General features: G+C 26.3%; 4 protein-coding genes and 2 long non-coding RNA genes across 13 annotated transcripts; 3 read left to right on the forward strand and 3 right to left on the reverse strand.

Moving 5' to 3' along the window:
• Positions 1 to 1915: 1915 nt before the first annotated feature.
• Positions 1916 to 28989, forward strand: LOC114127127 (uncharacterized). 4 transcript variants are annotated; one of them, XR_007606419.1, is made up of 4 exons: positions 1916 to 2022; positions 2139 to 2292; positions 2370 to 2868; positions 5492 to 5678. XR_007606419.1 is itself a non-coding variant. In XM_027991265.2 (4 exons), the coding sequence occupies exons 3-4, from the start codon at positions 2820 to 2822 to the stop codon at positions 28620 to 28622; spliced, it is 642 nt and encodes a 213-aa protein (XP_027847066.1). In that variant the 5' UTR covers positions 1916 to 2022; positions 2139 to 2292; positions 2370 to 2819; the 3' UTR covers positions 28623 to 28989. The 4 variants fall into 4 exon arrangements, 3 of the variants coding, with proteins under 3 accessions (XP_027847066.1, XP_050064118.1, XP_050064119.1); XM_027991265.2 differs by lacking the exon at positions 5492 to 5678 and adding an exon at positions 28030 to 28989; XM_050208161.1 differs by lacking the exon at positions 5492 to 5678 and adding an exon at positions 28030 to 28989 and having other exon boundaries at positions 2139 to 2245.
• An 8071-nt stretch (positions 28990 to 37060) lies between these two features.
• LOC126552977 (uncharacterized) lies at positions 37061 to 37575 on the reverse strand. Its single transcript, XR_007606421.1, has 2 exons — positions 37276 to 37575; positions 37061 to 37210 (listed from the first exon to the last, which is right to left on the reverse strand). It is a non-coding gene; the product is annotated as an uncharacterized LOC126552977 (long non-coding RNA).
• A 5484-nt stretch (positions 37576 to 43059) lies between these two features.
• On the reverse strand, positions 43060 to 69821 carry LOC114127122 (uncharacterized). Of its 2 annotated transcripts, none has more exons than XM_050208184.1 (6): positions 69327 to 69821; positions 64262 to 64375; positions 61386 to 61536; positions 59976 to 60118; positions 59463 to 59615; positions 43060 to 43684 (listed from the first exon to the last, which is right to left on the reverse strand). In XM_050208184.1, exons 1-6 carry the CDS (start codon positions 69409 to 69411, stop codon positions 43521 to 43523), a joined length of 810 nt encoding a protein of 269 aa, XP_050064141.1. In that variant the 5' UTR covers positions 69412 to 69821; the 3' UTR covers positions 43060 to 43520. The 2 variants fall into 2 exon arrangements, with proteins under 2 accessions (XP_050064141.1, XP_050064142.1); XM_050208185.1 differs by lacking the exon at positions 69327 to 69821 and adding an exon at positions 65399 to 65423.
• Positions 69822 to 74492: 4671 nt separating this feature from the next.
• Positions 74493 to 85310, forward strand: LOC114127124 (troponin I). Of its 3 annotated transcripts, none has more exons than XM_050208177.1 (12): positions 74493 to 74649; positions 75360 to 75417; positions 75489 to 75617; positions 75726 to 75849; positions 76078 to 76178; positions 78480 to 78523; positions 78603 to 78744; positions 78869 to 78907; positions 81570 to 81759; positions 81842 to 82000; positions 83632 to 83988; positions 85127 to 85310. In XM_050208177.1, exons 2-12 carry the CDS (start codon positions 75403 to 75405, stop codon positions 85129 to 85131), a joined length of 1305 nt encoding a protein of 434 aa, XP_050064134.1. In that variant the 5' UTR covers positions 74493 to 74649; positions 75360 to 75402; the 3' UTR covers positions 85132 to 85310. The 3 variants fall into 3 exon arrangements, with proteins under 3 accessions (XP_050064134.1, XP_050064135.1, XP_050064136.1); XM_050208178.1 differs by lacking the exon at positions 76078 to 76178 and adding an exon at positions 76986 to 77086; XM_050208179.1 differs by lacking the exons at positions 81570 to 81759; positions 81842 to 82000; positions 83632 to 83988; positions 85127 to 85310 and having other exon boundaries at positions 74496 to 74649; positions 78869 to 79108.
• Positions 85311 to 99490: 14180 nt separating this feature from the next.
• On the forward strand, positions 99491 to 112722 carry LOC114127125 (uncharacterized). Its single transcript, XR_007606423.1, has 4 exons — positions 99491 to 100579; positions 107278 to 111918; positions 112003 to 112183; positions 112307 to 112722. It is a non-coding gene; the product is annotated as an uncharacterized LOC114127125 (long non-coding RNA).
• On the reverse strand, positions 100829 to 106222 carry LOC114127126 (interferon-inducible double-stranded RNA-dependent protein kinase activator A homolog). 2 transcript variants are annotated; one of them, XM_050208180.1, is made up of 3 exons: positions 104522 to 106222; positions 104176 to 104452; positions 100829 to 100962 (listed from the first exon to the last, which is right to left on the reverse strand). In XM_050208180.1, exons 1-3 carry the CDS (start codon positions 105489 to 105491, stop codon positions 100944 to 100946), a joined length of 1266 nt encoding a protein of 421 aa, XP_050064137.1. In that variant the 5' UTR covers positions 105492 to 106222; the 3' UTR covers positions 100829 to 100943. The 2 variants fall into 2 exon arrangements, with proteins under 2 accessions (XP_050064137.1, XP_027847065.1); XM_027991264.2 differs by lacking the exon at positions 100829 to 100962 and having other exon boundaries at positions 104089 to 104452; positions 104522 to 105607; positions 105781 to 106221.
• Positions 112723 to 126720: the final 13998 nt, after the last annotated feature.

Raw genomic sequence — 126720 nt, forward strand, 5'->3', positions numbered from 1 at the left:
TGAGGTTTTTAAGATATAGTTAAAACCCTATAAAAAAAAAATTAATAAATAATAAAATTGCATAGAATTATTTATTTAAAAATTAGTTATTGCATCATAATAAAATTAAAAAATTTAATGATGTTACCTTTATTCGAGTTCCTTAATCACTTAAAATAATTCATACGTTAAATACTACCTTCAGGAGTTGTCTGGTTGTTGGTCAAAATCTTTTATGTTAATTAATACATTTAAACACGAAATAAAAAAGACTATAAGGTAATTTATTTAGGACTACCAATTATCATAAAGAATAAAATAAAAGAATAAAATCAATGCGACAACCACGCAACTATAGTATTATTATGTTTGTTGCACGCAAGTTTACACCAACTATCACTCTCGAATATTCAATAATAATTCAGAAGTACGTGCACCCATTTGCAGTGTTAGATGTAGAGGAAATACAGAATTAGTTTTGATGGTTTATCATAGAGATCATCTATTTTCTTGTGCTTTAAATAATTGCCTTCTTCTTCTTTTTGGCGTTTTACAAGCCATTTAGGCCCATTGCCGCAACAACCACTTGCCTCCACTGATCTCTTTCCTTAGCCAGTTCAGCTCCGTTCTCAATTCCAAGCTTTTCTAGGTCCTTGTCTACTCTATCCTTCCATCTTAAATAATTGCCTAGTCAATTTAATATTTTATAAGGATAATTTACATAGTTATGCACTTATGCTCACTAGCATTTTTAATGATTATTTTTTATTATTTAACTTGATGTATGCATTACATTTTTTTTTTTTTTTTTGAAAGACATTCAACGTTATATATCATTTAAAAATAGTTTTTGAAAATAGAACAACGCACAATTTATTATGGTTAAATATCCATATAATATATATTACATATATCGTACATTTTTTATTTCATAAGTTTCAAAATAGGTATTCGTCGATAGTTATAATACTCTCATATCAATATTATTGAGATAGATACCTAATCATATATATTATACTGATACTGATATACAACAAATTTACCAAAAAATAAAGTAATTTGGTTGCATTGCATTGGGCCAATTCAATTTGTAAAAAACTGCTCAAGCTTACAAGTTACAACTACACATCATGTTATTTGTTTTGTCATCGTATTGTCGTGGGATGAATATATTATTATCAAAATAATAATTTAATCTAAAATTCCAGATAACAAATACGGTTTTACAGTAGTTTGATTTTTGTTTTTGATTTAATATAAGTTTAGTTATCTATCGACCTATTGTAATACCACCTATAAATTATAATATATATATTATGTAGTAGTATTGAAGTAATTTTTAGTTTTTCAAAGCGAACGCAATGACGATGACAAGTGAATAGTGATTGTTTAAAAATTTTAAAAACCTTAATGAAAAGTATATTAAAAATAAAACAAGTCATGAATTAAATTTGTTTACGATTGTTATATGTAAGTATGTACATTGAATATAATCGAGTTTTTGCTCAAAGTTTTTTAATTAAAACTTTAAGTGAATAAAACCCTAGTGTAAAAATAATATATTAATAATTTAGTATATTCGTACTATTCGTAGATATTTTATAATTAATTACTAGTGATTCGTCATCATCGTATTTATAAGTCACCTACCTATATTTAATTAACGAGGCAAATCATATAAATTCGTCGAGTGCAATTTTACTGCAGGTAAGGTACATTTGTTTTTTACTGTTCTAAAAATCAAATTACCATCACTTTATGTGTTTTTTACTTTTTATCAATAGATAGGTTAGGAATATAATACAAATTTAAATTTAAAATAATATAACAGATTAAACATCATGGTTTATGATTAATGGTTATTATTTTTGTTTAATTTTATGGTATCGATGGGATCAAGTACTATTTTGTTATTTTATGTTTTACTTACCTTTTTTTTTGTATAATATTGTGTCAATAATTGAATGTGTATAAACACTATAAACTATAAATTATGTTTAATACAATTTTAACAATTTTACAATACATTTTGGAAATTTACTGGTAAAATGTGTTTATTAAATTACCAAAAAAAAAAAAAAAAAAATGTAATTAATAGTAAAATTCACATCACAATTATACCTATATTTGAGTGTCAAATATTTTGTTTTTCGTTTCAGAGAATACTATAATAGTTTTGTACTCTTGTCTTAAAGCGATCGTATCATAGAACAACGCGTAGCGTTTCTATCACTGTGCACTGCTTTGTCTCACCACCGAAAAAAAAGTAAATAAACAGAAATAACTGCACGCGAGTGATCGTTCTATTTAGATGTATAGCTACTGCTACTTGTAGAATATAATATAACTATATGAGGTCGCAATAGTTACTATTTATTCCTAATTTATAGAAGGTATATATGGAACGTTAAATCGGCTATTATCTATAATTATTGTCCATCAGAGACGTCCTAAAATACTTATATATATATATATTGGTAAGTATATATGATGAGAAAACGCCTAGCGGTCGATCAATTCGATTTTGTCACATCACAACCGTTCCGGCTCGCCCCACAGTAGTTATAACGGCTAGATTGACGGACTCGTTGGACACCAGATATAAAAGACGAGGACCTCGGAGATATATTGTCGTTTCCTCCATTAGTGGTTTGGCGGTCGGAGCAAACCGATGTTATTTTGTCGTTCCCAATTTCGGTTGATGCACACGCAAAACAAAACTTAGTTATAGGCACATCGCAGTTAGTCGTTATTATCGGTATCTATCTACAACATTGTGAAGTACATGCGACAGCAGATGTTTAGTCTTCGCCAGCGATTTTGCAAGACGATTTTCAAACATGAAACGATTTTACGCGTTGTACGCAGTTGTTGTACCAATCACTGCAGGTGAGTCGATTTATAGACATTATAACCATGGATTAAATATACATAGTATATATAGTACATACTATGTAAATAGTATACATAGTATATTTAATCTATGTTATTACCCAGAGGTGGCTGAGGAGGCTATAGGTCTTTTACTTCATCATGGCTCATGAGTCGTGATTGTTTTAGTCGACATTAGAGCAACCGTTATGCTTTATATATTGTACTATAAGTTATTATATATTCTGTAATAATTACTTTCCTTAACTTAGAATTTTAATTAGGTTATGGCCAATTGAATTTTGGTGTTTTTATTTTATATTTTTCTGTATTATTATTACATATCTTAAGTCATTTTTTTCATTTTTGTTACTTTTTATGATATTTTTAATAATTTCTCAATAACAAATTTTTATATGTATTTTATAAACAATTATTTAACTTTTATTTTATAAATATTTCACATTAATTACGTTTGTACGTACGTGCATTTGATTTAAAAAGTTTAATAGCTTATAATTGAATAATTAATGATGTATTTTAAGTTTTAACTATATATTTCCAATTAAAGTTATATATTCTTTAATTGTGAATCTTAAGTAGGTATAAGGTAGGTAAGAATTTTACACTATTTTTTCTAAGATTATTATTTCATTAGGTATTTTGAAATTTAATATTTCATTGTTTTGTCATTGGTATTCGAATATTTGATTCAAATTATTTTAACAATATAACTAAAAAAATACGATTTTTAGTTTTTTAGCTGTATATAAACCATCATACATTATTATTATAAACAATAGTAACTGCATTTAATTCTTAATCTTAAAAAAGATTTCTATTATTTTTTTTTTTATATTTAAATAATGCAAAGCAGTTGGTTGTATATACATATTTTTCATTTGTTATATGAATAAATTTGTATAAAATATTCGATTTCGTACTAGAAAAATAAATATTCACAAATATACAACAAATAGTGATATTTTTATAAATAAAAACCAGAGAAGTTGCTCTGTAGACGGTCTTTGATGTCATTTATATTTATTTTCGTCTTTTTTTCACACAGCATGAACACGCCATTTTGTTAAAGAAAATAAATGCATTTCTTTTATTTTACAAAACATATTTGAAATAACTTAAATATACAACTTTAAGTAATATAATTTGCTCCAGCGTAGGTAAAACGAAATAATATAAAAATATTTAAAAATTATTTTCGACAAATCGAAAAAGCTTTTATTAATAAGAATTAACGTTTAACGTTTCCAAGTAAATAATCTTTAATTTTTTTTTAAATATAAATAGCGCCAGCTTTGATGACTGTATAAAATGAATTAAACAGCTATATTTATTTATGATGTGGAATTTGTAAGATTTCGAGTTCATAGAAATAGTATAATATTATGAGTTGTGACGCATAATTTAATTCATTGTTCCCTAAATTAGAAGTATAATAAATATCACGAAACTTAATATTTACAAAAATCAGTTGAAATTTTTTTTTTATAATCAACGGAGTATTTAACTATTAACATAATATATTTTAATACATACGTAAACACTACTACTTTCGTATATTTCATATATTTCGAATCATTCAATCATACTCGTATAATAGCTCGTTATACCAAATATAATAGCAAATTAAACCAATTTTAAAACGTTATAACGGAAAAAATATTTAAAAATCATAAGAAAAATTAAAAAAATCTCATTAAAATATGTAAATTAAAAAAAAAATACAAATAAATAATAATAATATTTATATATATATAATAATATTTGTACTTTTTTACATCAAACCTAGAACATTTATATTATAAAATATAATTTCAATGAATATTTCGATTTTATTCATTTTCGTTAAACTTGTAGAGTTATAGATGTACCTATGATCAATTTGTAATTGACTAACTTCTGTTAACAATAATAGTTAATACTTTCTAAAATATTTTGGTTTTGTTTTTTATTAAATAATATACTTATTAGATTTTATTATTATATATTATTTCTGTAATCAACTAGGTAAATCTTATATTTATGTTTAATTTCATTGGTGATTACAATTTTGTTTTTTATTTTTAACATAATATTTAAATGTTTAAATAACGTTTGAAAGTGCAACATCGTTAAACATTTATATTTTATAAGTTTAAATACCTAAAAACGTAAAAAATGTATCTATTTTCATAATTTAAATTCTGTATTGAAGTAAAACTACAGTATTTGTTTAAGCAAAGGTAATATAGTTATTATAGTAAGATAGTCACTGTATTTGACTCGAAAAATTCTAATTTAGAGGTTAATAAAAAGTGTCAAACTATAGAATACAATTTTACATGCAACGATATATTAGTCGCGAAAAAATGTGTTTTCGTTATTACAACATTTACTATGTATGTATAGTATACATTGTAAACTGTATAGTATATATTATGTTATGGGAAATGTGAAATATAATTTTGTCCTGACAAGGTAAATGGTTAAGAGAAACAAATTAATTTTGTATTAAATTTATTATTTGTTAAAATTATAATATAATATTGATGGAAAAAACAAAAAAATATATTAATTATTATTAATATTTAGTGTTTTTTTAAAATCATTATATAGATTTAACAAACGAATTTTTATTTAGGTTCAAAATAACACACAGAATAAAAAATATTCAAGACAAATTATTACCAGAATTCAATACTATGAAATAAAAAGTAAATTGTAAAAAATACTCATTCAAAAGGTACCTTATACATACGCCGTCAGCGTAATTATTACTATCAGGTGTTCACTACTCAATAAATAAACTTTTTCTTTGGATGCAAAAACTATTGTCAGATAGTACCAGATATTAGGTACATGGATACATCTTAATTTTAAAATTTGAATATATTGTTATTATACTGTTCTGTATTAGTAAAATGCAGTAAAATTAGTAAAAATAAAGGTTAGTGTTCGCATTCCCTGTACCGCCATAAAACATGTTCCAGTAGTACCTATATACATAGGTCCGGTGAAAATAAAAAACGAATATGTGTTCAGCTTACATCTGGGCGATATTTCAGTTTTTGTTTAATATATGTTTACATTTTATCTCTTTCCCGACATAAATGTTGAAAATAAACACATGGTTAGCACTCGATAAACATTAAATTATTGTTATTTTATGTATTATAATCATAATAAAATCATTTCGAAAAACGAATCACCTTGGTCCGTCCTCCGATAACGCTGTACCAGCTGCACTTGTTGCACACACGTCGACATCTTATCTCAAATCTGCCCATACACTTAAATACGCGTTGAATAGGATATAAATATTTTAAACATAATCTTACAATCATATTATTTACAAACACTCTAAATAAATGACACCATATCGGACTTTGACACAATAATAATAATAATGTCGAGTTCCAAGGTGCGACGCGCCATCATATTATTATTCTGATGTCTTAGTCTTACAAACGTACAAGATGTCAACATTTAATTTAGTGGTTCCAAAATTATATAATTACATTCAATAATGAAGCTTATTATAAAATTTAATGGAAATATTATATCATGTGTTTTCGCGTGGGGTTTCTTATATTTTAATTTTTAAGTAAATCATGATAATTTGTAAATTGTAATATTTTACATTTATACCTACTCATTGTACTAACTACTACTTGTTTATTTACTACAACTCAAAATTGGAGCTGCTGAACATAAAATTGATAGTCATACTTACCTATGAGATGATACACTTAATTGGATGCGACCCCTTAGCTTTTAGGAACAACAATAAAATTTTAGACGTGTTCTATTTTCAATACATCTACCGGTGGATTCAGAGAAAGAGATAAAACTATGAAAAAATATTTTAATTTTAGGTAAAGGTAAATTGTGATCGGCTTTCTTAAATTTTTGATTTTATTTTTTTCAAAAAGTTAAATATCACAATTTTTTGATATCTACTTTTAATGATTTTTGAGGACTTATATGATAAAAACAAAAATATAGTATGATCTTATCTATATATTTTAATATATAACTAATAAGGTATATCTAAGATAAATAGGGGCATTAGAAAATAACACATTTAAATTTTCTTGTTGCACGTATGTTAGTAAATCACTGCTTCAGTTTCCTTAATTATTAAGTATTGAGATATTACAATTGTATAAAACTGTTTTTATTTTAAAAGATATGTATAAAAATAATCATTTAAAAATTGTAGACATATAACTTTTGAATCTTTATAATATAGTCATAGTGGCTTATAATATAAATAGATAATATTGTAAATATTACTAAACAATAAAATATGTACCTACCTTTCTTATATATTTTTGTATTAGTTGGAAGTAGTTTTGAGATATTTTATTTTAAAAATGAGTTATTTATGTGAAAAAAAAACCATTTAAATATTTAAAAATCCACCTAAAGTCCTAACTTGTTTCAAAATTAAAATATCAACAAAAAAAACTTTCGATTTTCATAAAATGTACTTTTAAAAATGTTTATATGCCATATTTCTACTAATTATTAAATATTATAAATTATATATTATATTATAAATATTATTATTATATTATTGCTTTGCTTTGGTTACTATGATTCATCCAATAACCCTTTATAGAAGTTGACAAAATAAGCTATAAACCACTCAAGTCTCGAGGAACCTATTGATCTAACTTTTATGGAAAATAGTTCAATAGAGTCTATAGTGTAGAAATTAATAAAAATAGTTTGGTTTTATGTACACATAATATAGATCCACCTGAGTTCCAACCTGTATTATAATTAATAATAATTTTATTAAGCTTGACTTAAAATTAAAATCGATCTAAACACAATTAAATTGGTCCAATACTTTTATATTATGTAAGTAGGTTACAGATACTTGATGTTGTTTGACTAATTAGTATTTTTTATCAAAATATAAAGTGAATGAAGGAATTCGCTAGCTGGTTTTCTAATGAATTCCTAGTAAGTTGTTGCTACCCGGACGGTCTCTTATGAGCTAATATAAACTGAAGTACTAAAATCTTAAGTAGACTGAATTATCATCGTATATTGTATTGATCTGTTGTGTTCTAATGAGGCGCTACCTTTGTTATAATATTATTTATATTATTTTATATTAAACGGACGATACCCAGAAAAACCATATAATGGTTAACAGAACGAGCTGCTCTAAATTTAGTGATTGTGTAATGTGTATGTATACATTTTAAGTGTTTTTAACAAAAATATTTTTGCTCTAATTAAAACCAAAGTGTCTTAAAATTGTTATAAAATCCCCGAATGTTTGAAGTTTGTAGAAAAGAACATTATCTGCAGAAATCGTTCTTAAAAGTTCGATAATTTAATCCACGCTAATTATTAATAATTTATTGAAAAATAAAATTGAATTTTGTGAAAAATTTACAAAATTACAACACTGATTATAGGGTATATAATATTATTCTCTAATAGATTTTAAACGGACCCATTATATTAATGTATTGATTTTACAACGATGAGTGTAGATTTTATGATTTTATGAGCTACGAGTATTTTACAATAGAAAAAGTGATTAAATTTTTATCTTTGATGATATATTTTTTAGTAGAATAATGAATATTTAGTTAGTAGGTACTTTGGAGAGTAAAAGAACTTCGTAGTGGCTAGTTTTTTTATAACTATTATTGTTGAGGAAAACGGAAAGTTTTGCACAAAACCAGTTTTCGATAAAATTTGTTTTCTTATTTTGTTGTAATTTAAAAACATATTATTTATAACTGTAGATACTTGCAATTTCATTATTTTTAAACTATTTATGGCCTTATGGGTTATTGATAATATTTTATGTTAGTTTTATTTTTGTTTACAAAAAAATTACTGTCATACAATTTTATAATTTTTTTAAGAATAAAGAATGGATGTTGCCAATAAAAAAAGTAAACAGCTAAAAAAATATTTTGTTTTTTAACGATATAAAATAAGTATTTTCAAAGACGTTTAGTTTTAGCTATTAAATAACGAGTGTCTTACATTAAATGGATCACCGGATAATATTGCCGTCGGTATTACCTACATCATGTTTATAATTATTTAGAGCTTAGTCAATTATACCTCCCCTATATAAACATACGAGTATAATATATATGTGCTCATTATGTATATTATATACAAGTATTATAAGTTCTAAACTTCAAAGCCAACCAGCGTGTAAGTCACGTACACGTGGGAATTATACATGGTTGCGGTTCTCCGAGTGTATATAATATATATTATAATTGAAACCACTATAATATTTAATACTCGTAGGTATAGCTGATACCTCATTCATATCATCACTATTTGTTCATGCATAATAGCTATTTATAATTATTTTGCTACAATTCGTTATATACGTATATATTGATTATTAAAATGTGGCGTTTACTTACATTATATTATACAACGGTGGATAAACGTTAGTTAGAAGTTTCGTTTGGCACCATTTATTGCAGTCTTGATGGACGAAAAAAAAATATTCTTCTTGGAAAAAATATATATTTTACAGGTACGTAACAGCAAATATATATTATGGATATGTAATCGTTCTAAAACTAGAATATTCTACGTCCGACGGTACTTATAACGATATGATAGACCAAAATCCCAGTAAATATTAAGAGGAGGTAATCCCCATTACCAATTCACCACTAGGAAAATGTTCCTAACACTAACCTACATTAAACATACATAGATACTTACCTAACGATTATTATTACGAATATTGATAGTATTTCGTGTGTATTATTCGTTATTAAGTGTAATATTATTATAATACTCAATATGCATTTATGCTTTTTTAAGATAATGTTTCTTCTTTTTTATTATTTTAACGGGATAATAATGAATAATATCTTTAATAATCCTCGACGGTCTATATATCAATTATTTGGTTTCATTGTAAGTTTTGAGATTTTCGAGTTGGACGTAAAATATTATACAATAATCAACCATCGATAATGATTTTATGATAGTACAATTTATCTTAACATTAAAAATATATGTACAAAATTATAACCAATTAATTTAAAAAATATTATTTTGATAGAGCTTGAAAAAATTTTAGCCAGGAAGCGACAAGAATCAAATCTCTTACTAGGTATGTCTTAACAAAAGTGAACTATATAATTATGTTATTTTGACAACCAATAACTGTTTACACTATTTGTCTATTTATATTCATTTTAATAATAATGCATAATATAATTATTGCGTTTAATTTTAATACATATATCGGTATTATTTGTATGGCATTTTTAGTACACATTAATTATTGTCAACTAAATAATTTCAATGTACATGTGTAAATGTAACTATCAACAATAATTTATTTATCTACTACTGTCAACTAAAATATTAAGAAAACATTTTTATAATAAACAATTCATTAAAATTTTTATAGTAAAATAAATATAAAATGTAAATAGTTATCAACTAACTATTATTACTATTATTATGTTGTCTAAAGGCATCAAATTATTTCATTATTTCCATTCGTGGTAAATATCATCGGTTGGAGGTCAAATGTTCATTTTCCAATCGTTCTATATAGGCAGAAAGTAATAATATGACAATCATGCGATCATTTTGCAGTTTATCGATAGCTTATATTAAAACATATTTTATTATAATATTCTTTTGTACAACCCATCATCACATAATCGACATAAAATAAAGTAAATATTTGTCTTTAATAAAAACAAAAAAAAAAAACTGCACATACACACACAAGTGTACTAACTATACATATCCTTCATGGGACAAGAATTTTCAGCTTTGAGACGTAAAAATCCGTCGTTAAACTTTAAATTTATAATTTATAGCATAATAATGTTGAGTGAATTTACGTAGGTACCTACAGTATAAAATATAATATATTATAATATTATGGTTATAGTGTATATTTATTAATACCGTGAATTAATCACACGCTTAAAACACGAGTAAATTTATGGCGATTTATAGTTTATACAATATTTAAAACACGTATAAAAACGTTTACATTTATTACGCTCAAAGGATGTCACCGCATCCTCGACTCTTGTCATTGATATAGATAATGCAATAACACAATAATGACAAGTTGAAGGTGCATTTTTTTAAAGAAAAATAATATACTTACTGTTTAAGCACTCGTATATGCATCAAAAAAGTATTCTATATAATATGGGAAATGGTTTTAGGTACCTACTAGGTATGTGTCGATTTCGTGAATTATTATAGCGTTATGGTCCAATATATTACACTTTCGTTTATTAACGTCTAACGTCCTTCCTACAATTTGACCAATTCTACGATATCTTTCTATGCTTGATATGCATGTAATGGATAATCCATTTAAAATAAGATACTCGTTATATCAAAAACATTTACCGTTTTAATGACAACATACATTTAGATGAATGGATTAAGTCGTACAAAAAGGATATAGGTATCCCATAAAAATAATTACTGAACCACTTCTCCTTTCATCTAAACTTTTAATTCTTATAGCTTTAATATTTGCACAACTTCTCCTAAATTTAATTTTTATAGAATGAAAAGCTCCAAATGTGCTTCAGTTAATGAAATGAAAAACGTATTATATTATATCATTCAAAAGAGTAAAAAACTTCAAGATAATAACGAAACAAATATGCCTAAAAAGTTTTTTTTTGAATCTTGGACATCTAACGTTATATGACAGCACGTAGAAGGTATTTTTAAAATCATAATTGATATTAAATTATTTTCTGAAACTCAAAACTTTTGCCCGGTATTATATTATCACTTATTGCATTAGATATACAGATTATAGAGTACAGTTAGTTTCGATTAATTGTTATACTTCGTTTATTACATTTCATTTATTCATTTAAAATATAGTTAATAGTTATAGCATAGTATAATAAAAAAAAAAATACACATATAATATAATATTATAATCTTTACTGTACCGACTGTACCCAAGAGGCTAGGATGCGTGGACTACCCCGTGTTGATCAACCATGACTAAACTTTCACTAATATATCAAAAATAATTTTAGCTTATATATATATTATTTAGGAAGTATTTGTATAGTTGATTAGCATTAGCTATGGATATAAACAGTTTTTACGAACGGAGCAGTGGCGTAGCCAGGGGAGGGGCTGAGGGAGCTGCATCCCTCCCCGAAATTTTAAGAAAATCGAAAAATTATTTTAATGGTCTATGAAAAACGCTACAAGTCTTAAATTGTATTATACTGATTTTAAATTTTCATAGCTTTTTTTATTTGTTATATATTAATAATGTTTCGACATCAACATGTTACATTTATGGAGGAACCTAGGTAAACCACCGCTGTGAAAAAATTGATAGCCTCCGCCGAAGAAAAATCCTGGCTACGCCACTGGAACGGAGTATAGGGAACTAACATTTTGTTAGAAGCTTTTGTACAAAACCACTTTGCTCATCTATAAATGCATGTCACTGGAAAAAAAGAATAAAAAAAAAAAAAATGCGATATCGTTAAAAGAAAAATTTTGCTTTTAAATCACTAAAAATTATATAAAAAAAAAGAAAAGTTTTTGAAACAATTAGTGTCTTACGTTAAACGGATCATTATATATATAGTCCATTGTTTAATATACAGTACACATACTTTATAGGTACTTACTGTTAATGTACACATTAGCCAATTATTCGAACTTTAGCCACAAAAAATAATACAATTATGAAATTGTGTATAATATACACATTGACTAGCTAAAATAGATTTAGTCAAAAAAATATGATTACAACGTATTTCATCGTACGTATTAAATATTTTATAGGTATTATAAAATATGTTGTATAATTCATTATGTTATACTATATAGATTAAGATTTTTAATACTACTAATAAATAATATAATATTCATTCAATATACTTATATGTACTTATTTAAATATTAATAATAACATTTTTTGTATGTGCTAAAATAATTTTGATTCTATTTGAGCTACTTACTCATAGACATTTTCAATTTTTTTCATACATAATAATCGATAAAATATTTATCGTAAAAGCTTAAAAACTAATACAAAGTTTTTCGTAAATTTGTATTACAGTTACCTATTCAAAAAATATTTAAAATGTATAAGAATGATTTTTTTGTATAAACAACATTTAAAGTTCAAATTTTTACGAAATCACGAAAAATTTTAAATCATTTTGTAGTTGAAAATTTATAAAATTTTCAATTTGTATAGCTAAGAATAACAAATTTATCACAAGATTTCTCACAAGTAGTTCTTACTATAGCCAAAAAAAAAAAAATCATAAAAATACTTATGCACAATTTTCTTTATAGATATTTTAAGTTAAAATTTAGGTAATGAATTAAATAAAATATTTAAATAAAGAATAACCATTTTAGTTATGTTTTAATTTAAAACTATTATTTGTTGGTTTCTATTTTAATGGTAGTTGAAATTTTTAATGTTTAATGTATATCATTAGTGTCATTAGTGATTTATTACATTTCATACATACAATGACATTTTAAATTGCATTATTTTTGGAAATAACTAATTCAACCTACCGTATTATAATAGCAGTATGATATATTTTTATTATCTATATTATAAAACTCAATACCTTTATCATAAAATATATTTAGTAATATAAGCTGACAGTTCGCCTTTGTTTAGAATCATTTTCCGTGTATGATGATTTATCATTCGATTAAAATTTATAATAAATTATAATAAATTTATAATACATAAATATTATACTATGACTTACTCAACTACGCGGTGTATTCGAGACCAACAGAGTTGTTACTTACTTTTTCCTTCTTTTATTTTACTTTTAGCTTTAAGCTTCACATAAACGCTGCAACTCTTATCTTTAAATTATCGATTTCGTCTTCTACACTTTTTTAACTTCAAATCACACCAAATTACCAATTAAACTACCAAACTATAAACTCTATCTTAAGCCGATATAGACGTACGCAATCAAATTATGGAGCTCTGCATAAATCTCAAACACTAACCACATTCAAAGTTTCCAGTTCAAAACCTTTCGAATTATAACCAAAACACCCTTTTAAGTTTCAAATTAGTCCTTATACAACGATCTTACCATCATGACATCATTCTGGTCTTCGATGTAACTAAAACATTTTACGAAAGATGCGTGTTAAAAAATCAAAATCAAAGAAATCCTTTAATCAAAGTACTTGCGTCAGTAAACATACTCAGTAGTTCTCCAGAAAGGTTGAAAAGGCGGTGATGTCAATACCTTAAGAACTAATCAAAATCACTTATACGATAATACCCAAAACTTTGTATTAACAACATTGTACTATTGACATATTGTATAAATAATCAATCTAATAATTTAATTATTTTAATTAAGTCTGATTTACATTAACACTTAAGAATTAGTAATTACTAATTACCGTGCATTTTTTTTTCATACAAGTAATTATTCACACGTATCTTATATGAGTAACAGATTGTATAGCTTATAAACTTACACTTTTATATTTTAAATTTTTATATTATTACTTATATATGTAATATATTATTAATTTAAACATGTTATATTTTTCTGATATTTTGAGTTACACGCTAAAATTTTTTTCTTATATATTTTCATCTATGGATGGTATATTTACATATATAATATGATTTATTTATACAAACGCAATATTTTCCAATACATACATCCTTCAAGTCTAAAGTGTTAAGTTATAACAGACAATTTTGAATTTTTACTTTAGTTATATTATTAAGAGGTTAATGTTCGCATTAGCCAATTTTGGACTTAGATCAATATATAATGTAATGTAATACAATTTTAGACCTATATTTTATATATGGTAAAAACATTTCAAATAACTGTGTTAAAAATCTACACAGTTTACATTTAACAGAGTTTAAGAAGGAGTAAATTTAATTTGTCACGGACTACGCCACGAAATATCAGCTATACTATATAAAACATATAATATTACCACAATTATTGAAATATTTCCAGCAGAGTTGTCGGATAGTACTTATAGCGAATAATATGACTTACAGTAGGTACTGTACAAAAAGTGATTCATCTAGTACGGTTATTTCATATTATTTTTTTATTGTAAATTATTTAGTAGACCCAGTCTAGATATAATGAATTTCGAGTACCGAGAAAAAAGTTCAGTCTATATCAAGAGTTTACCAAATCAAAATTCGTTGTATCAAGGCTCAAGAGCAGTAATTAATAAATTTATTTTTAACAAGATTAAGGAAATTTAAATTTAAATCAACACACTACAAATACATATTCATTTTAATTTGATAATTTATTAAAATAATTTAAGTAGCGATCATAATTGGCCACATTCGTGGAAGGGGGCTTAACATTTTTGTCGTACCTATTATCGTAAGCACACGTTTTAGACGCTTCAGTCGTCTGGCTTTATAATTACATTCTGGGGTTGCTTAAGCCTTCTAAAGTCCCCTCCCCCACCACCAATATCATCCGCCTATGATGACGATGTACGACCTTTTAAATTCTGAACTAAGTGATGAATGTATTGATTTTAAAATGATGTGTGTTTTATTTTTGCTTTTGTGTGTCTGTACCTACACCAAAACTAGTTGAAATAATGCTTCAGTGGCGGGGTAGTTGGAATCATCGGATTTGCGGGGTATACAGAAGGAACCAAAGTATACAACAAATTATTACTTCTGAAATATTCGTTTTTGTTAAGTTTTTTTTTTTTTATAAACAACGATAACATTTTTTTGGTTGAGTTAAAATACTTGAAAATTTAATATAAAGTTTTTCATAAGTTATTATATTATATTATATGATAATATCGAAAATGACCGAATGCACACTTATTTAGTAGTTTTATTTTACTGCATCCGCTGTGGAGCGCTGTGCTGGTGATCACAATAATAATAATATTTTATATTATATACGTAAAATAGCTCAGTCATCGTTATATTAAACTAATATATTGTACTATTCTTCCTACGGTAATGTACATAGATTTTGCCTACAAACAGATTGATTGTTATTGTTTCATTATATAAATGTCCATCTGCAATTTATTCTTAAACAATAATAAACGTAAAATGCATATTTATTATTTTCTATCTCAAATAGCAATATTTTGTTTTCTAGGAAAGGATTTTACTCTTTACGATAGAATGGTATCGGTACATGATAGGTTACAGGTTATAGTTTACATGAACCACTACAGAAGCACACGGATGCGATGGCCGAACCCGATGGATTACAACTTGTTAGTAGATATTCATCGGCTGTTTACAGACTTCACGAAATTATGGTTAAGTACGATAAGTCAGTAAAATACAATAAGCTTTCCGTGGTGGATTTATTCCCGAATACAATTTATACATATAATGCCAAATGTGGTGAAATCCTTAGGTACTTATGGATATGGTTCGTCGAGCAATGAAGCGATAAATGACGCAGTGAACAGATTTTTGGACAAGCTGGCATTTATTTCTGAAATAGATGACTATTTACTGAACTCAACAAACCCACCATGTCTAGAGAGTACTGTTAAATTGGCACAATCCATCAATTACATCGGCAAACTTCAAGAGTTATGCGTAGCTCGTGCTTGGAATCTAAAAGAATATGAATATTGTCAAAATATTGAGGGTGAATACAATAATAAAGAACATTTTTTTACCGTAATATGTTCTGCTAGGCCCTATAAATCAAAAGACGTAGGTAAAACCAAGAAAATTGCAAAAAATCAAACAGCTTATTCAATGTTAAATCAAATAAATATTAATCAACATAGAACCAATAACACTTACTCATCGAATGAAAGAGGAAAAATGAATAAAATGGAAAATGAAAAACTAGTTTGTCAATAAGTAATGTAGACAAAAATGAAATTGTAAACAAAGCTCTGCACCATAACTACCATATCAACTGTGACGGAATGTTTAAAAACTACATTGGTATACTACAAGATATATGCATGGCTCATGGTTGGAAGTTACTAAAATATGAATACCACAAAGAAAATAATAAGTATTCTGTGATAATATGTTCCGTTGGACTCTAAAAATCTATGTGCAAAGATCATGCCAAGAAAATTGCTAAGAAACAAGCCGCTATAAGAAATTGTTATCTATATACTCGTACCTATAATAATAATATTACATCTATTCAAACATATATTAATAAAGAATCTGTGGTTGAAAAATATTAGTGAAAATATATAAATGATTTAATGGTTATGATAAATTACTAATTTCGATTATATATAACTGTAAAAATAATATCTCATCAAAAACGCTTCGTGTAATAACATCGCTAAGTAAAAAAAATTACTTAAATTACAAAAGTTGTGATATCAAAAATTGGCTAAATGATTACATAAATTCATTAATATAGAAGTATCTATAACTGTTTAGTTTTTGTATTAATGTACCTTGTGTATTTATTTAGTGTAAATAATAATTTTACTTTACTTGGCGGCTACTAGAAGGATGTATTTAAATAGTTGTATTGTTCAATAGTTTAACTAATTTTAATTTTAATTAAGTTAATTTACTTAGCTTTGGGCAGTTACTATGTCTCTACAACTAAGAAACCAAAATATGCACTATGTCTCGATATCTACATAAATATTTGCATTATTTTGTATGTCGCGTGCACCATGACTTAACCGCGCGATAAAATAACACCCTTGTGTTCCCAACCTATGAGGGTAATATGTATAACAATTTTCACACAGTACATTATCTATCAGAACGGGTTCTGAAATAATTTCAAACATAGATTAAATACGTGGTAGGCGTAGACGTCAAAGCAAACGCGAGGCTGATCTGAGACTAATAAGAACATTACTATAATACTGTAATATTGTATACTATTGTCGGTTATCAATTGTTTTGTTTAACACTATAGAGTGTTTATTTTTATTTTATTTTATTCGCGGCCAGCACAAGCACATACATTGTGGAATTTTTGAAAAACATAGCGTTTTGTTTAATAATTATGCCAATACTTTAGCATATAACTAAGGCCATAATACTCCGATAAACTTGAATTTTTCACAGAATCATCTACAAATAAAAAATGAGCTATTCGTGAAAGTTTCGAGTATTGGTTCATTTAGTTTAGGCTATAGGGTAGTCGATTTTCGTAAACTAACATTGGTTGAATACAAGTTGGGTCTCTCGTGTAATATACACCATCGTCACACACTGATTTCTTTTTTTTTTTTTATTCAACTCTGCGCAGCGACCACGGTGTTGGATAATATATTCTATTAAATAGAATAAGTAATTGTGACTTGTGAACTACTCTCTATAGACTAAAACCAACACTATTTAGATTCTGAATCAAGTGATGAATGTATTGATTTTTTTTGTGTCTGTACATAATAACTTGTTAAGATAATACTTCTTATAGATAATACTACCTAACCTAACTTTGTGGATGGTTTCCAGTCGAAAATTAAATAATTTAGATGCATTATAGAAGATAAAATTTACAAAAAAAAAAGTGACGAAAAAACGGGAAGTTATTTATGCAAACATCGATTTTTTTATATGGTTGTACCTAACTCCAAAACTAATCACTGTAAATATTTGAAATTTTCACCAAATGTTTATATTATTGTTATTCATAGACCGTTAATTTTTTAAAATATTTTGTCTTTTTTTGAGTTTTTTATAAACAACTTAAATTTTCAACTTTTCCGAGTATTTTTTTTTTGAAGTGTTGATAAAAAATGTTGAGTGCCTAAAAAAACTAGAAAATTAAAAATTTGTTTTTATTAACTTTTTAAGTTCAAATTTTTCAAAATTTGTTAAAATCGCGAAAATGTTATAGTTGAAAATTCATAATTTTTTTATACTTATATCTAATGTTAAAAAATTCAACACTAAGTTTTCCATAAGTTTTCTTTAAATAGCTGTAAAGAAAACTCGAAGCGTCATTATAGGAAAAATCTTGTGAGCGTTAGAATTTTAAATTTTTACGAAATTGCGTAACGATAACGAATTATCCTCAAACGATTTAAATATTTATTATTATTCAAAAAGTATAAGTCTTAGATTCTTAAAAATTTCATTAGTTATTTAGATTGGCATTTACTTTACATAATTTTATTTTTAAAATATTTCGATAATTTTAATGCTAACATTTAGCACAAAGTTCTTCATGAGTTAGTCTTATATAGTGATTTAAAAATTATAATAATACATAAGCATAATTTTTTTATTAGAGCTTGATGTTTAATAACATTGGCTTATAATAATTATAAAAAAAACTTAAATCTTGGGGTATTCAGGCCATGAAAACATAAACCACCTTTTTCACCATTCACTAGAAAATATATCATAGGCTGACAAATCATCTCCGTTAAGAATCGTTTTTCGTATACAATAATATACCTATCGTTGGATTCAAACTTAAAACATCCATAATAGTAACCTACTATATAGCAGACTCAGCAGAGCGTTACTCACTTGACCACTCTTTTTTTTTACTATAAATCGGTACCTAAGCTGTGGTTGATTAAAATAATAAAAAAATAATGAGTAATATTGTAAAAATTTAACTTTAATCGATTACTTTATGAACTATTTAGGGTTTGTTGCTTTTTGTAATATATAGATTATAGATATATGCTTCTATGTTATGGGTGTCTCCGTGACGATGTTCTAAGTGAGGGCTAGGTACATGGTGATTTGAATAATATGAATAATATGTCTAAGCATTTTACAATAGTTTTTAAAGACTGTCTGAGTGTAATAAATACTAGACTAAAAATTAGATTTATTTTTATTTGATGTGGAATAATTATAGTTGTTACGTCCCGATTAGTTGATTTATACATTGACGCGAGAATGAATATGTGACGTAGAAGTGTATAGTAAAATGTTTAATAAACGTTAAAACTTGATTCAAAAATATAATATATAGCTTATTATTGGATATTGAGCGATGTTACGACCTGACTCCAAAATACTGATAGACAAGATCGTAAGTGGTGTTACGACCAACCTTTGATTGTCATGAATATCCCTAACCATGTGCTGAGCTCTTATCTCGGTCTCCCTTTTATATACTCTGATCACAAAGAGTGGGTGTCGTGGTTATGGCGATTCTATTACACGAGGGTTATCGCAATGAGTTTACGTGAGCTTGTCAACTTGTATCTTTATCCGTGGGACATCGAGTTCCGACTTTTACCAAGAAGAAACATGTGGTCTTACTTTAATGTTTAAATTAAATATAATACAGTGTTCACGCTTTTCGGCTTGTGTCAATAATTAATTTAATAAAATATGTTACCATACCGTATAATGTGTGAGTTATAGATTTTTAAATATATATATTATTACAAGGTCCGTAACATGTAAAGAAATAATCTTTTATACATAAAATTTCGATCAGAAACTACTCATTTGAATGTCAATTCTGATGTATAAACATTAAAAAAAAAATCATCTGCTTCACAATAGTATTATAACATCTTACTTTACTAAAAAAAAAAAAAAATTGGTTCTTATTTGAAACAAAAAAAAAGTTTATACAGAATAATTAAAAAAATATTTATATATAATTTATATATATATATATATATTTTTTTTTAAATATTATATAATACATAATAAATCTAAGTAATTGAAAATTTTCAAGTTAAATTACTTGACTAATATATAGATAATTTGAATAATATTGCTAGTAAATTCCGAAAAATCAGAACTCAAATAAATATACTTTAATAATAATCGAAGAAAAAAATGAGGTCGAGTATATTCGGTGAATCATCCCGTACACGTGTTTATTATATTATATAGTGGCATTAGTAATTTACTTATGTTATGTAGAAAATATATACTTATACTTTTTATATAATATTCATGACGTGACCTTTTAAATCGTATTTCCTCTCAGTGTTCAGCCACGCGCAAAGAAATCCGTTCAAATTAAAATAGTAAAAAACAGCTTTTTCGTGTACATATAGGTATACAACTAACTCAGTAAATATAATTTACTCATTCACATCCTACCCGCAGTCCGCTAAGGGAAAGCTTTTCTTTTTATAATATTACATATAAATATAATATGCATCACGCTGCGCAAATCTCGTTTTCAATAAAAGCATAACGAATGGCTCGAGTCTGCCATAATTAGGTACATTTTGTTTAAGAGATGATTTACTAAGAAATCTAACCCTCTACATTTTTTTCTTTTGATAATGAATTAATTCAAATTTTGAATATACTTAAAGAACATTCAAACTATTGAGTTTTTTTTTTGTACTTACTGCATAAAAAATTGTCTTGTGGTGATAGAAATTTCTGTTTTCAAACTAAAATCCTTTTTAAAAATATAAATTATCTATTGGTTGACTTTTTCTTACTCTTTAAATAGTACGAAAAATCTCAAGAATTCAAAAATATAGTCTAACTATCTAAATAAATCAGATTTTGAAAAATCGCATCATTGAAGAAAAAGGGGGTGAGCGTGACTGATGAATCGTCCTGTGTATTGTATTATACATAATACATGTGTGCTATTATAATGATACAATAAACCTATATAATAATATAATATTACGTGCACGTAGCTATAGCGTATTGCGTATATAATAATAAACATTTACACATGATAACGATCGTTGGAGATGAAAGAGTACGCACAAGCGGGTGCCACTTATATTCTACGAGCGACATTTTGCTTTCGGACGAAAAAAAAACTTACACCGAGTCAAGTATGACTACAGTAGTAAAGAAACACCATATGTTTGTCTGTTTATTATTTATTTTATGCGCACATAATATTATTATTACTATTATAATACTGACCTGACATTTTTCGCGCTGTCGAACAGAACAAATGTTTAAAACTATTATTATACAAACTATACAAGGACGTCGTGCAAGTTCTTTCTACAGTAGGTACCGTTTCCGATACGTTTCGATATGTTTTGAAATGCTTTGAAGTTTTACCTTTGACCCTTTTGTTTAAAATTACGCAACATCCGACGGTTTTAGAAAATAAAAAAGGTGAGATTTTGATGATTTCAAAGTTACATAATATATTTAATTATTAGGTGGGTAAAGTAATAAATTAGCAACATTTTAATACGATGTAAAAATTTTAACAGCTGTTTCGTGAAAATTAATTTTTGGAATTACGATAATTATTGCGAATCAGGCAGAAGATATATACTTATTATTCTTATCGAATAATAGTTTTTGAAAAAATCTAAATTGAAACAGCATTAACTCAGTATTATACTTCCAATGGGCACTAAGTATAAATCGTTTATAACAAATATGCGTTAATAAACCATGCACGTGTATAAATACGTGTATTATAATATAACGTCTGTGTATAAAGTCACTTCTGTCTTCACTCGTATCTCTCTAAAATACATCCATCAATACTTGAACTGATTTACGAATAACGAGTAATTAGATTTTTAATAAGCCCCGGAGACTCAGATTAGGTGATGCTATAATTTTAATATTGAACTGGTTAGTGATATTTTGAACTTCCTTTATTCTTTGTTTTTAATAATTTATACATCATTCATTTATAAACTCGAACAAACCAAGTAACCAACTTCGTATAATACTAATTATAAACCATATCGAGTAATGAGTACTGAAATAAGTACCTATCGAGTTCAAGTATTAACTATGTATGTGTCACTATGCTTTCTTTCCGGTAGTTGAAGAGTTCGCTTGAAAACTGAATTCGTTAAACATGTATGATTTTTTTTTTAAAAAGAACAAGTGCACTGACAAATAAATGATTCCATTAGGTCGTTCGTTAAATTATTGATCTAAGAATAAATTATATATATTCTATAGAATTCAAACTATCTACTTTTGAAATATAAGTTAAACTCATAAAAACGTTTCCCAAGTAAAAATCCTAAATAATTCAAACTTTATTTAAAACAAAAAAATGGTTAACATTTTAAAACTGAATTGCATGTTTCTATTAAAAATTTAAAAATACTATAGTATTGATAATTAAGTACACACATTTGATGTTCCAGTCTTTAAAAATAATCATGAAGGGATACGAGTATACAACACGCAGATCTCCTCATGTCATTACACTACTGCAATAATAGAGTGGGCACATTATGACATAGTTTTTCGTCTATTAATTGGTAATAGTGAACAGACACATTTATAATGGATTTAACTAAGAATCATAATAGATATTAAAATAATAAATTACCACAGTTACACCAGGTTAGATATGAGATATGTAATTGTTTTTATATCAAGGTGGTTAATTTAAATCTTAAAGTCTGACAAAATTATAGTAAGGGTTTGATCCTGAAATCATTTGAGTTTATAGGCATATTTTTTAAATTTATTTTATTAAATTCCAAGTAGGTATTAAGTAATAAGCGTAATTTGAAATACGCTAGGCATTGATTTTAGTTAATATTATAATATATTGTAGGAACAAAATATTTTATTTTTGAAATGAAAGAATATGTGTATATTATACGGTTCAAGTACATTGGCGGCGCTGAAGATACTCACACAAAATTATCATTTGCTACTCATACAGCCTAGCTATTGCTGTATTATAGATACGCAATCACGCTTGTAATAGTAATTGCCTATCGAATACTCCTTAAAGAATAAAAAGACGCAATTACAATCCCCTTAACCTATTTATATAAGGTAATTGTAATACATAATACAACCATACCATGGCAAATTAATTTGTTATAACATTTAAACCAAAAGAAAACACAGAAATCCTTTACCACTCCAAAAACAGAAACCGAAATCTCTCTGTTGTGCAGTAGGTGTCAATAGATTACCTCGTTATTGAGTTTAGGCATTATAATGAATCGATTCAATTTCAATTCAATGATAAATTATTATACCTACACAACAAATAGGTAACGATTCCAAGCGAAAAATCGTAAGGTTATAAAAACAATTAATTTCATAATAATATTAAAATCTTAACAAATGCTTGTACACCTCACTTCCTCAAAATTATCCTAAAAATTTCTGATTATTTTCAATTTTGTCATTCAAAAGTACCAATTAGATCCAATTTTCTATTAGAAGTCTGCTTTAAGTTGATTACCTAAACTTTTTTTTTTTACTAGAAAGTGTTTTTAGAGTTTAGGCACAATTAAAAAAAAAGTGAGGATTGAGGATTTATGGTGGAGAGCGGGCTTGACTGATTTGCTCTCTTTATATATATCTGTCACTGCAGGATAAGTAAGGTTCCTTACGAAACTTTCGATACTCTTCTTTTTTTACTGCCTTTGCCGAAATGCACGGTGTTTTTATATTAAAAAAAAAACAAACAAACACATCGTTGTTATAATTTATTTGTTCTACCACAGTTCTTAAAACGAATCTCAGAAATTACACATATAATAATATATTATGACGTAGGGTTCGCCATGGTTGTGCTAGAATAATATATTGTTTTATTTTAAGCCGTAAAAGTTGTAGATACAGCAGTTATGATGATACTTACTTGAATAGAAAGTTTTATTATTTAGACCGGCGCCTTAACAACGGCGTTACTGCAATGTTTTTATACTTCGTTTATAAAACACAATATTTATAATATTATTATACGAGCATTAAACATAATGAGGTGTATCTAAGCACTAACAAAATTGGTTATCAAATGTCAATACGATAGATAAGTTATAGAAGGAAAAATTAATAGTAATTTACTTGAATCTTCAATCTTGGTTAAGTTAAATTTTGATATTATTCTTAAAATAAAAAGATATTTTTAAAATTACTTTTTATCATCTGATAAATTATTGAATTGCATAACTAATGTTTTTTAAATATTTTTTACATCGAATAATTGCCGATTGTCAGCCATTATGGTTTTTTAACGAGAAAAACATCTTTCAACGTATGTAGATGATATTGGTGCGTATTTATAAAAATAAAATATGTTTGATAACAATTGTTTCTGTCGTTTCACTCAGACAACATAATACGTATACAATTTGCTTAATTTACGTACAAACTGCAATAGGTATACCTACGACCTACGTGTATACGTTATACGATCGTTTTGATAAAGCGATAAATATTATAAAAACAGATATGGAATCAGCGTTAAGTGTACACAACAGATAGTTTTAGCCAAATATTTCAATTTAATCCAAATTATTTTTTAAATAAAAAAATTCAATTTTCAAATTTCCACATTTTTGGTAATTATAAGGAGAGAAATTCAAAATAGTGGGATGATTCATTTCGCGAATTTATTGCACTTTTTGCTTGCCTAATAAAAATCTCTTTAAATAATTATTGTTATGATTCTAAATTTTTAAATAATGATAATGATATCGTCAATATTATAACAATATAATAAAAACCACTTAAACGTTATAATTACAATTCTTAAAATTATTAGTAATTATTCGTAATTCTTTATATTTTTATTTTTTACGTACTAAACAACATTTGTTTTGATTTATTGTGAACAGCACAATTTATGTAAAACTGCATAAATTAGCGTAAACTCTGGTTTGCTTATAATCAGTGGATTGCCTCTTGAGAATAATATTATATTCTTACCATTTTTCACATCTCCTTGGTTATTACGGTGATTTATTAAGTATAAGTACCAAGTTCCTAATTATTTATTTTTAAATTTACACGATATTGAAAAATTAGATTATATCGCTTGAGATATATGTTATATTATTTTATGGCTGAATAACACGTAGGCGTCACACATGGTAACAAAATTAAAAATCGTTAAATTATTCAATTTCCTCAACTTAATATTGTTACATCAAAATACCTATGTATCCTACCCTCCTCTCGACTGGCCAAATGCTAAGCAAAAATACGTAAACAATATAGTATATATTACAGTACAGTATGTACAGAATATACAGTATTTTAGCTTAGCCTGTAAAAATATTTTCAAACACTTTTAAACTATACACATTAATATTTTCTATGCTATATTATTTTAATTAAATAAAATTCTTATTTATGGTATTTTAGATTATGAATATCTATCTATAGTAATTAGTAATATTTTAGTCATAGAAACATATTTATATAACTTGTATAAGTTAAAAGTTTAAGTAAATTAACATAATATATTGTACTAGATAAAAGGGCATAAGATACAGAAAATATATTAATAGTAATATTTTCTATAGAATAAAAATTAATAAAAAAAATTGAACTTCAAACGGTCATAAAAATAATGTGACTTTCTGATCAAACAGTTTAAATTCTTATAGAAATATATTGTGAATATGTAACTTCGATATTTTTTAGTAGATAATTAAACAACTATTGAGAAAACTTGTATATCATTTTTGAACTTTTAGAATAAATATGTATATAGAAAAAAATTTAAAATATGCATAAAGAAACAGTACAAATATAAATATAATAATATATTATAATATATCCATAATCTGTAGAGTATCAAAATATTTGAAATTCTTTTCATTTACAGAAAATGATAATATAAACATTTGGAGAAAATATAATATCTTCGGTTATTCGTTTTTGAGAACCTAACAATATTTTAATAAATATTTGCGACTATAATACGTATAATTAGTTTATATAATAATTTAATACAATTGTTTAAGTAATTTATATTTACGTTTAATGTGTGAACCTATCATAGAAAAAAACGTAATTCTTTTGAAAGTCTAATTAAGTTATTTTATTTTTAACAGTATAAAAATACAATCAACTATTAAAAAGTAATGATTTAAAAAAAGGTTTAAAATTAGAATAAGGGTTTTGAGGGGCCCACTATCGATATCCGGTAGTGCATCTTTTATGTGGGCTGATGCGTACGGCGGCAGTTATTCTTTTCAATGCCATAACCAAATTTCTTGCACAGATGAGTATTTACCAAATATACTCAGTATTCACTAATAATTTATGTTTTAAATCATTATTAGTAGAATTGTAAAAATTATATTTCTAAAGAGCATAGTAAAAAAAAAGATTTTTCATACTATTTAGAGTGACACGTTATAAATGTATTTTTTCTAAATGAGAAACACGCTTGTTTGCTGTAGATTTTTGACTCATCTAAATCCAAATTTAGACGAGTAGTTACTTGACTAGGTAGTTAAACTAGTTAAACTTTATGTATTATTATAAGGAAATAAAATATAAAACATGTTATGAAGTGTTTCGTCCAGTACCTAAATACCTACTATTATAGGCGAAAAGTTTTTACAAATTATAAAATATTATAAATAATATAACAATTAGTACAAATTTTAACCCACCATACACCCGTTCACATAATCTCTTCCAAACTATAATTATGGAATACTACCTTTAGTACTTAACGTTTTATAATATTCAAAACCATCTAATTGATTTTCGATTCATATACATCAACAAATTCAAATATTTTATATTTGAAATATTATATTTTTGATATTTTCATCCTTAAATAACTTAAAATAGACATGGAGGTTCTTATTTGTAAAAAAAAAAGTTTAAAACGCCACAGGACATTTCTTAGGTAGCATAAAAATAAATCAGAGGGTACTTAAAAATATGGTCCTATTATATGTAACCTAAAAAGATACTAAAAAATTTCTTAAGTCATAATTTATACAAATTAATTATTATTAACGAAAAACGATGGTAAGCGTACATATTAATAAACCATCATAGTATATATTAGGTAATACCGGTCCGTTTACTTACTTATAATTTATCAGTTCAGTATTGCACACGGGTTATATGTATATACAGTAAGAATCGTTTATGCCAGCGGTTTAATAACACAAAAATTAAAAACTCATAATAGTTGTATGCTAATTTGTACGGTTGTTATGATGTTTTTATAATGATCATACGGATGCAATGACATAATTTTTATAAGAAAAAAACACGTGACAAGTAAAACTAAGAGGTTTTCTTCTTTTTTTTGATAAGTATAATGTACACATTTTATACTTTTTAGTAATAGGTAATAATAATAATAATAAAAAAAAAATAGCTAGAATTATGACTCTTACGATGATTTCGGTTATTTTAATAATCGGTTATCGTGGTGACCTATTTTTCTTGGTCCCTCAAAAATCGACGATATATATGTGTAATATATTATAATGTATTGTTTTCATGGTAATATACGAAGTGTGCTGACGGGAAATTTTCCTTTTCCTCAGGACTCATGCTGATGTGGCCAGTGGACGACGTCTTTACCGCCGACGCCAATGCCCCGCCGGCAGCCACCGCCACCATCTCCTCGGCCGTGGCCAGCGCTTCCTCTGCCATCGCCACCGCGTCTTCGGCAATCGCCACCGCCTCGTCGGCCATTGCCACCGCGTCATCGGCCATCGCTACCGCCTCGTCAGTCATCGCTACAACTGACCCATTGGCCGCCGTAGTAGACACGATTGCTTGTGACAACGATACCGCCAAACTGTGCAACACCACGGCCGCCTCCACTTCCAGTACTTCTGGCACTTCCGCCGGAAGTGGGCACGACGGTGATTGTAGCACGGTCGCTTCTGCGGGTCTAAGACTCGGACACGGTGCGGACGAGTCGCCGGATGCGCGGGTTAACGACGATCACGGACGAACGGGCCGAATCGCCGTTGTTCGACCGAGGACCGGCGGCATGAAAATGATTGAAAAAATCATATTGACTGCTGTGAGCATGTTTTTCGAAAAACTAGAATTGGCCGTGTACATGTCTCTGTACAAACTCAAAGTTCTCTACACCACTTTAATATCGCCGGTGTTACATAGTTTTTAGCCGGCCGTGTTCATAATACAGCATCTTATTCGTTATAATCATATATTTTCGTCATCTATAAATCATAATATACCTGTAATGAATGTTGAAAAATATTTATAAAAAATAATAAACCATACTGTGACGTGCAATTATCTATAAGTTTTATCAACCAGCACCGTAAAAAACTACTGCAATGTGCAACATTATTTTTATATACAACTGGGAAGGAACATATGTATGTATAATGTATACGCTCGTTCCTGTCCCATTCTCAACGTTGAACGACACAAACTACGCACGCCTATGACGTAGTGTGGCTATATTACCTAGTGTTATATACATAATATGTAATAATAAAAACACCTGCTGTTGCGAATATTTTAATATCATGTACGTCACTGTTATTAAAATATAAGTATTATTATTATTATTATTATTGAACGTTCAATTTTTATTTTAATATCGTTCATGTCAACCTATTTTCAATTTTGTTTTTATAATAATTACGTGTACCTACCTATATAATATGTTCATTATTATTTATAAACGTTTATAGAAAAACGTGGGGAACGACGCGTGCACTCAAGAATAAAATTATCTAAACTAACCTATAGTACACTGTAGCAGGCATGTCAATAACGTTAAGTATCAACTAGCCCAAAAACATTAGATCTATGTTCTAGGTACCTAGTATGCGGGCTACATAAAAAACTTATTGAAAAAAAAAATACACACAAATGTTGTCGGGGAACTATGCATGTATGCAACCCACCAATAATATAATATATCTAACAATTTAAACAATTTAACACAGTTAAGACACAAAATAAAAACTTTTGTCACACAAATTATGGTCGTCCTTAATTATTTAATTGTCCAATGATGCTTATGGCTGCGATTCGCACAAAAAAGTCGAGAGCCGTTTGTATAACATTCCTGATCGATCTGTATAGGCTACAAATTATTGATGAGCACTATTGTTTTTATCGTCGAGTAGGTACGATTACTAGCGCAAAAACTAATATTTAAATTCCTTTGGGAGAATAGTACACAGTATTAGTAAACAGTGCATATAATTTTATTTATTTTTAATTAATAATATATTAGTTATACTTTAACCTAACCAATTGTGTACTGTTCCCTTGGGTTCCTATATTGCGTATATAGATTTTTGTTAAACTAGCCAGTATAAGACATCGTATACGCCGCAGCCACTTTATGAAATCAATCTTCTCATTATTCATTTAATAAAATAGCTACGATGTATACATGTATCTCATAGTGAAGGCCTTAAGTTCAATGTAAGGTACATTATTTTTTGTGTACTCTAGGTCAATGCATTCAAGTACAAAGTTTGTTTCAGTCCATTTTATCGTATGCTTATATAAAATTAATTCACAACGTTTGCGATAAAATACTAAACTCAACATTTCTAATGTATATTCGTATATATATTTTGTCCAATCAAAATTATTAAAAATAATTTTTTTTTCGATTTTCAATCATCTGCACAGTAACATGAAACAAATCTAAGGAAACTTATTTTATCTGTGCAATTCAGGAGTTTTTTTTTATATTTTTTATTTATTTTGTAATTACTTTAATTTAATATGGTATGTTTTTTTTAACTTTTTATAAGTTAAATTATTTAGTAGTTATTCGTTTATTATATTTATGTAATATAATACTAAAAGTATTGCTTTTCTATTGTTACTTTTTTTTTTTACTTCTGTTATTTTTTTTAAAGTATTATTATGTCTTTCAATTCAAGAATTTTAATTAGAAATGTAGGTATTTGTAATAAGTATATAAGTTTATACAACAAGATCTTATTTTTTTTCACATTTTAACTTTTGGACAGGTATTAATAATTGTTGTAGGACCTTTGATAAGGAATTAACTCTTTGCAGGTATCTAAAAAAAATTTTAGGTTAGGATAAGAAAAAAAATATCAAGATCCTTTAAAATCATTCAGAATAATAATATTAAAAAAATATTCAGTAAAATCATTTTCTTTTATTATGATACGATAATATTATGCGGTACCTACCTGTTATATGGTGCTTAATAAATGTCAAACAATAATATGATCAAAATTATATACCTGATTATATTGTATAATATAACGTATTTAGTACAATAGTGTATTGTATTTGTACGAGCAATAAAATACGATATTATAATATAATATTATTAAATACGTAACAAAAGAATGTCTGATTGTAGAACAGCGACGACGGTCACATAAGATAAGCTCAGTAGGTGCAAATTACTTTTGGTATCAATATACTTGTAAATCATGGCCCATGGGGGTGCCTTTCCTCCTCTATGTTAGCTTATAATCTTTTTACACATCAATAACTAACGTAATAAATACAATATAGTATGTGAAATATTATTTTATTATATGGAATATTATTATTAGCCTAGCTATTTATTACTTTTTATTTTTTGTTATCAGTTAAAAGTTTAGATTTTATCAAATCTTTGGAAAGTTATGACAAATTTTTAGTCCAGTATTCTATAAAATAACTAAATGTGTAGAAATAATTATAATAATACAATTCATATGATGACAAGGTCTATGTATAGAATTATGAATCTCAAATAGGAAGTGTGCAGGATTTATATTAAACTGTACAGTACAAATACATAGCCAGATGAGATACTTAAGTCGGCTGCAGATTTTGATGCTACAGTTTTAGTATTCAAATATGTATTATAGGCAAAGTTCACGGAGGCGCTCAACATTTTATATGTACCTATTGCTATATATATAAATGTTATAAAATCTTTTTATTAAAGCATTAATATGAGACACTCAATTCTAACAATTTTTGATAGTGAATAATGGAGTTTCAATGCGTGTGCGAATTACATGTACAATTTAAAATGTCAAACTAAAAAATATTTACGTAAAAAAAAATATATTATTTGATGAACTTCAAATTGAAATTCATCAACTGCATTAAGTATCGTGCAATAAATAAATAAAATATAAATGTTCATAAATAGTATAGATTTTCTAGGCGTGAATTAAAATAAATTATAACATTAAATATATTTGCTAAATAACACAATTAGGTTTTGTATAGATTATCTAGGATTTCTATTGAATGCCTAAATTCAACATTTTCCGGTAATATATAATATAATAAATTGATCAGTATTATTTATAACTAAAATAGTTAATATCTTATATAATAAAACGTGAATAACATAAATTATATAACGTTGATACTTTTATTAATAAATGTATTATTATACGTATTAGGTACGTTTCCGTCATTGTACTTTATAACACTATTTTCCCACCTCTCAATTATTTATCATAGTCGTAATTAGGAATTACCTATAATGAAGAAGGAAATAAATTTATTTTAAAAATTAAAATTATTAATTTTTTTCATTAGCGGTTTATCATTATCTTCAGTTACCTCTGCGTTATATACAACTGTATAGTTATTAGATAATAACTTATTATTATACAACTTACGAAAAGGGGGAGGAATAAAATAGTTAAAATGTTAATTGTTTTATGCACTTTTAAACTTAACTAATAAATGTAATCCAAAAAATGATTTTTTGTAAAAAATGTTTAATTTAAAGATTAAATATATTTTTATTGCCTGTAATTATCAAATGTTATCTTCGCTATATAAAAATCAACCCGGTTGCTGTGATTTGTTCTAAAATCAATTCTTCTTGATTTTAATTTTCGACGACAGACGGATAAATGAACGAAAAGACGCAGTGCGCTTTATTATTTTTGTAATAATTGTATAACTGTAAGTACCTACACTGTATATTGCTACAGGGCTGGATTAAGAAGTTCTTTGGCTCTAGATGAATTGGACCCCAAATTATGAAGACAATATCCATTAAATATAGGAATTATAGAATTTCTTCTCCTCCCTACCTCACAATAATAATAATCATTATTATTACTATTATTAATAAACTCTACTTATTCTTTATTGGAAAAAAGTATCTATTTGGTGTAATATATTATTTGTAGGGAACTTTTCGTTCTGGGTTTAAAATTATCTATAATAGTCAAAGAAATTTAAAAACATTTAGATTGATGTTATACGCAGTTTATACCACGAACGACAAACTTAATCATACCAATAAACGCTACTTAAATTTGATGGATACTATAATATTATAATAATATATTATATAACTACATATCGAACAAATATAATTTAATTTTTTTTTTAAAATTAAGTAAACCAAATGTTGTAATTGAAAAATTAATTGCTGTATAATATACGATATAAATATGTGGTAAGATATTATCCTAAGAAATATTATAAGCTGATTGTTCCGTCCACTCAACATCGTTTTTCATTATACACCTTCATTAAAATTTAACAAATCTATTATACAGTGACCCAACTCTATAACGAGGTACACGCTCGATACCTAAAATACATCAGAATGAGTTCGCCAATTTGTATAATACAATTTCTGTTTATTATTTAGTTCGCTTACACCGTCGTTAGTCGTAGAACTTAAGCCTTAAGCGTTTTACCTTTAATATCTATCACGATATTAATCCAACTATGCTTTGATGTGTGGCTGCAGTTCGAGATAATCGGTAGTTGAATCAATTTTTTTTTTTAATATATTGCTTGTTATAAAATACAAATTTGTATACATAATTTAAAACGAAGTATAAAATACGATTATAAATAAAGTTTCCATAGTAAGCCAGTAATCAATATTCAGTTTAGATAAAAAATATATATATTCTTTATAATATACAATATATCCATGCATCTCACTGGACTACTGGAAACATATTTTATTAGTTGTTCGTCCGGGGCGTCCAAATGACCGTATAATATATTTTATTATTTATATTAAAATAAACTAATCTATATGACATTGCGAACAGCTTCATTTTTATTTACTCATAATAATTTAAGTTTTATTGGTAATTTTTTTAAAATCATTATCCAAAATCCATTAAACACATTATTTTGCTTATCATTATATTTTGTTTAGTGGTATTTAATGTTATTCGTTTACTTTTTTGTTTTAATTACGTTTAAGAATTTCAATTGTATATTTTATATTGTATAAAGTTATAACCATAGAAAATATTAAAAGTACAATGAATTATCTATATTTAAATTATAAATCTTAAGAGTTTAAGTTTGAATACTCTAATTCCTGGAACAATCAGTCCAATTTTAAAAATAATTTTTGTGTTGAATAGCCCGTTTATTGATTAAAATCTTAAGAAAGTCAGCCTGTGTAACTCCACTTTACGACCTATAGAAACAAAGGAACAGCCATAAACGTTTCTATACAACTATATTTATATGTGCATATAAGAAATTAGTTTTTATTAATGGCTAATCTCAAAACTATACTGACCGATTACAATAACATAACCTAACCTCGGCCGGTGTTTTTAGCTTTTTTTTTAGATAATATAGTTTGTTAAAAATAAACCCACGCATAAATTTCGTTTTGGTTCATGAAAATCGATTAAGTCTTTATTTATATTATATAATATTGTTTGCTATTATTTACAGAAACATAAATGATGTTGACTACTAGACTAGCCAAATTTCCATGCGTTTGCGTGGGACTTATTGAAATAATATTTATTTATTGTTCCTTAGATACATCAAGACACTTAAGAGAATCGTTTGAACCTCCTTCGTAAATTTACCAAATATAATATAGTCCAAAATTATAATATAGGAAGATTTCCCGTCTCGGACAGATTAGTTCACAAAGTGTGTAGGGGTAAACTGCAGATACCGATTTGCCCGCGAGCTGTGTACACTAAAAGTGAAATACACAGATATAACGCCCTCGCTTAACGCCAATATATATGTTTGATCTTTTTTTCCCGGGCGGAAGTCTGGTTATACAGCTAGTATAATATTATATACTATATAAATAATATATACTAACATTTGTTTAGAAAACGATATTCTGCAGTATTATATTTGTTTACATTATATATATTATTTTATTCGAATGAACGGCGTTTCAGAAACCCTTTATTCTGACTGCCGTTGCTATAGCTACAGCTGATCATTAAATTATTATTATAATTAACAATTCTAATGAATGATGATTGATATTATATTATATAACACATAATGTAACGTCCGTGAAATTGGCACACACACTTTATGATATGAAGTCGATAGCACTTCAAACCAGCGCCAATATTTTGCAACTCAATTGAAACAATTTGCAACCCCGATTTCGGGATTTGTAACATCCCTCCACTCATTTTCTGGAAAATCTAATTTCAGTTGCAAAACCAAAATTTAAATTGCAACCCTTCCATGTTAAAATTAAATCTTTTCTATTATAAGGACACTCGTACTTCAACAGAATTCAAAACGTTGGCGTTAGTATATATTAAAACGTTTTTCGTTCTTAAATATGCTCATAGCTGGTATCAACTTCATTCTTGGTATGATTCACTTACTTGGTGACAACCACATAATTAGCTATAAAAACATACTAAACTACAAATATATAACTAGAATAAACCATATACTTGGTAGCAATCACATACCTACTCGATATAAATCACTAAACTGGTTACAATCATAAAGTAACTCGACCATATATTTCGCTACAACTACATTGCAGATTTCAAACATATTCCTGGTAAGAACCATATATTTAGTTACAAATAATTACTAGGATTTCGAATTAATGGAGTAGATAATAATAATAGGTAATATAGCTATCTCCAGTAAATACATATTTTTGATACATAAACAATAATTGTACACGAAAGTGATTCATGAACACATTATTATAAGTCAAGGTGGCAACTTTACTAAAGTAGTTAAGTGTTGTTGATTAATGATTATTTAAATTTTTTCCATCAACAAATACAACAAAAATCCTTCACAATTTTTTTTTTGAAGGTAACTTCAAACTTTTGCCATTAAATAGGTAAGGCTAGATATTTACTATCTAGATATTATACATCTGTACCGTGTTTTAAGCTAAACAGATGAATATATTGGGTAATAACATTTGAACAATATTGACATCAAAGTCTAAACAAGAAAAAATTCTAAAATTCTAAATCATAAAAATATTATATTTTTCACATAGAAAATGTTAAATTTCTCGTTCTATATTTGATTTTTAAATCTGTTGAAATCTGCAGTGTTAAAATTAATAAGAATGTAATTTCAATCTATAAATACTGGATAATTTACTAAATACCACACATTTATTATATTTATGGTCGTTATTGTCTTCAAAATAATATATAATACTGCATAATACTTTATAATGCATTTATACTAACTTAAAAATGTATTATCTAATTAATAATTGTATTTATTTAAATATAAATAAATTTATAAATTAACTAAATTAGCCTAAACTAAATATTCATCACAATAATTTAGTAAGACAATGTTTTTTACATTTTACAATAACAATTTCGAATACTTTGTAAACGTAAGCCATTTTTTTAGTTTTAGGTGGTAAGAGTATCACAATTTAATACAAAATATAGGGCCTCTTTCAATATTTTTAGTAAAGTTGGTTTAAGTTTTTTATAATTATTATAATAGTATATTTATTATGTAAATAAAATATTGTGTATAAGTTGTGTGAAATTTTAACTCACATTAAATATGTGCAGTATTTTTTTATATATACTCTGAAGCGATGAAGTGTATAGATTTTGTCTATCAATTTTTTTGGCATCGAAATAATTGGCGTACGATTTTTGATACAACCATTGACTAAGGACTAGCGGATTTGCGGGGGATACAGAAGGAACTAAAATATAGGTGCTACAAATTACCACTACTGTATTAGTATATACTATACGATAATATCAAAAACAGACGAATGCACGCTTATTTAGTAGTTTTATTTTACTACATCCACAGCACTGGTGATCACAATAATAATATTTTGTATTATTTTTCAAATTCATCAACGGCCAGCCGGACAGATCACGTTACTATCACGATAGCGCAATCGTTATATTAACGAAGTATTATATTATACTATTATTCCTACGGTAATGTGTATAAGTTTTGCCCTCAAACAGGTTGATTGTTTGTTAAATATTCATCTTAAATTTATTTTTAAACAATTATAACCTTAAAACGCACATTTATCATTATCTATCTTAAATAGCAATATTTTGTTTTCTCGGTAAGGATTGTACTATTTACGATAGAACAGTATCCGCGCATGACACGTGACTCGCTCGCAGAAACAGTTATTTGAGAAATAAAAATAATATCTGAACCACTGCAGCAGCATATGGATGCGATGGCCGAACCTGATGGATTACAATTAAAATTACAATAAATATTAATATTTCATCGGCTGTTTACAGGCTTAACGACATTATGACTAAACACGGTAAATCAGTGCAATACGCTTTCCGTGGTAGATCTATTTCCAAATAAACTAAAGACGCAGCGAACAGATTTTTGGACAAGCTGACATTTATTTCTGAAATAGATGACTATTTACTGAACTCAACAAATCCACCATGTCTAGAGAGTACTGTTAAATTGGCACAATCCATCAATTACATCGGTAAACTTCAAGAGTTATGCGTAACTCGTACTTGGAATCTAAAAGAATATGAATATTGTCAAGATATTTAGGACGAAGACAATAATAAGGAACATTTATTTACCATAATGTGTTCTGCTGGTACCTATAAATCTATGAGCAAAGATCATGCCAAGAAAATTGCAAAAAAACAAGCCGCACAGTTGTCGCTTGAACAAATTAATTTGAATCAACAAACTTATATGTCTCGTAGCAATATCACACATGAAATAGTTGATAAAGGTAAGTTAAACATGATAACACCAAAAAATATCGAAGTATGTAATGATTTTAAGTTAATAAATCTAGGCTCCAACCAATTATTATCATCTGAAAAAAAGTGTGTGCAAAAACTAAAAAAATGCAATTCATTGGATGAACTTAATATGAGTGCTTTAAAAATAAGTTACTGAATTTATAAAAACTGTAATAAATAAAAATTATATTTGTTATTTATTATTATTTCTATGTACTGTATTATTTAAAAAGCAATACTCGTGATATGTGTAAAACATTTTAAAGATTACATATACAGATAATAATGACCTTGAATAATTTTAAGTTGCTTCCACAGTTATATTTATTAATTTAGTATGAATAAAAAACTAAAAAAAAAAAACTACCTATAGACAAGAAAAAATATAATAACATATTACAAATTAGTATTAGATACGTAATAAAAAAAATTGTTTGTATTACGTAATGTGTAAGAACTTATTGGTTCATATTTTTTTAGTTTAATTAATTTTTTTCACTGTTATTTTTTATATTTGATTGTTTTTGTGTTTTTTAAGTATAATAACATTAACAACAATAATAATAATACTTTTAAATATGGGTCAATATATAAAAAAAAACCTACATGAATACCACTCCATCAATGTAAAAGCCAAATTACCTACACAAAAAGTACAAATAAAAAAATTAATTTTCTTGTTTAAATTTATCATTAAATTATTACATCAGAAAATTAGTGTAATGTGAGCAATGTGTGTACTCTAAAATTTGGACCAAAAACTTAAGGGCCTCCATTTATCAGGTATTTTTTTTTTTTTAATACAACAAACATAATATAAAATATTAATATATTATGAATTTATAAACAACAATTAGTTATAATGATTTTAATTTCATTACAGCCTCCTTAGCTCATATATCTTATAAGGTAATTATCACCGACTATATTATTACATAAACTTTAATAATTTAGAAACTACTTATTCGAAGTTTAATTTATAAAATAAGCAATTTTTTTTTATGCATAACTGCTTAAAAGTTTAAAATAAATGGATGGTTCTCGTAATCTCGTTTGAAAACAAATTCATAAGGTACTTCTTAAAAGGTAAAAAAAATTAAAGTATTTGAAAATATTATGATCTATTTAAGTGGTATCTATATAATAAAATTAATTGTGAACTAGTATAAAAATGAATTTAATAAATAAAATTCAGGTTGGTTTACTTAATTTTTACTCTATTGAGTATTTTTGTAATTATAATTTTATTCCCTGCATCCTTTCACATACATAATTGTTAATATTACGTATAATGTTATAATATTATTACTATTTTTTTTTGCAATTATTACTATTATTTATTAATAATAAATTTAATATTTTAAAAAGATTGAAGTCCTACAAATAATGGTAGCAATGATATTAACCATAAAACCGTATTTTGTTTCGTAATAGCGAGTCTATACGTATGTACCATCGCTCATCAGTATGTTATAATATGCGATGATATGTTATCCTTATCCGTTGGTAAAAAAAAAAACATTAGCGGTTGCTGATGATATGTTATATGAAACTATATAATATAAATACAGAGTGATTTAAATATAAATCACTATATATAAATTTATTTTGAATATATATATTATATATATGTATATATAAAATATGAATGTTATTATAATAATGTTATTAGTAACAACGATACAGAGTAAGCACAACCTTTTTCTCAAAATAATTATGTAATAATATTATTATAAATTATAATATTGCGTTGCTTATGTTCAATATGACCCTGATGAATGCCCAGCATGTATAATTGTGCGTTTACCTTAGTTTGAAAAAGGGAATTTATTTTCTAATCTAGTTTTAATTTAACAAAATCAAAATTATTTAGTTTAAAATTAACTATAGATACTTGAAAATAAAAAAAAAATAAAAAAAAAAATAATATGGTTATAGGTACCTGTTTAGTCTTCACAATTATGTATACCAAGTAGGTAATACATTTATAAAAATACAATAATATATACTTCAAAACTACTAACATTTTTGTAATTATTTTTATTTTTTTACACATATAATTTTAAAAAAACCAATTTTTTATACAGATATATTATACTCACTATATTTTTATTATTACAACTCGATCATTTGTTATGTGTTAACATTTTTACGCGCCACTTGTAAAAAAATGAGTCTAGAGTGAATTGGTAAATTCAATGTAACGAAAAATTGTAACAGAAGTTTAATGGTTGCCATGGTTGTCCACCAATAATTTATATACATTTTTTATCTTCTACTAAAAATAATAATATTTAGCCAAACATTATACTTTTATACATACATTGAGGCATACAACAATTGAACAATATAATATTATGCAATGACTAACCAATTAACAGTTTGACATAGAACTGCATATGTGTTTGTTAAAATGTCAGCTAAAAAACAATGATTTGACTGCTCAGAATAGACAGATTTTAATTAAATAAATATTTAAATTTTCAAAAATTAACATAGGATTTTTATAATTTAAATTAAATATTATTATCATGAAACGAATCATATAATATAACTAGGAGCCACAAAAAAGTTAAAAAGTTAAATATTTTAACAGAATTAAATTTGATCAAATTTTTGCATACATCTAGCTCTAATGGTACATAATAAAATACATCATTCTTAATTTTCTTAATTTTTTATGTTGTCTTGTTTTTATTAACATGGTTTACAGTCGATACTTATAAGATTATTTAATTTTAGATTGTATATATGAATTTTAATAAGCGTCGATTTTAGATTTTTCTACTTGTTTAAAAAACTAAATTAAAATATATGAATGAATAATAAAATTTAAATAAATTTAAACAATAATGCATTTTTATATATAGTACTGATTTATTGCAGACTATTTTTGTAATTAAAATCAAACTTTTACTTCAAAGGTTGGCCTTTTAAATTCTACTAAACGTGTATAGATAACTAAAGAAAATAGTATTATACAATATTGTATCATAAAATGTATCATTGTACTTAGTACTTACACATCTAAAATAAAATAAATTACTATTAACACAAAAATAAAATATTTTAGTGATGATTTTAAAGCTAATTCTAAATTAATCTTTATTTAAATACAATAAACTAGTATAAAAAATTAAGTATTTAAAATTAAAAAAAAAATAATAATAATACTAAGAAAGAAAAAATAACATTACACAATGTATAATATACATATTTTACTCGCTGTTTGAACTTAATCTTTTAATTTCTTATATAAATATAATATTAAAACTCTAAATTTCTTGTGAACTTTTTTCTAAAGACTTGAATACAATTTCTTTTGCAGAAATTATTTAATACTCCTATGAATGCATATGAAGCATAAGTCTATTTAATCGATGTCCCCATATTATTGATAACATTTATGTTTTTGAACGTCTAAGAGGGGTAAACTTTATTTTTTACATCACATGTGGCTATTAGGCTATTAAGATGAGTAATAACTAATAAAAAAAAGAGCAATTAAAATGATTTATGTAATAAGTAATAACTAATAAGAGTTAACGACTGTTTTTTATTTAATATAATATTTTGATTTAATTGGGATTTAAAAATTGAAGGATTTAATAGGATTTCAATATTGTTTGCACAAGGTAATAAAACTTCAATTATTAAACAGAAGCTTGTATCACCACAAAACACCTAAAATAAATAAGTATTCGAAAATAGTGGTCTTAAAAATTTCAAAAATTCGATTTTTAGTAACAGCATTATTTAAGAAAAAAATACGGTTAAGCATGCTTGACGAATCACTCTGTATATACTTGTACGTATTTTATTATAGGTAAACCTCGTTTATTTGCTGAGAATAAAATAAAATATAGTGCTCGTTTCGATGACGAAGATGGTGGTAGGCGTTATAACTATTACAGCTAGCCGCTAGGTTAGGTATAACTATTAAATTGTAATAATAATAGGGTCAATCATATATCATCATGGTCATGTGGTGCATACGACGTTTGTGTTAAGATGTGTCAATTAAATTACTGAGACTATCAAAATATTGTACATTATTATATGCATGTAGATGAATAAATGTATTTTTTCGTATACAAATAATGTTGCAATAGAATATTTTATAATTCAACACTACACACTCGTATTGTTTTAAGACTTATGAAGAACATGACGTGTACCTACACGCATATAAGTAAGTATATATTACATATTTATTATTATTATTTTACAATGGATAAAATTTTACGTGTACAACTGAGAGAGTTTGAAAATAAATCATAAAATTAACTTCACTAGAAATGGTTTCCTTTCTATTAAACGTTTCAATGTTAAATATAGATTTTAAAAACATTATAGTTTAACCGTTAGAAATATTTCTATTGTATAAATACAATAAATATTGTAATGAATATCTAACTTACCTATGGATTTATTATTTTGTGTCACGCTGACTACGGTAATCACTGGTCACAAGGATAAAATATTTTTTTAAATTACATAATATGTCATGAAATAATAACATTTTGACCAAAAAATATTCCAAACTAAGTACTACTATAGTACTAGATTAAATTTCTATTAGTCACATAAATGTATGTTGTGTGTTTTAGTGATTTAATACATTGTATGTATATAGCGTATAGTATACAATCAACAGTTAACAAAGGCTTTTTTGAATATTTTAACTTAACTATTAACTAGTTATGGAATACATTGTAGTAACTTAAACTTCTTCTGTTAATTTGTTAAGTAATAATATGGTATATAAATAATGATAATACCTATCATACATAATATTATCTATTATACTTAATTGTAGTTAAAACTAGTTAATCGATTATTTTTTTACTTTTTTGATTTATCATTCTAAGTAATATACGATAGTTTTGATTACAAAAAAACGAAGTGAGTATTTATTGATTTAATAATTCGGTTAAAACTAACGTATAATTGACTAAACCATTATGAGCTGTTAGTGTACAAAATAAAGGAATAGTAAGAAATACGTTCTTAATAAAATATGTATTGTCTATTATAATTTACAACAATTTAAATTTACGAGTTCATTACTATGTATGTGACCTAGATATAATAATAATAATAAAATAATAAATTTACTCCGTTTTAACTGAATTAAGATTAACTTAACTTAAGATTTTACTTTAAAGTTTAGACTTTTAGAAAAAGTTGATTAGGTATTTGTAAACAATAAATTTTAATGATTAGCGTTCTTAACGTTAACTTAATTAATTCAACTTATTTATTTTCATTAACTACTCGTATTCAATTCAATCAATTCTAAATTTGATACCAAGTGTAGTTAAAATAAATGTCGACTATATTAAAATTTTAAACATGCGTATTGTAAGAAACATACGCTCAATAACAATGGTTGTACATTTTAGACTGAAACTTATTATGTGTGTGTACTGATATCCATAAAACCAAATTAAATTAATAATCATATTATATAGGTAGGTACTTATACTACATGCTATAAGTTAAATACTTACGCAAGCACATTGGTGTTTTCATAATTTATTAAAAAGGATTTGGTTTTTAACGTATCTATGGCAATTCGTTATTATTTTTAATCAGTAAAATGCCAAAAAGTGTGCTTATAATTCATTGAAAATGTATGTGACTACACTAAAATATGTTTTAACATGTTAATAAAGTTAAAATATGAAAAATTATCAAATCTTACTAAGGAAAAATACTATTTTTCATGTTTATGTACAAAAGGAAAATAAATAAATAAAAATTGTTTAATTTGTTTATGTACTTATCAATTGTAAAAAAGTTGTTTTAAACTTTAAAATTTAAACAAATGTCGATAAAATACAAAAAAAAAAAATACAATAAATAATTAATAAATAAATAAAGAATAAAATTGATGAAAATCGTTAAAACTACCGCAACATAAAAGAAAAAACTCTTGAGGCCAAAAAGCTGACCTAAAATTGATAATTTGATGTAAAGGCAGAAAAATTTAATTTATTATTACATAAATCAAACTTTATGCTGAGAAATCTAACTTTTACACCAAGATAACAAAAAAAAAAAACAAATCATCAATGTGTTCTGGTGGGTGGAAGCCAAATGTCGAAGGGATACATTGACAACATCTTGTTGCACATGTCCATTTGAATGTTGTCGAGTACAGGTCCCACGGCCGGATAAAGTTCGTCGGTTATTTGTATCGCGTACTGATTTACAAACCGCAACGCCACTCGGTCTGCAAATAAAGGAAAAACAAATTTGGCGATTATTATATTTATTATTAAACTATTCGACTCTAGTACAGCAACACCAGAATTATAGACCTCGATCAAAATGCTCAAACACAATCTTGTATTTGGTCCATAATAAATAAATACAGTCACATAGAGGCTAAATGGGGAACGATATCAGTCCCATAATACTATGAATGCAATTTAAATAGCGTCCACCAAAACGAGTGTTAACAATATAGTGGTATACGCTCAAGTTTAGTCACATTGAAATAATTTCATTCGTTAAAATATTTATTCGTTTTCAAAATGTTATCCTTTCACAGAATTATTAAGTCATATTTTATTAAAAGAAAAAATCAGTCGTATTATAAATATTATTATACAGAGTACGTCATATAATTCAATTTATTTCATCATATTCCACTTGTATGATTATATTATATTTTTTTTTATTATTTATATTATTCTTAATACATAATAATTTATTTTGTTATTTTATGTATAAGTTATGTAGGTTCGTCCTAAGTAAAATATAAATAGCTGTGTTTCTATTATATTCGTATTTATAATGATTTATTTTGCCTAAGATTAAATATTTCTAATACACCGAGAGGTACCTAGTATCATTATGCAGCTTAAATTCTAGGTGAGTGAGTGTTTGAGTTTAGATAAAAAAATATTGATATAAAAAATAAAAAATGTATTATAATTTATAGGCTATTAATTTAGAAGAGATTACATAAGTACTAGGTACTAAGTAATAATGCTCTCCTTGACGTTGGTTACGACCACGCATTAAAATTAAAACTCTTAGGTACCTAATAAGAATAATTTGAGTTTATGTACATGAGATAACGCTCTAATAACATAGTATAGAGATTAAAGATCACAGTATTATTTGTCATTTGATGCCACTTTAAGCCCTCTGCAGCAACATACTGTGGCAATACTAGCGTAATATAATATGTCTTTAATATTCACCAATAACTACTTGTACAATTCCACAAAATGTACTTAGTACCTTTATCAATATTATTAACAATGCAAACTGTTAATGTACGACTGATGTAATAAATTTAACAATGATATATTACTAATAAATCAATAAGTGAAAAAAATTATTCTAAAATATTTATCGGGACTGGTTATAGGAACGACACGAAAAAATATGACAAGGTACCATATTGTAAAGTTTACACTCCATAAGTGAAATTATTTTAAATTATTTTATTTTACGAAGAAATGATGAGTGCATTACAAATATTGTGAAATAAATTATGTTGTAAGACAGTTGAAACTTGTCGACACAAATTTCTAACCAAAGTCGGAATGTTAAGCGTGAAGATTGCACCCAGAAACTAAATTTGTTTATGTCAACATCAAATATATGTTGCAAATAATGGCATTGCGGTTTGGAATCTATCTGACAAAGTATTGTTAGACAATTTTCTCCGATTAAGAAAAACATTAGGATTTTCTTTAGACTCCTAAAATATTGGTAGCAAATAGATACGATTTAAAACAAAATTACTGTTCGAAAATTCACTGACTGCAGACACAAAAATAAAAACCATAAAATATTAAATAAGTCTGCTCAGAATCTAAATTACAGCACTTGATTGAGTATTGTTTTAATAAATAACGTTTAATTAAAAAATGAACACGGTCAAACTATATATTATCATACTATAAAAGTATGATAAATGAAAGTACAATTTATTGCTCAATAATAACCTATAGTTATATATAGGTACAATAATATACATATTAATATCAATTCACGTAATTAAATATCTAAAAGTTTTAGCTGAAATATAATTGGAAATATTTATATAGAATAATTATACAAGCACATAGCGAAAATTGCACGACGACCAATTAAATATATTAAATTAGATAGGTAGTCACGATAATTTAATGGTTTTAATTATTTCAACAATAATTCAACCATTATTATTAATAACTATCTCTTCTATAGTTCACATGAATGTATACTTTTAATAATTGCTTTATTTTCCGAGAAATTATATTCAAAACTTCTTCAAAGTGAAAATTCTTTAGTTAGGTTAGTTACCAAAGTATTGAAACTTAAGTATTTTACTATGGAGTAATTTAATTTTTTTTTAAAAAAGCGGTATTACAGACATCAAATGGTTTGTAAACGTGCAAAAAAAATTATTTTAAAATTCACTATCGAAGGAACGGGTTTAATTTTTCTATGTAAAAATCTCAATTAACAGTTTTAAAAAGCGTGATCAAGTGGGTACCGTTCTGCTGTACATTGAGTGCCGTGTGATCACTATTATATTTAAGAATGTTAAATTTGAATCCATTGTATATTATAAAAAATGATTCTGAACGGAGATGATTTTTCAACCTAGGATATACTCGTAATATATAAAATATATTATATTTTAAAATGAGTGGTTAATAGGTGGTTTATGTTTTAATGGCCTGAAACAAAATCTTCTACAGAAAATTCCAATTTAAACAATTTGTGTATGTTTCAAGTTTCTATGACTAGTAACTTTTAGCTACAATAAAAATCTAAAATTATTTGACAGTAATTTGTTATTTTACGCGTGAATTTCGGATTTTATGAAAATTTAATCGTATTATCATAAGATAAAATTTCAATATTTTCCTAAACTCAACTTCTTTTATAATTATTGTAAATCAAACATAATATGGACAATTTTGAATTAAATATTTAACTCTAAGCTACTTGTACAACATTTTTTTTATATACTTATAACTACAAAATAATTTTCAAAAATGTATGATTTTGACGAATTTTTATAAATATTTAAATTTCAAACTCTAATAAAAAAATTGTAGCTATGTATTCTTATAATTTTTTAATCACTGTAAGACAAACTCATGAGGAATTTCGTATTTAATTTTCAAGTATTTTGACTCAGCCAAAAAAATGTTGTCGATATTTTTAAAAATTAACTAAACAAAAACAAATATTTCAAATTCCTATAAATAGCTTTAATATAAGTTAAATATTTAAAAAATTAAATCATGTAAAGAAAATTCTAATCTAAATAACTGGTAAAATTTTAAAGTGTTTAAGTCTTATACTTTTTGAATAATAATAAATATTTAAAATCATATGAAGATAAGTCGTTATCGTTACGCGATTTCGTTAAAATTTAAAATTTAGACGCTCATAACATTTGTTCCTATAATGATGCTTAAGTTTTCTCTTTAGAAGAAAAACTAATGAAAACTTATTGTTGTTTTTTTTTCACCTTAGATTTAAATTCAAAACATTATTGAAATGATAATGAATTTTCTACTACGAAATTACTTGCAAATTTTCACTATTTTGACATACTTCGTACAAATATGAACTTTAAACGCTTGTAAAAAAAATTGTGACCAACGACTTTTGATTTTTTTTTTAACTACGATAAGAAAAACATATAAGAAACCTTATATTTAATTTTCAATTTTTTTTCCAAAATTTCTTATAGACATTTCAAAAAAAAAATGCTTAAAAGTGAAAACTAAAATTACTAAAAATTACCTGCAGTAAATATTGCCTACTATACACTATTTAAAAAAATTTTCAGTAAAGTAACATATAATTATTATTATACTAATTTATTGTTATAATATCTATCATAATATAGACCGTAATACTTACAAAGCGAATTTTGAATCGATTATTTATGAAAAGATTTATAGTTTCAAAAAGAAAAACTTTTAGAATCTACAAAACCTGCGTCAGTGTCCCACTATACAGGACGATAAATTTAATATAAGACACTTATTATTTCAAAAAACTACAAACTTTTTGAAAATATTTTTTTTTGCATAATTTTACTTAAATAACTGCGAAATAATACTTTTTTAAAAAAATGGTATATTATATCATCATAATTTTTTGTATTGCATAATAATATCTATTTATTTTTAATTTTATATTTTAAAGTAGACTATTATGGGAAGTATTTTGAAGTATAGAAATCCGATTTCAGACTAGTAGTTTATGAGTTTTATAAATTTTTAAAATTTAGATGAGCGCAGTTGTAGAAAATAATTTGCTGGATTACTCAGGTAGAAAAATGTTTTTTATTAATGATTTAAAATAATGTAAAAAAATATTAATAATAATGAAAGTCTTGCATTAAATGGATCACTCTATATAGAAACTAAATAAAAAGGTATTAGTAGTAATTATATTCAGTATAAAATTAAGTATGAACTTGACTACCATACACATTTGACTGCTGTCAAAAGTAAAAGATCCGTACATTGTTACAGAACATACTATTTTATAATTAATTTATAATATAATAAGTCACTTTTTTAAAAAAATGTGATTTATGATTTTTCATAATTCATATATTGTAAGTGTAACGCATGTAGACGCCAGGTGATAGGTGGTAAACCCTAATATGTAATGCTTATCTTAAATACGATTATTTTAACACAAACAATATTATAAAATTGAGTATAAAAAAAAAATATAAATTTCGATAGCTGTTACTATCTATTTTAAATATTTTTATGAAACTAATGATTATTTCATAATCTAATAAATATGTTTTTGTGATATCTATAATATCGTAATGGTTTTGATAAACACTGTTATCGGATAAAGTCAGCGACATGCAAGCGGCAAAAATTCGATCTTTTATATAAATTATCACCATTATTGTCGAAAAATAAGTGTTTGATTGTTTAATTACTACAACCGCAAAATTGAGTGTTTTGTTGATTGAAAATAAATTAATCGAATAATGTAACAGCGTAAAATATCGAAATTGATTCATCTTTTTTACAATACTAATTCAAATTGTTTGCTTGCGCAAATTTACTATTTAATTATTTATTCGTTCACTAAAGGTGAAAGTATAACGTTTATTTAGAATCAAAACTTATAATTTATGTTCCATACAATTTATTCTAAAAGCAAAATAATTGTCGTATAAATTTAAAATTCAAATAGCATTATATAATTTACGAAAACTTTATATCTATTCCTATATAGCTAACTACTTATTTCGAAGTCCTATCCACAGTTTGCATAGTATAAATACGCTTTAATATATTTTATTATTAATATAATAATTATTTACCAGGATCAAACATAATTTTGTTTTGAACATGGTATTTATACCACGAATTTAAATATTTCCTTAGCTGTTTTGTTTTAGTAGTTTCTCGGTAATAGTTCTATCTAGAGATTCCATTACTAGACGCTTTTAAGCATACAATATAGCATTCAAAGCTTTGTGTAAGTTATAGCAGGAACAGCAAAAGTCAACAATTCTTAAAAAAAAAAAAATGTAATGTTTTACATGTTTTATACATAAATGGGAAAAACATTATTTTTTTTTTAAGTTTTCAAGAAAATCGATACCTATACAGTATATAGTGAAAATTTCTGTTGCAACAACCTCTAAATAGAGTGAAATATTTTTTTAATTCCGTAACAAACTATTATGTGGAAAATAAATTTGTAGCCTTATTACTTTGACTTCAAATAAAGGCCATGAAAGATATATCTACTTATATATCTAAAATAAAAAAGTGGGCAAGTGAGTACCGCTCTGCTGTACATTAGGTGCCGTATGGATCATTATTATATATTATAGGAGTGTTAAATTTGAATCCAATGATAGTTATCATTGTATACGAAAAACGATTCTGAACGAAGATGATTTGTTAGCCTAGGATATAATTTCTAGTGATTGGTGAAAAAGGTGGTTTAAAAAAACCAGCTTATACTAAAAAATATTTTGAAAATTAAATCACGTAAAGAAAACGCGAATCTTAATAACTGGTAAAATTTTCAAGTATCTACGACTTATACTTTTTGAATAATAACAAATATTTAAAATCGTTTGAGGATAAATCGTTATCGTTACGCTATTTCGTTAAAATTTAAAATTCAAACGCACTTAAAATTTTTCCTATAATGATGCTTCGAGTTTTCTCTATAGATACTTGAAGGTAAACTTATGGAAAACTTAGTGTTGTATTTTTAATCCTTAGTTATAAACAAAAAAAATTTTATGATTTTTCAACTTCAAATATTTCGCAAATATTCATAATTTTGACGAATTTTCGTCAAAATTTGAACTTCAAATGCTAATAAAAAAAAATTGTGCCTATGTATTCTTATAATTTTTTAATCACTATAAGAATAACATATGAGGAACTTTGTATTAAATTTTCAAGTATTTTGATAGGGCCAAAAAAATTTTATCGACACTTCAAAAATATTTTTTCAGAAAAATTGAAAATTTCAGTTGTCTATAAATAGCTCAAAAAAAGTCAAAATATTTTGAAATTTAAATCACGTAAAGAAAACGCGAATCTTAATAACTGGTAAAATTTTCAAGTATCTACGACTTATACTTTTTGAATAATAACAAATATCAAAAATCGTTTGAGGCTAAACTGTTATTTAACGCGGTTTTTGTAAAAATTTAAATTTCAAACACTCATAAAAATTTTTTGTCTGAATCCGGTAGAGTTTTTTTTACAGATATTTGAAGAAAAATGTATGGAGAACCTTGTACCAAATTTTCAAAACTTAGTTATAAAAGAAAAAAATTTCATGATTTTTCAACTTCAAAATTACTTGCAAATTTTCGCATTTTCGACAGATTTCGTAAAAATTTGAACTAAAAACGCTTATAAAAAAAAATTGTGACTAACGATTTTTAATTTTTTTTAGCTACATTAAAAACAACTCATAAGGAACCTTGTATTAAATTTTCAAAACTTTTTGGTCATCCAAAAATTTTTTATCGACACTTTAAAAAAAATTTCTCAAAAAAATCGAAAATTTCAGTGGTCTATAAATAACTCAAAAAAAGTCAAAATTTTTTGAAAATTTAACTATATACGGATACCACTGACATTAACATTCGGTGAAAATTTCAAGTATTTTCAGTGATTAGTTTTTGAATTACAACCATAAAAAAAAATCGATTTGGTCGAAAACTGGTTTTGCGTAAAAATTGCCGTTTTTCCGTCATTTTTTTTTGGTTTTTCCCGGCGCTTTTGAAAACTATTGGAAATTTTTTACTTTTGACCCCCCAAAGTACAAACTACATTCACTTTCCTATCCGAAACAGGGTCCACTTTTTAAAATCGGAGCACTTTTACTGCTCCAAAACGTGGTGACAGACACAAAAAAAAAAAAAAAAAAAAAAAAAAAAAAAAAAAAAAAAAAAAAAAAAAAAAAACACACATCATTGTAAAATCAATACATTCATCACTTCGTTCAGAATCTAAAAATGAGTTAAATATTTATATCTAGATATACTTATTATCTCATATATTGTATGACTTGAATATTCATAATCAGAAATGCCAAACCGAAAATATTTGTTAACGATAGATAAATAAAAATACATTTAAAATTTAAATTAAAAAGTCTCGTGGCTATAATTAATTAACTATAACAAATCAAGATAGGTAATGAAAAAATGCATGCATTGAAATAATAAGGAGAACTGTGCTTTAACGACTAGATGAAGATAAGAGCGTTATTTTAAATTTAAACACTTTAAGACATAAAATCATCATAATATCATAACTATTTATGTGAAATCTAATGATAAATTACAGCCATACTTCAATCAAGTACATTAATAAAAAAAAAATGAAATGACCTTTTTTGTAGACATTATCTGTATGCAACTATTCAAAAACGTAATTTAAAAGTCATAAATGTATATTATTCGATATTGCTTAAATCGTTCAATATGAAACAAAAATGTGGATATTTTGTGTAGGTATTTACAAATAATATTTTTCATTCAATATATACACAAGATTTATGATTTATAAAAATTAAATATTGTATTACCTATGCATTTTAGTTAAAAAAAATAGCATCAAAACTTTATAAATACAACTAAAAATTTAAAATACTTCAAATATGCAAAAACAAAACAAAATTATATTTCACATTAAATTTAGAGTCTTTGGTGCATAAAACAAATTTATAACTCAATCTGCTATTTTTATCTGTATACTATAATAAATAACAAATGCTATTAAATCCAAATTCTGATAATTACATACCTAACTTATATGGGGCCATGGAGGTGTTAAACAAATAATAAGTAACTATTCATCATTAGTTACATTCATCAACAAAACTTTCAGTCAAAATCGTTTTTAGAATAAATAAATAATAATTAACTGCTTGCAATTATCAAGTAAAACCTACCCACCAACCGTTAACTTGCCAAACGCAGTGGGTAGTATATCTTAAACTTTCGAAATTTTTTTAATCTTTAAATGTATGTATTAATAAGATAAATATTAATTTTAATTTAATATATTCCCAAAACCAGAAGAGATAAATACATTTCAGTATGCATATTTAGATGCGTCATTTTTTATTTATTTTTTCTTATAAAATATTATTTTTAGTATTTTTACTTAAAAAAAACAACGCTAAAAAATAAAAAACAATAAACATTTTAAAATTTTCTCATACAATTTTCTTATCGTTATTGATTTATTGATTAGAAAGTTAATAGGTTTTATGTAGTCTGATACGAATTTTTTTTTAGGAAATGGGTAATTCTACATCTTATAAAAACAACAATACGCAAATGAGTTTACTTCTAGTATATTTAAATTATACATAGTGACACATCATGTATGCTCATTTTCATTGATATTTCTTTTAATTATGAATTTATTCAAATTCTAACTTTGTAGACTATATTAATAGTTTAAATTTATAACTATTTACATTATTCATATTATAAAATTAATGTTCTGTGACGATACAAGAATTCTTTGTTCAAATAAGAACTAACGTTTTTACTGTTAACTATTAAGCAGACGATTTTATCAATAATGTTATTGTATCTAAATCGAAATTAGAATGAGCAGTTTCTGGGTTATTATAGAGAAAATAATAATTTATAGACTACTCGTTAGGGTTTTAATTTATGTACTACACCATTTCAGAAGATTTATCTGATTTATAACTTACAAAGTAAAAGTGATTATTATTTGAAAATATAAATTTTACATTGCCACAGAACACTTTTAAATTGTATTAAAATTTAAACAATTTAAAATATTGTCATTAAGTAATTTAAAAGTTGGTTCCAAAAATCAGAATTTTTGATTAAATAAAAAGTTATTGAAAGAAAAATGGGGGTTTAGCTTGCTTGGTGAATCACTTTTTATAATATATAATACTATGTTGAGTCTTGAATTATACGTAAGTAAAATGTTTTATAATGTCTATTTAGTAAGTAGTAATAACTAATAAGTACACAATATGTAATGAGATACAAAAGGTGTATTGAAACGTGTATTATGTTATATATAATGGCATAATGTGTTCGATTCGTATTACAAAACGACAGCTTTCCGTCTTTCATACATCGTCAAGTTTACATAGTTTAGGATAAAAACATTTTTAGATATTTGATATAATATTATATTATAACATATATGATATAAGTCATAAAGAAATGATTTGGTGCTGCAAAAAACATACTTTTATAAAGAGCAAAAACGATGTGTTCAAAGGAAAATATTGAAAATTACGAATTCTTTTTGTTTAAAGACGGTATCTCACTAAAACTATTATAGGTACACTATATTTTAATATTAAAAGCTTATAGGTTTATGAACTACTGTTAAGAAAACTTTATTTTAAGCTATAGGAAAAAACGCAAAGCATAAATAAGCTTATTATATAGAGCTACAGTCTACAACAACTAGTATACATAATTTTAAAAATTATACTTTTTAAATGTTTTAAAATGTAAAATATAATTAGTATTAACTTGTATTGTTCTATTCAATTAAATATATTATAATAATGCACTTTGAGCATTTTAAAAATTTCAAATTGTAATATGCCTTCTTATATAAACACATAAATGCATATTATTATATTCATTAAACTTATAAAATCATTTTACTAATTATTAACATTTACTTAATATTATTTTTGAAACCATTTTTAAAGTTTTATTTTCCTTAGTACTTATATACATTTCAGAAAATATTCGTTTGAATTTTGTTATAAAAAAAACCATCTGCTCTTCATGATTTACAACAAAACAAGGCTGTTTCTAGTTTTTTAAAAAAAAATAAGCTTATATCGATACAGTACATTCCTGAATAATGGCGTAAAAACCTAATTATTTTTAAGTATGGTTCTTAATAATATTTAAAAATTCCGAAAATGAGAATTTAAGTAAATTTTTTATTAAATAAAACAATAGGAGTGAGCAATGCACATGCTTGGTTAATTGCCTTATATATAGGTATAAGCGGCGAAAATAACTTTGGGATATAAATAATGTTTTCTCATATAGGTAAAAGCGGTAAACTTGTATGCAAAATAATATCACAGTATTATACACATTTGCAAATAAAAAGTGACAAAAACAAACAGAACCCTTTTTCATGGTGCTAAGGCAGAGTACGTGTATAATAGACGGGTAGGTATATTGCTAAGATTACTTTGGTGGTTGTTACCAAGAATATCGAAAAGCTAAAAGAAAATATTTTCATTTGTGTTATATGTATTATTATTATAGGTTGCTTTAAAAGTACATTTATTATATTAAACATCAATTTAAATTTTAAAAAAAAGTAATTTTAAATAATAAAATCATTTAATACCACAAACATTTGAACAGTACCCGTAGACTTGGATATATGTAGTATATACCTATGGCGGGTTCTTGAATATTTCAAACAAAAGCTTCACAATTACTATTTACTACGAACAAGTCTTTGTAAATTATTTCTTAATGAAAAGCCACCAAGCAAAATAAAAGTGTGTAATCACAATGAATGATTTTTCAAAGCAGACCTTTATAGAGAGAGAGAAATGTACGATTGTACAATATTATTTATGTTAAACTGTTAAAGCCTATTGTAAATAGTTTTTGGTATTTATACTTAAGAATATATAAAACAATTAGAAAATATTTTTTGAAATCATTTTATCTGACGTCTGCACTTATTATTTATAAGTACCTATAATGTTTTTTTACACTTTCGATTTTTGAAAATAGAAATATAAATCAAAATATTAAAATGTATACTATTATTAGAAACCTTAATTGATATTCATTCAGGAATATTATGTTTTCAATCCCACAACGAAATAAACATAATAAAAAGTGCCATAAAAAAAGTGCCTCAAAGCCATAAATTTCACAATTTTCGTCAACATTTTAATCATTTTTCCTTGTACACTTTATAAAAAAGAATACAAAGCTATAAATCAATAAATTACGTCTTCGGAGTAAACAGACACTTGATTAAAATGTCGAACCAATAAAAAAATGCTTAAAACTTACTTAAAGTGTGCATCATTTGCTTCACTTGAAAAATGATAACAAACAAACTGAAAATAACTTACACCTAGTATTAGTATAAAATACACACACTGTGTACACTTGTGTACACTCAAAATCTAAAGAGCTTAACAACATCAATACTAATATTTTCCGATTATCAATTGCTTACGAATATTTCTGAGAGGTGGAAAGAATATATTATGTAAGACGTTTTAAGTAAAATATCATACAAACGTACTAAAAACCGAAATCGAATAATATTCTACTGAGTAATACGTTTAATACAAGACACTTGTTATTTCAAAAATTAAACTAAACAAACAATTTATAAAATATTGATTCACTACTTCACTCGTCAAAACATTAAATACTTTCTACTAATATTAACAAAATATACTTGCCCGGAATTTGATTTTCATATATTTAAATAATTCAAATAATATTTTGCTTGTGACTATATTTATTTAAATAATTTACGTTCACAGAAAGAAACAGTACAATTAATATGATAAAACAAATTTCGAGTAATTCATTTATACTATACGAGTAAAATGAAATTAAAAATGCATGTTATCATTTAAAAAAGTCAAAAATTTAAAAGATAACAATATAAAATATAAAATTTTCCAAAAAATGTTGTTACAAAACGTAACACTCAAAATTATGCAAAAGAAATATTTTCAAAAACGTTATTTTTTTCTAAGTATGAGTGTTAAATGGACCACTCCGTATATGGATACACTAAAATACAAGTAGTTTTTTGTTCAGCTTTTTTCACTACTACTGTTATAACTTATAATTTAACCCAGATTCGTTTTGCAGCTTTTTTTTTAAACGCATTACCTACCCTTTTAAAGTCAATTTGTAATTCGAAAGTTTTTTATCCAACGTGATATGGAGTTCAGGGTAGCACATAATTTTATTGTTACATGGCATTTGCGTAGTTGTATAAAATAAGACATATTTTTTATCATTGACTAAATATTATTAGTATTACTATTTTATAACATTTGTAATATTATACTATTATTATATTACATATAATCGCATCAGTCATCATCATGACACGTAGAGCTTGACAACTGCATGATATGGATACAACATGTCAGGTTCATATAGAGGTAAATAATATAACAAATGTATTATTACATAAATTGGCGGATAGCGGTTAAGTGAAAAGTTAAAAAATAAAATAAAATCTTTTTGGCTGATCAAAAGTCGGAACTTTAAAGCTAGGTAGATACTCACTACTAATTAATTTTTATTATACGATTTATTATTCGTGTTGTAATTAACGGATATCCCTAACTAGGTATTAAGATCCCGTGGTTACCTAATACAATCTATTATTTTAAATACCAACCGTGGTTACTGGTTCAAATCGAAACGCGCTAGTGTTGTTTTTGTAATTAATTATGCAGAATTTATCGAAGCAAATACTTTTACAAATTACATTTGTAGACTCAAACACTGGATCCAACGTCTCACTTTTTTTTTAACTCTACGTCAAACGAAAAATGATTCGATTTAATAATTTAGGAACAATATGTCATATGTGTCATGTATTCATGTGTGCATCAACTTTCAGTATTTATTAACTAATAACTACATCTCAAACGCGTACTATATTATTGACATTTTATAATATATATTTACTTATTTTCAATTTAATTATCATCTATGTACGATTATAAATATTACAAATGATAAATATTAGCAGGAGAAATGTTTCAATCAAACAGTATTTATAATATTTTTTTATTTATTTTTGCATATATTATTGTTTTCTAAAATATCTATTATTCAGAGTGAATATTTTTATTTTTTTTTAATTAAAGATATTTACTGTTTAGTTACAATTTTGATATTGACAATACGTACCTAATTAATTCGTAAATAATTTTTATAATATTCAATTGTAATTAAGGCGATTAACTTAAAATTTTTATTAACAAACGAAAATTGTGCCTACATATTATTAATATTATTTTTTTGGACATTTTGTAATGCTAGCAGACTGAGATTTTTTTTTAAATCCACCTCTATACTGACTATTTTCAACGTTTGCTATAATAATTATATTAAAAACTAATAGTAAACAAATATTTGCGACGTTTACTTCTTGGAAAATTACTATTACAACTCGAAACAAAATATAAACATGTATATTATACTAATATTATTAAATATTACATTTTCTTACTGATTTTATAAATCACGGTATGAAACTTCTCTTAACACGGAAGTTCTTAAAGTATAACCTACAAGAGTGCTGTAATCACGCTTTTATTATTCAAATTGTCAAGCTTCCTGTCAGCCACTGCCACATGTTGAGTCATAATATAGATATATTATGATAATATATACTGATTTCGGAATGAATACAGGTTAAAACGAATTAGAACGAATCACGATCAAAATATTTTATATGAATATAAGTATTTTACACTGTTATTATATTTTGACGTTTCGGATTTTAAAATTTTACAATGATTTGTGTCATTATTAATTTTTTCATTATTCCGAATTAATATTATTGTGATTTATGATCGAGATAACAGGTGTACAATACACAGTGAAACCTCCCTTAATGGACACTTTCAAACAGCGGACATTTTTTAGAAACGGAAATATTTTCAATAAACTCTAAAATTTAGAGTCTAAATAACGAATAATTTTAAGATTAGATTCTGAAAATTTTATCGTAATTACTATAAAAGTATATTTTATTACAATGTGAATTTTACACAATATTATTATTATTATATAATTATAGTTTATTTTCTCCGCCGTATGAAATAGCTATTTTATTTTTTATTCGGTAACTGATTTTGTTTTAACAATAATGTATATTATATATAAATGTATTATATATTCATATATGTATACCAATAATATAAATATATTATATTTGTATAATATATACTGTATCTAATATCTATATCATGTTTTCGATATATTTTAATATTGATCAATTTATTATTCCCACTAAATAGCAGATAAAATTTTAGCAACTAACAGACAACAATATTCGGTATTTAGAGATTTTATTTCGATTTCACAAAAAGTTATCTATATAATGTAAATAATTTAAAATATTAAACAAAGTGTAAAATAATGGTGTTTATTTCATAAAACAGATAAAATATATTATGTCCATCTCATGAACCAATATTTCACTTACTATGATCATTGATCATGGCTTATTAAATAGATAACATTGAATTAATTGGGTGTGGCATATACATGTATATTGTATACTATTGTATATTACTATATTTAGTACCTATATACTTATTTAATTAAGTATTTATACTTTATTATTATTTATAATTAATAAAAATAATGTTATTATTATTCTATATATTTCTTTAAACAAGCTATTTTTCAGTGTGGATAATTCCCCTCGCTTCACCTTGTTTGGTAGCATTAAAAGAAGCTTTTTAACTTCAAAAAGCTATATTTTCTATAAAATATCGAAAAGTTGAAGAAAATATGAGGAAATAAATTGTAAAATTTATGATAACGATTTTTTACATAATTGATCCAAGTAATTATTATTTTATAGATTAGAAATCCAATCTCCATTAAATTGTAATTGACATATCGCTTATAAAAAAATCATTCTGATTATGTTGCACTATAGCTGTTATAAATTACGTGAAAATATATAAATTACGGTTATTGGGAAAGGATTATTTGTCCAAATTATATACATTTTTATAAATATTTTAGTAAAGCTGTTTTCAGAAAATTTCACAGGCACATATTTTCATTTATTTATTTTGTTTTCTGTTAATTTTTATTTTTTAGTAGAATCGTTTGATATCTAACTATTTATTATATAATACACTATATTATACTATATTATATGGGCATAAATATCGTGTGAGCTACATGGATGACGGTTTATTTTTGGATAACACCACTTGCGCTTAACTCATTCAATAAAAAAACCAACAAAATAATATTATATATTATATTTACACCATTCACTCAAACACCGACGGCAATACAATTAGGTCTGCAGCTGGAAGTACTTAACTCGTATATCTGTTTCGTACAGCGTATAATAATACAGTATGGGTACACATATATATAATATAGTATATGATGTTTTCCAGTATAATATTATGTACTTAGTTGTTTGGCTCCTGCTAAATTTCCGAAAAAGAAACGAAATCAATATTTACTATAATATATTATGTAATATATATATATTAGTATAAGTACTAAATATCATTATTAACGAGAGACGGAAAAACAACAATGACAACAACAACGAAGCGGTGTCTGCAGCACACAATCGTACCATAATACCTATTTGTGCCATCGAACCAAACTTCACGCGAATAAAAGTTGTATAATATTATACTGTATACCATAATAGTATACAGAACATCAGTTCGTGGTTACTGCAATAATTATAAAATCAAAACATTAATTAACTCACTCAACACCGCGTTTCCTGGCACCAAATCACTGGCAAAGATTTTAATTTCACCGAATTTCGGCGGATGCGAGCGAAAACTTTCGAGCTGTACGAACGTACTGTTTTCCATATTTTTCACCTTTGCCTTCAATACATAGCTTGTCTCGACGTTTTCTGCAACAAGGATAGCGCGTTATTGTTTAATTATAATAATATTATTGTAAGCGCTATATGTGCGACGTATATATATACGTTTAAATAGTAAATACGCAAATAATATATTATAATATTATACAATAAAGGTACGCGCAGGATAGTTTTGAAAGTGTTTTACACTGTTTGTACGTCTATACAAAATGTATATTTATATGTTGAACACTCGTAAGCTTTTTAGACGCAGGTTGTATAATATATACCGTGAATAATGTATTACAGGTAGCTTATGTAGGTACCTATACAAAATAGTATATATTATAATGTTTATCATGATGATCTTATATTTTTGTACATAATAATATATCAATTTAACTTTACTGAATGTTATGTTGTATCGGCCGTTGGCGTTTATCGGCATACGTCCCAAATATCCTTTGAACTGATATTGACCAGAGCTTAATAAGTTTTTGAAGTTCCCGGTGAATCCCACTTCCATTTTATTTGGGTTTTGAAGTTTTGATCTATATATAATACATGACATATTATTCAAACAGACATCATATAATATATTCGTACGTATATTATATATTGCGTAATATGCACGCGTATAGAGGTATAAGAAAATTTTACAGATTGAATTCAGTCAAACATAATATGAACTCTACAACAGCTATAAATATATACACCTGCTTAAATTATTACATCCACGTATGTGATATACTATGTAGGTTAACTTCAATAAATATGTACACTGACATAATATATACATTAAAATTCATAAACCTATACCCATCATGTACTTATATGTATGCCGTATACGCGAATTAGTTGTCACGTACCTGCAGAGTTAGTTTTATCGTTTATCCTAATATCAAAACAATTTATAGTTATAAAAACTTTAAATAGATAATATTATATCAGCCGATTTAAATCTTTTAAAGACGATACGTCCACAAATGAGTCAAATTTAGTTCACTTTAATACTATGCAAGTGGATCAAATGTTTTTTTTTTAAATTTTAAATTTTTTATTTATAATGTTTACCTATAAATTATATTTTATTATGTGTATAGATAATACATAGGTAGCGAAATGTGTTATGATTGTGTTTAGCAGTAAATGCGAGATAGTTACTTTATGTAATTATTTTTTTTCACTACACTCCGAAAAGCCTAACGCAATATATTTTATTTTATATAGGTACTACACCTATATTTTAATATATTATTTTGTGATAGTTTGCGGATGATGATATGTTTATAAACATTTTGATTTTCTTATAATTGAAATAAATTCATATTTATTCAAAATTTATTCTTTAAAAAAAAATACTTTTTCCAAAATTAAAACATACTCTAATTAATTAATTTGCGTACATAGTTATTACAAGAATTATTATCTGTCCTACTATTATGAATAAAATAATTAATAATGTAAATTTTAAATTTTCATTGCTTATAAATTAATTTTTCATATAAACATTGATTATCAACTGCTCTAAAAGTCAAAACTGGTAACGGCAAAAAATATATTTTTTAAGTAATAGATACGGTCGCAAACGTATGCGTCATACATTTGCAAATATTTTTGCATGTATTCAAATTTTTTTTATATATACCCGTATTACCATATTTGTATTTTCAACCATTTATTCAAATATTAAAAATATAACTAATATAAAACACAAGTATACTCTTTACAAATGTATAAGACTGTTAGGAAATATAACTTACTGAAAATATTACATACATTTCACCTTATATTACATTCACCTTATAAATATCTTACCTGAGCGATAACAATTTTACTGTTGTTAAACCTTCAGTCATCATATTCTTAACTGAAATTTTTCCACCAATCAGTCGAGCTTTATGTTCAAAATGTAACGGATTGTCCAAAGGCAATGGATCAAATTCACGTAAACCAAATTCATCATTACCTACAATCATATAAATATGTTAAGAATTTGTTATATTATACATACTTAAGTATTGTAATATTATACAAAAAACATTTTTTTTTCATTACATCATGCCTATGTATTATACATTTATACGTATTGGAAAAATGGAAATAGAAATTTTATGTAGGTATAGAACAAAGTAATGAAAAACTATGTTCTTAAATAAAAATTATATTTAAATTGACTAAATTGGAAATTCTTTACGATTTGTGGACAGATTTATAACATGAACAAAGGATCAAATTTGTATAGCTGTAAAAAATTTGAAAACGATTACGATTATGGGACCACGTTTCTTGATTACATTATTAAAATAAAATAATAAAAAAATAAACAAAAACTTGTGAAAATCTTATTCAAAATCTTATTACGTCCTAGTAATAAATTTTGAAAATCAATTCCAATACATTTTGTAAGAAGTCTTTCTCTTTCAAAAAAAAAAAAAAAATCCTGAAATTGGATCATTCAACGATGCATGAGAGTTTTTCCTATAAAGCATGTTACTGAGTAAAAAACAGGTCACATGCAAACATTTAAGAATATACATTTTGAATTTATTTGTTTATATTTTAAAATATATTCCAAATTTACATAATAATGATTAATGAACACTATTTAATATTTTTAAAATTAATTATATCCTATTATCATAATAATTATTATTTTATACAAAGAACTTACATAAAAACAATTTTTAGAAAATTCATTAAACTCCGTTTGTACGACACCCACACAAAGCTTTGAATTCTGTTAAATACTTTATTGTTTTACCAGTGAAAGAGTATAGGAAAATTTAAAAAAGGATTTTATTATTCTCGGAAAGTAAACTATTATACATACCAGGACACCAGATACTAAAATAAAATAAATAAGAAAGTGTTTTAAGTTAATTTAGTGTGTTGTTCTATACAATACTTACATAATATTATACTCGGGGATAAATTGTTAGGTATATAAAGGTCTATATAGATTTAATTTAAGGCAGCTATAGTCTCCTGCATGTATAGACTTTTAAATCATAATCGCATAAGCACCATTTAGCTAAGCTCAAACGCCTCAAGCAAAACATGACGCAAAACTAAACTATATTAATTTTAAACATTAATTATGGTTTTATGAATTCCTATGAATTCGTGTTTTAAACAAATTTTATAAAATCTATTTTTACAGATTAAATATTAAACAAATAACATTTTGTATTACAAATAAATTCCTGAACAATTACTCAATTAATTAAACGATAAATTATGTAAAAAAAAAAATATATATATATATAGTGTTTGAATCGTATAAAGGTATAGTAACATTAATTTTATTTAAGAAGAGTAATCCAAAAAATGTGAATAAATACCTGTTTTATTATAATATTATACATTCATGTATACCTATATTGTAAATTCCAACGAGTAAACATTGCATAATAATAATAATTAAAGACGCTAAAATAGATGCCACGTGTATATTATATATTATCTATAAGTATTATAATATTATGTATACAATCGCCGAGAATATAGCTGCTCTGCAATTAGATGGAATATTTACACACTTCCACGCTTAAGGTCTCCCACGCGCAAACTTTTCTATAATGTATAGTACATTTTATGTTTATCAATAAATTCACCTAATATTTTAAAGCAGATTTCCAAAAAATATAGAAAACTAGCCCAACAAACTGTTCGATATTAGTTTCATTTTAATTTTATAATTTTTTAATAAATATTTAGTATAAAACATTATTTCACTTATTTTGAATAATTAGTTATTAAAATAATTACATATAATTCTTTATATAAACCTATACATCGATGATTGCATCAATGTGTTTAATGCTTACTGAAAATATAATTTACAAGTTAATTTAGTTGAAAGATTTTGGAAATCGAACAATAATTAGTCTATATTTTAAGACCGATTGATATTTTTACAACGGTAGGGACAAATTTTAGAAAATAACAATTTAATTTAGTAACCCATTAAATATTAGTTTCTTTTTATTTTTCATATGACGTTAAAAAAAAAAAAAATATGGCAATCTATAAAAAGACGTACGCGAGTATCAGTGTACGGGCTATTATATCAACTGTACATTGCGCCAAAAATCGTTTGGTCTAATTTTCTCGTATACGTTTGTATGTTATTAGTATTGTAAAACGTCACGACTTGATTGGATCTGAATAGTTTTTATTCAAATCAAAAAAAAATAAAAATCGATAGCGGTTAATATAAAAAATCAATTATTGATGTACTTAATTATTTATTTATTTGCATACGCGGCTTACTATACGAGCAAAACGTTTCCATATCCCGTCGGAACAACACAATATATTAATATTATGTTATACACAAATTTCCGTGTTCTATAAAACTCAATAATGTTATTATTATTATTATTATTATAAGGCACTTTTATTATATTGTACCTCTTCGGGTTTATTATGTTATACGAGACCTTTTTAAAATCGAAACTTCTTGAAAAAGCAGCCGCGTCGGCGCTTCTATATCGGAACGTAAAACGTCTTGACCCATATTATTGTATTTTAAACGTAATAGATATACACTGTACATATTGTGCGAGTGAAAAAAAAAACATCAAGAGTTGGGTATGGTTTCAATCATTTTTACGTACAATATTATAATAATAATGTAATTTCGTATAAGCATACGAATTATTATGCTGATGCTGCATATCTTCTTATACCTTTATGGAATTGCTCGACCACGTCGTTAATTCTTTTGCGGATGCAAACGTCTATTTTTGGGTCGTCCCGAAAACATAGATCTGTGTACGTGTATTCGTCGCCCGGTCCGTCGGCTGAAAAAAAAACAATTTACACACTATAATATTAATATTAAAACATTTATAACGTAGTCCGTCGTACACACACTGCTCGCATATGCTGCTCGCAGTATAATATAATAACCGTTGCAGTACAGTGAAATATTATATTATTGTTGATTTGTGTAATATCATACAAGTGACTGTATTATATCGTTGTATTACGTTACATAAATTATAATAATTTACGCAGTATCGAATATTATTATTATCGTTTTCGGATATCGTCTGAAAGCTTATTAATTTGTCAACATCCGTACACACACACACACACCACACACACACACACACACACACACACACACACACACACACACACACACACACACAGACTCGGATATTTATACCCCGTTTCGTGTGTATATATTATTATACGCGCACACACAGACACACAAATATACGCTCACTCGCAGATTACAGATATTATTTTAGAACGCATTCGAAAATAACCGAATAGAAACGCACGCCAGTGTGAAAGACGATATTGTGCGGCGGCGGGCGTGCGCGCGCCAGTGTGTGTGTTGAAAAAATGTATTTATTTTCTGTCGCAATCACGACGACGGTGGTGATAATATTATACGACAATAATGCAAGGCTTGGTAAACGACGACGATTTTTCTTAGGTTTTTTTTTTTAATTTGCTTCGTTTGATCTGCCGAGAAAAAAAATCAAATCTCTGCAAAAGTGCAAACACGGCTGACGATTGTTAGTTTGTCACTATATTATCATTACGCCGCACAATATAATATTGTACGTCTGATATCGAACGAAATAAAACACAATGGAATCTGAGTATACTAATGTATAAATATATTTGTATGTAGATATACTGTTTTTGATCTTTCAGGATTTAGGAAAACCGTACACACGATGCAACAATATCATTGTGTAGCATAAATTAAAATTAAAAAAAAAAAAATTAAAATTCATTTTTAACATAAATTATTAAACTGCAGTAAGAGTTTATGCTATTAAATAATACTATAGAATATAGATTACCGTAATACATGCGGAGAATATAAAGTGAACTGACGATCTAAGGGCCTGATTGCACAGTGAATTTATTCAGGGCACGTAGATATGGAAAATAAATCCCCAGATACAGAGGATCTATCAAATGATTACCGATTTCGGCGGTAGAAGGACTTTTTGAGTTTTGTATTTCAACTATCGCATATATATGAGTATTATTAATTTTTGATCGCCAATGCGTATAGTACCCAAACATGGACGCGAAACGAGTCGTTTGTGCCCCTCCAATCTAACTTTAGAAACCCGTGCCAGACGGCAATCTGTAATAATAGTCGCATTTCGTTCTCGAATAATTCTCGTTCCGCCATATTTTTTATATTACTTTATTATTTCCTATTATGGAAATAGTGCCCATTGAGATAGATTTACACATTATAATATTAATATACAGTTGACTTTCGGTAACTCGAATATAAAATAATTGCCTTCAAACGACAAATAGTCATATAGATAACACTTAATTGGTTTTTAAATTACTAGAATTTATTTTCCTCTTATTGAATTTCGAGCTATAAGATCGAAAATCTAATATTATATTAAATTTGGTATTGTAAATTAAATTGAATAACGATGAATTTGACGGTAAATAATAATTATAATACTATTTTGTTAATGTAAATAAAACAAACCGAGAGTGTACATTATACACTTGAAACTCCAACACAAAAGAATACACTATATTATAATATGGTTTTGCGCGTATTCGGGATTTGCGGTTAACGATTCGTTGAAATCCACTCGTATGTTGTGTGTTCATATAGACATCAACATGTCTATGAACACGACTCTTTACACAATTCGTTTGTATTTGTTCGCTTTTCATGAACTTAATTAATTTTCAGGATTCATAGATATTCATCCACAGAACAATCACCAAAATATTATGCATTATAAAACCTATCCGAGGTTACAAATTACAAAATGTTCATAACACACTCTTCAGCACGAGCTGTGAAAGATAATTTAAATTTGCTTGCACCAAAACGTTTGCAGATAATGAAGATTGAATTGTGATTTGTGTTATATGTTTATTGAGATTATGGACCATAACATTACCCATATTAAAAAAAAAAAAAAAAATAGAAAATTGTTACTAAGTACTAACAAATCTAAAAGTCTCAATGCTTTTCTTTTTTTTTTTTTAATTAAGTACACTTCCTTCGATATACAATCAACATAAATATTTATTTTGAATATCAGAATATATATAATATAGTATAGTATACTATACTGCTGTAATTAATTTACGTCATTATATAATATAACCATTATAAATAATACCTATATGCGAAATTGTATAATCATTGATTGTTAATTGTGAATGATAAAGTCAACAATTTAAATGTTAATTAATTCAATTTTTGAGTGTATAGAAAGTGTTTATACTTTGATAAATTAGATATACAAATTATATCCGTTTCCGTTACACCAAGAAAGTAAAATGGAAACATTTACAAGAATTTAATAATTACCTGATTAAACAGAATATTACTGTTTTATCCGTCTAAAATCAAAATAATTTATATTGATACCTACAATAATAAATAATATTAATCAAACGCTTGGGTAAAGTATATAAGGTTAAACTTACTCTAACCTAGATTTAAACATAGAAAAAAATAGTTTCATAATATGTCAATAATAAAAAGTATGAAAGTTTCTTAAATATAAGTATATCAAAATACAAACATATTTTGAACATTTAAAGACTTGGAGTTAAATATTTTAAAATTAAATTGTGTATACATAGTATTAATATACTACTATATTAATACTATGTATAGTTATTTGCATTGATAATTAGTCCAATAAGCGACAGATACTGCGCTATATTAGATCATTTAATATGTATTTATTTTTTTGTGTGGCCACTATATTTGAACGTTGAAATAATACATAATATGTTTTACAAGATGATTATTTTGTTTTTGAAAACTGAACATTCGTCCTATTAGTAAATATATGAAAATTCTTAAAAAAAAAAAATCTGTTTTTATACTTTTAGAAACAAATAATATTATAACAATATTTTTAACATTATATTTTTGCTTCATCTAAATTGTATAGCATGTTTTTCCCAATTTTTGACATTTTTAACTTTAACAATCTATCAGCAACCCTTATTTTTAAATTTAATACAAAGTATTTAATTGCATAATATTAATTATTCATGAATAAAATCATTGTATCACTAATAAGTATTAGGTATAAATAAATAAATAATATGAGTAAAATTTATTTTAGTTCATAATAAATTAACAAAATATGTACAAACGATACAAACGAGTATTTTTATGTCGCTATAATATTATGTGCATAAGTCACCAAATAGGTTTTACTATTACAATAATACTATAATGTACTTTTTAATTATTTTATTATAATATTAAACTTAAGTCTAAAATATCTATTTTTATAATAACAATATATAATACTTAATTAACTATATTTTAGTACGCACAGTATTCTAAACGTTTAATTATTATATAAAAAATCTGGTATAATTATTTAGTTATTAAATTTTTATTTTTATTTTGTACTTAATCATTGTAGTTAGAGTATAGAAATACATGAACATTAAAATGGACAGAAATTATGTTTATTACATTAATATATCACGTGTATAACATGTACATGTAGTGTTCTATGAATTAGAAAAAAAGCACTAATTACGCACTGTAAATTTATTATATTTTGGAATATGTATTTATTTTTTTTATAATTATTTAAATTATTAATTTATTATTGTTGCTGTGAATTTTAAGTTTTACAGTTTTTCAAATAACAGCAAATATTTTGAATTATATATTCCTATACGCAGAACATTAATTATTAATGCTCAAATAATTTTGATGTACAAAAATCAAATTTCCAACAAATGATAATCAAATAGTTTCAAGGATTTTAAGTTTAAATGAGCTGGATATACTAGTATTATATCATTATATTATGAGTATCACGAAAAATTTAAGTCCTCTATACTCCACTCATCTAAATTTTAAATACTTAAAACTGCTAATTCCTTTTTTGTTCTAAAACTAAATATTAGATTTTATAAATGTTGAGAGTATATAATATACTACATTAACTATCCTTGGAAATAAATGCTATTTCGTGAACAAATATTTATTCGTTGAACGTTAATAACTTACGCTTGAAACCTTTACTATATTGAATATTCAGAAGTAAAGTATAATATACTATTCTACATTCTTATAATATACCTAGTTCCTCGGATTTTAGTTTATTACACATCGAAATTCTCAGAAAACTATCTTGCTTCCGAACACGAAATTTAAAACGTATGTATGCATTCATTCGAAAAAATAAGAACTTAATGATAAAAAAATCGTATAACTTGTTGTTCCATAGTAGATTCAAATAATGTGACAAAAATATATATATATATATATATTTCCAAAAATCTAGTACACCCGTTTTTAATTCATTAAACCTCTCAATGAACCTATTTACAAACGAACACATGATATACAGCGTAATACATAGGTACTATATAAATTGTAATTTATATAAGAACAGCGTTAGTTTATGCGTACGCAATTACACAAATATAATTTATATGCTAATGATTGTTTCGTGGTGTGCGAACAACATAAAGATCACTGTTAAATTATTATTATTGTGTAAATACATATATTATAATATATATATTATATACATATAATTAGGTGCGCACACGACGCGACGGAGAGAATATTATTACAACGTGCAGATTATGAAGTACCTACCTATATAATATGTGCCTATAATATTATTATAAAATATAGATATTATATACGTAGTAGGTACTTGATGTAGGTACCTACCTACGGCACGAGCTTGCACCAAGTTTACCTATTATATAGATATTATTTTACATTAAATATTTACTTACCGGAGTGAACGAAAATGTTCGGCGATATGAATGATTCCATCGTCCAGACAACAAACCAGCCGAATACGACGTACTTGTCGTTCATCTTATAACCGTATACTATATAATATTATGTTAAAAATTGTAATAGCGTTATTGTTTTTTTTTCCGCGCAACAACAGCAACAACAACAATTAATAGTATTTCTACTGCAGTCGTTATACAAAACGTATATGTACGACTTATAATAATGATGAGATGTCCTGCGATAGTGCGATATGTACGCTAAAATACGCGAGTCCGTTTTTTTTTTACGCAGTCACGCGAAATCCGTACGGCCGAAGAATAACGGTGGACCGTATGCTACGCGACTGTTTTAAGTCGACGGCGCTAAGGACTCGGCGGACGCTTTGGGTCGGCGATCACATCCGCGTGGCCCGGTGCGTTTTCACGCGGGCGAGACAATGGCCGCCGCAGACGACAATTAAATATCTCGTTGCGAATAATATACTATAATGATCGATGTTCCATCGGTTATTATGATGGGTTACCCATTGATTTCGCTGCAACGGAACTGGACGTCCCGTACAGTTCGATCGATTGTTCCGGGCGGGGACCTCGCGCGGTTTAGAAACCTTTTCGCACAAAACATAGAATATAATAACGTGTAATATATTATTATTATAAAAGTTATTGTGAAATTAATTATTTCACGCTACATCGAAAATCCGGCAATAGAAGAAGAAGAAGACGACGACGACGACGACGGCGATGCTGGAAGGTATTTATATATATGAATGTATTCATGTGCGATATCACATCATAAAATAGAAATACTTATTCACGCGTGGATTTTCACAATTCGCCGCGATTGTGTAACGCCGGGCATGAGAAAGTTCAACACTCGAAATGAATAATAATAATAATAAAAAAAAAAATAAAGCAGAATTAATTGTATGTATATACATATATATATATATATATACACTGTGCGTATTCGAAACGATAATATAATATGTGTGTACGAGCTCAAACGCGCGAATAGCCCGTTTCTCTGGCACTGGTTCCAAAAAAAATGTCATAAAAAAAAAAAGAAATGACAAATAAATAATAATAACATATACCTAAATAAAAACTATAAGATGGGTCTATGCCCGCATTATATATAATTCAGAGACCTATTATATACATACATAAACATATTATTTGTTGTTATATGTATACTCGTATTGTACAGTGGCCGCCGATAACTTTTTTTTATTTTTGAAAATTATTAATGTATCATCATGTTTTTCTTTTCATATGTAAATACTCAAAGTAAGAATTTGTGTTACGATTTCACTCAATGGTTAAATATTAATAGACTATAGTATATACTATATACAGAAAATAAATATAACCGATGCTGTAGTAGCGATGTGCATGTGTTGATATGTAAATATTTTAAAAATTGAACTGTTGATTTCTATAATTACGTTAACGCGTGATTGCAAGAACAATATAATAACATAATATTTTAATTAATCAATAGTGCACTGCTGTCTACTATAATAGTCCCTTAAACGAGATTTTATGGCACATCACGATCGATGCATTAAATTTTGGTGGACAATTAAATATTAATCAATTTTTCATGCCTCCCGGCGTTAGTATATTATATTTATTATATACATTGAGAAAGAGATGATATAATTATATATAATAAGACATTGTAAGCCGTATATGGACGTGTACAATTTACAAATGATGACACTCTACATATTATAGTATAATTGCATTAATAATAGTTGAATTGAAAAAAATAATTTAATTATTATTTACTTCGCCCGAAACTTTGGTGAGAATGGGGTTTAATAAACGTAAGAAACTATGATTTACGTATAATCCATCAGATGACATGATTACTAACAGATGTTGATTAAAATTTAAAAACATATATTTTTATACATAATTACACGTCATAATACACGAATGTAAAGTTATTTATCGACTTATAAAATAGTATGCCTAGATATATTAAAATACCAAAAAGGTAGGTACTCTACTATACGAATGAAAAGTCCATAGACTTTTAATTTTCAAATCCTATATAATATTAGTTATATAATAATATAATTAATACACTTATTAAAGTCTAATTAAATGTAAATACAAATTAAAAGCATTTCATGAATTTAAACGGTTTTCAATAAGCTATTAATATATTCATTTCCTGCGAATTCTATATTTTATTTATATTCTGTTAAATAATCGAAAGTTTGAAATAATTATAATTAATTTGAATAAATATAAAAGTGAAAATATTATACTCAATATATTATAATTTATACTATATTATATATACAGGGATCTAATCGTTTTCGTTACTATAATTTTTTCCATAAAGTGTATAATAATATAAGAACTAATTAATTGTATTATATTTGATTGCATCTCATAAATTACTCATTGAAAATTATTAAGTTTTTTTTTAAATAGCGTAAAGTTATACATTTTTTATGAGCGATTGAAATTCATATACGACATCGATATTCACTTATTCACTAGTAGATAACGATTTCTCTTAAAACGATTGTGATAGATCCAACTCTTATTGTTAAATGTTGATATAAATATTTAGACTCGGTAAATAAAGCTTAAAAATTCAATATTAGATTCAACAAAAGACACTAAAAATGGTTTTTTTTATAATTGTTTAAAGAAAAAATAACGACTTTATACAAATTATTGTGTAGACAAAACATAATTCAATTTTCATGGTTAATAATTCTAATTTTTAAATCATAAAAACTTGATACGAAATTTCTTTTAAGTTAAACTTCAGAATCTTAAAATACAAATAAAATGGAAACTCAATAACTTGATTTTTTTTTTTTTTTTGGTCCCTAGGCCTAGCCTTAATAAGGTTAGGTTTCCTTAATAGACTCAATGTAATACTTGTAACTTTAAAAATACATTAGTGGAATTAATTTTTACCTCCTTTGAAATTTGAGTTATTGAGACTTGAATGTATATAATTTTTATAAAATTAAAGAAATAAAAATAATCGACAAAAAAAAATGGTCATCCATCTAATTTAATACCTAGCATAATTAGCATAAACCGCTAGCTGTACCAAAGGGAACTTGATAGAATCCCAAGATATTGGGAAGAAAAATATTATTTATTTTAAATTAGTTAAATAGTTTTAACTATCATTATAATTATCATATTTTCGTGATTTTGATGAATTTTATATTTTTATTCCCACTGTTACGTTATTATTTTTTTTTTTCCCGATTAGACCCACCTAGATCACTACATTTTAAATATTTTTATTAAAAAGTATAATAATATTTTTGAGTTTCAGTAATAAAAAAATAACAATAATAACCTAACCTTGAATAAATAAATAAAATATTTTATAAGTATTAAACTACAAAATAATGTTGTAAAAATATTTGACTCAAAAGTTAGTAACAATTATAATATACAAGATGATATAATAATAACTTTTAAATCTTAATAGTTATTAGTTACCTAACTGATTGAAATACAACTACATTTTTTAAACTATTAATGTTGTAGTGTACTTAAATAAGTTAAACATAATAAAATGTTAGGCACTAATAACCAATATTTTCAATCTTCAAAAGTTGATTATTTCCTATTTTTGGAAAGTTAATTAAATTTCTATACATATCTGTTAAGTCTTCAACTCAGCTCTTGTATCTACACCAATTTAAATTTATTCAATTAGCTCAATATAATTCCAGTTCAATAATGTTAGATAATTTAAAAAAACGTGTATACGTACCTACATGTCTGCAATGAATTTATACTCATAATGTTTAAAAAAATTCAATAATATATACCTTTTATGAATATTTTAATGTGTATTATATTGGTTTCGTTCAATACTATTATTTTGTTTTTTAACAGTACTTACACTATCTAAATTAATTATTTTAAAATACGAATTTATCCTAGTCGTTATTGACTCATTGCTTTATTAAGACTCATAAAATCTAAGATTAGATCTGAACTCGTTGTAAACAAAAATACGTCCAAAACCGTCGAATAACAGTGTACGTTTTTATATACAGAACACAGAGAAAACTAGGTGAAATTTGAGGAGAAATCTAAAAATAGAGTAAATATTAACCGGACTTTTCTATTTCAACTCCACAAAAATAAAAATTTGTTCAATTAATGTAAGTACCATGAAAGTAAAAAACGAGTTTTAAAATTTTATATTGACTGTATCAAGTCGTTTTTTTCATATTTTATGTTCTTGACTGATTGTCATTTCATACGATGTAATAAAATCATAAATAGGTATATATTATATCATAATTTCGGCCGCTCGTTGAAACGTAACGATTAGAACAAATAGAACAAACGCTCGTCCGAACTTCTTCCCCCTTCCTACACGGCTAACGACATGTTTGAGTGTTTGACACCTGTAATCAACGGAAAATCACAGTCATGGCATACACTACAGACTATCGCATATTATTATTATTATCAGTATCAACGACGATGACACCGGTGGAGAGTTGAGCCAGGAAATAGTCGGCTGATTCGCGGCACGTTCGGCCTCCGAAAGACGTGTAGGTACAATGTATTATATACTACGACTATATATATATATATATATATTGTGATACAACACGATCCTTGACCCGTCTAAAAAACGCGTATCGAACGCTGTGGATCGTCATCGTCGTTGACTGCGAAAATCATCGTCATTCGTCCACATCGTCGTATTTTTTGATGTATGGTTATTGACGTGCCTACGTCGCTTAAAAAAGAGCAAAAGTCGGCCGCCGTATACTATTACTGTATACACTCAGCCGCCACCGATCCGGCCCGCATTGTCGATAGGATTGTGGGTGAAGAAAAAACCATACTCGAGTATTACATAATATTTACGCTGTGGTTTTTAAAACGCACCCATAATAAATAATAATAACTTACGGACTTACGAACAGTCCCGAAGTATATTCGCGCAAGCCGCGGCGCGATAGTCGCGAACGCCGTCTAAAAATAGTTCGGGAGGTGGCGAGCGGCGACGAAAACAAACGATGCCGTCCGTAAGTTCTCGCGTGCTTGTGCTTGTATATAGGTACATATATATACATGGGTGGGTGCGTGCGTGCGCCTACCAAGTGTCCGCCGTTCGCCGCGTCCGGCTAAAAGTAAAAGCTTCACGCTATAAATAAACGGCGACGCGGCCGACCAATCGCGAGGCGTGTTGTGTGTCAAGTGTAACGCGCTCGTCTTCCTAAGCGAAACAGTGACGAGTCCTGTTCAATCCGGTGAAGTCCTGCGAAGTCAGCTGCCGCCGCTTTCCAGAGTCCAGGTTGAACATTTTTATTATTATTGTTGTTGTCGATACTTATAATATTTTCTATTTGCCGTAGATATTATGTTATTATTTTATAATTTTTTTTTATTCTCTCCACTCTTTTCTCCGTGTGTATGATATCGTAATTTTATAAACTCCCGACGATACCATAACAATAAAACGCTCTGTAATATTATTGTAAATTTTACATTAATTGTAGGTACCTATTTGTATGATAATATGTTATATTGGTACTTACAGCATATGGCAGCGTATACCGCGCCCGCTGTTTATAATAATAATAATAATAATAATAATATATTGTATTACCTCACCCCGTTGCCATTACCGTGATGATTTATATGCGCGCAATTCATTATAACGCTGTATAATATGATGATGATAATATCGGCAGTCGTCTGATAACCTAACACTTTTGTTAACTTGCTGTAAAATATCCCAACGGCATAGCAAGTCGAAATGATATTTGTCCGCGTAAATCGCGATCGGGTGGTAATGTGTATACACAGTTTAACACAACAATCATCGCGCGAAACCCCGTTTACTACCGCTGCCGGATACGACGTTACGTTATTTTTATTATTATTCTATTTATTATAACATCAATCACGCTCTACAGCATACGTGTGATAATATGACCGTAGGCTTTACTACGACGATTGCACGTTTCAACATTAATAACACCGGTGTTTTAATCATTTCAGATTATTATTTATCGTTTGAAAAGCACAAGACAACCCTTCAACCATGGCCGACGATGAAGTGAGTTCTAACCCAAGCGATTTTTGCCCACGTTTTTCTTTCAAAATAATCCTTGTTTTTCGTGTGCGCAGGCTAAGAAGGCAAAACAAGCGGAAATCGACCGCAAGAGGGCCGAAGTGCGCAAACGTATGGAAGAGGCGTCCAAGGCCAAGAAGGCCAAGAAGGGTTTCATGACCCCGGACAGAAAAAAGAAACTCCGTGTAAGTATAGGGCTGAGCTGTGCACGATCAACATAAAATCTCTGAAGTCGGAGATTTTTTTATTTCTTACATTCACGTCGTTTTTTCTGATCATTCTCGGGTGCGCAGCTGTTATTGAGAAAAAAGGCGGCCGAAGAATTAAAGAAAGAACAAGAACGCAAAGCTGCCGAACGAAGGCGGATCATCGAAGAACGGTGCGGACAACCGAAGAATATCGACGACGCCGGCGAAGGTAAATGGTTAAATTTTCATTACTATTATTAAAATAGCCCCACGACATTTCCTGGCGATGGGCCGACGCTGCACTGCAGCGACGGTATCATATATACATGCGCGCCAGTTCGATTGCCTATCGCGTCGGACGACGTACACCGTAATACGAAAATAAACGGAGTAAATTATTTTTTGTTAATTTATTTTTTCTGTTTGCTTTCTCTCGGGAACGCGACACAATATATAGATACGATCAAACGAGTGATCAAAGAGTATTACGACAGGATCACAAAATTAGAAGATCAAAAGTTCGACTTGGAATACGTTGTGAAAAAGAAAGATTTCGAGGTTAGACGATCGTCGTTTTACCGCCTGGCCATAAATAATATATCATATCATGGCTTAAACGCTTTTCGTGCTTTTCAAAACAATTCGATGCGCTTTTTTCGTGTATGCTTTTTCGTCGCTTTCGGGACGTTCAACAAACGTTTTTATACGAGAAAAGACCGTAGTACTCCTTTCTCTCTTACAATGCTTTTAGTTTATAATATGTGTCTGTCTTGTACTTCAACCTATATTTTGGCCGTCTCAGTTTTTTTTTTTTTTTTGGCTTGACGTCAAAGTCTTCAAACACACAAGGGCATCTGTAGTTGACGTTTTATATTATGTACGTTCTTCGGGCCAACGTTAACACTAACGCTTAATTAAAAAAAAAAACCACACTGTATAGGTACTGTTGCCAAAACGAGCAGTATATACATACTACAATAATAATAATATAATACACCAAGAACATTAATTTCGAATCATTCAAACAGCATAAAATTCGCTATTTTCTGGTTTAGTTCTGATTTTATGAGTGATTTATTTATTTACATAAGTGTTAGTATATAATATATATATATATATATATATATATATATACATCATATATTATGCGTAGGAGGTATATGTATAGATCACACTACTGCAGATGTTAACTCGTTTGGAAAATTGAATGTAAAATCGTAAGATGAATATTTCATATATTATAAATAATGTATAATCGGTTACGATGCAGCCCACCAGACGTCAAAAAATTACCTGTTTAAAATATGTTCGAATCGGTATCCGTTTTGCTTTTCTATTTTACTATCTTACAGTATTGATGTTTAGAGGAGCTTGCGGAAATTTGCGAAGAATTATGGAAACGGGTTTACACCGTAGAGGGAATAAAATTTGACTTGGAAAGGGATATCAGGATGAAAGTTTTCGAGGTAATTTGCAACATGCACCTTTTACCTACAGCATGTTGACGATTACGTCGTCAGAATACTTTTTATCACAAATTCCTATTACAATTTTAAATCACATCGACGAATGCACAATGTGTTGTATTGCAGTATTATTTAAATGCGTTGTGTTATTTTTACTAATTTTTTTATTATTATTATTATTATTAATATTCTCTAATGGATTATTTTTTAAATATTATTGATTGTGGTGATTAACTTTTAACTAGTACTAAACTTTTGTAATGGGATACTATGCACTTGTTTTTAATATACCAATCTATATACAATAGTTTTGGTACAACTATAGATGACTAAAGGGGTTTTATAGTCCCTCAAATAACTGTAGAAATAATATTATTTAAATAATTTATGGTTTATACGATAAATGCAATATTTTTTATATTTTCCGATCATAATATTATTATGATAAATACGTATTATAGAGCTGCAGGTAGTGGCCTCTTAATATATTCGAAATGCATGTTGACCAATTGTCCCAAAGGGGTACGCTTAATAATTACCATATAAAATGTAAATGTATTCATTTTCGTTAAACTCGTTTTCCCATAATGCATTAATAGTTAGTAATAATAATAATAATAATAATAATAATAATAGAACACGGAGAGCTTAATAAACCAATACGCAATATATGATTTAAACCCATAATGTAATTAACTCACCGAGCAATATATTTAATCAAACACACTAGAACAGTTTAATTAAATCGAGCTTTATTGCATACTCGCCTGCGGTTTACCGACAAAGATCAAAGGTCTTGTCCGTATGTTTTTGTCAGAAGCAAATTGTATAATGAAATTATTTCATCGGTATTAAAAACAAAGGTTAGCGAATAACGATAACGATAATTACATAAACGTCGCGGTTTTTATTCACAAGACTCAGCAATTCGTTTTATACATACAACAAGTTTTTGATCCAAAAATAAACGAGCATGACGTATTACATACTCGTAATTTAATTATATTTTTGACATGATATTACAGACAAAAACATTCATCTGCATGATTGTACCCCTTATCCCACTGAAGTTATGTATGTATCAGACGATTAAAGAAAGAAAGAAAAACGCCATGCAAATGTTAACAAATTAGGAAATGTATTTGTAGTATTTTCAATAGTAATATTATCATAACAACATATTTTGTTTTTCAAAAGTTTAAATATTAAATACGTAGGTACCTGCACTGTATATAACTCCAACCTAACGATAACAAATTATTTGACATTGCATACGTTTATTGTACTGAATTATTTTGCTATATGAAATGTTTTTAACAACCAATACAATTAAACCACTAAATTAACTGAATATGGTGTGATTATTTTTAAATAATATTTTTGGGTATTTTAGATCAGCGAATTGAACAGCCAAGTCAATGACTTACGAGGAAAATTGTAAGTATTAACGGATTACACTGTAGTCAATTAGACATTTTTCAGTGTATTTTTTTTACATTGTTACTATTTCTTTCAGCGTCAAACCAACTTTGAAGAAGGTTTCCAAATACGAAAACAAATTCGCAAAACTCCAAAAGAAAGCAGCGGAATTCAACTTCAGAAACCAACTGAAAGTAGTGAAGAAAAAAGAGTTCACCTTGGAAGAAGAAGACAAAGAAGTAGGTTCATGTTTTTACCATACTATGTTGCTAATATTATATTGTGTTATACCTATATACCTATTCCTACAAACAAACGATTTTATATATTTAGTAAAATAATCATTTTTTTTTTTTGTAACAGAAAAAACCCGATTGGTCCAAAAAGGGAGACGAAAAGAAGGTAAAGGAAGAAGTGGAATACGAGGCATAAAGACCTCGAACAAAGTTTATCATTGTATTTTCAATGAATTGCATATTTTTACCCAGTTTTATTTATTTTCATTATTCTATGTTCTTTCAACACCAGCATGTAATTGTTATTAACTATAACCAAAATATTTGTTGTCAAATATGACAGATCATAAATGTCTCATTAAAGTTATTTCGTGTACAAGTTTATTAACATACCCAAACAATCAACCTATGTCTTTACCTTTGTATAATCCTTAAAAAAAATCACGTTATACTCAAACCTTTTCAATGCACATATACCTAATACCTATTCTTGTTCAGTGACTCAAAACGATAATCTACATAATTTTTAACATGTTCACTTTTGTAATTATTTATTAATTTTTTTACTAATTTAAATATTTAATACAATTTATTGCAATGTTCCAAAAAACCCTGATTTAATGAACCTTAATTGACATTTCCAATATTTATCCAAGAATTTTTTTTCTATTTATAAATAATGGAAATAATTAAATTATAATTATGTGTAGCAGTTCTATCAGTTTTACAGGAATATATCATTTTATCAACTTCGTATATACTATATACGTCATGCATGAATAAATACAATTTTTTATCCAGTGTTAGTCCCTTTACATAATTATGATTATATTTTATACATTTTCAATGTTTGACATTCATAAGGATTTCTTCAATTTATTATGTGTTATCCTTTTATTGTAACATTTTTACTGCACATTTACACTGAATGATGGTAATTTTAAAATGACGTCGCAGCTATTCAGGTAAATTGAATATTTTTTATATATAGTATTATTTTTACCTAATAGATAAATTACATGCTTCAAAGCAAATTATTTTTAAATGACTATAAATGCTTATTGGAAGATCATATTATTATGTGAATATAGAGAAAGATTTACAAACGTTAATTGTTAAGAAGAAGTATAAAAAAATAGTGAATCATTGAAAAAGCTAAAAACATAAACACAAAAATCTAAATACATAGATTACAAAACAATAATATAGTAGACATCAGTATCATAGCTACCGCAGGCGCAACAGAAACAGTTACATCGAGGTGTAAACATTTATAGAGATTCACAGTTCTGTTTTAGTGTCGAACATTATAATTCTATTATTTCGGAGTAAACAATTATTGGGCTTCGGGGCGCATTTATGAGTAGCTACGCTACTAATAGAGATACGTCATACAAAGATATATTCTGGTACCTAAAATCAGATTGTTGAAAAAATATGATGAATTAATTACATTTTCTATAAAGATCAAGCGGAAAAGGAAAAAGTTAACGAGAGTGTAAGAAAGCGCCTGTAAAATGTCGTGTGAAAGACAAAAAAAGATATATAAGCAGAGTCCTACCATATAGATAATGTTCATCTCCTACACATATGGCTCGAAGCCAAAGTTTTATCTTTTTTGTGCGTGTTTCCAATTCTTGGTATATATATCATATTACTAAAAAAAAAAAGGAAATCGAAAAAATGTATGTCGAAGTAAATTTTTGAGGATGTGTTCAACCAGACTGCACCAAAGAAATATATTTTATTTTTATAGGTCACATAGACTGATTTATTTAAAAATATTATTTATAAAAGTGCAGCATTTTTGTTTTGTCTCCATCCGTATTAGACGGAGATAAAAAAAATATGCTGTATACGTATATACCGTATAGAAAACGTGATCTTTGCTTTTTCTCGCGTCTTTGAAACAATATAATAATTAATAAATATGGTAAGAGCAATAAAACAATATTATTTGCAATTATCAATTTTTTTTTTTTTTAATATTTACAATAACTATGACAGTTATAGTTAATTGAAAGTTGTAAAATTTAAATACCCATTACTTATATACATAGTTTGGTTAAAATACGTAGGGATATACTTTTTTTAGTAATATGATTTGATAGGTTTTTCTACGGTTTAAATTTTTGTCTGTGCATTAATAATTACCTATCATTAATGATTCTACGAATCTATACTTGTATTATAGTTACCTAGTAAAAACAAAACAAATATAACCAATATGCTTAAAACAGTGTTCAGAATACATTAAATTATAAATTATAGAAGTAAAACTTTCAAATCGTTAAATATTTTATTTAGTTTATTTAATATTGTTCTAATACCCTGGAGTATGTTTATATTAGAATAAATACAATTTCTAATATTAATAATTGTATTATAATATCAACTTTATACTAAGTTATTATTTTATAAACAAGAACGTAAAAGATATTTTCTTAAGACTGTTTCACTAATGTGCAACATAGAATTTGAGAAATAAGTGCTAAGTTAAGTGCTAACAGATTAAATGATATCCTTCTCAGTATAATTTTGTAAAAACAAATGTGCTTTCTAATTCTTAATGGTTAAAATTACTAAGAATGAAGGAAGTGAAATGATTAGTGAAATCTGATCTATGATACACATCCGAATGAGATGATAAAAAAAATATTTGATATTATAATATAGCTTTATTATTATTTATTTATTTATTTTTTTTTGAATAGATAGACAGACTGTATGATAAATAATGTTTTAAATGTAATTTTAAGTCAAATTATCTAACCACATGTATATTGGTAAAAATTATACTTCTCACGTCTGTTTATAACATAAAAAAGGGTGAAGGAGAAGACGGCGACGGTACCGAAGACGAAAAGACCGACGACGGTTTGACTACAGAAGGCGAATCTGTCGCGGGCGATATGACGGATGCGACGGAAGACGCTCAAAGCGACAACGAGATACTCGAACCAGAACCAGTGGTTGAACCCGAACCAGAACCTCAACCACCATCCCCTGCGCCAGAGGGTGAATTTTGATCCAATTTAATTTTTAATGTAAATATTGACCAAATTTTTTTTTTTGTTTGTTTGTTATTGTTAACGTCTAGAACTTTGGGCATATCTCAAGGACACTGTGTGTTCGAATAACCCGCTCAGCGTCGACGACTTGGTTGACAAACTTATGACTGCAGTAACAGCTATACCACAACCCCTACTGAACTCTGTGGTTAAAGATACTATCAAAAAACAAAAATCAATTGACGAAGGTGATAACAATTTTTATAATAATACATATTTTTTATATAATAAGGGGTTAAACCAGTCATTACTTCAGTAGTGGTATTGACTAAATATCAAGGGGAGAGGAAAGACGAATCAAGTATCGTGAAAAATATGGGTATCAAAATAATTGCTAAAAAAAGACTACCCAAACAAATTTTTGTTTTATTCTTGTTAATTTTTAAAACTTTTATAATATCTACAATAATAATAATTGCTAATCAAACTAGCCTCAAAATATTATGTATGAATTAATTACTTATTACTATTTAGTTTTAACTTTTAACCTCGCCTAAACTTGATGATAAAATGCACGAAATTAAAATTAATAAATAAAAAAGTTTTAAAATTATTCTAAAATTCTTAAATTACTAGTACCTACTTATTTTTATAATCGGGAAAACAAACCAAAATTGAGGAATAACTGTTATTATTACGCATATCTAATTTTCAACAAAATCGATTCTATTTTATTGATATTATTTTTTATTAATCAAAAACAAATAATCCTAAATAATTGAAATTTTCATAAAATGTCTAAATTGCAGTTTTTATTCACGATGAAATTATAAAAATATTTTGTCGATTTTTAAACAATTTATAGACATAAGAAATTTTCTACTTTATTTTAGTTTTTTTTCATAAATGTCGATTAAAAATTATTTTACTTGAAAATTTAATATAAAGCTCCTCAAATTATTAATTGTTCAATTAAAAAATATCGAAAATCCATGGTCACAATACTTTTCATAAATATTTAAAGTTAGAATTTTGACAATCGATAAAAATCATGTGAATTAGTAATTTATTTTGTTGTTTGAAATTCATAAAAAAAAATTATTTTTATAATTAAGATATAAACATTTTACATAAGGTTTTTTATAAGCTTTTTATCTATGTATGAAAAAAAATGTCCACCGGAAAGCCTAATTAATTTTGTATGAGCATTTCAAGTTCAAATATTTACAAAATTAGAATAATATTTACCCGTGAAATAATTATTTTATCTCAAACAAATTTTGATATTTAATTGTATATAATTTAATGAATACTTAATATTTTTGATATTAACGAAAGTTTTATTTTGTTATAATTAAAAACCATTATTTGTGGAATTTAAAATTATGTATATAAATATATTTTATACACACAAATCACTCAACTACATTTTTAAATGCAATGTTTTCGATGAAAATTAATCCAATCAACTGTATAACTTACTAATAGTAAAATACATTTTATCAAAAATCGTGATATTACATTCAAATTTAACATTAAAAACTTAGGTAATAATTAAATTATTACAACCAAAATATTGAAAAACATTCGTAGTTAATACACACATACATTGTCACATTGATAAACTTCAGATAATATAAAATATATATGTGTATATAATGATCTCTAGCAATTTAAACCGTAGTATACCAGATACGTTTACACGTAAGACACTTAGGTTCTATGAATTCACACGCATATTTTCAATTTTTTCCATAACACACTCTGAATCCAACAAACGAATTTGTAATTTTTCTAGCTAATATTAATTATTATAGTTACTACAATAAATTATAAAATTACTAAAATCATAACACTATTTAATGCTTTTCATGCGCAGGACTCGAAGGTGGTCCTCCGGCCGAAGGCGATCCTGCAGCACCCGCGGATCCGGCCGATCCGTCCGCCACACCGGCCGATCCATCCGAAGTGCCAACTGATCCGGCAACCGAAACGGCGGCACCGTCGGACCCGGCCGCTGAAGTGGCGACGCCGACCGACCCGGCCACCGCAGCGACAGAACCGGTGGACCCGGCCACAGCTTCTGCGGCTGAAGCGCAGCCAGCACCACCGGCCGAAGGCGAACAACCAGCGGTCACCGAGGAAGTTAAACCGGCGGAAGCGCCCGCCGCAGAGGCCGCGCCGGAAGCAGCGCCTGCAGAAGCAGCAGAAAGCGTACCAGAACCAGCAGCAACAGGTGATAGCAAAATAAAGTCGATGGTCTAATTTCGGTCTCGATGAATCAGTGTATAATAGTTACATCAATATTTCTATGTAGTGGCGTGACCGTGAAACTCCACAGCCCTGTATAAAGCCTGTTGGAGTCCCCCGTGACCACAGAGATTAAATGACTACAACTGAACAGTGGGGGAAAAAAATACATATAATTTATACCTACCAATCTTTCCGTTGCTCTGAACCTAAAATAATATACAGTTTATCATTATTATCTATCGTAGTCTATACCAAGGATGGGCAACTAAAGTTACTAGAAGGCCAATTTCAGAAAATTAAAATCTAGCGGGCCAGAGCATAAAAAGCAAAAAAAAGGTCATTTTAAGTATACATTTTAATTAGCATTTATTTTTTTAATAATAAATAAATAGTCATTCTCTCACGAGGTGTTAAAAGTTCTATTTTCATCATAAATTGTACGCTTTTTTGTGGACATTTTTAAGCACTATAAAAACACGAAAATAATAAATTCAACGACGGCACGACACGAATGTACAAACAGCTATACGTAAACATACGTGTGGTGTGTGTAATGTGTATATACTAATATACTATAGGTACTATGACATTGACATTTAGATATTTAACGATGTTCAATACCAGATAACAATTATTATATCCATAAGATAGACTATACATATAGATCATTGATTATAGAGTATAAGTCGATTAACTTTAAAATTGTATGATGTTATTTGGAAATGTAGGATGGGCCAGGTAAAAAATGCTCGAGAGCTGGATTATATAATATATTATTTTATTATTATTATTATTGGTTGGTCTATATAAAAGATTATATTCAAATCTGTTTTGCAAACAAGTATTTGAAACTTAAATGTTCATAAAAATTGCTTAGATTTTTTTTTTTTAATTTTATAATGGTTGAAACTTGCGTATTATTCACGCATTTATCATATTTGTATTCAAATTTTAAATTTTTTGTATAAGTTTGATAAATCAAAATAATATATTTATATACATATTTTCCAACGTAGCTATAGCATATAGATAAGTTTGTTACAAAATAATAAAAATGATGATAAATAACTACTACCTATTCTAAACGTATGTTCCTAATTTTTAATTTATTTATTTTTCAGCTTAACAAAGACAATGCAAAAACAAGAGTCGTTCAATCATGCATTCTGAATATTTTATACTTAACATCGTCAAATACAATCGGCGTTATTTTACTATTGTGTTCTTGCAATTTTTTTTAATTAACCACATTGGATAATTATAATGCATACAAATTGTTTTCCGTATTAAAAACAAATACCTAATGATCTGTGTTCTATTGATTTTTCATATAAAATGAATGCAATAAAAATATACAAAGAAATAATGCAATGTTATACACCAATTGATAGAAATTATTTCGCGATTGCATATTTTCTCCCAAAACAATAAAACATAGTATTAAGTAATATTAGGTTGAATTAATATGCAAAGGTTGAAAGGTCTAATATTTATGTAAATATCCAGGCCCAGATAAATTATACCTACATTTTATTAAAAAACAATAAATAAATTATTAAGTACAAGAATATACAAGTAGGTACGTCAAATAGAATTATAGATTGTAATAATAAATCAATATTCGTATCCTTGAACTTAGAAAAATTTCAGTTATTTTACCATTAAAAAAAATATGAATTATTTTTTTTTTATTTATGGAGGAATTATTGTATGATTTAAATATTATTAAATTATAAACATATCTTGTCAAATTTAAAAAAAAAAAACAAAAACTCATCACACAGCAATACAGCATACACTATAAGTACGTCATGTTATCACATTTCTCATATTACGTACATGTAAACCAAACAGTTTACGTCTAGTCGTCAACTATTAATATTATTATTGCCTTTGAAAAAAAGTAAAGTATAACTGTATAAGTTGTATTATATAACACAAATATTACTTAATTCGAATAAAAAATTAATAAATTCATAATAGTATACTAGTACGAGTACATAGTATTATTATGTAACAAATGCGTTTGGCTAGACGATGAATTATATAATACATAATTAAAGATTTAAAAAAAATGTTAAGAGTTAAGGAAATCAATAAAATTCGTGGCAAGATAATTTAAATTGTTGGGGCAATCAACTTGTTGAAAACTTATGTTATAAATTAATATTATATGCTTCATAATATGGAATAAATCTGCATAAATAATTGGCATGAATGCAGAAGTCGATTAATTATGTTGTCGAAATAGGCAAAATATGAGTATGTAGCACAACATATGTAATGTATACCATGTTAATTATTGCCAAATTATTTTGTTCTCGAAGTTAAGAAACTTTAACCAAAACATACCATAACTAACTAACTAAAATATTTACATCAATTTTTTTTAACGTTAGGTTATTGTATTAAAGTGCTTTTGAGAAATTTGTCTATTAATAAAATATTCATTTATAATAAAATTAAGCAATATAATTTAAGTGAATAAATTATAGTCTTAATGAGTGTGTACAAATATTCAAAATAAATAATCAAATCGTACAAAATATGTTCGATTATTTATAAATTGTGACAGTATAATGTTATTATCAAGTATAGTTTTAAATTATATTAATACGCAGTAATCATTTCGCCTGCCAAAATATCAGATAGACAACTTAAGATACACCCAAGATACACCAGATATTAACCATTATATTATATTTCTAAGAATATTTTATAATATAATTTATATAATATACATTGCTATTATTTATAACTATATGAATTATAATTTTTTGTATTAATACAATAATAAGATAGTATTTTATATAAAATGAATAGTTCACAGCTGTTTTTCTTATACTAAGTAAATACCAATTATAATGTATCGTAGAACGGAATGATAATAAAATCTGAAAAACTATACGTAATACATGTCTATGTATATGTAATTTATGTCATGGTGTATAAACTATGATAATTGATATTTTTAGTAACAGTTGATATTTTTTGAATAATAACTAGAGCTTTCAGACTAGGATTTGAACATGAATTAGGATTCACGTGAATATGTGTTTTTTGTCCACTTGTATGAAACAAGTATTGTTTAACAATGTATTGCTTACATCTTGTAAAAGTAATTGTTGCTTTACGTTAAACTTTTTATTTTATTCCAGTAATGAAACAATATATAGGGAAATCCTATATTCAATTGTCAAGTCTTAAGTGTTAAAATTAAAAAAGCGTGGTCAAGTGGACACTGCCCTGCTGTACATTAGGTGCCGAGTAGATCACTATAATATATATATACCTATATATGAGTGTTAAATTGAAATCCAATGATAAGTATCATGGTTACGAAAAACGATTCTAAACGGAGATGATGTGTCAGCCTATGATATAATGTATAAAATATAGTATATTTTAAATTGAGTGGTGAAAAATATGGTTTATGTTTTAATGACTTGAATGCCCCAAAATTAAACCATGTTCAGAAAATGCTAATTTAAACAACTGGTGTATGTTGCAAGTACGACTAGTAATTTTAAACTATAACAAAAATGGTTATCTTAAAAGTGAACTTTGGGTTTCATAAAAATTTAAACTAAAGATAAGTTTTTTTTTAATTGACTAACGTTCAAGTTCTCTTATATTACCTATTGTAAATTTGTAAAACAAACTTATGGAAAATCTTGTATTAAATTTTCAACTCTTAGCTACTTTTACAAAAATGTTTATACATTTTTCAACTACAAAATAATTTGCAAATATTCACAATTTTAACGAATTTTTGTCAATATTTGAACTTCAAACGCTAACAAAAAAAAATGTGCCTATGTATTATTATAATTTTTAAATCACTATAAGATTAACTCATGAGGAACTTTGTATTCAATTTTAAACATTAAATTATGCAAAGAAAATGCCAATCTAAGTAATTTGTAAAATTTTCAAGTATCTACGACTTATATTTTTTGAATAATAACAAATATTTAAAATCGTTTGAGGATAAATCGTTATCGTTACGAAATTTCTTAAAAATCAAAAATTCAAATGTTCATAACATTTTTTTTTATAATCAATAATGAAGCTTCGAGTTTTCTCTGTAACTATTTAAAGAAAAACTTTTAACTTATGGAAAAATTTGTGTTGAATTTTTTAACCTTAGATATAAATATAAAAAAATTTATGAATTTTCAACTATAAAATTTTCGTGATTTTGACATACATCGTAAAAATTTGAACTATAAACGCTTATAAAAAAAAATTGTGACTAACGATTTTTAATTTTTTTTAGCTACAATAATAACAACTTATAAGGAACCTTGTATTAAACTTTCAAGTTTTTTTGGTCATCCAAAATTTTTTTACCGACACTTCAAAAAAAAAATTCGCATAAAAATCGAAAATTTCAGTGGTCTATAAAGAACTCAAAAAAAGTCAAAATATTTTGATAATTTAACTGTATATAGATAATACTAACATAAACATTTGGTGAAAATTTCAAGACAATATAAAAAAATCGATTTGGTCAAAAAATTGTTTTGCGTAAAAATTCCCGTTTTTCCGTCACTTTTAAATTCTGAACGGAGTGATGAATGTATTGATTTTACAATGATGTGTGTTTTTTTTTTTGTGTCTGTCGACAACATTTGGAGCAGTAAAAATGCTTCGATTTTTGACTTCAGCCCCTCTTTGAAAAGAAAATTGAATCTAGTTGGTACTTTGGGGGGTTAAAAGTTAAAAATTTTCAATATTTTTTAAATGAATCGGGAATTATATGTTTAGGTATGTAAGTTTTTTATAAACAATTTGGTATAAAAAAAAATAATTTAACTGAGCTGTATTTTATATAACGTTATTTAATACATTGTAAGACGATATAATACATATACATTATACACTCCTATGATTTCACCGTAAAGACTATATAGTATAATTTCTTATTAACCGTAAAATACACTATATTTTTTTAAATAATAACATCAGTGGCGTAGACAGGAATTTTCATTGGGGGGAAGGGCATATATAATATAAATCTATCCAAAAAACTAGCTATTTTATATACAAAAAAAATTTTCTTTCTTTTATCGGTATAATGTATAAAGTATATACCTATATAAAAAAGTTATGAAGGAGATCCATCCCCCATATCCCCCTGTGTGCCCATGAATAAGATTCTACGTAGATTCCTCAGACTATAACAAATAATGCGTCTATATATACATCTCGCCAAAATTACAATGTCCCTACCCAATTAACGATCTGATGAAGATCCTCGAAATACGTAAACAACATAAAGCGAGCATGGTTTTGAATGAGTAATTATCAAAAACCAAAGATCAAAGGCATCCATAATATAAGTAAATACGTTCTATATGTTCTATACCGACTATACCTTTACTTTTCAGATTTTAGATAATATATTTTTTTGCACTATAGATGTACGAGAAATACGTTTCCAACAAAATATAGGTCAACATTAAAATAAATAACGACTTTTAATAAATGATATAGGTACAATAGGTACATACAAAATGAATGAATAAATAAATTATTTAAAAATAACAGAGCAAGTTATACAAATTACAGTAAAATTATAGGCGTGTTTATAATTATTAATAGGTATACTAACCAAAAACCTATAATATGATAAATAAAAATAAATTAACTGATTTGAATTAAACTCCATCGAAGGTAACATAAAACGTATTGTAGAATTTTGAATTTTCATATTCATTCAAGCAGATAAAACACAAAAACATATGGCTATGTTTAACATATATATATATATATTTGTAACATATACTATGGCCAATGCACACTATATAACATATATGGCCTATTGGCCATAAACTGTGGCCAATAATTGGTATAGTATCTACTAATAGCTAGGGTACTATCAATCTATCATATTATACGATGCAACGATAATGCGCAATAATACTATTTATATATAGTTATAGATACTATTTAAAAATGTTTTACTTGTATTTTATAAGCCTAAATTAGTACCTAATTACCAAGGTCGACATTGTCTCAATTTCCATATTTTTATTGGTTAAACAAAAAAATAGCTAGTTTATACCAACATTTGTTTCATAACCTAACAATGCTATTTACGACATTTTTATTTGCATATTTTTGTATATTCCAATATTTTTATTTTTTCAAGATATATCTTAGGATTTTGTACAATTATGAAAACATATATTTAGTATTTTTAAGACTCGACGAATAGAAAATCACAAAATTCTTCTAATAAAAATATTAATTTATTTCACTTATATAAGTTTTATGGTAAATTCAGCTTATTAATAAAACCAGGTAAGGTAAGAATTACTAATCTTAGTTTAATTATTGATCTAAATCGCTCATGACCGGCAGTCACCGATTGGTATCGTATAATAATAACATATTATATTTTATTTTATCATATTTACCTATTGCAGTCGCCAATCATGATTTATACTCATGCAGTCATGCGGTGTTAATTAAATCGATAGTTAAAAAAATGAAAATGTATCAAAAATTACATCTTTGAAAATAGTGAAAATATATTTTCTTCGGATAACCTCGGATATATATCGTTAGGTAAACCATAATAACATATTATCTACATTTTTGGACAAATTAAAGTTAGGTTATTAATTATTATGTATAATCTTCTTGTGCTTTCTTTTGTTCATAATATACATGATAAGCAAGAAATCATTACTTTCCCTCCAAAACTAAAATGAGTGATATCATATGAGTAATGTACAATTTAAATAATTTAAATGCTCTCCTGAAAAATTATGAAAATGTAGATATACGTGCTATTATGGTTTACCTACATAACGATATGAAAAACGATTTACAGTCATATAATATCATACTACCACGCATTTTTATAAATCCTTGGCAATATAGTATAATATAAGAAATTGAGAAATAAATCATTAAATTAAAAGTAGAATATTTTACGTTAAAGTATTCAAATAAAATAAATTCTTGAATTCTAAAATACTTATGATGTGTATATAAAAAATTACTGCAGCGTGTATTCTACAAAATAAATAACCTGTGAAAATATATGGAGGTGACTGATGTGCATCTTATATGGTATTTAGATTCTGAATTACAGGAAAAAAAACTCCGATATCAAAATATGGTAAAAAATTGCGGGCTATAGGAAAAAAGAGCCCCGTATCAACTAAACACAACACTTTTTTTTTTAATTTTACAAAGTACCTTTATTTCAATATAATTATGTTACACTTTTTTTGACATAGGCATCTATAAACTATAACCATATAACATAATATATGTATATAAAATTATATACAAATAAAAATTATTTTGTATGTTTTGCCTTTAGGTAAATGTTTTTAAATTATGTAGGTACCACGCGATTATAAAGATCTTTATAATCGTGGTAAGTACAAATATAAATAACAATTATCGACAATGTGAAATGCAGATTGCACCTACCTATACTTGTAATTTTAGTAAGATATGCATGTTAGTTTATATTATGATTAACAAACAAGGAAAAAAGTCTACTGGTGTGTTCGTTAATTTATTAAACACCGGTTAATAATTTAAGTGCATTTTTCGTTTTACCGATTTTATCGCATTTATCTTTAGACTATTAGGATTAATCAGTTCATCACATCAAAATGTAACCTATTATTAGAGCTTTTGAAAACATTTTTTTTTTACATATTTTAAACCAATAGTGAAACAAAATTTAATCTAGTATAATAATAAATATGTATACACGTATTTTAGGCTTTTCGCCTTATTATTAGTTAATAAATTTAATGATAGGGTCCAAAAATAATAAGCGACATCCAACTGCCACTGTTAACTTGACGTTACTCACATAATGTCATAATGTCTTATACTTCAATACTTGTATACTGGAAGTATAGTAAATATCGTAAATTAAATAAAAACAAATTATACAAGTTATTTAGTTTACGCCAGTAACGCCCCTGTAAAATCATGATACTTATTTCAACTGTAGATAACAATTGAAATTTTAGAACAACTTTTGATCAGTAATAAAATAAATTCTAATAAAATTTAATAACAATAATATTTTACAATGTTTTAATTTTAACTTATAATATTGACCTAACATATTATAAGCTGACTCAAATTAAATTTTGTCATTAACTTGCTCTCATTTAGATATATAATATAATAATATATTAATAATATTAAAACAAATATCAATATCAACTATAAAAAAAAATTGTGCCAATGTATTCTAATAATTTTTATAAGAATAACTTATGAGGAACTTTGTATTAAATTTTCAAGTATTTTGACTCGGACAAAATAAATTTTATCGATGTATACAAAATAAGCTTAGCAAAAATAAATATTTCAAATGCCTATAAATAGCATAATATATCAGCAAAATATTTTTAAAATTAAGCCATGTAAACGAAATGCCAATCTAAATAACTGGTGAAATTTTCAAATATTTAAGACTTATACTTTTTGAATAATAACATATATTTAAAATCATATGAGGATAAATCGTTATCGTTACGTAATTTCGTAAAATTTTAAAATTCAAATGCTCATAACATTTTTATTATAATGAACTGACTCGAGTTATCTCTATAGCTATTTGAATTTGAACTAACATTTATGGAAAACTTAGTGTTGAGTTTTTTAACCTCAAACAATTTTATGAATTTTCAACTTCAACTTTACAAACACATTAATGTAAAATCAATATATGCATCACTTCGTTCAGAATCTAAAATAAAAAAAATTATTAAAAATACAAAACAGAACGATTTTACAATGATGTGTTTTTTTTATGTTTGTGTAGGATATGATGTCTTCATCTTTTGGGACAGTAAAAATGTTTTAAAATGTTAACTTTAAGAGTAGATTCTGGTTAAAAATTGGATCTAATTAATATTTTGGCGATCAAAATTAAGATTACAGGGAATTTAGAATATTACAGAGAAAACAAAAAAAAAAAAACAATAAACATTAAGGAAAAATCAAGACATTTTAAGTAAAAACAATTTTCAACAAAATCGATATTGTTTATTTTGATGTAACTCGTTAATACCTTTTATCAAATGTGTGTATTCATAATACATATTTAATATACATTTTCTGCATAACAACATTTTCAAAATATTTCGACTTCTTTCAAGATATTTATGGACATACAGAATACTAGCTAAGGTTTTTATTATAGCTATTTAAATAAATTACCTAAAGATGCATAAGTAGTAGTGATTTTTATTTATAAGCATTTGAACTTTAAACTTTAAAGTGTTCTAACTTATGTAGCTGAAAAAATGAATACAATTTTCGATTTTTATAGTTCAAGATTGAATATTATAAAACTATTCTTTCGTAAGCATTTCACGTTGTATCAAAATAGGTATATTTATCTATTTATACATATGATCTTGGTAATTTTTAGACATTTTATGTTCAAATTTTGATGATGTTAATAATCAAGATTTTAGTTATTTTATTATAATTAAAAATATTATTCACGTATAATTGAAACTTATTTCTAATACTAATACTATATACCTATACAAATTTACATTTTAAAATGCAATAGTTTCGGCAAAAATTCATTGAATCTACTATATTATAATATAATATAGTATTACTTACATTCATATAAATTACTTTAATAACACTATAAAAATATCATAAAATATAGGTACTTACTTGTAATATAAATTGACGATCGGTCTTCGTGCACACACCAATATTATTATACATAAATAACAAATTTTAATTTTAAAATTATTTATAACGAATTGATACTATTGCTTTAACATAAAATAAAATGTATTCTTTTTTTTTTTTTTTTAATTAATAATATTTCTTAAACAATAATTTAATAATAAACATTTTTTAAATTTATATTACCTATGTTAATTTGTATAAATTATTTATTCTTATATATTTCAGAGAAATATATATATATATATTTTTTTAACGGGGCTAGTACTTTTATAGTTTAGAATGTTTATTAAAATGAAAAATAACCAATTATGTCTAAAATAAAATATATATAGAGAAAATGAAAAATATGACAAAACAAATATGTATAAAAAAAAATGCAAGATTGTATTGCCTTAAATCCAAGAGTATTATTTTTGACATCTCATAATTTCTACTGGCGAATGGCGATGAGATTTTTATTTTTTATATTGTTTATTTCTAGTGTTACCTAGTGTTTATTTAAAATAATAATATTTATCCATTATTATCATTATCAGTAATCAGTTTATCACCACATTATATTGTCGTCCAAACAACGAGCGTCTAGAAACAGCACAAGAGCAAATATCCTATCAATTATCATAATATTATAATCGTCATAAAACTACCATAATACATTAATTATTATAATTTAAAAACTGAAACTGTGATTTCTTTTTATTTCTATGGTTAATCTTAAATTTTTAATTCATAATTGTTAAACTTAATCCTAAACGCTAATAAAAAAATACAAGATTATAATAAAATAGTTGTTAGCGAATACATTATATGCAGTATAAAATAGGTATTGCTGTCTTTTAATTCGTTTACAAACAATTGAAAATAAATATATAGATAAGTTTTGCTTATAAAAATTAAAATAATAATAATAAATATTTAAAAATTATTAAATTACAAGTCAAGTTAATGACTTATTGTTCATATGCATGGTCAAAATGTAATGTAAATGATTTTTAAACTTCAAAATTACTTGCAAATTTTCGCGTTTTCGACATATATTTGAACTATAAACGCTTATAAAAAAAAAATTGTGACTAACGATTTTTAATTTTTTTTAGCTACAATCAGAACAACTCATAAGGAACTTTGTATTAAACTTTCAAGTTTTTTTGGTCATCCAAAAATTTTTTACCGACACTTCAAAAAAAAGTTAGCATAAAAATCGAAAATTTCAGTGGTCTATAAAGAACTCAAAAAAAGTCAAAATATTTTGATAATTTAACTGTATATAGATAACACTAACATAAACATTTGGTAAAAGTTTCAAGTATTTACAGTGATTAGTTTTTGAATTTCAACCATATAAAAAAATCGATTCGGTCGAAAACTGGCTTTGCGTAAAAATTCCCGTTTTTCCGTCATTTTTTTTTTTTGTTTTTCTCGATTTTTTTGAAAACTGTTGGAAAATGTTTACTTTTTACCTGTATAATGCACCAAGTATATTCACTTTTTCATCGGAAACTACCCCCGAAGTTTGAAATTGAAGCATTATTTCGACTAGTTATGCTGTACACAGACAAAAAAAAACAGAAACCAAAAAATAAAAAAACATACATCATTGTAAAATCAATACATTCATCACTCCGTTCAGAATCTAAAATTATTCTATTATTATTATTTACATGCTAAATAAGCCGTAACCTCTAAATATAATCCTCTTCTTCCACCCTTTAGAAAAAATAAAATAAAAATCAGGTGATGTGGTGACACTGAGAAAGGTTTTGGAACAACTCTGTGAAAAAAGTTAAATAATATCATCACAAAATTAGAACATAAATAAGACCTGTTCTTTTATAATTTTATATGCATAAATGATATACATATTTTTATATGTTAGAATTTCGACGAAATCTGAAAGATTATGTAGGTAGATAAGTACTAATCATTTTGTTTTGATTTGAAAATTAAATACAAGCTTTATAGTATTTTTTTTTATAATTTTCGCATGTTGTATTGTAAAATGTAACAATAACCTAACTAAGGCAACAGCCCGTAATATATTATTACAAAACAAAATAAGATAAAAATAAAAGTACTGCTTTACCATAAATCGGCGAAAATAGGTTTGTATAATAAATGAAAATAGGTACCTACCTATAGGTACTATTACAATACCTAATTAAATATTAATAATATGCAGTACTAGTAATATAATACTAGTCAGTTAACCAAAATTAATTATTCACTTATTAATTTAAAATTGTAATGTTACATTCAACTAGGTATTAGAAATATTTGTATCGTTTATTAGTGAAAAAATACATCAAACCTCACAAAAAAAAAAAATTTGACAACTGACGAATAATTTGTTTGAACTTGGAAAACAGAAAAATATTAGGTTTTAAAACACAAATATGTCCAAGACAGTATTTAAAATACTTACTAGTTATCATGTGCTTAATTCATTAAGTATTTAAAAAGTACTCTAAATACTATTGAGAAGGTATTTAAATTTTAAATACATTTACTCAAATACTTTATAACACTGATAATAAATAGGTATAGGTAGGAACACATTATGTATAAAGTAATATTATAAAATGGAAGTTTTAATCTCACAGGTTTTTTATATAAAAAATAAATTATGGTCCGTGCCTATCTATCGTTTGTATCGGTACGGATAGTATCAGTGTAATGTGAACACAGAAACCAACAAACACCAGTAAAAAAATATTCAAATTTATATAATTTGGTTTAAAAACGAAAATTTTTCAGTTTTCAGTATCCCTTTCCAAGTACAATTTGTATTACTACTCATTTTGATTTATCTAAAGACTAAAATACAATATAAATTATTTCTCTTTGCATTTATACGAGGATCTTCATATCAAGTTTTTATTATGCTCGTATTGTTTATTGTGCTATTTTTATATAGATATTTTTAAAAAAAATTATACAATATGAGATACTATATATCAGTCTAAACAAAAAAATCATTAACACTTACAAAAAATTAAAAATTAATTAAAAACAATTCGGCAAGTGGGTACCGCTCTGCTGTACATTAGGGGGTGGGGTGGACCTCAGACTAGGGTAGGTTAAATTTGAATGCAATGATAGGTATCATTGTATACGAAAAACGATTCTGAACGGAGATGATTTGTCAGTCTAGAATATTTAACGTTAGATATAAATATAAACAATTTTATGAATTTTGAAGTACAAAATAATTTGCAAATATTCATAATTTTGACGAGTTTTTGTCAAAATTTGAACTTCAAATGCTAATAAAAAAAAATTGTGCCTATGTATTCTTATAATTTTTTTTATCGCTATAAGAATAAATTATGAGGAACTTTGTATTAATTTTTCAAATATTTTGCCAAAAAAATTTTATCGACACTTCAAAAAAAAAATTCTTAGGAAAATTGAAAATTTCATTTGTCTATAAATAGCTTAAAAAAGTCAAAATATTTTGAAAATCAAATCACGTAAAGAAAATGACAATCTAAATAACTGGTAAACTTTTTAAGTACCTATTTACGACTTATACTATTTGAATAACAACAAATATCAAAAATCGTTTGAGGCTAAACCGTTATTTAACGCGGTTTTGTAAAAATTTAAATTTCAAACACTCATAAAAATTTTTTGTCTAATTCCGGTAGATTTTTTTTTACAGATATTTGAAGAAAAATTTTTACGATTTTCCAACCACAAAGTTACTTGCAAATTTTCGCAATTTTGACATATTTCGTATAAATTCGAACTTTAAGCACTCATAAAAATAAATTGTGACAAACGATTTCGGATTTTTTTTTTATCACTTTAAGAACAACTTATAAGAAACCTTGTATTAAATTTTCAAGATTTTCTGGTCAGTCAAAAATTTTTTATCGTTATTTAAAAAAAAAATTACTTAGAAAAACTTAAAATTTCAATTGTCTATAAATAGTTCAAAAAAAGTCAAAATTCTTTGAAAATTTAACTGTGTATGGAGAACGCTAATATAAACATTTGGTGAAAATTTCAAGTATTTACATCAATTAGTTTTTAAGTTATAGCAAAATAAAAAATTCGATTTTGACAAAAACTGGTTTTGCGTAAATATTTCCGTTTTTCCGTCATTTTTTTTTTTTGTTTTTCTCGATTTTTTTGAAAACTGTTGGAAAATGTTTACTTTTTACCTCTATAATGCACCAAGGAAGGACTACAAGAAATATAAATTAAATTTAAAAATATTATGGTGCACTATTTTGATAGAAAAAACTTAAAAATTTTCTTCTGTACCTACTTGACTGAAAATAGATACCAGTCAAAGAAGTAGTAGAAACAGAACTATAAACTTGACAAATATTTACTGATGATGTCTAGATGTTTTGAAAGTTAATATATGGTTAGGTTAGGTATATATGATTTTGTAAAAGTATTGAAGTATGTTTGTGGTTGTGTATACTTTAATTGATTGTTTCAACTCCAGTTCTGATATTATTGAAAAAATTGTATTCAAATACAAAGAAAACTGTTTTATACCGCTAAACAAATAGATAAAAAAAAATGTTATCTAAAACATCTAATGTTTGATCTTTTTCACATAATTGGTTTTCTCTGATTTCTAAAATAAACTTCATAAGTGTAGTTGATGAATTTTGAGATATTAGGTACCGTAAGCTCAATATTCGATTCATTTTTTTTTCAATTTTTTTTTTTTTTAATAATTACGTAATTAAAGTGGCAGATGTCATTGTACTCTCATTTGATAATGGCACTAAAATTATTTCTTGACCAACTTCAAGTGAATCATCTGAATTTTTATCCATATATTCCGATCGAGTTTCTTCATTATTTGAATTAGACGACCCAGTATCATCATCACTAATCCAGTTCCACTGAGATAGATAATAGATATACTGGAGCGCGCACTCGGCCGTAAAAACGAGCCGTCGTGTTTGACGTTACCCCCACCACCGAAGGGCAAAACATTTCATTTTTACATAGGAAAATACGATGAATTTGTAAATAACAATTTATTTTCGTTCTTAATAGCTGAGATATTTACTCAAATGCCTATATAATCTCAAGCCTTTTCGTTAGTTTGTAATTTGTTACAATTTTGTATACCTAGTACCTATATTCAATATGGTTGTCTCGTGTTCAGCTTTTGGATGTACTAATAGGCACATTAAAGGTGGAAGTATTTAGTTCCACAAGTACCTAAATATTAACATTTTATACAGTTTTATTTGTGGCCAGGGGCCCGGAGGTTTCTTGAAGCCCCGATGGTTTTATAATTTTATATAATTAAATATTTAATCAATGAGAAGCGGAAAAAATACCCACGAAAAAAAAACCCAAACTACAATCACACCTGAAAAAAAGCCCAAGAAAATAAAAGTGCTATCATTGTAATCTTATATTTTGAAATATTTTATAAACTGTGGTTGATTGTTGATTATACAATGGATTTACAATCATATAATACATTTTTAATAATAAATAATAATATTTTTTAAATAATTTTATCATATAATTATTTAATAGAACATAGGAAAAAAATATTAAAAATACAAAATATTCTCGTTTGTGGTAACATAATAATAACTAATAATTATAATACGAGAGATCATAGTCATAATAATTAAATAATATAATAATAGTAAATTGTTAATTTAAAAAATAATTTTCGATAAGTAGTCTATACAATAATGATAAAATTCAACAATAACCTCTAGGCTATATCTATACATAAAAAAAATAAAATTAACTTAACTGTATAATAATGATAATTAACTATAAAAGCTAAGTTAAAACAATACAAAATTTAACTGAATAAGTTATATTATATTAATAAGTTTGATTGAACAAAAATAACTAACAAATTAAGTTATTATACCTACCTAAATATTAATATTTTATAATATATAGATTTCCACTTAATAATCCTGAATTACTTAAAAAATGGTTGATTGAAGTTAAAAGGAAGAATTTTATACCTACAATGTATAGCACTTTATGTAGTGAACAACTATTTATAAACAAAAATGTCCATTGTAAATCTCAAAATCCCTGCTTGATCACTTTCCATATCGTTATATCTTATATTATAATCATGGTAATACAATAAGGTAATGAATAATTACTACTACATTTAATTTGTTAAAGAAATAAGAAAATAAATTAAGAATTATGAACGAAAATAATCATAACTACACGTATATCGTATGTAAAAATGAAATGTTTTGCCCTTCGATGGTGGGGGAAGCGGGATTCGAGACGGCTCGTTTTTTGTATCATTGCGGGAATGGCGAGTGCGCGCTCCAGTATATCTTATCTATCTCAGTGTCCAGTTCACATTACTGATAGACTCTGTTTGTTATATACTTTTTCAAAAACCTCATTTCTTTTGATGTAAAGTATTACAGTTACTATACTTTTATTCGTATTATAGTGATTTGATATAATATATTGATAACAGCCTAACATAATGATAGTGGTGAATAAATTACGCGCATGCGCAGAATGCGTGAGGTATATTCTTGTGTTTAGACGCTGACCTGTGGTGAGCGTTCCAGTTATCATATAGTTCAATATAATATTGATACAATAATTGTGGTGCATAGATAATAAAGATATCTTTATTATCTATGTTGTGGTGATAGACTGATTACTGATAATGATAATAACGGATAAATATTATTATTTTAAATAAACACAAACACTAGAAATAAACAATATAATAAAATAAAAATCTCATTGCCATTCATCAGTAAAAATTATGAACTGTCAAAATGAACACTATATTTGTCATTTTGTCGACTGGTAGTCGTCACCAGCGACCAGGTCAATGTTAATGATGCGGACCGTTGCTTTGAACATATTAAAAATCAGTGAGTAGGAATATAATTATAATTATTAAATATTAGCGATTTGTATTTTTCTTACTACAATTCTGTGGGTTAGTAGATTAATTTTTAAATTAGTGCTTATTTATCGAGATGATATTGTGATAGGCCAAATAGAAGCAACCTTGAACGAATTTTGCAATATAGTAGTAAAATATACAAATGGTAAAAATATTTCAAAATTTATGTTTATTGTTTTTTTAATTTCTGATAAATGATATTCAATTGCCACCGTCAATTTTAGTCCTATTATAGTACATTGCTATTTACTCGGATGCGGATGGCATCATGTTTTTTTCCAATATGCTAGGTTTAATTTCTTCCTTATTATTATTCTTGACTTTTATTCTTAACATTTTAGATACCTTCTGAAAAAAGTGATGAATGTATTGATTTTACAATGTGTTTTTTTTTTTTTTGTGTGTGTTTGTGTAAGTATAACTTGTTGAAATAATGCTTTAACATAGTTTCAGTGGCAAATTAAATAACCTTCGTGTATTATAGAGGTCAAAATTAAGAAGTTTCCAACTGTTTTAAAAAAAAAAATTGATTTTTTATATGGCTGTAACTCAAAAACTAATCACTATAAATAGTGTAAATACTTGAAATTTTCACTACCTAAATGTTTATATTAGCGTAATCTATAAATCGTTAAATTTTTAAAATATTTTGACTACTTTATGATTATTATAGAAAATTAGAATACATGATTTGTTAATTTTTGTTTTAAAATGCCAATATAAATATTTTTACTCAATTAAAAAGCTCTAAAATGTAATACAAAAATCCTTATAAGTTATTACTAATAAATATAAAAATAAAGTTGAACATAAATCTACAAAAGAATGTTATAAGTATTGGAAGGTTGTACATTTCACAGATTTCATCAAAATTGTGAAAATTAGTAATTTTTTTGTACTTACTTCATACAATTTTAATATTGATACTAACAATACAAAGAATTTAGTACAAGATTCGTTAACAATTTTTCTATCTAAATTAAATAATAATAATAATAGGTTAAACAAACATAAGTACTTAACACTTAAGTTTTCAGTACCTACATTAATATTCACTGAGTATGTGCAATTAATAATTATTATATATCTACGACATAAAACTAGAGTTTAAGATCAGAAAATATTATACCATACTGTTTTCTAAATTAAATTTGAAAATGTTAACAGTTGATGTAGTAGTAGTCATAATATTTTTATTAGGGTTTTGAATTTTTAATAAGTATGATTATATGATGATTTTATTATTGTATTTCTTTGAATATACCCAATTATTTACAATATTATAAATTAATTACATTTTTTGGGCAGGTATGTTATTATGGTGTTTTAATAAATATGATAAACGTAATTTAGTTTGTGAATCCACTATTAGTTATAGCCTATAAGTATACTTTAAACATTTGTTGGTTTTATATGTTTATTGGATTTTATTTATCTTTCACAAGCAAAATGCATTTTAAAACTGTTAAGAGACACAAATATATATAATATGTGTATAAAATTAGACTTTTACAGGTAAAGTATTCTGAACTCCTCCATTGACACCCATAGGTAACATTTTGAAAAGAGGAGGAGAATAAAAATTCTTAAATTTTAGCTAAAAAAATATGTAATATAATAAATATAAATAGATATAAATAGGTATGCTAAATAATAATTAATATAGGCATTTCAAATTTTTATTGGTTTATTATAGTTAATTAAAATAAATTTTAATAAATATAGAAAAAAAATATAATATTATATATTAAATTAGTAGTTAATATTATTTATCCAGGTGTAAGTGCTTTGTCTTTCCCCAAATGGGTGCCCATGAATTTCTTTTAAAATTGATTTTTGGTAATTATAATTTATAACATACCACTGTATTGTATATTTGATTGTACCAAGGTGGCAAAGTAAATGATAGGAAACTAACCCTATACACAACTTATTTCCAGTTTTCTTTTTGAATTTTATCTTAAAATTATGCTGTTTTTAAATTAATTATTTTTCTCACACTGGAGTTGAGATAAATGTTATTTGTATGAAATGTTTTTATAATTGTTTTTATTTCTCTACAATATTTACTTATGTTAGGGTGTCTAGTAAAATATTTTAAAAATGTAACTAATTTGTAACTTGGAAGAAACAATTTTCAATTTAATTTACTTGCCTAGACTAGTATATCAAAATAATACCTATTGATTCAATTTTTATAAAAATAAAACAAAGTATATGTTCCAACTACCTAACAGATTATTAAATGATTATAAACTCAAATCAAATCAAAAGCCGTTGATATAAATATTTAATATTATTCTATTTTGTAACTTCATTTGAGAATAGGAATTTTTTTAAATTATAATTTACAAAAATATATTTTAGTTAATAGTTATAATTTGTTTATAAATTAAGAACCTATTTTCTTCAGAATTAATTACATTTCTTACTTGAGTTTTGACAAAATTAAAATTTATCTAATTTACTAGCTTACAGTTATAAAAATAATAATTACCTATTTTAAGTTATTTTATATTAGCATTTTTCTTCACGCCTCGCCTTTTCCATTTGATGTGAACATTTTGTAAAAACATTAAAGTTTTACAATAACGTTTAAGTTCACAAAAATAAATATAAGTATGTTTCAATTGGTAGTAATGTCTGTATGGTTCTGTAACTATACTTTTGTATAATTTACTTACCGGAAAGGGATTATAACCGTTACATATTTAAAAATTTATAAAGTTAAAACTTACAGTGTTTCAAAAAAAAAGAAAAAAGGAGGTCAAGTGGATAATGCTCTGCTGTACAATATGCATCTAGTGGACCCAAGACATAGAGTAGGTCACTATAATATATGTGTTAAATTTGAATGCAACAATAGGTCCAAACAATTTTTATCGGCATTTAAAAAAAAATACTTGGAAAACTGAAAATTCAGTTGTCTATAGATAGCCAAGAAGCCAGAATATTTTGAAAATTTAATCATGAATAGATTACACTATTATAAACATTTGGCGAAAATTTAAAGTATTTAAAGTGATTTGTTTTTGAGTTACAACTATATTAAAAATTGATGTTATCGAAAACTGGTTTTGCATAAAATTTCCTGTTTTTCTCATTTTTTCATCTATTGTATTATTTTTACAGCTATATATAATTGAGATAAGTAATTTATCATAACCATAAAATCATTTATACATTCTCACTAATATTTTTAAATCACCGATTTTTTAATAATATGTTTGAATAGGTATGATATTATTATAGGTATTTAGACAACAATTTTTTATAGTTTCTGGTTAACTAGCCTTGATACCTACTTTTTGGTATTTCATGACATACAGAATATTTGTTTTATGCAATTTATCATTTATTGTTAAAGCAGTAGACAACTTATTTTTAAATGAATTAATTATTATTTTTAATAAGGTGTCCATAAAAATATTGATGCTATTATGTAATAAATTTGGAGCCTTTTCAAAAAATAAATAAATTTTTTTAGTATATATAATTAAATATTCAAAAAATTATTAACTAAATAATAATAATGGTTAGATTAAGAAATGTTTGATGTACTTTAATACAGATTTTGCAGCTGCATTTTTAGCATCTTCATATGTTTTACCAGTATCTGAGCAGATCAACACAGGTTTAGCTGTAGGAGTTGTTATTTTCAGAGACAACTCAATTTTACCACAATCATCTAGATATTGTATGCACGTGATACTTAAACATTTTTCATATGCAAGTTTTGTCAAAAATTCAAAACCACTCATATTTAGTTCATCCAATGAATTGCATTCTTTTAGTTTTTGCACCCACTTTTTTTCAGACGATAATAATTGGTTGAAGCCTAAATTCATAAACTTAAAATCATCACATACTTCAATATTAATTTTTAGTGTTATCATGTTGCACTTACCTTTATCAACTATTTCATGTGTGATATTTCTATGAGACATAGAAGAAGTTTCTTGATTCAAACTAATTTGTTCGAGTAACAACTGAGCGGCTTGTTTTTTTGCAATTTTCTTGGCATGACCTTTGCCCATAGATTTGTGGGGTCCAACAGAACATATCACAGAATATAAATCATTATTGTTTTCTTTGTGGAATTCATATTTTGGAAGCTCCCAACCATGAGCTATGCATATATCTTGTAGTATACCAATGTAGTTAGTAAACATTCTTGATTCATTACTGTTGATATGGTTATTCTTGTGAAGAGCTTTATTCACAGTGTCATTTTTTACTAAACTTATCGACAAACCAAGTTTATCATTTTCCATTTCGTTCATTTTTTCGTTACTGTCATTTGACGTATAAGTGTTATTGGTTATATGTTGATTCATATTTATTTGATTTAACATTGAATAAGCGGCATGAGTTTTTGCAATTTTCTTGTTTTTACCTACACCTTTGGATTTATAGGGCCCAGTAGAACATATTACGGTAAACAAATGTTCCTTATTATTGTATTCGCCTTCAATAACTGCACAACATTCATATTTTGGTAGATTCCAAACACGAGCTCTGCATAACTCTTGCAGTGTACCAATATAATTGATAGATTGTGCAAATTTAATATTACTCTCTAGACATGGTGGGTTTGTTGAGTACGGTAAATAGTCATCTATTTCAGCGATAGATGCCAGCTTGTTCAAAAATTTGTTCGCCGCGTCATTTGTTGCTTCATTACTTGACGAACCACAACCGTAAGTTATGATTTTCCCACATGTGGCATAATACATATAAATTTTATTCGGTAACAGATCCACCACGGAAAGCATATTGTATTGTACTGATTTACCTTGCTTAGCCATAATGTTGTGAAGCCGGGAAACAGCCGATGAATATTTACTAATGAGTTGTAATCCATTGGGTTCGGCCATCGCATCCGTGAGCTGCAGCAGTGATTCCGATAGTATTATATTTCTCGAATAACTGTTACTGTGAGCGAGTCTCGTATCATGCGAGGAAACCGTTCTATTGTAGAGTACAATCCTTTCTGAGAAAACAAAATACTGCTATTTGAGATAGATAATGATAAATGTGCTTTTTACGATTATTATTGATTAAGGATAAATTACAGATGAAAATGTATATAATGAAACAAACAATCAATCTGTTTGTGGCAAAACCTATGTACGTCACCGTAGAAACAATAGTATAATATATTACTTTAATATAACGATTGCGTTATGATGGTAATTTGATCTGTCTGACTGGCTGTTGATAAATGTGAAAAACAATAAAAACTATGTGCACTAGTCCGTTTTCGATATTATCATATTATAATACCTATGTACTAATACAAAAGTAGTAATTTGTATTTTGTTTTTGTAGTATACTGTAGTCTGCAGTTCCTTCTGCGCTATCATTGTCGTTACTCGTTCGCGCGGCTGAGCGTCCCTCCTCCCACCCATCCATGACAATCACGTAAGTCAGGGGTCTCCAAACTACGATCCTCGAACAAATTTTAACCGACTGTTATGAAACGCCACCGCGTGAGCCTGTGATAGTGTGATGTTCTGTTATATTTTATATTGTGTCTCTGGTTGTATCCGAAGACGACAATTTGTTGAAACCGTTCTCTGTGTAGCTGTTAATTAAATGTTGCGGAATAGTTATTATTAAAATAATAGACGTTTTTGCATTTAAATAAGAATATTACACTTTATTAGTTATTAAAATAATATAATTTATTCTATAAGCACACTACTTAACTCGAATGAGTTGGGTTCAAGACTAACTTGTCGACAAGACCGATACTATAGTCTTGTCGCGCATAAGCAAAAATATCTAAGATAAGACGCCTACATACAGGCGTTATTATATTCTGTACAAAAAGCGTCTCTATAGTCTATAGTGGTGGGCATATAACACGGCCCGCGGCCCCCATAGGATAGTAAATATACTAAGAGATATTTTACATTTAAAAATTAAAAATTGTATGTTATTTTATTGTATAAAGCTTTGGCCCTCCAAGAAATGATGATATTTTTTGTGGCTCTTGAATAAAAATGTTTAAAGACCCTTGACGTAGATAAGTAACCAGCTTTGCACCCACCTCCTATCAACTACACACTCACACGACTACAACACATGACTCTTTTGTAATAATTACTAATTACTACCAAGTACAATGAAAATTATAGTCAAGTTAAAAGGCATAGTCAAATCTAATATACTCCATAACATTTAATTAAAATAATAATATACTGATACCTATTTAAAATCAAATGTAGAATATATTATACTTTATTATTATTATCATTATTTTAGATTCTGAACAAAGTGATGAATGTATTGATTTTACAATTATGTGTATTTTTTCATTTTTTCGTGTGTGTAAAGCAAAATGTGTCGAAATAATGCTTTAATTACAAACTTTTTAATACCTACGTCGTACATATTATTATTATAGGACATCAGGGCACATAGTAATATTGTGGTATAATCGTAGTCACAATAAAAAACGACACCATGTAAAACAACTAGTAACCAAACATATACTGTCAAATAGGGACTAAATTTTTCACGTTAGTTTTGTTCTGAAAAAATAAGGATGGCAAAATTGACTAAACAGTTTTAAATTGAACAACACAACTATATGATCAATTAATAAATTAATTGCAGGAGCATTGGTGAGCACAAATTAATCATACTTTGTTTTAGATAGTAAAGAATAGCAGACGGATACACAATCCTAACAGCAGTAAATAAGAAAACGAGAAAATAACCCATCGCCCAGTACCTATCCATCAAAAACTACACCAGCCATAAAACAAGGAAATCCAACACACTGGAAATGAGGAAGGAGTAATAAACACAAAATTATTTAAATATTATTATTTTATAAAAATATTCTTTTGAAAAAAAAAACCGTAAGATAAGCCCTTACATTTTATAATATTATCTAATACTTAATATGTTTATATGAGCTTTTAAAAAAAAAAAAAAAATTGAAATGACACCCCTGATTTATGTATATTGATGTTTGTAGCTTGTCCTGCAGTATTTGAGTTTGCTTGAATAACTGAATGGAATTTCCTTCATTGATTGGATAAATAAAAAGTATTTTAAAAGTATATATTTATTGAAATCTATAATTTACAATGTATAGTTGATCAAATGATGAGCCACATGATCGATCCAAGATTGGGAATCGGAAAAAGTAATGTGGCATGTTTTGCATGTCTATTGATCACATCGAACCACTTTTCTAGAACAAATATTTTAATATTCTATTAATATTAGATAAAAAAATTTCTATCATATATTATTAAAATTCTAATTTGGTGAGAAGAGTTATAAGATTCTTAAAAAATGTGTAATATGTGTTTTAATGAATAGTATAATAAATAAAAAAAAAGTCGGCAAGTGGGTACTGCTCTGCTGTACATTACGGAGTGGCCGGTGGGATGGACCTCAAACTAGGGTAGGTTAAATTTGAATGCAATGTTAGGTATCATTGTATACGAAAAACGATTCTGAACGGAGATGATTTGTCAGTCTAGAATATTTAACGTTAGATATAAATATAAACAATTTTATAAATTTTGAACTACAAAATAATTTGCAAATATTCATAATTTTGACGAGTTTTTGTCAAAATTTGAACTTCAAATGCTAATAAAAAAAAATTGTGCCTATGTATTCTTATAATTTTTTTATCGCTATAAGAATAACTTATGAGGAACTTTGTATTAATTTTTCAAATATTTTGCCAAAAAAATTTTATTGACACTCCAAAAAAAAAAATTCTTAAGAAAATTGAAAATTTCATTTGTCTATAAATAGCTTAAAAAAAGTCAAAATATTTTGAAAATCAAATCACGTAAAGAAAATGACAATCTAAATAACTGGTAAAATGTTTAAGAATTTACGACTTATACTATTTGAATAACGATGCTATCAATATGAAAAAGCTGAAACAGCTTGTACAAAATAATAGTACAGTCAAATGTATAGTTGAAGATATTTTAACAAATATTTCTTGTCCAAATAGAAAAAAAAAACAAAGATAAATTTATGTTGGTAAATGAAAAAAATGAAAGGTGCAAAACCATTACATTTTACTATGAACTATGAAGTCATGTTAGGTAAAGTAGATGTCAATTTAGATATAATAGTATACAACGCCTACCTTATTGAATTGATTTAAATAAGCACGATACACCAATAACGAGTGTAGACGTATATTATATAACTTAGTTTTTCTTTTTACAAACATATTATAAGTAAAAAAAATAGAAGATTTAATTATTTAATTTAAATTATACATCATAAACCTAGGCTTTTCCGAACCAAAAATGTATACCTACTCTGAAGCCAAAATACTAACAGTAAAGCTGGTTTCACACGGAGTGGTTTAGCCGCGTGCGGTCGCGGATTTTATCCGCGATGGATTTTCTTTAAAAATTAAACACCTATATTTAAATGGGTACATTCAAACGAAGAAAAATGGCTAGCGGACGACCGCCTCGAATCGTGCTTGCTCAAATTTTGGGCGGTCGACCGCGTCCGCCAGCTAAAATTAAACTGTGGATTTCCAATAGCCATATTCACACGAAGCGGTTCGCCCGTCAACGGCCGCGGACTTATAGCGGTTTTTTTATTCATAACAGCATTTATTATCCGCCTCGTGTGTAAGCAAACAGCGGATGTGATAGCGGTCGAAATCCGCACGCGATCGCGGTTCCTATCCGCATCAGCGACCGCGACTGCTTCCAAACTTAACTTATACACGAAGTGGATTGGCCGAGCGCGGATTTCGACCGCTACCACGTCCGCGTCCGCATCTCTGTACATGATTTATTTTTGGGTTATTTAGGTTATCAAAACATAAACCATAAACATATTTTTGCCTTCCAATTTAAAATATAATATACTCAAATTATTTCTGTTCAGAATCGTTTTTTGTATATAATATTAATAATAATTAGACGTGAGTCTCAAAAAAAAAAAAAAAATATATAAATAAATAAAATAATAATAATAATACATAAGAGTATGTATCTTAATATAATATCTATTTAAAGTGTTATGATTGCCTATAATAGTTATAATCTAATGGTTCTAAAAAAAAAAAATAGCTTGTTAATAATTAAATATAATATAAATGATGGATAAAAGAAAAATGATACCTATCATTGGATTCAAATTGAATACATCCATTATATGGTGATCCACTATACAGCAAGAATACGTAAAACAGCAAAAATAGATTCATAGCTTAAATAGATAATATCTTAAAATCGATTTTATCAAAAATTGAATTTGTGTGAAAATTCCAGTTTTTCCTTATTTTATTATTTGCCAAGGTAAAAAAAAAGTTCTAAGAATTTTTAGTTAAGATCTGTCTATAAACTAGATCCAATTTGCTCCTAATAGCTCCGCTCAGAATCCAAAATAAAAATAAAAAATATTGATTAGAACAAAAGTATTATTTAATTTGTCAAATCTTTCTATTACACCTGCAAGCTCGCGCACAGAATATCTTTATGAAAAAAAATTGATTTTAATATTAGGTAAATTATTTATATTAAATTTTAAATTGTAAAGTATATGAAAAGCGTTTATTTATTATAGCTTTCCAAGAGTCTTGTAGAAGTAAACTTCCTTTTAATTTCATAAAATCAATTACTGTTATTGACCTTGACCTAAATTGTCAACTCACCTTGATTGTGATTTCAGTTGAATTTACGATGTTGTTTACAGCCTAGACCATAATCGCAAAAAATTATTTTTAGGAGTTTTAACAACCTACAAGTGCAAATATAATATTTTATTAAAATAATAATAGTCGTCAGGTATTATTAAGCTGACGCATATGTACATCATTCAATTAATATTAAACATATTATTATATTAAATTAAACATATTTCATATACCTACGTGTTTTACATATTAATAAATAATACATAGTTTTTTTTATATAGGTATAGCTATTAAATAGCAAATAATAATTTATAGAAAATATAGGTAAATGTTTAAAATAATACAAAATGTTTGATTTTTATTATTTGCCTGACTTGAAATAGGCATTTAGTTAAATGCCTAGTCATTTTATTAAATTACTAGGCATTTGACTAAATCTTTAGGTGAATAGTGAAATTGCATAAAAATTAAATTCTTTGTCTATATTAGTAAAATGCCTGATTTGACTATATGCCTACGACATAGACACCAACTACCAACTGATATAGAGGTGAATAACTTCTGGTATGATTACGATTTAAAATACTTCACTCGATTTTCAAACATTGTTCATTTAAAAATAAAAACGACTAATGATAAAGTCATATCACAATCTATTTATTTTAAAGGTACAGTTATCAAAAATCTCATCTAATGTAAGTTTATAATGTATAATAATAATTATCTTAAATGATTATCAACTGTTGCTCCGTTGTAATTTGTTAATCTAAATACGATACAATAATAAATTAATACTTCAATAATGAACTCGATCATTATTATTTTTAAAATATAAAATACTATTTACCAATATGAAAACGAATTATAAAGAGCGTCAAATTTTCAATTGAAACTTATATAGTGCAACGGGTACCTACAATAAAATTTATTTTTGAACTTTAGGGTTACCAATAAAAATAGACGATTTGCGTTTTTGGTATTCCTAAAAGAATTTTGAAATTTTTTATGTATGCAAAATTTGATTAATGAAATTAATTTTTTAGAAAATAATGGAGTAAATATAATTTCTTCACAAGTAATTATCTTGTACATTTTATCCTAAGACTAGTACTTGGAGACAATTTAGGTTTAACAGTATACTAGAATTTAGCAAATCTTTTTCAGCCAATTTCTTTTGTCGTTTTTTAACGCAGATATATACTGTAAATAATAAGTTTTATTATTTAAAATTTTGTATTTTTTTTTCAAATTGTATTATTTTAGTACCTACTTATTTGTAATGGAACACATCAATAATATTTTGAACTCAGATATTTATGGACATTCTTCATCTAATTTTGTAAGTTTTAAGTTTATTTATCAATACAATAAATGTATTTGTTAGTGTGTCTGTTATTATCTAAAATTAATTTATACATGATGAATATTACATTAATTAATAATACATATGAAATATTACAATCATCTGGAAAAGGATCTCTTATAATTGATTATAACAAAAAAAATAAATAAATAAACTCAATGATGAGATCAGAACAACATTAGTAGACTTGATTATTATTAGTCATATGGTAACAATACATATACCAATGTCAATTGGTTTAGCAAAATCCTTGTCCAAACAAATAGTAGCCATGTTCAAAACAGAAATTGAGGTATTTATATTATTTTAAATTATAACAACATTCTGCCTGTAAAATGTAGGTATCTAGTTAGTTACTTTGGTATACTTATTTTAGGACACATATTTCATGAAAATTGGTAACAATAGAAATCCCAATGGAAAATCATATACAAAATATTTCAATTCTGTGAGGAATTCAAAAATAAATGGGTTAATAGAAAGTGCATTAACAATCAGTAAATCTAAAACAAATGATTGTACATTTGACAAATGTAGTTGGGCACAATAAGACTTTGGTAAGGCATATTAAATTTGAATTATTAATAAATTAAATTTACTGAACTAAATTAAAATATATTATGTAGTTTAAATATTTATTTAAATATGTACATTAAAAATAATTATTACTACTGTTTTAGCGCAAGAAAAAGATATCGAATGTGTTTTAGATGAATTAAAACATGATTCAACTTCATTTCCAAATTTAGAAAGAAACTGGAAAGCTACAATTAATTATAGACTAAATTATAATAAAAATTACTCGTCCACCAATGAGATATTAAAAATGTGGAAATAATATTTAATACCATATGGACATAAACTAGTAAGAGATCAATAATTATCATAACAACTTAAAAGTATTATTTTTATGCCTAGGTACTTAATATTTTAGAACACCATCATATTGTACTTAACCCATTATACAAGTGTTTTATATTATTTTGTGATAGTGATGTTCCTTTTAAATACATTATAAGTATTTGAAAGTATTTATAAAAGATTTTTTGAAATTGAATCAAGTATACCCAACAGATTAAAATCATTATAAAAATACATATAATACCTACCTACGAAAAACAAAAAAAATATAGATTTTTAATTTGATATTCAAAAATACATTATTAACTTTACATCTATAGGTATTAATATGTACATACCTAATAATATATTTAGTGTTTATTATAATAGTTTTTTTTTTATTTATTAAAAATTGTAATTTCTTAACAAATACAAAAAATGCAGCAATCATGTATTGTTTACATACAATGTTTGCACCTACATCAACAAAAGTTACTATGGATGAAAATGGAAAAATAAACCATAGAAAATATTCTATTAAAAATTCACAGGATCATTTCATGGTTGTTGGTGAATCAGTGGAAGTGTTTATGGACTAATTACAAAATCAAGGCCATCCTATTCAGCCTTTTATTTTTATTGTTGGTAGTATTTTTCAGCAAAAAGAAATATTAGTAGGTATATTTTGATTCAATTTTATAAAAGACACATTCTATTCTAAGAGCCGTTGAGGTATGTTATAAAATCTTTCATCTATTTCAGTTAAAATATCCATTACAATCACAGATTGTATGGTTGTTCACACAAAAGTTTTAATTTTGTTTTTCATTTAATCACAACAAGCCTTATCATAAACTGTCTCAAATATTGTCAGAGTTAAGCAATTAATATTTCCAGTAGGTAATACAACTAAACCTATACCGGTATTACTTTATACTATATAATATTGTTTTTTTATAAATAAAAAGAAAATCTTAAGTTGAATACATTATTTGCTCAATTATAATAAGATTTTTGTCGAATCAACAATTTATCTTTTTAATATGATCATAGTTTTTATTTATCACAATGACAATTTAAAGTATGTTGGTTTGACGAATATCTTGTTAGTTAAATAGCAACAAAATAGTTGTCAAACTAACATAGTTTTTTTTCAATACGATCAGGATGTTTTTTTCAGTGTAAAAATCTTTATATTTAGCGACCACAGTATACGCTTATAATACTACTGACCTCAATAATTTCATAAATATCTTATTGTATACACTGTATAGTGTATACACTAACTTCTCTATAATGATATTATATAATTAATTCAAATTTAATACATTTATTATACTATTAAGATTTTTTAAAATCTACAAAAGGGGCTTATAGGATAGAAGACGTTGGGAACCACTGCATTAAGGTGACCGTCACCAGCAGAACGGTACCCATCTGCTAACATTTTTAATATTAAATATTATACGCATCGGTATAGTACGATCGACGCAAATTAAAACTTGTTCATCGATCGAAAAATCACAAGATCAAAAATCTTTATATTTTTGTTTTTTTTTTTATCAAACTTCTAGAAGTTTATTATTATAATATCATTATTGTCGGTCGTTTAGGTGGATTTGTTGTGAAATAGATACAGGGTTTGCAATTAAATATTGACGATAAAACTGCCCTAACGATAAAAATAATATAATATTGATTGTATTCGCCGTATATGTAAGTATATGAATACGAGTAATGTTCAATCGTAAAGTAATTATACACAGCCGCGCACACACTGTCGGATTGATTTTGCTGCAAGTATGTTGTATACCGCGCCGCCGTGAAATCGGAAGAAACGTTAAGTTAGAGCACCGCCCGTGGTCCGTCACTAACGGACAACAATGATTTTTACCATTTTTTGGAAACCCTGACCAGACAGCTATGGCCCATGAGAGATAGTTTAAAATATTTCGGCTCGTTAATCGTGCCGTCTGCACTGTCGGCACAACGACGACGCAGCTGTATCGACGTAGGGTTGTACAATAATATGCACCTGGCATCTGCAACAGTTCGGTCCCCCTCCTCGGACTTAATGCGCCGTCGATCGTATATACAGTATACACATATATACACATACACGGTGTGTACCTATATATATATATATATACATATATACACATACACGTGTATATATATACATATACGTACAATTGTTGTCGAGGGTTAACAGGATGTAAACATAATATATATATAATAATATGTGTGTGACGCACACATACACCGACTATGTGTTGTATCATTCTTTTTATATGAATTCTATGCAAACATTTTAAACCACTCCGATTGTCGTTTTCCGTTATAATTATCTAAAACCAGTAATTTAGTTGCTCCCCAAGTAACTTATTGGGCAGTTAAAAGACGCATTACTAAATAACTTTTTAAGAAGACGCTTCACCAGCATGCGTTGTCTCTGTCTGTCTCTGTCATAAAAACGTATATACAGCATAGTAAAAACTGTTTCACACGGGCGAGGACCACTTGGGCTGTAGACCAAGTTAAGCAACCAAATTTTCACGCTAGAAAGAGGAAATTTTTTGCTGTGCAACATCGTTTTTATTATTTTGATATCAGAACTACAAAAAAAGTTCTTATCGTTTCATAATCTATTATTTTTGACTTTTGTGTTTTTTAAACTTGAATAATATTTGTAGTTCTGATGTCAAAAAAATAAAATCAAAAATTTAGTAGATTATGTTGGACTTAGCCCGAGTGGTCCTTATCCGGGCGATTGTAAACTCAGCCCGAGGAAAAAAAATATTATACAGATCTATTGTAAACTTGAACCGCGTTTTTTTCAGGTAAAAATAATTTAGATGTAAACTCGGCCCGGATAAAATTGTACAGATAATTTTCTTATAATATTTTTGATAACCATTTAGCATTACTCAGAGGACACCACGAGGAGGCGATTCTCATTATTCTCCAAATTATTTTCATTTTCATATTATTCATAGTCGTTATATAAATGTACTTACATACACACTTATGTATTTATAAATGTAAAAAAATGTAAAAATATAAGTGAAAAATTGTAATGTAATAATGTATAAATCTATTTTTTAAGTGAAAAGCCATGTGTTTAACGTAAACACTCATACTGATATTTCTTTATTTTTATATTTTGTAAGTGTTCTTTCTAAGAGTTATTTTTTTGAAATTAAATTATATCGTGCTTACATTATATTTTATCGATAAATATTATCGTTCTGAGATTACAACGGATATTTTTATTACCTGAAATCAATAGTAAAAGCCATAGTATAGTACTTACTATGCCTACTTTTTACCCGAATCACCGAGTAGTTCATCTGTATACTTGAAACCAGTTCACCTTCCACCGTGTAGGTATAAAATAGCTACTATAACTGCAGGTTCCGTTTACCGATATCCGAGTGCACGCGCGTCTCAAAAGTTATATACCTAGCTAATACGTGATGTCCAATATTATATTTTACAATAATTAATCTTCTCATCAAAAACAAAAATAACAACGCATTATAATATAAAGACTAATGGATAACATTATTATTATAAATTATTATTGACCGTCTTTTCTTGAAAGTGACGTCACATGTGAAAAATGCAGTCGTATAACTATATATCTAATTAATACTTATTTATAAATCGCAAATGAACAAATTGTCGAAATATGAAGGAAAAAATAGAACTATTGAGAAATATGTGAAAATATGTACTTATAACAAAATATGTAAAAATATGTAAAATAAAATATAGTCAATTTAATTGGAAATAAATTGAAACGAATTTATCACTTACCTAAATTAAGTTATCAAGTTACAGTAAAAATATGTATTTAGTATTTACATATAAATCCTAGTCTTAGTAATAAGTATTCTATACCATATAGTATTTTTAATAAACGTGTATTATAATTATGTATATATTGTATGTGAAAATGATATGTTCTAAGATGAGCTGTGATCTATAATTATAAATATTAGGCACGGTATTTTGGTCTTACATAAAAAAGTTAATAGTATAAACAGTCGCGATATGTTTTCACTTGGTTTTGTGAGTATGCGATATTTTAGATTAAGATTTAGTAGGTACCTATATAAGGTATAACTTTACATAAACGTATCAAATTTCTTAAAATTAACATAATAATATGATGCCATAATTTTAACATCAACTCTAATCATGATCTATTTTAATCATCTCCGTTCGGAATAGTTTTTCGTGTACAATAATACCTATTTGACGTATACAATGTTTTTAAAGAACTTAATAGGTATCATGTTTTCGACAAATAAAAATAATACAACCTACGTAGGTCGCAACGGGGATCTATTATATATCTATTGGTTTTCAATTTTTCATCCTATGTCTTACGGTTTTCTCGAAAATCAGCTTGTAAAGGGATTTTCTATGTTTCGAAATTGTCAATTTTTATTCGCGTTTTCTTCATCATCCAATGGTCGAACGAACATTTTGCATGTATATAAATTTGTTCTCCGATGAATTTTACAAAAATGTATTATGTAAACATTTACATTTTCAAAGCCAGTCGATGAAACGATGTTTTTTAAAAACTTAAATACCACGTTTTCGACAAATCAAAATTATACTACTTAACTAGTTTGATTAATTTAATCACTACAAAACTAACTTATGAGGAACTTTGTATTCAAATTTCAAATATTTTAACTCGGCCAGTAAAATGTTTTCAATATTTTAAAGAATAATAAACAAAAACGAATATTTCAAATGCCAATCTTAAGAACTGGTGAATTTTTCAAGTATCTATACGTCCTACCTATATACTTTTAAATAAATCCAAATATTGAATATCATTTGAAGATAAATCGTTATCGTTACGCGAATTCGTAAAAATTTTAAATTCAAAAGCTCATAACACGCTTTTCCTATAATGAGCTGACTTCGAGTTTTCTTTATAAGCTATTTGAACGAACATTTATGGAAAACTTAGTGTTGAGTTTTTTAACCTTAGTCTTTAAATATAAATACAAACAAATTTATGAATTTTCAAATACAATTTTACAAACACATTATTGTAAAATCAATACATTCATCACTTCGTTCAGAATCTAAAATTAAAAAAATATTTATTTTTAATAAATAACGGAATGATTTTACAATGATGTGTTTTTTATGTTCACGTAGGACATTATTTCTTCATCTTATGAAACAATAAAAATGCTTTAAAATGTTAACTTTAAGAGTGGATTCTGGTTGAAAATTGGATCCAATTAATATTTTGGTGATCAAAAGTAAAATTCCTTGTTATTTAGAATATTCCAGAGAAAACAAAAAAAAAAATAAACAAAGGAAAAAATAAGACATTTTAAGTAAAATCAATTTTAAATAAAATCGATATTGTTTATTTTGGTATAACTCTTAAATACTTTTTATCAAATGTGTGTATTACATAATACATATTTAATATAGGTAGGTACTTCAGGTACTTATAATATAAATTGATAGTCGGTCTTATATCGTCACGCATCCACACACAAATATTATTATATAGTAATAGTAACAACATTTTAATTTAAAAATTATTTATAAAGAATTGATACTATTGTTTTAAAATAAAATAAAATGTATTTTTTTTATTATTATTAATTAATAATATTTCTTAAAAAATAATTTAATAATGAACATTTTTAAATTTATATTATCTATGTTTATTAATATAAATTATTTATATTGTTATATTTCAGTGAAATATATATATATATATTTTTTTTTTTTGACGGAGTTAGTTCTTTTGTAGTTTAAAATTTTTATGAAAATGAAAAATGACCAATTATGTATAAAATAAAATAGATATAAATAAAAATAAAAATATAACAAAACAAATATGTATGAATATATATATATATATATATAATTGATTTAAATCTAAGAGTACCTATTAGTGTATCACGATTCTGTCGGATTCCAAACGGCTACCGTCAAAAAAGACCTAACAAACAGGTAAATACCCAAACGGCTCCCGTAGAAAAAAAATATTAAATTAAAGCTCAGTCATCTCAGTAAATTTAAATTTTTAAAAGAACTAGTGTTCATTAAGAGACAAATTTTCATCTAGTGAAATAACACATATGGATTATATAAAAAAAATTATGCCTTATGTATGATTTTATTTTTTATATTTTTATTTATACATGCATTTATTTATATTTTTCTAACACTAAAATTTAATATTATTTTAATAAAAAATTCACACTACCTATATGATTCAGTGGCGAATGCTGACTCCGATGAATGGACATGCTTATTTATCATAATATATTATATAGTTCTATTGAATTTATAATTAATAAATAATACACAAATTTGTATTAATTTATAAATAAGACTTTAATTTAATATATATTATATACAATAGCACTTACTTAAATAATACTTTAATAATTGTAATTGAGACTTGAGCACTTGACTAACTTTTTAAATAAAATAAAAAATGACAAATGTTAGAATAAAGATAAACACAAGATACCTAAGTATAACAGAAATAAATGAATTAATGTAACACATTTTATTTCTTTTAAAATACGTAATATATTATTGATTATATAATAATTTTTGTATTTTGATTAATAACGTTTTTATTTCTAAGCATGCGGCGCATGCTAAGCATGCCTGGAAAATTCGCCACTGAATTATGATTTGTCTGAGTAAGTTTTATAATTTACTTAGGTTACACCAAAAAAAGTTTAACCACGCCTTTTTTGAGACAGTTTTAAATCTGTATGAAATGAAAATGAACTAGTGATGTAAAAAACCGGATTTATTTGCAAATTTTTCTGTTTGTAAAACCTTTTTGACGGGAGCCGTTTAGGAAAATGGAAGCTGAATGGGTTACGGCCCATGGTGTATTAAAAAAATTTAAGACAGTGGAAACTTAATTAGCAAATTTCAGACCTCTAATAAAAAAAGTTATTATTGGTTTTAGAATCAAAGAATGAGTTAATAAAAGGTCATGATTTCGTGAATAGTAGGAGGGAATACGAAAATTGATTTGAATTAAAAACTCAAAATATTATGTCATCATATTATTAATTATTTTACGGTATTTAAAAAAAATATTAAGCGTGCTTAAGTATTATATTTTATTTTGTGAGATATATGTAATATGTATTATTTTATTATATGATTAAGACGCATGAATAAAAATACATCGAAAAAATTATAAACATTATGCTATATGTTAAACACAAAAACAATAAGTAACAAATAGTAACAAGTTAAAAAAAAAACATTGTATTGCATCGCAATAATTTAGACAGTTCGTCAGATTTTCGTGCAATTTTTTGAAATATTAAATATTTTTTTCAGTCAGTAACACTCATCTAATCATTCTAATCACTTTTTATTTTAAAAAGATCGCAAATTAAATAAAAAATTATTAAAACGAAAAAAATAAATTAAGAGTAATTTGAATATTACAAGTTGAAAAAATGCAAAAGTTTTGTGAAGGTCGAAGTATGCGCTTAAACGTGATAATTGTGGCCAAGGTTTTTGTAGGGTATTTTTTATCAAGTACTCTCAACCCGGCCCGTGGCCAATGGGTCTGATTGAGGACAAAGGGGGCCGTCACTTAATTGAATCTAGTTAGTAGGTGTAACTAGTTATTGTGAGTTACCCAGTGCCGCCAACGGCGGAGAGTAATTGTATGAGGGGACAGGTACACCATACGGCGTGATTGGACGTTTAAAACACAACAGACCTCCGATTATATGGTGAACGTTTGGTAGTATATATATGATGTATTCGATCCGAAACCTTCACAGGGGAGAGCTACCGGCAGTTATTCTATGTATAACGATCGTCGGACTCAAATCGTATGCGGAACAGTAGATGGCACTATAGTATTCAGTTCGTGAATCCGACTGCAGCCACCGCCGGATCGCGATTCGAATAGCTACTTGTTCGACGAATTCCGTGTGTTCTAATTCATAACCGTATAAGTCAAGGAACCTGGTCACAGTAGTAATGGTGGTCAAAAATAAGATGAATTTACTTTTGTAAAAACAAAAAATAAAAAGCCAAAAACTATGTTCGAGTATCTATACAGTATCAGCCATCTCCGGTGAAAATCGTACACGGTTGTAGGTACTATTCAACTACATCGTATTGGTATTTGGTGACGGTTCTCCAGTGTCAAAAGTCAAAGTGTAAATCATAAGCTAAGTTCGAGTGTCTAGCTATGATTAGTCTTCATTCAGTATTAGAGAATGGAAAATCATTAGGAATATAAATATATAGGAAAATTAGAAAATGATAAAATATTTTACAATATTATACACCGTCGTTATTTATGGGTCTACAATTCAGATACCACTTACTCGCACTCACTGGTAGCTATTTCTCAAGAACGTATTAACTTGAAATTTTCAATATAGGTTAATCTAACACCTACTATCGATGAAAAAGGATATCTAAGTATTAAACATCATTAACAATTTTTTTTAACTGTTGTAAAGAACGTCACTGAAAAAATATAAGATTTAAATCATATGTAATAAATGTTTATGGTTTACGTATTTTCGTATAGTTAGGTAAAATAATATATGTATTTTTTCTTTTTAAAATCATTAAATCATTTTTTTTCACTAAGATAAACCTGTTTTTTATTTTTAATCCTATATATAATTAGATAAATTTATTACATTGTAATCCATCAATTCTCATCGACCACCTGACCTAACCTATGGTTTGGCAACAATTGATATTATAAACTAAATATGTACTTTCTACTTTTAATAGGTAAATTACTAGGTATTTAACTGTACTAAAAGTATTATATATAATCACATTGACTACATGCCCAATTAATTGTTAACCACATTTAAAGAGTTTGAACATAAATATTTTTAAAAAAAAGCATTATGTGTAGTCAATATAGTGACTACTGACTAATGAAATAATTTCAATGATATAATTTATTTGTATGTGTATATAATATGCGCAATCATGTTAAATTTAATGTCTAAATAATTATACTATCTTGGTTTTTATTTCAAATCATTAATTAATTATTTTCGTCCAATTCCATTGTTATTTAATTATGAGTCATTGTAATACTATGCGCTACAAAATAATATATTTGAACATTAGACATACGATAAGGCATAAACGCATACAACACAAACATTTAATCGATAAAATTGTATATTAAATATTTGTCTGTAAATGTTTTACCAGACAATTCACATTATCTATCTATTTTTTATTTTAGTCTGACGCCTGACGTGGAATTTATTACAATTTAAGGACATTATTTATGAACAGATTATAATATTATACTATTATATAGCTAACACATACCTATACAATATATTTTAAATAGGAGCTAAACCTATTGTATATAATGAGTGAGTAGTCGTTCAAATGTTCAAACATAGTGATAATATTATATTTTGTTTATTTTTAACAGCCTACAAAGTACGATTGTTCCTTTGTCTAATTATCTAGTATTGACTTGTATAGACTAAATTATTTCCAATCAAACAAAAAAAACCGTCTATTAAAACATTACAGTATATTGTATATACCTACAATCTGCATAGGTTTTTTCTTTTGATTTAATGACCGTTTTAACATATTGATGAACAGTCATGGGCGTGCATAGACTTCAATTTTATTTCCGGTCGAGCCTGGAACATCTGATGCCCCCATACGTTGAAAGTGCCCTTAATTTTTTTTAACGCATTAATGTACATGCTAATTGTATATTAAAAAATATGTTAATAGAACCAATTTGTATGTAAACACAACAATAATGTGCTATTTTTTAGATGTATACTTTTGAAGTTAAACATTTTCATGTTCTCTTTGAACATAGCATTATAATTAAATATATACACATCTGAAATTTAATTATGCCCCTAAAAGATTTTAGTCGAGCCCCGTGCTCACGCCTATGTGAACAGTATAGCTATAGCAGTCATTTTTAAATTTATTGTACATATTATATATCACTACTGCAGCTTGAGCAGCAGGTAGTTGAAACACGGTCTATAAAATCATACTTCTGCACTAGTATAATAATGGTTTCCAGTGGCGTACTTAGGGGGGCAAAGGAGACAATTGCCCCGAGCAGCACTTATTTATAAGAAATAATATTAATTAATAATAAAGAAAAATAAAGAATATATTTTATTTAAAAAAACAATTTCACAAATGGATTGATACGATTAATAGAAGAGTAATTTACATACACTAAATAATAATAAAAATATTTTTTATATAATAAAGTACAAAAAAATTACTACTTTAATAATAACTAATAGTATAATATATTATGTAATTATTATAACTTTATAATAAACACGAGTATATAGTTCATAGGTCACAACTTGGACACTGTTTAACTTATTTAAGATATATCCCTACTGAATTTGGACTGCGATCGGACATCGCCAGCAGGATCAGCTATAATTAATAAATTATTTACTATATAGGCGGTCGGTAATTAAACTCCATACAAATTGAGTTCCAATAAAACCTTTTTGACGAATTAAGGTCTTGGTTATTTTAGGGTATATACCAATTTATTTTAAGTATAATAATAATACTAATCGAGTCGAAATTTTAACTAACTTATTCCCTTCAAATAAAAACATAACAGTGTACTTTTTTATCAATTAATTGTGACTATATAATATACTATAATATAAATTATATACTATACTTATTTTAATTAATATTTATGACAAATCATTGAATCTGAATGAAAAAATGAAATGTTTTTGGTGAAAGGTCCTCACCAAAAGTAATAGTTATACTATAACCACAATCCGGCTATGTATACAATGTATCATGAATAAAATCTTTGTTTGTTATATTTTTAATTTTGGAAACTACTTGTGAATATTTTTCCATCATACTTACTGCAAGTTAATACACTCTTTGAAATGATAAATTCTTGGTAAAAATAATTTAAAATTTGCTTTCAATATCATTGGAAAGAATTTAATACAAATTAGAAAATTAATTGTAATGTTCAAATTAATAATTAAATCACACCTATTGTGAGCCTTTGGATATGTAATTTTTTTTAAATATAGTCAGCAAAACATTTTACTCGATAGTCTTGAAGTAAAATAGGAACTAAACCATTGGTGAAGGCATTATTCATATCTGGTGGGTTTAAAATCGGCAGCTCAAAAAATGTTTTTGAATATTTACCAATTTCAGGTTTTTCATTTTCATATTCATTATATTCATCATGTAGACCCAATGATGGATTTTTTAAACCATGCTTGTCACAAATGGAATAGACAACTTCTGAGTCGTGCTGATGGCCAAACTTTATTTACAGCAACATGAATTGCCTTTACAATATCAGCAAATACAGTTTTAAGATTAAAACATAAATTAAGTTTTTGAAATTCTGAAATAATTAATTGAAAAGAAGTCTTTACGTGGTTAAAGCTTTGTCTAAAAGTAAATAAAAGACCCAAGGTATGTAGTTATTATTTTTCATTCCATGGATAGTAAACAGTTGAGTAAATTGTATTCGGCAGCTTTTAAAAGTCCCATCAATATGTATTGTATCACTTGTAAGTTGTAATTAAAAATTTCAAATTAATAGCACTAAATTATAATATGTTATTATGTTATCTGACGAAAGTTTTAATTAATATTATTATAAACATTATAATATGAACAATATACTGATATCAGTAGACGGTAATTATTAAACTAGCGACTAAAGAAATAAAATCCAAAATGTATAAATATATATATATAAGGTTTTTATAACATGCTATTATAATGTTATCTGACAGTTATCAAAATGAAATGAACGATATCCCATCTCCATACGACCATATCTATAATAAGTATGTATATTAAGAGTTAAAACACATCCACACAGAGCGATATTAATATGAGAATAATTTATATTTTAATGCTGTGTTGTATAATTTCCGCAGTGTCTGGACTCTGGACAGTTGATTTTATATTTTACTCAAAATAATCCTCGGAAACAATTCATATTATACTATTAGTTTCCTAACCTTAGACTCAATTAGTATACATACCAGGGACTCAATTAATATATTTTTTTCCGATTCAAGTAGAGAACCTCAATTAGTATACAGCGGGTAATTGGGCCACATTTTATTTACCTGCTTCGTATTAAATATTTGTTTAATTTTTACTACCTGTATAATAGGCCAAAAATTAAATCTATACTGCTTATAACACAAAAAATACGAATTATAATAAAATAATTATAACTATATTTTATCTAATATATAAAAATAAATTATATTTTTAATTAATTCCATACAGATTTAACTAATTTAAATCTGTTTTTCCTTTCTAAGTATTGTTTTAATTTCATTGGTATTATAATTTTTTTTGTATTGGAGTTCGTTTCTTGACTTTTAATGTTCATACGCTTGTAATTTTATTATAAAACTTTTGATAAAACTCTCAATAAAACATAAAAATTATGAATATTGGTATGTGAGATACAAAAATTATTTTTGAAACGTGAATAAAAAGACTCGACGGCACATATAGTTCAAGTTATTGATTCAAAACGTAATGTTCGTCTATGAAGTGCTAGATCTAGGTATTTGACACCTGGGGCTAATAAAAATGCAGCACCTTTATATAAATAAAGCTATTTGGTGTGCCAGATGTCAACAGAAAACAAAATTTTTAAATAGAAATCAAAAAGTATATTTTTATATTATGATTAATATATTTATGAAAATATTGAAAAGCATTGTCTTAATTCATATGTTATATAGTATAGAAAATGTCATTGTCGAAATAAATGAACGATAAACAATGTATTATCGTATTTTATGTACATCGTTTTTTCAATTAAAAAGTAAAAAAAAATTATAATAATTATCGTCGGTCATTGGACTTAGGAACTGTATAAATGAGTGTCCAACATTTCTACCCCCCCCCCCCCCCCAAAGCACAAATAGAATTATGTTTACATTGTTTATAATATAATTATAGATTCTAAATATAACAATATTATGTAGGACTCTAAATTTGAATAAACAAACAAATTATATCATATTCATCTGTAATCTGTATACTATATTATAAACCTTATCTATAATATGCATGAGTTATAAATATATTCATCAAATTTATGTTAAAATAAATAAAATTTAAAAAATAATCTATACTAAAATAATTTTATGGGTACTGGTCCACGGGAACGAAAAATTTTATCGCCCCGCCAATTACGAATGCGGCGATTTCGAACATATTATTTTATTTATACCTACAACAATTACCTATCGCTTTAATTGATTAGTTTAGGTAATTTTACGATACTTATCGGTTATCGCGACTACCTAACAAAAAATATGACTGCGCGTGTTTCGGCACTCGTCGTTACGCTCCGCACAAATCGAAAATATCCCTCGGCTTGCTATGCAACGTCACCTCAAGTAGGTCACAGGGTAATCACTGCTCATATACTACGACATAATTTACCCTGTGACCTACTTAAGGTGGCGTTGCATAGCAAGTTGAGGGATATTTTTGATTTGTGCGGAGCGTAGCGACGGCGCCGAGGAGCGTAGCGACGAGTGCCGAAACACTCGCAGTCACATTTTTGACTTTTTTCTGAATTTTTAATATTTCTTCGGGCGGTAACATTTTTTGTTAGGTAGTCGCGATAACTGATAAGTACCGTAAAATTACCTAAACTAATAAAACAAAGCGATAGGTAATCGCCGCGTTCGTAATTGGCAGGGTGATAAAAATTTTCGTTCTCGTAGCGGGGCGATAACAGACCAGTACCATTTTATGATTATTATGATTAACAGCAAATTTATCTACTACTTCTTCCAAGTCCAAAGATTTTGCTATCATTGTAATGAAAAATATGCATAGCATTATTTGTTGTATACCTAGTTGATTATAGTAGGAAATCGGCGATCGGTTTTATATTTATAAAATATAGATATCTACTATAATATTATTATGCATAATAATAATTATCGTGGACCCTTACTAATCAATGATGCCGTGGTGGGAAATACCCAATTATTATTGTAATAGGAAAACGAGTTCATGTGAGTATGCGACTTTATAATAATTAATTTAGATGCATTGTATTCTATGTTAATACGACGAGTATCTGTGAACGAATTATACTTCGAGTTCTGATAATCTTACCATGCTGTTAAAAAATCGAATTGTTTCTGATGCTATAAATTAAATGCTGTTATGTTCA

The sequence above is a fragment of the Aphis gossypii genome, unplaced genomic scaffold (genome assembly GCF_020184175.1).
Source record: "Aphis gossypii isolate Hap1 unplaced genomic scaffold, ASM2018417v2 Contig00007, whole genome shotgun sequence".
Taxonomy (NCBI): Eukaryota; Metazoa; Arthropoda; class Insecta; order Hemiptera; family Aphididae; genus Aphis; species Aphis gossypii.

What these genes read in the sequence shown, in the direction of transcription:
- LOC114127127 (XM_027991265.2), top strand. Translation starts at nt 2,820, where the DNA reads ATGAAACGATTTTACGCGTTGTACGCAGTTGTTGTACCAATCACTGCA. An exon ending in TGTTGTACCAATCACTGCAG is followed by an intron (nt 2,869 to 28,029) that starts GTGAGTCGATTT and finishes CCTTTTCCTCAG; the next exon opens with GACTCATGCTGATGTGGCCA.
- LOC114127122 (XM_050208184.1), bottom strand. Translation starts at nt 69,411, where the DNA reads ATGAACGACAAGTACGTCGTATTCGGCTGGTTTGTTGTCTGGACGATG. An exon ending in GAACATTTTCGTTCACTCCG is followed by an intron (nt 64,376 to 69,326) that starts GTAAGTAAATAT and finishes TTTTTTTTTCAG; the next exon opens with CCGACGGACCGGGCGACGAA. An exon ending in GCCAGGAAACGCGGTGTTGA is followed by an intron (nt 43,685 to 59,462) that starts GTGAGTTAATTA and finishes CTTTATTTGCAG; the next exon opens with ACCGAGTGGCGTTGCGGTTT.
- LOC114127124 (XM_050208177.1), top strand. An exon ending in ACAGAAAAAAGAAACTCCGT is followed by an intron (nt 75,618 to 75,725) that starts GTAAGTATAGGG and finishes TCGGGTGCGCAG; the next exon opens with CTGTTATTGAGAAAAAAGGC. An exon ending in ACCATCCCCTGCGCCAGAGG is followed by an intron (nt 81,760 to 81,841) that starts GTGAATTTTGAT and finishes GTTAACGTCTAG; the next exon opens with AACTTTGGGCATATCTCAAG.
- LOC114127126 (XM_027991264.2), bottom strand. Translation starts at nt 105,491, where the DNA reads ATGGCCGAACCCAATGGATTACAACTCATTAGTAAATATTCATCGGCT. An exon ending in ACATGAAATAGTTGATAAAG is followed by an intron (nt 104,453 to 104,521) that starts GTAAGTGCAACA and finishes TTATGAATTTAG; the next exon opens with GCTTCAACCAATTATTATCG.